This window comes from Rattus norvegicus, chromosome 2 (assembly GCF_036323735.1).
Source record: "Rattus norvegicus strain BN/NHsdMcwi chromosome 2, GRCr8, whole genome shotgun sequence".
NCBI classification, from domain to species: Eukaryota; Metazoa; Chordata; class Mammalia; order Rodentia; family Muridae; genus Rattus; species Rattus norvegicus.
In genome coordinates, this window is record NC_086020.1 from 243,686,605 (window position 1) to 243,830,783 (window position 144,179).

At 43.8% G+C, this 144,179-nt stretch overlaps 3 protein-coding genes and 1 pseudogene across 32 annotated transcripts in view; 1 reads left to right on the forward strand and 3 right to left on the reverse strand.

Annotated features, from left to right (window-relative positions):
* Nucleotides 1-4,137: 4,137 nt before the first annotated feature.
* Gipc2 (GIPC PDZ domain containing family, member 2) lies at nucleotides 4,138-83,595 on the reverse strand. Of its 2 annotated transcripts, none has more exons than NM_001037210.1 (6): nucleotides 83,338-83,595; nucleotides 54,213-54,398; nucleotides 45,216-45,396; nucleotides 19,178-19,284; nucleotides 13,676-13,757; nucleotides 4,138-4,582 (listed from the first exon to the last, which is right to left on the reverse strand). In NM_001037210.1, exons 1-6 carry the CDS (start codon nucleotides 83,575-83,577, stop codon nucleotides 4,434-4,436), a joined length of 945 nt encoding a protein of 314 aa, NP_001032287.1. In that variant the 5' UTR covers nucleotides 83,578-83,595; the 3' UTR covers nucleotides 4,138-4,433. The 2 variants fall into 2 exon arrangements, with proteins under 2 accessions (NP_001032287.1, XP_038958736.1); XM_039102808.2 differs by lacking the exon at nucleotides 83,338-83,595 and adding an exon at nucleotides 47,713-47,875 and having other exon boundaries at nucleotides 54,213-54,377.
* Nucleotides 19,489-26,784, reverse strand: LOC108350142 (40S ribosomal protein S10 pseudogene; annotated as a pseudogene).
* A 20,096-nt stretch (nucleotides 83,596-103,691) lies between the features above and the next one.
* Nucleotides 103,692-132,438, reverse strand: Dnajb4 (DnaJ heat shock protein family (Hsp40) member B4). 2 transcript variants are annotated; one of them, NM_001013076.1, is made up of 6 exons: nucleotides 132,254-132,438; nucleotides 125,507-125,626; nucleotides 113,801-113,860; nucleotides 112,812-113,053; nucleotides 105,214-105,782; nucleotides 103,692-103,992 (listed from the first exon to the last, which is right to left on the reverse strand). In NM_001013076.1, exons 4-6 carry the CDS (start codon nucleotides 113,020-113,022, stop codon nucleotides 103,759-103,761), a joined length of 1,014 nt encoding a protein of 337 aa, NP_001013094.1. In that variant the 5' UTR covers nucleotides 113,023-113,053; nucleotides 113,801-113,860; nucleotides 125,507-125,626; nucleotides 132,254-132,438; the 3' UTR covers nucleotides 103,692-103,758. The 2 variants fall into 2 exon arrangements, with proteins under 2 accessions (NP_001013094.1, XP_006233550.1); XM_006233488.3 differs by lacking the exon at nucleotides 125,507-125,626 and having other exon boundaries at nucleotides 103,698-103,992; nucleotides 132,254-132,393.
* A 486-nt stretch (nucleotides 132,439-132,924) lies between these two features.
* Fubp1 (far upstream element binding protein 1) overlaps nucleotides 132,925-144,179 on the forward strand; it is a 27,016-nt gene continuing 15,761 nt past the window's right edge. For 8 of the 28 annotated variants that reach the window (XR_005500367.2, XM_039103100.2, XM_039103105.2 and 5 more), the window contains exons 1-14: nucleotides 132,956-133,091; nucleotides 136,751-136,841; nucleotides 137,591-137,653; nucleotides 138,395-138,433; nucleotides 139,582-139,621; nucleotides 140,033-140,085; nucleotides 140,179-140,250; nucleotides 140,422-140,479; nucleotides 142,081-142,243; nucleotides 142,332-142,430; nucleotides 142,542-142,643; nucleotides 142,867-142,969; nucleotides 143,073-143,173; nucleotides 143,660-143,801. Coding sequence is in view for 27 of the 28 variants with exons in the window: in XM_039103100.2 (XP_038959028.1) it covers nucleotides 132,984-133,091; nucleotides 136,751-136,841; nucleotides 137,591-137,653; nucleotides 138,395-138,433; nucleotides 139,582-139,621; nucleotides 140,033-140,085; nucleotides 140,179-140,250; nucleotides 140,422-140,479; nucleotides 142,081-142,243; nucleotides 142,332-142,430; nucleotides 142,542-142,643; nucleotides 142,867-142,969; nucleotides 143,073-143,173; nucleotides 143,660-143,801 (1,234 nt within the window). In the remaining variant the exon portion in view is untranslated. Of the gene's footprint in view, nucleotides 133,092-136,750; nucleotides 136,842-137,590; nucleotides 137,654-138,394; nucleotides 138,434-139,581; nucleotides 139,622-140,032; nucleotides 140,086-140,178; nucleotides 140,251-140,421; nucleotides 140,480-142,080; nucleotides 142,244-142,331; nucleotides 142,431-142,541; nucleotides 142,644-142,866; nucleotides 142,970-143,072; nucleotides 143,174-143,659; nucleotides 143,802-144,179 lie in introns of all 28 variants that reach the window. The other 20 variants (XM_039103107.2, XM_063282511.1, XM_039103109.2 and 17 more) reach the window with 4 other exon arrangements.

Sequence of the window (144,179 nt, forward strand, 5' to 3'; positions counted from 1 at the left end):
AGACACTGTAGCTGTCAGCTGTCTAGGCTTAAGAATCAGACTAGACAGGCCAGAATGAAGACTACACCGAACAACGGACAAACCTATCCAGGTTCACAAGAAAAAAACAGCTTCCAGGTGGCAGCCCGTACAGGTAGTGCCACCTGCTGGTCAGACGAGGTAGAAAACAAAAAAACAGGGTTGGCCCACCTGGGCCTTGAGTATTGTCCCACCTGCTTGAGTCTATCTGGAAGACCCTCAGATCACTTTCGTTTTTATTATTATATTTAATAATATTTGATTTAATATTTATATTATTATGAGAGTTTACATTTTTATTACTATGAGTGTTTTGCCTGTATGCACGTATGTGCCCACAGAGACCAGAAGAGGGCATCAGACGCCCTACAACTGGAGGAGTTGCATAGAGGCATGATCCACCAATGTGGTTTCTGGAAATTGAACCCAGGACCTCTGAAAGAGCAGTCAGTGCTCTTAACCATTGAGCCACCTCTCCAGCTCTGAGTTAATTCACTTTAAAAGACTAATCCCAACTGATCAGAGATGTTCAACCAAGAAAACTAAAGGAGCGAGGTGGGCATATTCCATAGAAGTTTAGTTAATGCCACGGACCCCATCCCAGTCTGCCTTCCCACTCCAGAACCACCGTGGACCTCAGTTAAATGGAATGTATTGACTACAGCCCCTGACAAGTAGAACATTTGATCACCTCTAAAGGAGAAACCTTTTGGATTTTGGTCAGTACCCTTAAAGGTAGTTTTATTCGGGATTTAGTATTGACAATAGCCTTTCAAATATTCCTTGTGTATTAACCAAAAAAACAACAACAACAACAACAACAAAATACCTTGTTGGTTGAGTCCACACAACAAAGTACTCATAGGTGGAATCAAATCAATTAGACCATGAGATCACTTTAACCAGAAAAGGAGTGAGGTTTGCAAAGCCGGTTCTCACTCCGCAAAAAATGGTCCCAGCCTCTGACTTCTTAAAAAAATAATAATAATAATAAGTCATTCCAGGAAGAACTTGTCACAGAAATGGCCACACTGTCAAGTACAAACTCCAAGCTTAATTATTACTGATTTCCATTTTCCTAACCTGAAGAACCAAGGTCCTTCCTGTCCTAAAGTCTGTCATTTATCCATCTACATCTACGTCTGGTGAGCATGGCCTCGAGGAGGCTGCTCTTTGTGTGGGCGGGGAGAGCAGTGGCCCAATCTACAGCCTTGCTTTCTGGGCTCTCCTTCCCTACACAACTTTCCTTGGTTGAGTGACGTGTACCTTTTACATCATTGTTCCTGTACGATAACACAGAATTAGCTTTGCAGAGACCTGAGGGTTTAACTCCAAACCATTTTCAAATCCTGGATTTGCCACACATATGCGCCCTTGAGCAAGGGAACTCATTCCCACAACCTATTTGTTTTTAATATTAAAAACGAGGTGAACGTTACCCAAGTGGTTGCTAAGGATTATCTGAGGTGGCTGACCAAATCCTTGTTGACATTCTTCATTGTCTTAGTTAGGGTTCCATGGCTGTGAAGAGACTCCATGACCATGGCAGCTGTTATAAAGGAAAACATTTCATCAGGGCTGGCTTACAGTTGCAGACGTTCAGTCCATTACCAGCATGGTGGGAGCATGGTGGGAGCATGGCAGTGTGCAGGCAGCCATGGTGCTGGAGGAGCCGAGAGTTCTACGTCTTGATCCAATGGCAGCAGAAGGAGACTGTGTGTCACACTGGGCATAGCTTGTGCATAGGAGACCTCAAAGCCTGTCCCACCGAAGCACACTTCCTCCAAGGCCACTCTCTTAATAGCGCCACTCCCCATGGGTCAAACAATGTGTCTATGAGGACCATTCTTATTCAAACCACCACACACACCAATAATTGGGATAATTTTTAAGTTTGCAGTTTTGTGTTGACTGCACTCACAGTCTATCTTTGGCTGCATATAGCTCCCAGGCTAAAAAAATATGAGTAGTATGCTAAAAAAAAAAAAAAAAAAAAAAAAAAAAAAAAAAAAGGAAGAAGAAGGCCTGAATAATCACAATCTTCCTGTCACATTTATTCAGATAACATTAAAATCTAATGGGGAGATGGCTCAGTGGGTAAAGTGTTTTCTATGAGAGCAAGGGGATCTGAGTTCTAATCCACAGCTCCCATGTCAACGCTGGGTGTGTCTGCAATCTCCATGCTGGGGAGACAGATCTCTGAAGCTCATTGGCCAGGCTAACCAAACCAGTGAGAAATCCTGTCTCAAAAAACTGAGCTAAAGAGCAATTGAGGAAGACACCGATGTCACATGTACATGTACGCCACACACACACACACACACACACACACACACCATGCACAGCCCTCAAACTACACAAGAGAAAATGAAAGCATTCAAAAGATTATTCTGGGGGTTGGGGATTTAGCTCAGTGGTAGAGTGCTTGCCTAGGAAGCACAAGGTCCTGGGTTCGGTCCCCAGCTCCGAAAAAAAGAACCAAAAAAAAAAAAAAAAAAGATTATTCTGTCTGCCAAGAGGTGCAAACCTCACAAACAGATGTTTCTGCAGGTGTGGAGACGAAATGGCATGAGGAACTGACCTTGTTATTATCAGTCTCCCAGTAGAGGCAAGAGGTGAGAACATTTCAGAGGAACTCCTCTTAGTGTCTGCAGCACCGTGGTCCAGCTGACACCCTTGGTAACAACAGTGGCCTTCAAATTCTAACAGACGAGAACAGATGATGCCGTTCACAGACATTGGTGCCTCGCACACCCAAGATCTACAAAGATCACCATGACAGTGATATTCTGTAAGACACGGGGAAACAGTTCTAGTCTTCCTGAAGACCTCCAAAGGAGAAACTGACACAGCCCCAAAGGAGTCCTCTAATTCATACACACTCACAGGTACTGACACACACTCATAAACTCTCCTACATAACTCACTCATTCACACACTCACACAAACACACCAAGAAATCATAATGATGACAAAAATATACAATAAACATTTCAAATCTAACATCTGGTGACCAAAACAATTACTTTGCTGTTGTTAAAACTACAATGTTTCTATGGGCCTCCCACTTCATCTGGTAATGTTACCAATCCTAAAACACCAGCTCTCTTTTGTGTCTACCACCTTATAGGCACTTTTGAAACCTCCATAGGAAACTCACTGAACCATCACTAACAGATCACAGCTTGAACTGGACCTTATTTTCAAATAACGCACAAAAGAACTAATCAGTCTGTATCCCACGGGCTGTTCGTGCTGCTCGTTAAGGATCCAAATAGCTCCTGTCCAGGGCGCAGAATAAACGAAGAAAATGAACCACAGCACTGCTCTACTGTGACTGAGGAGGCAGCAAAAGTAACGTTTTGCCAAGAAGGACAGAGTTATCTAGGCAGTAGCCCAGCATGAAGGAGACATTCCTTCTGGTCCCCCGGAGCACGCCCTCCTGGTTACTGCCGAGGTGCTTGCTCGGCACGGTCCATCAGATGTACTAGAGTGCCTGGCCACGCCCTCTTCCGCCTTACTGAATGATCTGCGAAGGGGCCGTTTATTTCCATTCCTCTTCCATCCCTGAAATGTCCACGAAGGCTCAGGCTGTCATTTCCTCTCAATCTTCTCAATCAAGCTAGGGTCAGAGGAAGGGTGCCGGGACTCTAATAACAGACGGATGCGCTCTTCCATTCAGCCCTCCTCCTCTACACACATCGGGAAACCGGTTCCAGACAGCATTTCCTCCGATGCTTAGGAGGCCGAAGACGATTGCCGCTTAAACCACATACTCGCACGCCAAAGACAGCATGTCAGACACAGTTATTTTCTGAGCAGATATGCTTTGGAGTAAAAATGCTACAAATATAAACACTGGCCTGGAGGCCTCAGAAGAGTTAGCAGGATAGAAGTTATAGGTGAAAAAAGTAATAACATCTGAAGGTCTGAAAAAACAAAACCAAACACGCAAATGCTTCTATTTGTTATAGTTCTACCTTATATGCGCGTGCGCGTGCGCATGCACGTACGCGTGCGCGCGCATACACACTCACACGCGCGCGCACACACACACACACACACACACACACATATGCTCGTAAATATATAAGATATTGAAGAAAATGCCCACAAAGCTGTTGTAATCAAGTATTTTATGTGGAAAGAGCCAGGAGTACAAAATCACCTACGTAGAGACTCCTTTAAAAATCTAAAAGCTTTGAACAAATATTAAAATGGATCACACTTTAATTCACCTTGGGCATATTATATAAGAAATTATATTAAACATTATCCATAAATCAAAATTACATTCAAAGACTGTGTCTCATACACATGAAGATGAAATAGAGTCCATAACAGCGTCTAAGACTCCCGAGGAGGCTGCCCGCAGAAGCGCTCTGGGCCTTTCTGCGGGAAGACCGGCCACACCATCATCTGCCTTGTTTCACATCACTGATGGCTCCCCATACGTCGAACATGAACTCATCAGGAAAGGCAAAGTCTCCCAGGGTCTCGTCGAGCGCGACAGCAAACTCATCTGGGTTGCTCTTGTCTTTTCCAGCTTCAAACATGGTGGTAGCTGTCAAGGGTAATGTTTGAGAATTAAGGAGCCATGAATTAGCATCAGAGGACCCATAAAATGTTAGCAGGACCATGACTTGTACCAAAGTAACACACACACACTTTCACTTACCAAGGAGCAGCGGTAGTTTTCAGTCCACTGTACAAGGTATGCAGTTGTCACTGCTGCCCTGTCCCCCAACCTGAGAGCCTGTTACTTGGGATTCCCTAGTATTCGTTCGGAGTTGTTCGAGGTTTTTTTGTTTTGTTTTTTATGTCTGGTGGGGGCTGTACGCACTGTGTGTGTGTGTGTGTGTGTGTGTGTGTGTGTGTGTGTGTGTGCTAGAATGCAACCTCAAATGTTGCCCCCTGCAACATCACCCACCTCATTTTGAGAGAAGGCCTCTGGCCTGGAGCTCGAGAGTTAGGACTAAACTGCTCTCTAGCCTGCTCCAGGAATCCTCCTGCCTCTACTACTCCAACACTAAGTTTGAAAGCGCATGTCACCACATCTTATATTTTCACACGGGCTCTGTGGATAAAACGTGTGCTTTACCGAGTGAGTCCTCTCTGCACCCGGATGGGTGAAGACACACTGTAGGAAACCCTGTGGCTAACCTCACCAGGAAAGCTCGTGGGTGCACACAGCTCATCTCCCACAGTGATTGACAATCTCTGTCCCTCCCCTCCCCCGGTCGCTAGCAGCTGGAGCTTACGCTTTCCTCACCAAAGGAGCAGTTCATAGCTTGCCACACAGAGCTTTGAGTTCTAGGACAGTTTGCTTAAATTAAGGCGGCATCTGGGATGTGCCTTCCATAAGAAGCTACTTGAACCCCGTGCTCTGTATCTCAGAAACGGCATCCGTCAGTCCATATTTCCAAAAAACTTTCCCCAGAGTAGACGCCCATGGAGTCCACCCTAGATGTTCGCTCGGCACCTTATAAGCACCAACAACCAAAAAAAAAAAAAAAATATTTTTTTTAATACCATACATAGTACAGCTAAGTGCTGACCTCTTGTGGCCGCTCTGAGAATCTTTTTATGTTCCCACCACCACAAAATTTTGACCAATATACAGTTTCAATTAAGTTTGTAAATATTTAAACAAGTTTTAGGTATAAAGATTATCCTATTTCTTATAATATGCGTGTGTGTGCGTGTGTGTGTGTGTGTGTGTGTGTGTGTGCGTGTGTGTGTGTTTATATATGTATGCATGCTCTACCTCTAAGCTTCACCCTCAGCCCTACATGTTTTAAAATATTTTATTTACCTGTTGTTTTTTTTTTGCGGGGGGGGCGTTTTTTGCCTGAATGCCTGTCTGTATATGCAGTGTCTACATGTCTGTGCACCATGTATCTGAAGTATATGTACTGCCTGTGGAGGCCAGAAGAAGGCGGTAGGTCCCCTGGATGTTACAGAAGGTTGTGCGACACCAGTGCTCTTAACCGATGAACCATCTCTCCAGCCCCTACAGTGCTCTTTTTAATAGAAATCTACTCCGGATTCCACTGCTCTCAACTTAAAAGGAGCCCTTCCCAGTGTGCATTGTTTCACTGACCAATGAAAGGAAGCCAAGCTCTCCTTTTCCGGCTGGAACCATGGAGGCTGTACCAGACAAGAAAAGGTTGCCGCTGTGCCAGAAACCCTTAAGAAAAAGCGAAGGAGTTTTGCAGAGTTGAAGGTGAAACGCCTGAGGAAGAAGTTCGCCCTGAAGACACTGCAAAAGGCAAGGAGGAAGCTTATCTATGAGAAGGCAAAGCATTATCACAAGGAGTACAAGCAGATGTACCGGACTGAGATTCGCACGGCTAGGATGGCGAGGAGAGCTGGGCCCTTCAAACTATCTTCCCCGCGAGGTGGAAGGAAGAAAAAGACAACTCCATCTGTAGAAGGTGGAGATGCCGGCAACAGGGAAGACCAGACAAGCAGGCTTGTTAGACGAACTAAGGTATTGCCCGTGGTGTTTTTATAGTCTGATCAGTTAATAAACAGTCACAGCTTGGCAAAAAAAAGAAAGAAAGAAAGAAAGAAAGAAAGAAAGAAAGAAAGAAAGAAAGAAAGAAAGAAAGAAAGAAAGAAAGAAAGAAAGAAAGAGAGAGAGAGAGAGTGTTTCTGAAAGCCACGGATGTAGGGAATCAGGGAAGTAACTGGTTCATTTGTCTGTTACATTAGTCTCACACTTCTGAAGTATATTTCATGCTAATTGTATCTGAACAACAGAAATTTCTAATTTAACAACAGCTGACATTCTTCAAATAATTACTTTCCTTACACTTTGACTCCCTAAGTGGCTGATCTCATTACCAATCATGTATAATGACAATGGCTTTGTGTCAATCAAAGGAATTTGCTACAGACATTTAATTAAACTGACAAGGGACCACTGGGTGATTTTGATGAATATTTTAGAATGTTTAATGGTCTAAATTTCTGAGAGCAAGAGAAAATTCATTTTCTAAGGTTCTTTTTCATTACATTTATTTCTCCGTTGTGTGTGTGCACCTGTGCATGTGGGAGCGTGCATGTTCCGGTACATGGTGCTTGCACCAGGCTTAGCGAGCAATGCCTTTACCTGACCGACCATCTCACTGACCCAGAAAATTCATCTTGAAAGACTTGTGTCTTAAATCCATCTATAGTCACTTGTACCATTAGCCAACAGAATATATTTGTATTTTCTAAGATTTGATTTGCAGGGCTTGAGAGATGGTCATCTATTAAGAACACTTGCTCAGGCTGGAGAGATGGCTCAGTGGTTAAGAGCACCCGACTACTCTTCCAGAGGTCCTGAGTTCAAATCCCAGCAACCACATGGTGGCTCACAACCATCTGTAATGGGATCTGATGCCCTCTTGTGGTGTGTCTGAAGACAGCCACAGTGTATTCACATACATGAAGTAAATAAATCTTTTTTTTAAAAAAACCTAACTAAATGGGTTGTGATAAGAATAAGAAGGAGAGGAGCTGGAGAGATGGCTCAGTGGTTAAGAGCACTGACTGCTCTTCCAGAGGTCCTGAGTTCAAATCCCAGCAACCACATGGTGGCTCACAGCCATCTGTAATGGGATCTGATGCCCTCTTCTGGGGTGTCTGAAGACAGCTACAGTGTACTTACATACAATAAATAAATCTTTAAAAAAAAAAAAGAATAAGAAGGAGAAGGAGGAGGAAGAGGAGGAAGAAGAAGAAGAAGAAGAAAAGAGAAGACTGGATCTTGCAGAGGACACAGGTCAGTTCCCAGCTTTCTATGGTGGCTCACAATCATCCATAACTCCAGTTCCAGAGGATCTGACTTCCTCTTCTGGTCTCTACAGGTACCAGGTATTCATGTGGTATGTACATATACATATATATGCATATGCATACACATACACATACATATACACATACACATACGCATACATATACATACAGGCAAAACACTCATACACATAAGTAAAGTAATCGTTTCATTAGGGGAAGCCGGAGAGTTGGCTCAGCAGTTCAGAGCATTCAGGTTCAGTTCCCAGACCCCACAAGATAACTCACAACAGCCTACAGTTCCAGTTCCAGTTCCATGAGCCACCATGGCCTCTTCAGGCTTCCATAAGCCCCAGATTTATGTATCTCTACCTATTTAAATATGTGTGTTGAGGGAAGTGTAATGTGAGTGCAGTACCCATGGCTGCCAGAAGAGGGTGTCAGATCCCTCTGGGGCTGGAGTTACAGTGGCTGCGAGTCATTGACAGACATTTAATTAAACTGACAAGGGACCACTGGGTGATTTCGATGAATTTTTTTAGAATGTTTAATGGTCTAAATTTCTGGGTACTAGGAAGCAATCACATCCTCTGGACGAACCATCTCTCCAGCCCCCATATGTGTAGTTTAATAGAAGTAACTATCTCTGATAGAACTGTGAACTTTTCTAAAGGTGAAGGTCTTACACTGAGAGCTGTGGTTCTCCCCAAATCCCAGCTCAACTAAAGACAGATGAATTAGATTATTTCCAACAAACACTACCTGTCTGCATTTTTTGAAGTCACCACCCGCTCTAAAACCCTCTTCCCCTCACGTCTGCATTATTGTCACAAGCATGAGTCATTTGTCCCAATCCCAGAATTTCCCCAAACATAGAATTCTACAGAAGAGATGACCCTGACCACGCACAGGCTTGCTTTTAACTCTAGCCTTCTCTCCTCTGATCAGCCAACGGGGTTCTGAGTCTGGTTACTTATTTCTTTCCCTAGGTTTGGGGAGTTTCCTTGAACACTGATTAGATTTTCTATGCCTTTAGTTTTTATCTCAGCTCATTTGTCTGCCCCCTGGGTTTCAGCTTTGCTGATCTTGAAAGTGTGTGGCCTTTTCTGCTTAGCCTGTCTTCTCCCCCGGTGTCTAAGTGTGGGATGCATCGACCTTGTCTTCTGAACGTGATATGCTTGCTTTTGTTTGATTTAGTTTATTAGTGGTGCTGTCACCACGGTTTGGTTTGGTTTGGTTTGGTTTGGTTTGGTTTGGTTTGGTTTTCCTGAATTTTTCATTCCAAACATTTCCTTTTGTTTGGTTGGTTGAGCTTTGAAGCAGGGTCTCACTATGTAGCCCTGGCTGTCCTGGAACTCACAGAGATCCACCTGCCTCTGCCTCCTGAGTGCTAGCATTAAAAGCGTGCACCATTTTTAAGCAATGCAATATGTTTCTCTGTGTTTATGTGTTTACACCACAGGATAACTAAATTATGCTGTACTGACTGGTTTTATGTCAATTTCACACAAGCTACCTTTACCTGAAAGGAGAGAAACTGATGCCACCATGAGACCCAGCTGTAACGCATTTTCTTAATTAGCAATTGATGGTGGAGGGCCCAGCGCATGGTGGGCGGGGCCATCCCTGGGCCGGTGGTCCTGGTTCTATAAGAAAGCAGGCTGAGCAAGCCAGGGGAAGCAAGCCAGTAAGTAACATCCTCCATGGCCTCTGCATCAGCTCCTGACTCCAGCTTCCTGCCCTGTGTGAGTTCCTGTCCTGACTTCCTTTGACAATGAGCAGTGATGTCTAAGTGTAAGCCAAATAAATACCCCCACCCCCAACCTTGCTCCCGATGCCCCCACCTGGCACATTTCCTTCTTCCTTTCTTCAAAACTTCAATTTCTATTACTTTAATGGCTTTCTTTTCAACACTCAGGGGTGATTTTTCTTACTTTACATTTATCTGCTTTTATGTGTCTTGCCTGTTTTCCCTGGCCATCTTATAAGCATGCTCTTAGATCCTTTATCTGACATTTTACCCGGTTCAGTTAGTATCTTTGAACTTGTTGAAGATTTATGGACTTTTGACTTAGGAGTCACGCCGCCTCCCTTTTTGTGTTTCTTGCGTTTCTGAGTTGTGAGGTGTGCATTAGCTGATTGTATACCACACCCATTTTATCTGGCTTAGTGAGCAGCGGGTGGGCTTAAGGTTCAGTCCCCAGCACCTCTCAGAGAGGAGAAAACGAGTTACTAAAACATCAACAATAGGGCGCCCAACAAGACGCAGCGGTACACTTAGATTGAAACCTCGTCATGGTAATAAACTGACAGGGACAGAGACGGCTGTGAGGGGAGGTCAGCATTATTTAAGGTGAGTACAGAGGTAGGAACGGGAAAATAAAGTGGGGAGGAGAAGGGGAGCCAGAAGAGGTCCGAGGTTACGGAAACAAAGAATAAATGAGAGTGTTAAGGAGAAAACTGAAAGAAAACTTTATTAAAAGAAAACAAGGTCACCCAATCATGAAAAACACATAAGCAAAATCACAGAAATAATATAAACATAAGAGCTTTGGAAATAAAGTAACAATAAACCGGAAGCATAATAAAAAGAAAACTGAAAACAAGGGCTAGCAAAACAGGTGGCCTGCTACACTGGCTTCTCTTGAGTCCTTTAAGCCCGGGGTGAGTCAGGTGTCTGTGGAGCCAAGGACGGCAGGAGGCATAAACTCTTACAGTTGATGCCACTGTGCCAATGTGGGTCACATGTCAGCCGTCCCCCTAGCTGCCTTCCCTTCTGTGGCTTCTTTGCATAGGAAGGGCTTCTGTTAACTACATTCAGCTCTGTATTATGGGGGGTGAGGGGAAGCTGAGTCTCCTGTGCTCCCCAAACCTCTCAGTTCATACCCCACGGAGTGACTAATGTTCCAACTGAGGGAGTGTCTCTCAATGCGTTGGGTGTGAGAGAAGTAAACACAACTGTGAGATCTGTGCAGACCAACCTGACTCTGAACCTTTAAAACCCCTCTAAGCCTCAAACACCCTGGGGGAGAGGAGGAGGTAGCAGGTGCCAAGTGCCTCGGTGCAACCACTGGGTTTTCAGTCCCTGTGGCAGCCACAGGTGGCTCAGGGTTGATCAAAGTCCTGGCATCGGGTTCAGGACAACAGAGACTACAAATTCATTCTAGGATAATAAGGCCAGTGCCCAGGCACTGAGGGCGAAACCACGTCTCCTGTACACTCCACTGTCAACCTCCCAGCCTGTATGTCCGACTACCTCCTCTGGCTATAGTCATGCATGAGATGTAGTAAGTTGACTTCCGGCCCCCTGGAAATTAGAGCCTCTGCTCACGAATAGATGCAGCAGCCTGGGAGAAATCGGGCCGCATCCTGCTGCAGCCAGCCCTTAGAACCAAGAACAGGTAGGTACCCGCTGAGACCGCTAGAGAACTCCATTCTGAAGGAAAGGGTGGGAAGCCCATCCACCCACTACAACTGCAAGATAGGTCTATGGCCCAAACTGGTGTCTGTCTCCAGGGCAGCTGTAGGGGGTGGTTCTGATGCTCTGATCAGGAATGAATGCTGAAGGTCCTGTTCCCCCATTGGTTCTTGACCATCAATAAAGATGGCTGGCTGGAAGAGGTGGGACTTCCAGTTTCCCCCACAGGCAGGCTAGCAGATGCAAGAGGAGGAAAGAGATTTGCCATGCTTTGGAGGAAGAAAGAGCCACCAGCTTCATGAGATCTCTAGTGGAGGGACCATCGGCTGCTTCCCCAACTGTGTCTGGGGAGCAGGAGGGAGATTAGAAGCCGTCTAAACTGAGGGAAGACTTAGAGGTGTTGAGCTGGGATTGAAGAGAAAGGCATGCTAGCTGATGAAGGCTTAGAAGAGCAAAAGGCATATTAAAGATAAGTTAGTGTGTGTGTGTGTGTGTGTGTGTGTGTGTGTGTGTGTGTGTGTGTGTGTGTTTCCTCCTTGGATCCAGGGTGGCTCCCGGGCAGGGGCTGGTAGTGCAGTCTGCATCTGTAGTAGAAACTACATGCTACAAACAGGAATTAAGCAGAGGGGCTCAATTTTGAGCAGCCACCTCTTAGTGCAAGGACACCCAGCCACAGTCCTGTGAGACATGGGGAGTAACACAATGGACCTCCTATTCAAGTGTTGACATATCATGGCTGAGGAATCACTGTCTCATCAAAACCCCAGTTCTATCTAGGTTTGCATGAGGAGGAGACGTTTCCTGTACTTCTTGAGTTACCTTTGACATGAGGCTTCCGCTTCCTCCATCCCACTAGCAGGGACCAACACAGCCTGAACCTCTCTCTGTTGGCCTCTTTTTGTGCTGAGTCTCCTTTCTGAGTCCCCATTCTGTACAGCTCTCCCGTCTCTCCCTTGGTGGCTCTTCCCATCCTCTCTTTCCTCATAACAGAGCTTGACCTTTGTTCCCCCAACTCTTCTCATCACACGGATATGCTCAGGCACCAACCATATCATCCATACCATCTCTGGAGTTACCCATCTATGTTCTATTCCTTTATGTGTATTCTCTGTACATAGGTGTGTGCACCATGTGTGTGCAGTGCCCATGGAGGCCAGAAGAGGGCGCCAGAGACCCCGGAACAGTAGCTACACATGGTCGTGAGCTGCCACATCACTGCTGGAGGCTGAACCCACATCCTCTATGGGAACAGTAAAAGTGACCTTAACTTCTGAGCCAGCTCCCCAGCCCAGAGCTGGCCATTTTTGAAGACAAGATCCATCTCTGGATGTGTTAGTTATAAAAACCATAATTTTTCTTACTTTTTTTTCCACCTTAAATACAGTTGGAATTAGGTTTTTGTTTTGGGGTTTTTTTGGTTTTTTTTTTTTTATTGTTTTGTCGGAATAGGGTTGTTATTGTTGTGATTGTTTTGTTTTGTTTGGTTTGGTTTTGCAGTATTTGCTACTGGCAGGATTGCAAACACAAATTTAAGTTGGCAAAATCAAGACCTTCTGTCACATTAAATAGTAACATAAAAAATTACCTAGGAAATACCCAGCAATCCCAGCACCATGCAACTTATTCGTGAATTCTGAGTCTTTCCCCCCTATTTCAGAAATCCTATTAAATGAAGTACAACTTTAATTTCACAGTAAATAACGTAACCAAGATTCAATATAAAGGTGGGGCATCCAATGAAAAAAAATTTTTATATGCATCACTTATCAATATACCTTCATATGTATTTTAATGCACAGAACGTGGTAAAGGTGGTATTATTATTATTATTCACAGTGTCATACATGGTGTACACATCTGGTTTTTTTAAAGATTTATCTATCATATATAAGTACATTGTAGCTGTCTTCAGACACACCAAAAGAGGGCATCAAATCTCATTACAGATGGTTGTGAGCCACCATGCAGTTGCTGGGATTTGAACTCAGGACCTTTGGAAGAGCAGTCAGCGCTCTTAACCACTGAACCACCTCTCCAGCCCAACATATATGTGTTTTTTTGAAATAGGATCTCTCTATTATGTAGCTGTCCCATAGCACATAGTGTAGAACTGGCTGGCCTTGAACTCACAGAGATCCACCTGTCTCTGCCTGTCAAGTGCTGAATTAAAGGCCACCACACCCGGTCTAGATAAAAGTTTAAAAGTGGGGGTTGGGGATTTAGCTCAGTGGTAGAGCACTTGCCTAGCAACCTCAAAGCCCTGGGTTCAGTCCCCAGACCCGGGGGAAAAAAAAAAAAGTGGACTGAGCAGCAATCCCCCACAGCAAGTAGCAGGGTAAATCCTTACTCTTTACTGTTTCTATGTTCTTCCCGACCCCACAAATCCTTTTTATCTTGAAAGTACACTTGGGTGTCATTTGTAAAGAGCACGGAGGTTAACAACAACAGTCTCACCTAAGTCGATATCTCGAATCCCCATGTACAGTTCAAGGAGGTCGTCAACCTTCTCGATCGCCTTTGCTTTGGCTTCAGAGGGCTGTGCAAAGAGAAAGACAGGATATCGCACTCACATAATAACATCTCTTGATGCTCTGAGCACACACAGCAGGAAATGGCTGGCCCATTAGCTAATTTTAGTGGACATATCTGGAATATAACATAACCTTATAGCTAACTATAAATGGATGCCGTAAACACTTAGCTATAGTCAGCATTAATAGTATGGATTTTCTATTTCAAAGACAAAGAAAGAAAAAGACACAGTTCCTCAGACCTGAACTACCTCCATAGGACAAGGGTGTAATAAGTGAATAGACAACCGTTTTAAAGGGCATAACAGGCTGGAAGTCTTCAGAAGAATGTGATTTAAAAACTGGGTTTCCAAGGGGGAGAGGTGCTAGACACACAGGAGAGAGACACCCCGAGTAGAAGGCAACATACATGGAAAGCCCGTGAGAATGTGTGAAGTCTGACAGAAGAGCGTGTTACAGTCACTGTGAGAAGTCCATGGGTCTGGAGAATACAGGCAGGCAACTCGAACTTAGGGGACCTGTGCCACTAAAAAGTTAGGGATCCTCAATGTTTCTCTCTCTCTCTTTCTCTTCTCTCTCTCTCTCTCTCTCTCCTCTCCTCTCCTCTCCCCTCCCCTCCCCTCCCCTCCTTTCATCATCCTCCTCCTCTTACTCCTCATCATATGTCTGTGTGTCTGTATCTGTTTGTATTTGTGTCTGTGTGTTGGTATGTATGTCAGTGAGTCTGTGTGTCAGTGTGTCTGTGTATCTGTATGTCTGTCTGTGTGTGTGTGTGTGTGTGTCAGTGTGTCAGTGTGTCTGTGTGTGTTTCATGTATCTGGACGTGTGTAGCATCTCTGTGTGGAGGTCAGAGGCTGACATGAAGCGCTCTCCTCAATTGCTCTCCCTTATATTTTGAGTCAGGGTTTCTCTCTGAACCTAGAAGAATTCAACAAGCAAGCACAAGGGAGCCTCCAGTCTCTACCTCCCCTTCTGGGATAATCAGTGTGTGTGAGCATATCCATGAGGAAGTGCCAGTGCATTATGTGTGACTATGCGCATGTCTAAGGAGTGAGGTTCAGTGTATTTGTACAAGTGTGTGTATATGAATGAGTGAGATTTTTGGGTACATGTGTGTAATATTTGTGAATTGCATGAGATGGTGTGTGTGTGAAATGTGCATGTAGAGAGGAATGTGGGTGTATGCATGTGTATGAGTCTATGTGCATGTGTGAATTCATGTGTGTACATGAGTATGTAGAATGTTTTATATAAAGTGCATGTGGATATGTGTATGAATGTGCATTTGTGTGTTTACATGTATACATGTATGTGAGAATGTGTGTGGAATTCATGTGTGTACATGAATATGTAGAATGTTTTATATAAAGAGCATGTGAATATGTGTATGAATGTGCATTTGTATGCTTATATGTGTACATGTATGTGAGAATGTATGTGTGCATTAGTGTATGTGTATGAGAGTGTGTGCTAAAACTATCTGTGTTGTATACATGAGTATATGAGTATGTATGTGGGGGCATGGAGTATGCATGTGTGTATATGAGTATGCATGTCATTCTGTGTGTGTCAGTATAATTGTGTGAATGTATGAGCATTAGTATATGTAAATGTGTGTGTGGTGTATACATGTAGATGAATGATAAAGTTTATGTGAAGTATGTTTGTAGTTAAGTGTACATCAGTATTTCTGTGTGTATACATGTGTGTGGAGTGTTTATGTGTGTCAAGTAAATGGACTGTGTGTCTGTGTATGGGTATATGTTTATAAGCAAGTATGGTGTCATTGTGTGAAGGTGTATTTGAGTGTAACTGTATGTGAGTATACCTGTGTATGGATAGCTGTGTGGAATGTGTGAGTACTATGAGTACTATGCATATATGTTGTATGTGAACATGTGAGAGTATGCATAGAGTACATGAATTGATGTGTGAGTACATATGTTAGTGTGAGTACTATGCAGGGTGAGTGTGTGTATAAGCATGTGTGTGTGTGTGTTTCTATGTGCATGTGTGAATGCAAGTGTGTGCACATAGTTATGTATGTGGGTGAGGTATTTGAAGTGTATGTGCGTGCCCATGTGTGGGAAGTGTTAACATGGGTGTACTGCTTTGTGGGGACTAAAGCCAGTCTCCCCGGCAGCGTGCGCCTTCCCCAAGCCCATGGCTGTTTCAGAATGCATCTCCCACTTGCGCTGACTCTGCCACTTTCCGGAGGGACTGCTTGCTGCTTTCTTGTCTTCCCTTGTCCCTGTCAGTCTCTTGGTTGTAGCACTGTGTGTCCTGAACTGTTCTTCAGCCCTGCCCCCTGGTTCCTAATGGTTTCTATTAATGGCTTTCGTTGTCTCTTCAGGGAGGAAAAGGGCCGTCACTCATTCTTGTATCACCGGTGCCCAGACTCCCAGGCTCAGCAAACGCCATGCATAAAGAATGAGGCCTGGGAGTGGAGCATCATGGTCCTGCATTTGTGCCAGGTCAGAAGGGAGATTGTTCCAAATCCTGTAAGTTCTTCAAATCCTTCAGAAACTCCATTGCAGACCGTTTGTACCAATCTAATATTAGCATCAAACTAGCTTCTTTTCATTATGAGCTGATTTTAATTGACCTACTTAATTAAACAGGCTATGCAAATCTGTGGATTTGTTAATGTCTATATTTGAATAACTTTCTCTTAGCTCCCCAGATAGATCCCAGTCTACCCTCCTCTCATTGAAGCCTACAAGCGCTCTGTATAACAGGGTACTTCACAGATACCCATTAATTGTGTTAGCTATTGGGAGATGACGTTCATCCCACGGGACATGAAGGTGCCCGGCACACCCTGCTTCTTCTGCACACTACATCAAAGCTGTTCATTTTGCCTCACGGCCTCCCACAGAAAGCCAAGAAGGCATCCTCCTAGTGCTCGCCGCAAGCTCCGCCCACTGACTACATTCTCTCACCGACCCCTGCCTTCCACTGAGGCACGTGCGTGCAGTGACTCAAGGAACAGTGGCAGTCTTCAGCAGTACAACAGGCAGTGCAATGAGCAAAGGAAAATGTAAAGACTCGGCCAGACCCTCACGCCCTGCTGTTCCACACAGAACGCAGCACGGCTCACTTTCAAACCCTTCGACTACTGCGTCTCTCGCAGCGGCGTTCGCCTCTGCGCTGGCTTTTAACTGTCAACCTGATGAAATGTAGACGCACGTCTCTGAGAATCTCTACCAGGGATGTTCTAGATCAGGTTAACCGACACAGGAAGACCCACTGTAACCGTGGCAGCACTGTCAAATGAACTGGGGTCCCAGAACCAAGAGAAGTGAGCTGAGTACCAGCGTTCTTCATCTCTCTCTGCTTCCTGAGCTGCTGCTCAAGCTCCTGCCACCACGGAGCTTTCCCCAGCATGGCGAACTGAATCCCTAACTCGCCATCCTCCTCTAGGTTCTTCAAGCACACAGCATGCTGAGTGACCCACTTACGAAGTCCCAAAGACAGCATTGACCTACTGGCTCTTTAAGTATAGGCTCTATCAACCCAGCCCTTCACTGACGCTAGACCCTTGTCATCCAATAAGACCTGGGGACCACTCTGTAAACAGCATCCTAACTAGTCACCTGACTCACCCTCTGTTCCGCAAACCTGGGACTCTGAGGGCAGCAGTCACACCCAGACTAAAAGGGCCCAGTGCCTGGGGGTCAGAGGACAGAGGTCACACGTACAGACTGAGGGCCCAGGGCCTTGGCCCTGCTCCTAGGAGCTGCAAGTGTCCTCCTACTTCATCTGCACTGCAGTGGGTAGACCCGCCCCTGCTCCGCCCACTGGGATCTCTGCAGGCTGCACCACACACCTCCACCCCACCCCACCCCACCCCACCCCCACCCCACCCCCGCTGCTCTCTTCCTTCACCTTCTGGCATTTCCCACTCTGACACTGACCTCTGTGTTGACACAGTCAATCAATATGTGAAACCCTTAAATCCATAATTAACTCATTAATGCTGAAAACACTTGAGTTCCTATGACACATGAGATTCTGTTCTAGGTGACCAAGACTGTGAACTAAAAATGGATGAGGTTAAATAAAATAACGATATAAATCCAGCAGTATTTGATGCTTTGTAAAAAAGAAAAAAAATTAAGGTTAAAAAGTGGGAAAGGGAGAGAATTGTCGCTTGTGCCTGATATTCAGAGAAGATGACATACAGGCAAAAACATGAAGGAAGTGAGAGCGCAACGAAGGTACCAGCAGCGGTAATAGCAGCCCTAAAACCCTAAGCAAAGGAAACACGGAAAGCAGGCGTGGGGGTGGGGTGGGGTCAGGGAGGAGCCTGCCTGAGTGAGGGAGGAGCCTGTCTGGGTGAGGGAGGAGCCTGTCATGGAAAGGGAGGAGCCTGCCTGAGTGAGGGAGGAGCCTGTTTGGGCGAGGGAGGAGCCTGCCTAGGTGAGAGAGGAGCCTGCCTGAGTGAGGGAGGAGCCTGTCTGGGTGAGGGAGGAGCCTGTCTGGGTGAGGGAGGAGCCTGCCTGAGTGAGGGAGGAGCCTGCCTGGGTGAGGGAGGAGCCTGCCTAGGTGAGAGAGGAGCCTGCCTGAGTGAGGGAGGAGCCTGCCTAGCTGAGAGAGGAGCCTGCCTGAGTGAGGGAGGAGCCTGTCTGGGTGAGGGAGGAGCCTGCCTGAGTGAGGGAGGAGCCTGTCTGGGTGAGGGAGGAGCCTGCCTGAGAGGGCGAGGGAGACCAGGAAAGTGGTGGTAGATGAGATCTGAGTAGAAATGGGAGGTGAATGAGTCCTAACTGTTATTCCCGGGGACACAGGAAACCCCAACCTGGGACCCCCACCCCATTCCTGCCCCACTTGCATTTTAAAAGGATAATCCCGGCTGCCTCTGCCCAGCACAGAAAGAAAAGGGAATAACTGCAGCCTCTAGGGTAGGGCAAGGGTGCTTGAGGGCTCAGCGCATCCGGGGAGGCGGGGAAGGGGCGGTGTTTAGAGACTGGTACGTCACAGAGCGGGACCGACACGGTTGTGCTGGCGGGAGGAATGTAGAGTGTGAAAAAGAAGGGGCAGAGACGACTAGGAAATACTTAGGAGGTTGAATGTCACAAATGTAATCATTCGTTATGAGTCTCCGCGAGTGCATTGCTCATGACTCTGCCTGGGTTGCGTTCTTTTAAGATAAATCCAAATATCCACGGACAAGTCTAAATAAGTGATCTGCAGAAGCGGGGGGATTCCCACTGACCACAGCCTCCCTTCCCAAGCTCTGGTGTGTTTCCCTTACTTCCTCGGTGGTTTCCGTGTTGCAGCAGGAGGAAATACATTCAAAGCATGCGTTTTGCGCCCGAGCGCATTTTACCCGCTATGATTACGTTAGCTTTATCTCCAGCTCTAATAAACGTGCAGACCTGTACACTCCGGGACAGAATGGGAAGGGATGAACTAACTAACATACCAGATCTTCTACCGTAGCGGGGCCTTTCGATCTCAGGCGAAGAGTCCCTCTTGAAGTACCAATTTTTTCCGTTGATGTCTTTCCGGCTTTTGACCTTGGTCCTATTTCTGTAAAAGCACGTGAGTAGGAAAGGCATGAGCTCAGAAAGGATCCGGACAGAAACTGTGCGAGCAAGGCAGTTTGCCCTAGGAAACAATACGCAACTGTGGCAGATTTGAAAAGGGATGTTGTGCCTCCTTACAGAGTTACCGAAAACACAAGCACACCAGGCTTCCCTTATCCCCGTATGTCTGTGGATAGTTGGAGCGACAAAAAAAAAAAAAAAAAAAAAAAAAAAAAAAAAAAAAGCATCCGGGTGGGAGAGCCCGGAAGCTTTACAAAAGGAACACTGGAAATCAGTTTCATTCTCGGAGCTAAGGGGTGTGAGTGGCTCAGAGAGCGGTAAGGAGATTTATGGGGATTTCATCTCTATCCTAAAGATGGGGAAGAGAGAAGCTTGCTGGAAGAGAGATACTGTAACTTGATGCTTTGCAGACCAAATTTTTTTTTCGTTTTTCTTTAAAGTTTATTCAACACAGCATAATCTCCAACTTCAGTGAGGTAGCTGACCATGTCCACGACTGAAGCCCCCTCTAAACTGGAGTTCTTTGTTGAGCCAGCCCCAGCCTCAGCTTTCTTGTCAGCTCTAGGGGGCACAGCACTCCTTCTGTAGGTGTCTCTGCCTGCCTCCCCTCTTGTAAATCTTGCAGGCCGCTCACCCTCTGGACCTTTGTGCCGAGGCCTGCCGGTCCAGGGACGGCTGTGGCGCAGGGTGGCGGGCACGATCTCCGGAGGTAGGTGCAGGTAATCTCGGAGATACTGGAGGCCCTCATTCGTGAGGTACCAGTAGAAATGTCTCCAAGCAAACTGCTCCTTCACGTAACCTTGAGTCTTGAGAGACTAAATGACCTTCATGACATGAAGGTTGGGCACGTTCTTGTCTGCCAGCTCGGGGTGTTTGGGCATGTGGACATCTTTTTTGGCAACCATCACCCCTTCCTTAAAAAGGAGTTCATAAATAGCAATCCGGTTCTTCTTGGGCACCAACATCGCGGCGGCTGCAGGGTCCCAGGCTCTGCAGACCAAATTCCTGCTATCAACCCCATTTTACAAATAAGGAAATTAAAGTCAGTGCCGCTGGAACTCAAAACCGTGTCTCACCAGGCATAGTGGCTCATGACTAATCCCAGCACTTGAAAGGCTGAGGCAGGGAGATTGCTAAACTCACATCATATGATCCCAAACTCTTTGCTCTTTACTTAACAACACAGCAGCCCCATAGCAACCAGGAACTGGAAGAATGGTTTCAACCAAGACAAAGAAAAACAAGCTGGGGCACTTCCAAAGAAGGACCTCCCAGGGTCTCCAGGGACCGTCCAAGGGAGGCCACTGCTGTCCTGGGGTAGGCTTTGCCTACTTTGTTTTGGTTTTTCTTTTGCAACGCACCAAATGTGGTTTTCCAAGGCATTAATCCTTAGCAGCCTAACCTAGGGAGAGGGGAGGGCAGGTAATTGGAAGCTGCGTGTCCCATCTACACCTCTCCAATAGCACATACCCTGTGGGAACAAAGGCCGTGCTTAGCCAGATCCACTCTCTGGCAAAGAACTGGATACTCAGAGGTTTGTATGCATTTCCTGATTTTTCTTTTTTCAGTTTAAGCCATTAAGCCCACTTCTTTAAAAATATCACATTGACCGAAATAAAAAGAAATCAGAATCTAAGTAAGCACAGGCTACTGATCCATGACCTCTGCAAATGTGTCCAAGTCCCTTTGGCTGCACTCTCTCTGCAGCTGCAGCTCAGTGCAGGGCACAGGGGCTCTACCATCAAGAAGACAGTTGAGCCTGCCGTCAGTGAGGACCTGCAGAACATGCTGTCAGGTTGGAGCAGGCAGAGAGGTCTGTGCAGACATCAGAGGTACAGGTGAGTGTGTTCTTGATAAGAACCCTAGACCGGTTTGTATCTTCTGCCAAGTTCTGTTTTCTTTCTGGGTATCTAGGTCAATGAGATTAAGAATCTTACACATTCATTCACTTTAACCTAAATTTAGGGTCAGGATCTCCAAAACCCAAGTTTTCCTCTGAAAGTTATCATAGGATGAAGAGGCAGCCTCCCGGAAAGGAAAGAAGCCATCCATGGTGTTGAGATGGTGCCCAGATGTTAGTCAGTGACTGAGCAACTGTCCGGAACAGCGAGGCTGCACCCGCAGGCTCACAGCTCTGACCTTGCCAGTCACTACATGTCCCTGGGGAAGAAAGGATTCTCAGCTGCTCAGAGCACAGTTCCAAAAAGAGTGTCCAGTGAGAAAGAATAGGTCAGTCTGTCATCAGCACTGACCAGCAGTGCGAGTGTTCCCAGCCCAGGGTCACCGGTAAAGCAGGGAAGTCAGTCTTGGCTGGATGGTACCAGCAAGTGAACAACACATACGAGCGTGCACACCACACTCACGTTTTGCCACCTCCCAACAGAGCTGGGAAACATGCCGTGCACACGCGCCCACATCGCTCCACTCCACTCTGCTACAAACAGCACACAGCGCGCACACTGCTACCGCCACAGTGTCCCCCTGCCACCCAGCCAGCACTCTTTGCTTTCAAAACAATATTCCCTACGGAGGAGACAGTAAACTGCTCACTTCTCACACGTATGATTTATTCTAGTACTACATACATGCGTGCTCTAATCGAGTCTGTGGAGCGGATCGGCCCTGTAGATGTGCTAACGGATGGGAGAAGACCCAGCCGGAAAGCGTGCTGCCCCAACCCCTGAGTTCGAGTCCTGGATTCTGTAAGAGTAGAGAACCCGGGCTGGGTGGTAAGCACGCACACATTGACTGTAGACGAGAGACAATTTCAGTTCCCGTCGCCATCACTGCCCCACTGGGATGGACTGTAGCCGGAACGGTGAGCTAAAATAAATGCATTCTCCACTGTCTGCCAGGATATTTTATCACAGCCACAGAAACGAAGCTGGGACGGGTCTCCTCCCGTATCTTACTCCTCCCCACAACAGCAGTCTAGAAGGGAAATTACGTAAAGTAGAAGAGTGTTCATTCTTAACAAATATAGAGCTGTAAAAAGTTTGCGCATGTACTCCCTGCAGACCACGCCCCAGGCTCCGCACCTCCCCAGCCGGAGCAGGGAACACACGCTGACTGTCTCTGTCACCCAGAGTCCGTGCCGACACTTGGGCTCACTCTTGGCATCCTATATGTCTGCGTAACTGCTTAGGACCGTGCACCCATCACTGAGTATCAGGCAGAGTGCCCCCAAAATCTATCATAGGATTCTATCCTCTTCTCTGTGACGGCCATCTTCTCAGAGAGTGTCACTTCCAAACTCACCACTTGGTGGCACTAAAGCAGAAGTTAAACTCTGGTTTAGACAGCCTCCAGACTGGCATCGCCCAGCCAGGCTTTTTCTAAGATTTGAGGAGGTTTCAGGGACAGGTCAGCTTGTTCCTACATGAAAATGGGCAAGACGATCCTGCTCGCTCACTGTGAGGCTGGCCAAGGAGAAGACAGGTTTAATGTTCGGGGAATGCTTAAAAGATTCTGAACGTTGATAGTCTGGCCGAATTTGGAGCGTAGCCTACCTCAGCAAGTCTGGGCAGCCAGGACAAAGCCCTAAACCCATCAGTTCACAGAAATGGGGAGACACAAGGCTTCTCTGGGGATGTTAGGAGAGGACGTGGTTCAGACTGTAGATCTGATAACCAGTCCCAACCTGTAAAGTCACTACACTCACACATAAGGATTCTCCTCCCTACCCAGGAGGTGCATGGGTACCGGCCCGCCTGCCACCCATCATTGAGAATATAGAACACTCCAGCTCGGCGAGGCCAGCTGCTTCTGCAGTGAACCAAGTGTCACCGAGAGACAGCTGTGTTTCTCCCAAACCTTCCCGTAGCTGTTATATCTGTCACTCTAATTACGCGATTTAATTTTAAAGAACTTGAGCTGATGACACGGGGAGCTATAATTACCATGAAAATTAGGTTGAGCGCTTTGGAGCAACTCCATAAAAGGAGGGGGTGGGGGGGAGGGAGACACTAGAAAAAGTATTTTTACCACGATCGGTCCACAAACCTGACTCTTCTTTTTAATGGAAAGAACTAAGAAAGATGTCTGGTTAGGTGTGGCAGCGGTGACACTCAGGAGACAGAGACAGGACAATCAGAGTTCAAGGTCAACCCTGGCTACAGGAACTGTGAAGGAAGGAATGAAGCAAGCTGGGGAGAGGAGATTTCACACACTCCGGTTCATGTGGCCTACCCAACGAAAAGGTCTTCGAGGAGCTAAAGGACAAAGATACCCTATGAGCCTGGCAACCTGAGCCCCATCCACAGGACCAATAAACTCATCCTCTGACCTCCACCAACGTGTGTAGCACCTGTACCACATATATGCACATGAGTAATGACAGTGGAGAATGAAAATAAGTAATAAGGATGGTAATGGTAATGAATTAAAGGCCTTTTAGGTCAAGAATAGAAAAACAATGTACAGTTTTCTGTTCCAAATCAAAACACAGCCTTTATTCAGACATGAAGCGCTTTAGTGACTACTGGCTGGCATTTTTTTAGCAAGCCTACAAACTCCCAATCTTAGCTGTGTAGTAGGAGGAAAAGCCTTTGTCTCCAGCCCTACCCCAAAGCCAGGATGTGAATCCCAGTGAAATCAGTGTAGACAGAACTGATTCCAAAGCCTGTTCTCAGGAGAAGTATTACGGCAGTCTCTCAGTTTCTGCATGACACCAGGGCCTTAGCCTGGAGTACGATGTCACACCTAAGGGCAGAAACAGGATCTCAGCAAATGGTAGGCACCAAGGGGATCGACTCTGCCTGAGAATTGTTCAGCGGTTGATAGTCCAGGGACTGGGGTACCGCTCAGAGCACGTGCCTGGTACACCCAAGACCCCAGGGACCATCTAGAACTTCTTTTTAAGTTTCAGAAACCAGGAGGAAAGGCAGAACAGAATCAGTCTTTCGAGCACACAAGAGACAGTAGGGAAGGGTTATGCCTGAGATGGCTGGAAGCCACATTTATATAGAAGGCGAAGGGGGGGGGGGTCAGCATTTTAGTAACACAGGAAAAAGAAATTAATTTCTCACAGTTCAAAATTGATATGATTTTTTAAAAAATATTTCTTACTAGATTTCAGCTGAATATATGGGTTCATTTCATTTTCCTAACTCCTCAAAAAATATATGATCTGGCCTTATAACCTCTTTTTCCTTTTCTTTTTTTCTTTTTTTGTTTGTTTGTTTGTTTGTTTGTTTGTTTGTTTGTTTTTGAGACAGCTTCTTACTCACCGGCTCAGGGTGACCTGCCAGAACTCATTATATAGCACAGGCCTACTTCAAACTCCAGTGATCCTCCTGCCTCAGCCTCTTGAGCACTGTGATTACAGACATGAGCCACCAAGCCCCACTGCCCCAGCCCTTTGGGACATCTTGTGGGGACTTTCCACTGAGATCTGGCAGCCCCCGCCTTACACTTGGTTCTCACACAACATTCTGTAGCTCACAGCTGTGTACTCATGGCCACAGCTAATGGGCTACCCCATGCAATGATCATCCTTCTGCACCATGACCAGAGTGGTTCAGAGCATGAACCTTAGACTCTGAACGCCCGAGCTTTCGTCTACAGCTTGAGATGGAAAACCCTTATCTATACCCAGGCACCCAGAGGACTAATGCAGGGAGGACTCTGGGCCTGACAACCTTCACCTATTAGCAGACTGTTGTAGCTGACCAATGGCTTGAGAGAGGGTGAAGGGAGACTGAGGGTGGGAGGGAGGGAGAGAGGAGAGAGTCTGCTCTTCACTCCCTCCCAAAGAAAGCCATTCACACTCTTTCCAAAAATGAGGACCATATGAAGGTCCTCTTCCTAAGTTCAAAAGGTTATCACTCCAAACACCAGGAACACAGGCCTCTCTCCCCACCTGTCTCTGTCTCTTTTTTTGGGGGGGGGGGGGAGCTGGGAACCGAACCCAGGGCCTTGCGCTTGCTAGGCAAGCGCTCTACCACTGAGCTAAATACCCAACCCCTCTGTCTCTTTGTCTTAATTAGCATTTATTTCTAACCCCCCCTTAAATAAAATCATATAATGGCTCCCTTCAATTCAGAGTAACACAGATAAGCCTCCTAGGGCTCTACTTAGATTCCTAAGAGTCAAATGCAAGCAAAGCCCCTCACAGATGCCCCACACTGGAGGTCCTCCAGCGCCTGTCCCTGTCCCACTGGTGGGAGGCCTTAAAGGGGAAGAAGAGTCCCTTGGAGAGCCAGAGTGATGAACAGAATCCCAGGACTCTGGTCTCTGCCCCCTCCATCCCAGAAAGGGAAACACAGCCTTCCCCTAACCTGCCAAGCGTCCCCTGTAGCTTCCTCCATCTTGAGTGCAACAACAGGGAAAGAAAAATGGAGGAAAAGGAGTTTCCTGACAGAACTTTCCAACAGTCTCAGAGCTGCAAACCCAGGGATGCCTGCTGTCTCAGGGTTCCCAGAACGGACTGAGTCTCGGGGATTAATACAAACCAGGTTGACTAGCAGCAGACCCCACCACCAGTTTATTACACAGGAAGAGAGCAGCTCTATGCAGCGTTGAAACCAACCCGTGTTATTTTACAGAACTGCGGAGTTAGCTCAAGTGTTCTCATTTAAAGTCTAGGTTCTTTTTTGTTATTACATATTCATTATTCTTTCTAAGTATTTTGAGAGAGAGAGAGAGAGAGAGAGAGAGAGAGAGAGAGAGAGTGTGTCCTGGAACTGCTGAGCTCTCTCTCCAGTCCCCAAATCCATGATCTTACACCTTAATCTGCAGCGATTAGAGGCCAACAGGGTCCCTGTGTTTCATGCTCATGGGCCAGTGTCTTCCTTTAGAAGTGATGGCCACAGCAGAAGGCAGAGAGCACAGAGCAGAGGAGAAAAATGGTCCAGACCATGAGTTCTGCAAAGTCAAAGACTCCAGAAACAAGGAGAGTTTCAGAGTCCCGTCCAACTGGGTGACTCTGCTCTTTCACTGTCTGGCCCGCCTGAGAATGATTCATCTAAAACTTCCCTCCCCACTGCTATGAGCCCAGAGATGCTTAGGATACTTGGCAGCAGATCAAAGGGTAGGGCATGAAGGGTGTTCCCTAAGGCCAAGGCTCTCAGCGGGAGTTAGCAATTGTGTCTGATGCATTTACGAGTGCTATACACCTACCGTGCTTTTAGCTTTTTCTTCATTAGTTGACAACTTTTTCCTTATTTGATTTTATTTTATTATTTAGAGACGTGGTCTCACGTAGCCCAGACTGGCCTTGAACTTAATTTGTAGTCAAGGTGATCTTGAATTCTTGATCCTCCTACATTCAGCTCCCACATGGTGAGATTACAGGTGAGATTAAAGTCCTGGTTTAGATGGTACTGGGGACCAAACCTAAGGCTTTGGGCACTGTAAGCAAACACTCTACAACTGGGCCACCCCCACCCCCATTTTTCTGTCTGTCTGTCTTTCTTTTCTTTTCTTTCCTGTGGAGATGGAGGCTGTACTCACAACATAGACAAGTCTAGCATCAAACTCAGAGATGTGCCTGCCTCTGTCCCTCTGCCCCTCTGCCCCTCTGCCCCTCTGCCCCTCTGCCCCTCTGCCCCTCTGCCCCTCTGCCCCTCTGCCCCTCTGCCCCTCTGCCCCTCTGCCCCTCTGCCCCTCTGCCCCTCTGCCCCTCTGCCCCTCTGCCCCTCTGCCCCTCTGCCTCCTGAGTGCTGGGGCTCAAAGGTTTGCACCACCGTACCTGGCATTTTTTGTTTTTAATAAGGGTTTAAAGCTTGCTTAGAAAGAGTCCCTATGTTGGTAACTAGCTGGGTCTTCTATTTAGACCATTTAGAATATTTATTTTGCTTAGAATTCATCTCAAACATCTACTACGCCCCGTCCCAGCAAAGCCAACTTGGCCCTTCATTCATCTTCTTCCATAGAATCACTGCGGCAGAATGAGCTATGCTGCATTAACCATTAGTGACACCCGCATTTCGTCGTTGTAAGCACTTTAAAACCTTGACCAAAACGATGCTTGTCGAAGACAGATAAGATGCAGTGTACACCTAAAACCAAAGTCTCCCCAACGTTCCCCAGAGTCACTTCCTCACCCCAAATGCTCCTTTCTAATTTTAACACCATTCTTTTTTTTTTTTTTTTTTTTTTCCAGCCTTCCAGGACAGGAGTCTTGACGGTAAGGTGGAGTTATGGGCTTCCCTGCCATTGGCCTAGGTGTCAGCCAACTCTCACCTGCTTCTGCCTTTAAGTGTTAGGTGTGACTCGGCCCTTAGCACACAACTTTAAACCCTCTGGCTGGAATGCAGATATGTCCTTAACACACCCTTAATCCCAAACAATGAAGGAAAATTAGCTTGTAGAAGGAAGCACCCACGTTTGAAAGTGATATCTAGTCACCCAAATCCCGTGGGGGAGAGAGCTAGGCCCTCAGAAGTGCAGACAATCCTGAGACCTCAGGGGAAACCGTCACTTCTGCTCATATTCCTGACCCAACAAGAGCCCACCTAGTGCCCTCTCTGCCCTGTGGCCACAGGAACCTAGGAGCAGTCATGGGCAGTACCTTTGGGTTTCTGCACGAACCTAGATCTGAAAGCCAGTTGCCAGGAACACCTACACGCCCGAGAGCAGAGGTAAGACCAACTCTTCTGCACCAGGCAACCCACCCAGAGGCTTCAGGTCACACAAACCCAGGAGCAGCTCTCTGCTCCCAGATCTAGCTGAAAGAAAACAGGTCTACAGGAGTGCTGACACTCAGGCCTACAGGTGAGTCAAGTCACTGTCAGAGACAGCAAGAAGAGCTAACACAAGAGACAACGTGATGGCCAGAGGCAATCGCAGAAACCTAAGCAACAGAAACCAAGACTACGTGGCATCGACAGAGCCCAGTTCTCCCACCAAAGCAAATACTGGATATCCAAACACACCAGAAAAGCAGGATTTGGATTTAAAATCACATCTCATGATGATGATAGAGGACTTTAAGGAGGACATAAATAACTCCCTTAAAGAAATACAGAACAACACAGCTAAACAAGTAGAAGCCCTTAAAGAGGAAACACAAAGATCCCTTAAAGAATTACGGGAAAACACAACCAAACAGGTGAAGGAAATGAACAAAACCATCAAGGATTTTAAAATGGAAATAGAAACAATAAAGAAAGCACAAAGGGAGACAAGCCTGGAGATAGAAAACCTAGGAAAGAGATCAGGAATCAAAGATGCAAGCATCGCCAACAGAATACAAGAGATAGAAGAGAGAATCTTAGGTGCAGAAGATACCATAGAAAACATCGACACAACCATCAAAGATAAGTAAAATGCAAAAAGTTCCTAATCTAAAACATCCAGGAAATCCAGGAAACAATAAGGAGATCAAACCTAAGGATAATAGATATGGAAGAGAGTAAAGACTCCCAACTTAAAGGGCCAGTAAATATCTTAAATAAAATTATAGAAGAAAACTTCCCTAACCTAAAGAAAGAGATGTCCATAAACATACAAGAAGCCTACAGAACTCCAAATAGATTGGACCGGAAAAGAAATTCTCTTTTCACATAATAGTCGAAACACCAAATGAACAAAGCAAAGAAGGAATATCAAAAGCAGTAAGGGAAAAAGGTCAAGGAACATATAAAGGCAGACCTATCAGAATCACACCAGACTTCTCAACAGAGCTTATGAAAGCCAGAAGATCCTGGGCAGATGTCATACAGACCCTAAGAGAACACAAATGCCAGACTAGGCTACTATATCCAGTAAAAGTCTCAATTAACATAGATGGAGAAACTAAGATATTCCATGACAAAACCAAATTCACACAATACCTTTCTACAATCCAGCCCTACGAAGGATAATAGATGGAAAACTCCCACATGAGGAAGGAAACTACATCCTAGAAAAAGCAAGAAAGTAATTTCCTTGCAACGAAACCTAAAGAAGAGAGACACACAGACATAATTTCACCTCTAACAACAAAAATAACAGGAAACAACAATCACTGATCCTTAGTATCTCTTCACATCAACAGACTCAATTTCCCAGTAAAAAGACATAGACTAATAGACTGGATACGTAAAGAGGACCCAGCATTTTGCTGCCTACAGGAAACACACCTCAGTGACAAAGACAGACACTACCTCAGACTAAAGGCTGGAAAACAACTTTCCAAGCAAATGATCCGAAGAAACAAGCTAGAGTAGCCATTCTAATATTGAATGAAATCAACTTTCAACCAAAAGTTATCAAAAAAGATAAGGAAGGACATTTCATATTTATCAAGGAAAAATCCACCAAGATAAACTCTCAATCCTAAATATCTATGCCCCAAATGCAAGGGAACCTCATTCATTAAAAAAAAATTACTAAAGTTCAGAACATACACTGCACCTCACACAATAATAGTAGGAGATTTCAACACCACACTCTCATTAATGGACAGATCATGGAAACAGAAAATAAACACAGACACAGTGAAACTAACAGAAGTTATGAACCAAATGGATTTAATGGATATTTATAGAACATTTCATCCTAAAACAAAAGGATATACCTTCTTCTCAGCACCTCATGGTACCTTCTCCAAAATTGACCATATAATCGGTCACAAAATAGGCCTCAACAGGTACAAGGAGATTGAAACAATCCCATGCATCCTATCAAATCACCACAGACTAAGGCTGGTCTTCAAGAACAACAATAATGACAGAAAGCCCACATATACATGGAAGTTGGACAACACTCTACTCAATGATGACTTGGTAAATGAAGAAATAGAAAAAGAAATTAAAGACTTTGTAGAATTTTATGAAAATGAAGGCACAACATACCCAAACTTATGGGACACAATGAAAGCTGTGCTAAGAGGAAATATCATAGCTCTGAGTGCCTCCAAAAAGAAACAGGAGAGAGCATACACTAGCAGCTTGACAGCACACCTGAAAGCTCTAGAACAAAAAGAAGCAAATACACCCAAGAGGAGTAGAAGGCAGGAAATAATCAAACTCAGGGATGAAATCAACCAAGTGAAAACAAAAAGGACTACACAAAGAATCAAAAAAAAAAAAAAAAAAACCAGGGGTTGGGGATTTAGCTCAGTGGTAGAGCGCTTGCCTAGGAAGCGCAAGGCCCTGGGTTCGGTCCCCAGCTCCGAAAAAAAAAAAAAGAACCGAAAAGGGAGAAGGAACAAAAGAATCAGAGGAAATTCATAAAATCATCAAATCCTACTATAAAAGTCTATATTTAACAAAACTGTAAAATCTGGAGGAAATGGACAATTTTCTGACAGATACCAGAAACCAAAGTTAAATCAGGATCAAATAAACCATTTAAACAATCCCATAATTCCTAAAGAAATAGAAGCAGTTATTAAAAGTCTCCCAACCAAAAGGAGCCCAGAACCAGATGGATTTAGTGCAGAATTCTACCAGACTTTCATAGAAGACCTCATACCAATACTGTCCAAACTATTCCACAAAATAGAAACAGATGGAGCCCTACCGAATTCCTCCTATAAAGCCACAATTACTCTTATACCAAATCCACACAAAGACCCAACAAAGAAAGAGAACTTCAGACCAATTTCCCTTATGAATATCGGCACAAAATTACTTAATAAAATTCTTGCAAACTGAATCCAAGAACACATCAAAACTATCATCCATCATGATCAAGAAGGCTTCATCCCAGGGATGCAGGGATAGTTCAATATACGGAAATCCATCAACGCAATCCACAACATAAACAAACTCAAAGAAAAAAACCACATGATCATTTCATTAGATGCTGAGAAAGCATTTGACAAAATTCAACACCCCTTCATGACAAAAGTCCTGGAAAGATCAGGAATTCAAGGCCCATACCTAAACATAGTAAAAGCAATATACAGCAAACCAGTAGCTAACATTAAACTAAATGGAAACTTGAATCAATCCCACTAAAATCAGGGACTAGACAAGGCTGCCCACTCTCTCCCTACATATTCAATGTAGTTCTCGAAGTCCTAGCAAGAGCAATCAGACAATGAAAGGAGGTCAAAGGGATACAAAGAAGTCAAAATATCACTATTTGCAGATGATATGATGGTATACTTAAGTGACCCCAAAGATTCCACCCCAGAACTCCTAAACCTAATAAAAAAAAAAAACTTCAGCAAAGTGGCTGGGTATAAAATTAACTCAAACAAATCTGTAGCCTTCCTTTACTCAAAGGATAAACAGGCTGAGAAAGAAATTAGGGAAACGACACCCTTCACAATAGTCACAAGTAACATAAAATACCTTATACCTCGGTGTGACTCTAACCAAGCAAGTGAAAGATCTGTATGACAAGAACTTCGAGTCTCTGAAGAAAGAAATTGAAGATCTCAGAAGATGGAAAGATCTCCCCATGCTCATAGATTGGCAGGATTAATACCAATTAATACCATTGGTAAAAATGGCATTTTGCCAAAAGCAATCTACAGATTCAATGCAATCCCCATCAAAACTCCTACTCAATTCTTCATAGAGTTAGAAAGAACAATTTGCAAATTTATTTGGAATAACAAAAAACCCAGGATAGCTAAAACTATTCTCAACCATAAAAGAACTTCTGGGGGAATCACCATCTCTGACCTCAAGAGGTATTACAAAGCAATAGTGATTAAAAAAAAAAACAAAACAAAACTGTGTGGTATTGGTACAGAGACAGGCAGGTAGATCAGTGGAATAGAATTGAAGACCCAGAAATGAACCCATATACCCATGGTCACTTGATCTTCGTCAAAGGAGCTAAAACCATCCACTGGAAAAAAGATAGCATTTTCAACAAATGGTGCTGGTTCAACTGGAGGTCAGCATGTAGAAGAATGCAAATTGATCCACTCTTATCACCATGTACAAAGCTTAAGTCTAAGTGGATCAAGGACCTCCACATCAAACCAGATACATTCAAACTAATAGAAGAAAAAGTGGGGAAGAATCTTGAACACATGGACACTAGGGAAAATTTCCTGAACAGAACACCAATGGCTTATGCTCTAATATCAAGAATGTACAAATGGGACCTCATAAAACTGCAAAGTTTCTGTAAGGCAAAGGACACCATCATTAGGACAAAACGGCAACCAACAGATTGGGAAAAAAATCTTTATCTGATAGAGGGCTAATATCCAAAATATACAAAGAACCCAAGAAGTTTGACTCCAGAGAGCCAAATAACCCTATTAAAAATGGGGTACAGAGCTAAACAAAAAATTCTCAGTTGAGGAATATGGAATGGCCAAGAAGCACCTAAAGAAATGTTCAACATCCTTAGTCATCAGGGAAATGCAAATCAAAGCAATCCTGAGATTCTATCTCATACCAGTCAGAATGGCTAAGATAAAAAAAAAAACTCAGATGACAGCAGATATTGGCAAAGATGTGGAGAATGAGGAACACTCCTCTATTGTTGGTGGAATTGCAGACTGGTACAACCACTCTGGAAATCAGTCTGGAGGTTCATCAGAAAATTAGACATTGTACTACCTGAGGACCCAGCTATACCTCTCCTGGGCATATACGGAAATGATGCTCTAACATACAACAAAAACACATGCTCCACTATGTTCATAGCAGCCTTATTTATAATTGTCAGAAGCTGGAAAGAACCCAGATGCCCTTCAACAGAGAAATGGATACAGAAAAGTGTGGTACATCTACACAATGAAGTACTACTCAGCTATTAAAAACAATGACTTCATGAAATTCATAGGCAAATGGATTGAACTAGAAAATATCACCCTGAGTGAGGTAACCCAATCACAGAAAAACACATGTGGTATGCACTCACTGATAAGTGGATATTAGCCCAAAAACTTGAATTTCACAAGTTAAAATCCATAGACCATATGTAACTCAAGAAGAAGGACAACCGATGTGTGGATGCTTCAGTCCTTCTTAAAAGGGAGAGCAACTCCCTACTTATTCAATATAGTTCTTGAAGTTCTAGCCAGAGCAATCAGACAACAAAAGGAGATCAAAGGGATACAGATCGGAAAAGAAGAGGTCAAAATATCACTATTTGCAGATGACATGATAGTATATTTAAGTGATCCCAAAAGTTCCACCAGAGAACTACTAAAGCTGATAAACAACTTCAGCAAAGTGGCTGGGTATAAAATTAACTCAAATAAATCAGTTGCCTTCCTCTATACAAAAGAGAAACAAGCCGAGAAAGAAATTAGGGAAACGACACTCTTCATAATAGACCCAAATAATATAAAGTACCTCGGTGTGACTTTAACCAAGCAAGTAAAAGATCTGTACAATAAGAACTTCAAGACACTGAGGAAAGAAATTGAAGAAGACCTCAGAAGATGGAAAGATCTCCCATGCTCATGGATTGGCAGGATTAATATAGTAAAAATGGCCATTTTACCAAAAGCAATCTACAGATTCAATGCAATCCCCATCAAAATACCAATCCAATTCTTCAAAGAGTTAGACAGAACAATTTGCAAATTCATCTGGAATAACAAAAAACCCAGGATAGCTAAAGCTATCCTCAACAATAAAAGGACTTCAGGGGGAATCACTATCCCTGAACTCAAGCAGTATTACAGAGCAATAGTGATAAAAACTGCATGGTATTGGTACAGAAACAGACAGATAGACCAATGGAATAGAATTGAAGACCCAGAAATGAACCCACACACCTATGGTCACTTGATTTTTGACAAAGGAGCCAAAACCATCCAATGGAAAAAAGATAGCATTTTCAGCAAATGGTGCTGGTTCAACTGGAGGGCAACATGTAGAAGAATGCAGATCGATCCATGCTTATCACCCTGTACAAAGCTTAAGTCCAAGTGGATCAAGGACCTCCACATCAAACCAGACACACTCAAACTAATAGAAGAAAAACTAGGGAAGCATCTGGAACACATGGGCACTGGAAAAAATTTCCTGAACAAAACACCAATGGCTTATGCTCTAAGATCAAGAATCGACAAATGGGATCTCATAAAACTGCAAAGCTTCTGTAAGGCAAAGGACACTGTGGTTAGGACAAAACGGCAACCAACAGATTGGGAAAAGATCTTTACCAATCCTACAACAGATAGAGGCCTTATATCCAAAATATACAAAGAACTCAAGAAGTTAGACCGCAGGGAAACAAATAACCCTATTAAAAAATGGGGTTCAGAGCTAAACAAAGAATTCACAGCTGAGGAATGCCGAATGGCTGAGAAACACCTAAAGAAATGTTCAACATCTTTAGTCATAAGGGAAATGCAAATCAAAACAACCCTGAGATTTCACCTCACACCAGTGCGATTGGCTAAGATCAAAAACTCAGGTGACAGCAGATGCTGGCGAGGATGTGGAGAAAGAGGAACACTCCTCCATTGTTGGTGGGATTGCAGACTGGTAAAACCATTCTGGAAATCAGTCTGGAGGTTCCTCAGAAAATTGGACATTGAACTGCCTGAGGATCCAGCTATACCTCTCTTGGGCATATACCCAAAAGATGCCTCAACATATAAAAGAGACACGTGCTCCACTATGTTCATCGCAGCCTTATTTATAATAGCCAGAAAATGGAAAGAACCCAGATGCCCTTCAACAGAGGAATGGATACAGAAAATGTGGTACATCTACACAATGGAATATTACTCAGCTATCAAAAACAATGACTTTATGAAATTCGTAGGCAAATGGTTGGAACTGGAAAATATCATCCTGAGTGAGCTAACCCAATCACAGAAAGACATACATGGTATGCACTCATTGATAAGTGGCTATTAGCCCAAATGCTTGAATTACCCTAGATCCCTAGAACAAACGAAACTCAAGACGGATGATCAAAATGTGAATGCTTCACTCCTTCTTTAAATGAGGAAAAAGAATACCCTTGGCAGGGAAGGGAGAGGCAAAGATTAAAACAGAGCCTGAAGGAACACCCATTCAGAGCCTGCCCCACATGTGGCCCATACATATACAGCCACCCAATTAGACAAGATGGATGAAGCAAAGAAGTGCAGACCGACAGGAGCCGGATGTAGATCGCTCCTGAGAGACACAGCCAGAATACAGCAAATATAGAGGCGAATGCCAGCAGCAAACCACTGAACTGAGAATAGGTCCCCTATTGAAGGAATCAGAGAAAGAACTGGAAGAGCTTGAAGGGGCTCGAGACCCCATATGTACAACAATGCCAAGCAACCAGAGCTTCCAGGGACTAAGCCACTACCTAAAGACTATACATGGACTGACCCTGGACTCTGACCTCATAGGTAGCAATGAATATCCTAGTAAGAGCACCAGTGGAAGGGGAAGCCCTGGGTCCTGCTAAGACTGAACCCCCAGTGAACTAGTCTATGGGGGGAGGGCGGCAATGGGGGGAGGGTTGGGAGGGGAACACCCATAAGGAAGGGGAGGGGGGAGGGGGATGTTTGCCCGGAAACCGGGAAAGGGAATAACACTCGAAATGTATATAAGAAATACTCAAGTTAATAAAAAAAAAAATTAAAAAAAAAAACATATGACCTGGTAGTCCAAAATATTTAAAAAAAAAAAAAAAAAAAGGGGAGAGCAAAAATATTTATAGGACGGGATATGGAGACAAAGTTTGGAGCAGAGACTGAAGGATTGACCATTCAGAGCCTGCCCCACCTGGGTATACAGCCCATATATATATATATATAGTCACCAAAACTAGATAATATTGATGAAGTCAAGAAATGCATGCAGACAGGAGCCTGATATAGCTGTCTCCTGAAAGGCTCAGTCAGAGCATGTCAAATACAGAGGTGAATACTAGCAGCCAACCATTAAACCGAGAACAGGGTCCCCATTGGAGGAGTTAGAGAAAGTATTGAAGGAGCTGAAGGGGTTTGCAACCCCATAAGAACAACAATACCAACCAACCAGAACTCCCAGGGCCTAAACCACCATCCAAAGACTACACATGGACTGACCTATGGCTCCAATTGCATATGTATCAGAGGATGGCCTTGTTGGGCACCATGGGAGAAGCCCTTAGTACTGCCAAGACTTGGTACTGCAGGGTAATGTCAGGGGGTGGGGTGGGAAGGGGCAGTGATTGGGGAGGGGGAACACCCTCATAGAAGAAGGGGAGGGGGTGAGATAGGGGCTTATGGCTAGAAAACGGGAAAAGGGAATAATATTTGAAATGTAAATTAAAAATATTCACAGAAAAAGAGAAAGTGATGTCTAATTGAGTGGCAGACAAAGTGACAAATCAAAGACCTGACAGGATAGAATATAGCCATCTCTCACAAGAAGAGAGAGGGAAGGGAAACTACTTAGGGGAGAGACAGACAGTCCAGGAGGAAGAGAGTGCGGTCAGGAATACAGCAGTGTTCATGGAGAGCAGTGCAGCAGAGGTGAGAGGGAGAGTAGAGCAGCACAGAGGGAGAAGGAGGCGGGTTTTACCAGGAGAGTTTTGCAGAGACAGACTGAGGAACAAACCAGACACAAGTGAACACAGAACAAGCCAGAGAATGAGATGGGGCCAGAAGATGAGAAAAGACTGCTGGAGTTAGAGGCCCCACAGAGCAATTCAGGGGTCAAGAGGAAAACCAGATTGAACCAGTTAACTGGGAGAGGCGTCTGAGCCAGACAGCTGAGTTCAACCAGCCAGCTGGAGATCAGAAAGAACTGGGGAGCTTTTCCAGTCAGCATTAGGTCTCAGGCTAAAAACCTTCTAGGCTAGATTAGATAGTATGGAGTCTAGAAGCTTCCAGGACTAGGCCTAGGTTAGCAGACTGAGGCAATAAATCTTGGAGACAACAATTAATTTGGGAGAATAAAAAAATACTTTTATGCTTAAACATTCCTCCTTTTCTTCTTTGGAATCCCTACTGTAGTTCATAGTCCCAAGCGTTTAGCATTTCCTGTCTACTAAACTGCCAGAGAAACACCAAAGCCCCTTCCCTAGTCATATAGAGCAGCATTTGACTTAAGCTCTCTGACTTAATTCCTACAACTTCATTTTGTGTCACTTTTAAAACCAGTATGCAATGTCTCACTCTCAGCCTCCAGAGAAAGCATATGTTCCCCGCCTGGCTTCCAAGCTCTCCTGACATTATTCTAAGTGGCTTTTGCAGACTGTCCTGCTACGGTTCCTACAGGCCAGTGCTCTTCATGGCCACCCACCTTCCAAACCCTCCTGCCTTCAGACATGTTCTTCCCGCAGTCCCAGGACAAGTTCAAGTGTGATTTCCACAGAGCTCCTTTCTCACCTAGTCCTACCTGCTCCCTTATCCCCCCTCACAATGCCCATTGGACTTCCACAGTGTGTTCTAACGAAATGTAAATCCACAATTCCGCACCTAAGAAATGTCAGCGCAGGGCCTGGAGAGATGGCTCAGCGGTTAAGAGCACTGACTGTTCTAGAGGTCCTGAGTTCAATTCCCAACAACCACATGGTGACTCATGACTATCTGTAATGGGATCCAGTTCCTTCTTCTGGTGTGTCTGAAGACAGCTACAGTGTACTCATATAAATTGTAAAAACATAAAATAAAGAATTTTTAAAAAGCAGAAATAATTGTAAAAGTGGATCCTTGTTCCCCCACTAACACCACACGTGTGCACTTGCCCATGCTTGCACCAATCCCCAGCTGTGGGTTTCGTGAGAAGACTCTGTCTTAGTTTTGTTTGGGTGGAGTTTATTTCCATCCCAGGATCCAAAGAAATGAGGCTGTTCTCAGTGATCATGGCCCCACCCTGTCCAGTGTGTCTACTTTCAAGCCAAGCCAGGGTGAAAAAAGTCTCTTGTAAAACCACCGCTCGCTCTCATGGTTCTAACACCCTGTGTCATCTGGTCAGCTGGCCCAATGCTTTCTCTGGTCCTTGACATCAGCGCAAGCCTGGCATAGCCTTCTGTCTCATGGCACTCTCTTTGGGAAGTTCCCACCCAGCCTTACCACTTACTCCCACCAATCACACTTATTATATTTATATTTATTTATTATGTATGTTTCATTATATATATTTATTTATACATTTATAAGTTGTTATATTTATACATTATTATATAAACATATTATATTATAATACATTTATATTATATGTTTGTTTATTTATTTATTATACTCAGCTCGGAAGTGAACTGTGCAGTCTGCATCACAGCGAGGCAGCCTCTGAGCCTATGGGAGATTCTAAAGCAGGAACACACACTGTTAACACCTCGGAGCTGGCCAGATTTCTCTCTCCCTACACCTCCACTCCACCCTAGGTGACTCAATGCACAGTTAAACCATCCCAGGACTCAGTTTACTCATCTGGGAAAGTCTTCTTGGAGTCGTATGAGGATTAACTCGGAAAAGCACGAGGCCTGGCAGCATCTCTGAGACTCAAGCCCTAGTCCAAGTACCCTACATGCATAATTCGTGTAAAATTCAGAGATGTTACAGAGTAGAAAGCAGACAGATGTGGGTCATATAACACCAGTGATCACTGAGCTAATAGGACTCACGAAAGAGGCAAACACCAGTGTCCTGGCTCAGAGTCCTTCATCTTCCCCTTCGTCGCACATCTAGTAAGTGTTAACTCCTACTAGTGAGATTAGGGGCTTCTTAGTGTGTTCGCCTCTTTCTGTAAATGCCCTTGAAGATAGCAAACAGTGACTCAGCATGGCAGTAGGCAAGAGGCAGCTCTGGTCACTGCTCTGGTCACTGCAGCTTTCTCACATAGGCCCTGGGAAAACAGCTTTAAGTTTAGAATGACCTTGGGGATTGGATGGCTTCTTGCTTAGAACAAACTTATGAAAGTAGATGGGAAAGATAGCTCAGTGGATCCAGCACTCGTAGTTAAGTATGAACAGCTTAGTTGGAATCCCCAGCACCTACATAAGAAAGCCAAGCGTGGAGGCAGACCCCTCAAACCCCAGGGTTGGCGGGCAGAGACTGGCAGACCCCAGCAGCTCACTGACCAGCTAGCCCAGCTGAAACTGTGAGCTTCAGGTTCAGTGAGAGACCCTGTTCCAAGAAGCAAGGCAGAGTGTATAAGAGATACCCACTGTCCTCCTCTGTCTCAACATGTAAACCACACTCACATGCATGTCCCTCCACACATCTATTACACACACAAGTGCACACACACAAAGAGAGAGAGAGAGACAGAGACAGAAAGAGACAAAGACAAAGAGAGAGACAGAGATCCCTGACAAAAGTGAATGGTAGCTTCTGTCATAATATATTGCTATCCTTCACCATTTGACCTGAGGTGAGACAGTGCCAAGTTTCAACAAGTGTCTGCTCTCGCCAGCCATTCCTGTCCCTGCCTCCTTTAGTTCTTCTGTGGCTAAAATCACTCCTTGCAGAAAAGCTCTATCCTTACAGTGACTGCACAGGCTGAAGGGTCCTTGTCTGAAATCTTGGGGACAAAAGCGTTTCAGCTCTCAGGTTTTCAGATTTGGGGATACCTACCTGTGTATAAGGGGTACGCTGGGGACAGGAGTCAAGACTACACCTGAACTTCGTTTCATACACCGCCAGCTCATAACCCGAAGGCCACCGTGAACGTTATTTTTGTTGCACCTGTGATTTTACTGTGGCCCAACCCATTGAGTCAGGCACGGGATTTTTCCATTCCTAGTCAGGCCTCGTGCTCGGAAACTGTCAGTTAGGGAACGTTTCTGATTTTAGATTTTGAGGTAAAGGATGCTTAACCTGTGTGATAACAGCTAATATTGAAGATTCAATGTACCAAGGAGTACTGTACAACCTTTCCAGTGTAGTCTTCACAACAGACTAACGTGGTAAAGTCTACCAGCATCTTTACTTTTGGTATAGGGAAGCCAAGGCACCGAAAGGTTAAGACATTTACTCATTATCACACAGCACCTGGCAGGATGACTGTCCTAAGGATTCATCTTATCAGTTATTTCATATGTTCCCAGGGTAGTTTGTAGAGTCCAACACATACAGGGAACAACCAAAAGTATCTGTAGCTGAATTTTTTATATTAAATGTAGCATAGTCAAAATCATCTTCTGAAGATCCATGTGGCTTCTCTGTAATACAAGCACTTAGGAAGCAGAAGCCAGGGAATTGACTCTGAAAAATTGAGGCTAGCCTGGTCTACACTGTGAGCACCAGGTCAGCCAGGGATACATAGTGAGGCCCTAAGAAGGGAAAAGAGGAAGGGGATATAAGGTTCTTGTTGTTGTTGTTGTTGTTGTTGTTGTTGTTGTTGTTGTTGTTTAATTGTTTGAAAAGGAGTAAGCAGTTTTCTCCTCAGGTTTACAGGGCAGCATTTGAAAGAGCGATTAGCAAAATGACAAAGAACTGTGTCATTCTCCCAATGTGTCATTCCAAGGGCTAATCACACTGTTCCACATACTTAACATCCCATTCTGATGTTAAGAGAGAGAGCTTCGCATTGAGGAATCCTCTAAAATCAGACAAAACCTAACTCCCCTCCCCCTAATCTGACCCGCAGACGTAAGAGGAAACCATTTCCTCCCAACTCCCTTTCTGACTGGGAAAACACAGGTCTCATTCTGGGAGCCTCCTTGCTCAAAGGGTAAAAGTCACACATCGGGCAGATTCTCCAGGGTAAATGAGTTAAGACTCATTTAAACTGATCCAGCAGTTATCCCCAACAGTTCAAAGGTCTCCTGGGAAAAGGAACCAGTCAGTCTGGTCTGCTTTCAAGAGTGGTTTCAACTGGGTTTCACAGCTGGCGGCAGTCTGGGTTTGCCATGAGCAGGGGTTGAGCTCATGGCGAAAGCTATGTCCCTTTCTTTACACAGGCACAGGAGAAAGGAACGAGCCAAGCCCTAAAAAAGTATCTTTAGAGACATTCCAGGCAACACTTGATAAGGGCTGGAAGGCTGCCATGACAAGGGCACGGAAGGCTCCAGATCAAGAAAGAAAACCGGATCAGACAGCAACTAACCAGGGGAAACCGTGGGGAAATCTTCGCCTCACATTCCCAGTAGGGAAGTCCTCCAGCCTAGAAGCTGTGGTTTCGTTGTGTCTGGGTAAGAAATGGATACATGATCGTGTACAATGTATACTATTAGTACACACAAACAAACGTTTGTAACTGACACAGACCAGTGTTTGTAACAAAGTTTTCCCTGGAGCTGGGAATGGAGCTCAGTTAGTGGAGTGCTGTGGAGCGTACTCCAGGCCCTGGTCCCAATCCCTAGCACTGCAGAAACAGGGCACATTAGTACTCAGTTGTGACTTCAGCACCTGGAACTTAGAGGCCGCAAGATCACAAGTTCTTGATCACTGTGGTGGTTTGAATGAGAATGACCCCTGAGAAGTTCATATATTTGACTACTTAGTCACCAGCTCCTAGATTTGAATGTTTACTCATCAGGGAGTGACAGCATTTAGGATTAGGAGTGCCTTGTCACTTGATTCATTTTCATGTTCATCTCACCTGACTAGATAGGAACTTGTACGTCTGGATCTTAGCATATCCCAAGAGTACAATACACAGATGGTATAGGGTAAGCTATCAATAAATGGCCGACATCATTACTCTTAAATCATTAGCACTCTAAAATCAGCACACACCAATGGTTCAGAAGGTACCTGTTGAAAGAAATGTACCAGTATACTCTTGATATCTACCAAAACCAAAAAAGTTAGAGTATTAGTACATTCTAGACAATTAGAGAATCCAAGAACTCCATATATATAGTCCAAGAACAGGCAATGGAATGTTTTTTCCTTCATCCCTGTGGTGGTTTTAATAAGAATGGCCCCCATAGATTCATACATTTGAATAGTAAGGCAGTGGCCCTAGTTGAGAAGGATTGGGAAGTGTGGCCTTATTGGAGGAAGTTTACTACTGGGGGTGGGCTTTGAGGTGAGCCCAAGCCAGGCTACATGTTTTTGCTGCCTGCAGATCCAGATTTAGAACTCTCAGCTATTTCTGCCTGAGTGCTGCCATGCTCCCTGCCATGATGATAATTGAATAAAGCTCTGAAGCTATTGGCCAACATGAAGTAAATGCTTTCTTTTATAAGAATTGCCATAATCTTATGGAGAGATGGCTCAGTGGTTAAGAGCATTAACTTGCTCTTCCAGTGGTCCTGAGTTCAAATCCCGGCAACCACATGGTGGCTCACAACCATCTGTAATGGGATCTGATGCCTTCTTCTGGTGTGTCTCAAGACAGCTACAGTGTGCTCATATATAATAAATAAATACATTAAAAAATTGCCGGGGTTGGGGATTTAGCTCAGTGGTAGAGCGCTTACCTAGGAAGCGCAAGGCCCTGGGTTCGGTCCCCAGCTCCTAAAAAAAGAACCAAAAAAAAAAAATTGCCTTAATCATGATGTCTCTTTACAGCAGTGGAACTTTGACTAAGACATGAAAGAAAGGAAGAAAGAAACAAAGAAGGGAAGAAAAAGAAAAAAAAATTGAGTTCCTGGCCCTACATCAATAATAGTTCTAGGAAATGCATGAAGAAAGGAAGGAAAATACCCAGACAATATGACAGGGACCAAGAGAACCAGGAGACCTGCCTCCCTCAGAAAACCTACACACCAAGGAAAAGCCAGAGAAACAACAAATCACTTCACCTTACTCCAAGGACAAAGAGCAGAGCAGCAAAAACCCAGGGTCAGAAGGTGGCTGAGTGGCAGGGCTTCCTTCTGAGAGAGACCCCCATGCTGGGGCCACAGTGAAGTATTATCTCACTGAAAGGAAAATACCTGCAGACCATCAGCTCGTGGAGAAAAACCCAGCCACTGCTCCCACACGAACCTGCAGACATCCCAACCCAGCACCAGCAGAGCGTGGTCTCTAACACAATATCTTCCTGTGAGAAAAACTCACTCAGGAGCTTTTCCTCCGTGTGTCAATGGACTCCACAAGGTTCTACAGAAGGTTCTAGAGAGACTGAGCACATAGGGGTATTTGCTACACATCTCCGATACTGAAGGAGGAGGGCAAGGGTTAATCACAGAACATAGAACAGTATAACTAAGCACAACGACCCTGGTAAGACTCGAAACTATCATCCAGTCCAGCAACAAGGAACAGGAATGAGCAACGTCCCATGTAGACACAGGGACTCCAAGGGTTTCCACGGATACGACAACAGTTGAATGTGATGGTAGATGCCTGTAACTCCAGTACTTGGAAGGGAGGGAGAAGGATCAGGAGTTCACGATCATCCTCCATATACAGTGAATTTGAAAGCAGCTTGAGTTACAACACAAAGGTCCATGGGAAGTGGCACTAAGGAGGTGCGGCCTTGTTGGAGGAAATGTGTCACTGTAGAGGCAGGCTTTGAGGCCTTATATATGCTCAAGCCATGCCCCGTGGGACAATCTCCTCTGCTGCCTGCAGATCAAGATGTAGCACTTTGTCTGCCTGCATGCCGCCATGCTTCCTGCCACAGTGGGCTGAGCCTCTCAAACTGTAAGCCAGCCTCGATTAAATGTTTCCCTCTGTAAGAGTTATGATGGCCATCGAGTCTCTTCACAACAACAAACCCTAACGAAACAGTGTTAGAGATAAACATAGGGAGAAGTTCGATTTCTTAAGTTATACAGAGAATAGCTCTGCATTACAAAGAGTCTGCATTGTGTAGGACAATGTACGGAAGCCCCCCAGCTCCCATCAGTGTAAAGAACAAACTTTGGAGGAGCCCTGTGGGAAGGGGCCGCCACAGAGAGGTCCGTGCTTGCCTTGCTTTCTTCAGGGGGAGAAAGGCATGGGGGCTGACACATAGGCAGGAGTCTGGCAGCACCACTGTGAGCTCCCACCGTAGTCCCTGAGAAGCAATGAGGCCGCAAGCACGCTTCTCTCAGCCTTCTAGTGGAACTGTTTCCTACGTGCAACACAATTCCCACTGCGTTTCTATTAACCAACAATCATTTGGTAACAGGGAGTACTTCCTAACTCCATGGATACAGAGGCGATCTGTCACTCACTGGAAGGAGGAGGGCAATATGTAATTTCACCCATTGCCCTGAGGCGGGGAAAATGTTAGAGACAAGTTAGAAAAAATATTTGTGTTATGAGGGCATCAGCAAGAACACAGGGTGTGGGGGGCGGGATCAGGGATGAGTCAGGGCAGGCCCAGATCATTCTCCTGAAGATGTTTGAGCACCGCCGGGCATGAGGACTTCACGAATTAAAATAGTGCTCAGTAGCAGGAGAAGCTGGCACATTCTCACACCATGGAATGGTCCTGGAGGTGTCAGCAAGAGTCGAGACACAGCTGCTGTGGCTAAAACCAGATGTGACAGGAAAGAGGGAGTCACTTCATGACGTCCCAAACTCTAAATGTCAAGGAGAAAGTGTTCTGAGTCTGTCAAACAGAACGGATGACGGATGACCCGTGTTGAGCACCACTTCCATACAAAGCTAGCCTCTGCTACTTGGGTCCCTGGAAAACAACTGGAGTTTGAAGAACCCCGTCAGAAATCTCCCTGCTCAGCACAGTGAAACAATATAGCAGAGGGTGGCACAGCCCCATCTCCAGCTCCCTCGCTGGACATCTGACTCTGCAAATACAGAACTTGCTTTAGAAAAAGGTCCTTCCTTTGGGGTTGGGGATTTAGCTCAGTGGTAGAGCGCTTACCTAGGAAGCGCAAGGCCCTGGGTTCGGTCCCCAGCTCCGAAAAAAAGAACCAAAAAAAAAAAAAAAAAAGAAAAGAAAAAGAAAAAGAAAAAGAAAAAGGTCTTTCGATGGGCAACTTTTCTCCCCCCTTCCATAGTTGCTCTCCTTCTAAGTAATGCTGTCTGTAATAGTCTGTTCTTCCCTAGTACGGTGGACAAGATGGTGTGCTAAAAGTGCAGGGCCCCACACAGCAGTATCCTGACTCTTAGATAAACAAGGGGAAGAAGCCAGTTTCTCTTTGTCTGTCTGTCTGTCTGTCTGTCTGTCTGTCTGTCTGTCTCTCTCTCTCTCTCTCTCTCTCTCTCTCTCTCTCTCTCTCTCACACACACACACACACACACACACACACACACACACACACACACACACCACTTACCAAATGCCTTCTTGGGTTCTATTAACTGCAAAGTAAAGAGTTCCTCCTTTTTCAATTCCTTTAACTTCTTAGCGACTTCAAAGTGACGCCACCCAACAATATTTTCTCCGTTTATACATTCGATATGATCCCCCACACAGATCGTTTTAACTGAGTCAATGGTGCTGCCATCCTTAATTCTCTGAAAGAAAGAAAACCAATGGTGATATTGAGTGGAACTGTATGTTGTTACCTCTTATGCCCCTGAGATATGCCATGCTAACACATTAACGATATACTTTAACACTCCAACGCTCACTTAGGGACAGAAGGTGAAGCAGGAAACACAGACACAGGCAGACAGACACAAACACAGTGATACACAGATACACAGGTACAGACACACAGACATACAGACACACGGGCAGACACACAGACAGACACACAGACATACAGACACACAGGCAGACACACAGACAGACACACAGACATACAGATACAGACACACAGGCTGTCCCATCTCTACCTATTCTTCAACTTCCTTACATTCAGAATCCAGCTAGCTCATGCCATCATCTCCCCTGCTGTGGTGCTGGAAACCAAACATGGCCCCTGGAGGAGCAACAAGTGCCCTTAACCACTGAGAGAGATATTTCTTCTGCTCCATAAGAGGTCTTCTTTTTTTAAATAATTTCAGCGAGAGACGCACAGAGCCCACGCTCTATCTAGCAGCTTTGTGCTTAAACCTGTTATAAATGCAAAGACTTAACAGATATAATTACAGCCAAGAAGCCCAATGTCCACTGAGTGACAAGCAATGGCTAACGTTTCAGGAGTTAGTGAGACCAAGCTTTTCCATCCATCAGTGAGGACAAGTTCACACTATTGATTTCCATTGATGCATTTTAAAGGAAAGAGGCACAGGCTCACAGAGAACTGACAACAAGCTATTTGATAAGGGTATTCTTTTGTTTTTTTACATGTTTATTACGTTCGTTTATTTGTATGTGTGTGTAACTATGCCTGTGTGTCTGTGTCTGTCTGTCTGTATCTACCTGTGTATCTGTGTCTGTGTGTCTCTCTGTCTGTGCCTGTGTGTCTGTACCTTTGTGTCTATGCATCTCTGTGTTTGTCTATGTGTCTGTGTCTACCAGTGTATCTGTGTCTACCTGTGTGTCTGTCTATCTGTCTGTGTCTGTCTGTGTGTCTGTGTCTACCTGTGTGTCTGTGTGTCTGTATTTGTGTGTCTCTCTGTCTGTGCCTGTGTGTCTGTGTATCTCTCTGTGTATATCTGTGTGTGTCTCTCTCTCTGTGCCTGTGTGTCTGTGTATCTCTCTGTGTATATCTGTGTGTGTCTCTCTCTCTGTGCCTGTGTGCCTGTGTGTCTGTGTCTGTGTGTCTGCGCCTGTGTCTTTATGTGTGTCTGTCTGTGTGTTCCTGTGTGTCTGTACCTGTGTGTCTATGCATCTCTGTGTCTGTGTGTGTGTCTGTCTGTCTCTGCGTGTGTCTATGTCTGTGTGTTTGTGTATCTGTCTGTGTCTGTCTGTGTATCTGTGTTTACCTGTGTGTCTGTGTGTCTGTGTCTATGTATCTGTGTATCTCTCTGTGTCTGTCTGTGTGTCTGTGTCTACCTATGTGTCTGTGTGTCTGTGTTTGTGTGTGTCTCTCTCTGTGTCTGTGTGTCTGTGCCTGTGTCTTTATGTGTGTCTGTGTCTGTGTATGCCTGTGTGTCTGTGTGTGTGCCTGTGTGTCTGTGTGTGTGCCTGTGTGTCTGTGTTTCTGTACCTGTGTGTCTGTGTGCGTGCACACATGTACAGGAGTGCCATGGCATGCCTGTGGAAGTCAGAGGACAACTTGCAGAAGTCAGTGCTCTCCTTCTCCATGTGTGTCCCGAGGACTGAACTCGATGGTCAGGCTTGGCAGCAAGCACCTGTACCTGCTGCGTCCTCTCGCCAGTTTGTGTTGGATTTCGGTTTTTAGAGACACAGTCTCTCTAGGTAGCACAGGCTGGCCTGGAATTTAAAATCCCCCTGCCTCTGTCTCCTAAATAAGGGGAGCCTGTGCCATCACACCCAGGTTATTAAATCTTAATTATCTACATTGTGCCTGCAATGCAGTTTCACTATGAGGTCTAAAATCCATTAGATGGCACCGAGAATTCTGAAGAGAATCAATAGCATACCACTTAAAAATCTAGTTTCTGAACAGTAGCAGAAAATAACAAAGTTAAACAAAAGATTGACATCTAAAGGAGGAAAAGAAAACTATAAAGTACACTGTTAGATAACCATTTTTAAGCCAGTAAGGGATTTGAACATCTGTATTTATCTTTGACTTAAAAAAGTATTTTAATTGATGTCTTAATTCACCCAGAGCCTGTTTTGTTTTTTCTTTTGATCAATTATAAACACAAATTTCAGTGTTCTTGCACATATCTTTTTTTTTCTAAACACATGCTATAAACTTATTTAAAACAATACAATACATAAAAGAGGGAGAGGTGATGCATGATTCTTACCTGTGAATTGAGGGTCAGAGTAAAACAGTGAGACACGGTCACCAAGCTGTAAGGCAGTAGAAAGGTCTCAAGAGAATGCCCAGACCAGAGGAGGAAAGGCAGGTACCAGAACCCAGGCAGCAGCAGGAGAGAACCCAGGCAGCAGCAGGGAGAGTCAGAGTACCTGTGGGCCACACACATGAAGCAGAGACAGGGAGGAGAACAGAAAGGTAAAACCTGGAGAAGAGCACCTGAAGACATCCTGTATGTGGGAGCGTGTGGGAGCGCTGGCTATTTTACGTGTGATCTGAACCTGGACTCCTGAGCCAACAGAATAAAAACTGAGGTGGTGGGTGTCTCAGCTAGGGTTCGGTTGCTGTGACAAAACACCATGACCAGGGCTGGGAATAGTGGTGCTTGTCTTTAATCTCAGTACTCTGGAGGCAGAGGCAGGAGGATCTCTGTGACTTTGAGGCAGCCTAGTCTGCATAATGAGTTCAGAACAGACAGGGTTATGTAAAGAGACTTTCTCTCTCTCTCTCTCAAAAAATAAATAAACAAAAACAACAACCAAAAGCAGCAGTGAGAAAGAAGGGATCAATTTGGTTTAGATTTCATGGGTCCCAGTGAGGGAAGCCAAGGCAGCAACTTAAGGCAAGAACCAGGAGTCAGGAAGTGACACAGAGACCATGAAGGGGTACTGCTTTTGGATTGCTCCTCCTGGCTTGCTCAGCCTGCTCTCTTACGGAACGCACGGTCACCTGCTCTGGAGTGGCAGTGTGCACATCGAGCAAACACTCATCTATCAATCATTAATCAAGAACACGCCTCAAAGATCTGCCTGTGATGGCAGTTCTCGACCTATGAGTCCCAGCCCTTTGGAGCTGAATGACCCTTTCAGAGGGGTCACCTAAGACCATTGGAACATGCAGATAATTATGTTATGATTCAGAGCAATAGCAAGATTACAGTTTTTGAAGCAGCAATAAAATAACCACTGGTCTATAGGGCCAGTCTGATGGAGGCTTTTTCTCTTAGTTCCTCTTCCCAGATAACTAGTTTGTGCCACGCTGACCAAAAAAATGAAGAAGAAGAGGAAGAAGAAGAAGAAGAAGAAGAAGAAGAAGAAGAAGAAGAAGAAGAAGAAGAAGAAGAAGAAGAAGAAGAAGAAGAAGAGGAAGAAGAGGAAGAAGAGGAAGAAGAGGAAGAAGAGGAAGAAGAGGAAGAAGAGGAAGAAGAGGAAGAAGAAGAAGAAGAAGAAGAAGAAGAAGAAGAAGAAGAAGAGGAGGAGGAGGAGGAGGAGGAGGAAGAAGAGGAGGAGGAGGAGGAGGAGGAGGGAGGGAGGGGAAGGGGGAGGAGCAGAAAGGAGGGAGGAAAGGAAGGAAGGAAAGAAAGAGAGAAAAGAAAGAAAGAAAAAGAAATAAAGAAAAAAAGAGAGGAAAGAAAGAAAGAAAAGAAAAGAAAAGAAGAACCAACAAAGAACAAGCAGTATACTGGGCCCAGAAGGGATAGCTCAGTCAGCCAAGTGTTGGCGATGAGTGCAAGCATGGGAACACAAAAATGCCAGGAGTGGTGCCTGTGTGTCTAATCCCAGCTTGAAGAAGCTGAGGTGATAGGCTGTCTGGGACTTGCCCAGATCCCAGTGAGAGATTCTGTCTCAGAAAAAGCTGTAGATAACTCTCAAGAGACACCACCTGATGTTGACCTTTGGCCTCTACATATACCTATACCCACTGAACACTATTTTTTAAATTTAAATGGGATGTCAATGGATATAAGCTTCTGAAATACAATGTGTCTTAACAGTCATACAGTAACTGAACAGAGATTACTAATATCGCTCAGGGTACTATCTGATCCAAATAAGCAAGGAAAGTGAAAGACAAACATTCGTTAGTATATATGTAGAATACATCAGTCTATATTCACTTAAGAATCTAAAGAACTCTTTCCTCTCATCTTGGTCCTTCCAAAGTGGTCCCCTGAGGAATCTTCAGCACTTGAATAATTTCCCTTACCGGAGAGTACAGCCTGTCTCTCAATATGATAGCACATCAGAAAGTAACAGATTAGGGACTGAAGAGATGGCTCAGAGGTTAAGAGCATTGGCTGCTCTTGCAGGGGACCCAGGTGCAGTTCTCCGCACCCACATGGCACAGCCATCTTTATTCCAGGTCAGGTGATCTGACACCCCTTCTGACCTCTGCAGGCACTAGGTGTTCACAGGGTGCACAGAGGTTCGCGCAGGAAAGATGCCCACACACGTAATGTTTTTTCTTTAAACCAAGGAAAATAATAGACTAAGGGGAACCCTAGAAAAATCCAGAGACACGGAACAGCTATCAGAAAGCAGGATGCTGCACTGGGCTTACAGAAGGGCCAAGAAAACCGAAGTGGACTAGAGGTAAATTTTTCCTTCTTTGTTTTGTTTTGTGGTGAGACAAGAGCTCGTTTCAAACTCTCCACAGAGAAACAATGATGTGGAACTTCTTCACTCTGCCTTTGCTATCTGAGTGTTGGGATCACAGGTGTTCACCACTATGGCCACGTTTATGCTGTGCTGGGGACAGAACCCACAGTGCATGCAAGACAAGCGCTCTAACCACTGAACTACATCCTCAGCCCTGGGGATCAGTTTGTCGAGTCAAACCAGTGTTTGATTCTTCTCCATTTCATGATTGTACTATGGGTATATGTAGCATAAAGAATACTTTTGTTCTCAGTGATTATCCCCTGAAGTGGTAAGGAGTAAAAAATGACGAGTCTAAACAGAAGTACAGATATAGATATAAATGTGTGTGAAAAGCACAGTAAGTTAGAAAATGATAAAAACTGGACATTTAGGTAAATTGTCTATAAAAGTTATTTACAGGATTATTGGGATATTTTCAACTTTGAAATTATCCAATTTATAAAAAATTTTATCTGTATCTTAAAGTAGACTATGTGTTGGCTTCCTCCTTTCTTACCGTGCCCTCTATCTTCAAAGGACTAGTGACCAGTACTTTGAGGCAGGCACATGTTTGACAAGACAGAAAAAAAAAAGAAAAGAAAAGAAAAGAAAAAAAAGAAACGGAAGCTTGGAATGTCGGAGGGCCAGAGGCTAACTTCTAAAGCATCCACACACCAGAGAGCTTCTGAGCCCTCCTCTGCAGACAGTAGGCTGTACCCGGTGTCCTGAACTTCCCCTGGACTCTCCCACATGACTCCCAGCTCAAGGGTTTTCCATTTGGTCACCCACTCCACCTCCGGTGCATTTCTGTCTTCTGCAGAGCTAAAAATAGCCAACCTATCGAGCAGGCAGTTGGAGAGGCATCTACAGCCAAGATAGCTTCCCTACAACTGCATCCCAAAGGATGACGGTGCACCAACTAAGAAGGCCGTCATAAACCGTGCTCTTCTGCGCAAAGTCTATACTGACTCTTAGCTCAGTGCATGGAAATGCAGACTCCTTGGGTTCAAATCCAGAACCTGCCCAGCCTTGTAATTTTGACCAAGCTATTTAACCATCCTCATCCTGTCTTTGCACTTTGGTAATAAATGCACCATGGACACGTTGCAAAGAGGCACAGAGAAAGGCAGAGACTGCAGATACATAAAGCATGATTCTATAAATCTCGAAAGAAGCAAGTGGCAGTGGGTATCACCTTTCGGGGCAGATGCTAGATGTTAGAGTGCACAGGGAAGCCTTCGGGGTAGCAGACGTGCAGTTCCTATGAATCTTATGCCCCTGTATTGCCGCTAGTCCGTGAACATTCATTAAACTGTACTTTTAAAAAGAAATGTGCTGCACTGGAGATTTAAAAAGACACTGCACCAGTGAAATAAGATGTCTGTGAGAACGGGAGATGTTTCAGTTGGCGAAGTCTGTGCGATGCAACTCCAGCTTAGATCTCATAAAGAGCCAGCCATGCACCTCCAATTCCAGCCATGGGGAGCTGGATCAGGCAATCCCAAAGGTTCACTTGACAGCCATCCTAACCTCGTCTGTGAGCTTGAGACTCGTGAAAGACCTTGTCTCAAAACATAAAATACAAGAGTAAGGAAGCCATCCAATGTGAGCCTCTGGCTGACACACACACACACACACACACACACACACACACACATATGCACATGCACACAAGCCACACCCTGCCACAGCTGCCACCACACACATAAAATTAAATTAAAATAAACCAAACTAGAATTACTGTGAACGTTAAACAAAAATGCATGCAGAGTGACTGGTGTTTGATGAACACTCTCTGTAAGCTGCGGTTAAGGTAGCCGTAATGGCTACTCCTGGTTGTCAACTTGACTACATCTGAATGAACTACAGTCCAGAAATGCAAGGCAAACCTGTGATCCAGATCTTCAGACCGAAAGATACAGCCTTCTGACCTGGATCACGACGTGGGACGACACACGCTTTTGATCTAGATCGAGGCATCGTGGCCATGACGTACCTGCCTTTAATCCTAAGAGACTGAGGCAAGCAGGTCTCTGAGTTCAAGGCCAGCCTGGGACAATGCAAGTTCCAGATCGAGGCGTAGAGATACACACCTTTAATCTGGGCCACACCTTCTGCCGGAAGTCTACATAAGGACATTGGAAGAAGGAAGACTCACTCTTCTTTGCCTGCTTGCACTTACTGGGTGGCACATCTGTTGGAGCCTGGATTCCAGTTTATACAGGAGAGCAGCTGAAAGAACTATCCTCGTGGGACTGAGCAACTACTAGATTCTTGGATTTCCATTCACAGCTGACCGTTGTTGGGTTAGTTGGACTGCAGACTGGAAGTCATTATGATAAAGAACCCTGACTAATATAGCAGCCAGCCCTGAGGCAAAAGAATCGCTGGAGCTCAGGAGTCCCTAGACAGCCTGGCTACATAGCAAGACACAGCCCCAAGAGAACATGCAACAAGTGTGTTTGTACTGGACATATACAGAGTTTTCCTTGGTTTCTAAGCAACATGATGCAATAACTATTTATATAGATGTCCTAAGAGATCTAGAAATGATTTCAGCTGTACAGGAGGATGTACATGGGTTATATGCAAATACTATGCTATTTGTATTGTACACTTGAACAGTCACAGATTTTAGCATGCACAGGGGTACCTGAACCAACCCATATGCATGCACACTCACACACATACACACACACACACTCACACACATACTCACACTCACACTCCTCACATGCACACACACACTCACACTCACACACACACTCTCATACTCACACTCACACACATACTCATACACTCACACTCACACACCTCACATGCACACACGCACACAAATACTCATATACTCACACACATACACCCACTCACACACACTCACATACTCACACAGGCTCACATACACACTCACACTCATATACACACACACTCACACTCACACACACTCATATAGTCACATATGCTCACATAACACTCACATTCACACATACACCCACTCACACACACTCACATACTCACACAGGCTCACATACACACTCACATTCATACACACACACACTCACACTCACACACACTCATATATTCACATATGCTCACATACACACTCACATTCACACACACTCACACATGCACTCACACACTCTCATACTCACACTCACACACTCACACTCATACACACTCACACATACACACACTCATACACACACATTCACACACTCACACATACACTCACACACACACATACTTACACACACTCACACACAAACATACACTCACACACACATTCACACACTCACACATACACTCACACACACATACTTACACACACTCACACACAAACATACACTCACACACACATAATCACACTCATACTCACACACACACTCACACTCACACATATACATACATTCATACACACACACACTCACTCATACTCACACATATACATACACTCATACACATGCACACTCACACTCACACACACACACTCACACAGGATGGCATGGCTGCATTCATTACAGCAGAATTTTTCTTGGCTATTCTCATTCTCACACTTCTTTAACTTCTCCTTGAGGCTCTATATTACTCTTTTGTATTCAAACAAAAGAATTAGACTATTGAGATACCTCTGAAGAATGTTTTAAAATATCTGTGTAGCGTGCTCACTTTGGCAACACATATACTAAAAAACAAATAAACAAATAAACAACAACAACAACAAAAACCCTGCAGTTATAAATAACATTAAGTCTCTAAAAACCATCCAGAAAGACCTCAGAGGGACAGAGGCAGGTTAATTCCGGGAGTAATGAGAAGGCACCAGGGCTGGGGCTGGTCCACTCTTCTCAAGTTTTAAACTGTAGAGGTTGAGTAAAGCAAAGGGAAGAATTTCAAAAAGAGTTTTCCAAAAATGCTATCTTAAAACATTTTTTAAAATAAAAGTGAACTACCAATTTGTGAACCCCAGCTGAGCTGGCTAGCTCTGCCCGAAGAGAATTTGTAACTCTCTTTGCTCTGTAAGATTGTCTTAACTGGGTCACCCTATAATTTTTTTTTTTCAAAAACTCACCTTGATAAAAGCATAGCCAACGCCGTTATCCGTGATGGTGAGTCCAAGTGAATCCTCTGATTTATAAACGTTCACTTCCTTTTTTATGCCTTTCACGTGGGCAAATATGAAATCTTCAAGACCTAGCTGCCCACCCAGGAGTTTTCCCATGTCAATTTTAGGTGTGTTTAAAGTACAAAATAGGATCTGTAAAGAGAGAGAAAAGCTCGTTAGTCTTCTTCAACAAAACACCCTGACCATCAATGAACTTGTTCAGTAAATATCTACTGAATGAAGTAGTCCTCAATTTATGATGTAAAAGTCCCTGTCATAAAGTGTATTAGAAGGTGATTAAAGTGTATTAGAACTCTGTCTGGGCAGAGTTCGAGGCAACGTTTTCACATGCTAGAATTAGACATGTCTTCAGCATTTCTGAAGACCAGACACTATGCTAAGTGATTTATATCGGCTCTCTCACTGAACACTCACAATGACTATGTAAAGGACGTTGTTGTCCTCATATCACCAACAGGAAATGGAGACTTAGCAAGATGAATTAATTTGCTTACAGTCACAAAATCATCATGTGTCAGACTCAAGGGTCTGAGTTCAACTCTCATCGTCTTCAAAGTGGTTTAAACTATGTCATTCTCCTCCGAAATATAAGTTCTATTCCCAAAGGCCCTCAGGAAGCACATGCATGGTAGTGAGGTACACACTACCGTGAAAATGCACGTCAAAACCAGTAAATATTTCTTTCTGTTGTTTTGTTTTGTTTTTCGCTGAACAGACTCTGTACACCAAGCTGGCCTTGAAGTCACAGAGTTCTGCCTGCCTCTGCCTCCAGAGTACTGGGATCAAAGGAATGCACCAACACGCCTGGCCTTATCTGTTGTTGTTTTTTTTTTTTAATTTATTGTATTATGTGAGTACACCATTGCTGTCTTCAGACACACCAGAAGAGGGCATCAGATCCCATTACAGATGGTTGTGACCCACCATGTGGTTGCTGAGAATTGAACTCAGGACCTCTGGAAGAATAGTCAGTGCTCTTAACCGCTGAGCCATCTCTCCAGCCCAGGCCTTATCTTTTTTGAAAGGGGATATTTTATTTCCTTTGCATCATAGTGATTCAAAATAGCAATTTAAGCAAAGTTGAGGGCATAGCTCAGTGGCAGACATCTTGCCTAGCACAAACCAAGCCTCAGGTTCGTGAAGAAAAAAGAAAAATGACTTTTTTTATTTCTATCAAAGTTGGCTAGCCCACCAAGGGCCAATATTCTATAAATCTTCCCCAACAGCTCGAACTTTTGATTATACAAAAGCCACCTCCCTGTATTTCTGGACTTGATCCTCACGGCCTGCTTCACTGGAGTAAAACCCGAGTAACCTCCCACCCATGTGCCTGCTGCTCCGGCTGGTGCGGGTTCTTACAAAGAGAAATCGCCTGCTGCCAGCTCTCCCTTGGCTCTCGTCCCCCTTGTAAAACACCAGGGTTGTTATTTGACTCTCACAGATTCAGTATCCAGCAGAAGGACCTCTGTGAGTTCCAGATCAGCCCGGGCTACACAATGAGAACCTGAGGCCTGGATGGCATGCCTAAAGCTTGGGATACAGTGGGTTCTTACAAATTCAGTAAGGGACTAAACATAAGAAGTTTACCAACCAACAGTTCTAAGTACCACTGCCCTGCTGTTCCCATGAGACAGGCGCTTTCTGAATAATAGCTCAACTAGGCATGGGAGCTCCTTCAACTGCAGGGCCCAGGAAGAAGACATTAGATGCTGCTCATTTTAAAGGTCACAGCCAGGATAAATTTTATTTCCCCCCAGAAATCGTATGCGATGGCCACTCTTGGTTGTCAACTTGACTACATTGGGAATAACTAAAAATCTGAGTTGTCAGACACACGGGTGAGGGGTTTTTATTCGTTAACTGGGTCAGCTGAAGGCACAAATCCATAAGCACTAGAAGCTGGACTCTGGGCCACACCTACTGGTGGTAGCCTATGTAAGAACAAGGAGGAAAGAGGCTTCTGCTCTGAGTGCTGGCCCTTACTCTTACATCACCGGCATTAGAGCCTACTTCGGAATTCTGACAAATACTGAAGGCAGATGAGCTGAGACATTCAGACTTGTGGACTGAACAACTAATGAGTTCTTAGGCTTGCCATGGGAGATAGCCATTGCTGGACTAGCTGGATCACAGCCTATAAGCCGCACTAATAAGTCATATATATATATATGTGTGTGTGTGTGTATACTTGTTATATATATATGTGTGTGTATATATGTGTATATATGTGTATGTATGATTTTATGAATATACACACATGTATGTATATATGTATATGTTTATATGTGTGTATATATGTGTATATATGTGTATGTATGATTTTATGAATATACACACATGTATGTATATATGTATATGTTTATATGTGTGTATATATGTGTATATGTGTGTGATATGTGTGTGTATATATGTGTGTATATATGTGTGTGTATACATATATATATATGTATATATATTCTATCAGTTCTGTTCCTCTAGACAACCCTGACTAATAAATCACATTACTCAACATTTTAAAAGATAACTCATGGACAGCATTCTTTCTGTGTATTTATACTTTAATTGCTACTTTCCCGGTGTTTTTAAATTCCCGATGTGATGCGTACTTGTTACTACTGATCATTGGAGCTCATCTGGCCAGGACAGCTAGCCCAGAACCAACAGGGTACATTAAAGTTACGTTTCTTACAGGGGAGCCCTGTCATATTCTTCAAGGATACTTTGTGGATGGTGCAGAATAAATATTTGTCCCTAGTGCTTCAGGAGATGGTCTAGCCCACACACAGATGAACAAATGACCCAAACGCATCCAAATTATTTTTAAAACCCCAGGAAGTTCATTTCCAGCTCTCTTTTGTTTGATGTTTTCCTTAAACAGGAACTGGAACTGCGCTGGCCAAAGAGTCTAGTGTCCCAACATTAAGTGAAGAGGGAGGTTATGGTTCACACACCTAGAAACTCACTATCTGTGGGTGTGGTTTTTTCATTGTTGCAGATAGATTCTTATTTCACACAGTCCATTCCGGCCAACTGCAGTCTCTACTCCCCAAACCCTCCTGGTGTATGTTGTTTACCCATCCCCTCCCCACCCCCTCACCCACCTCTCCTTTCCCAGAAACACTCCCCCTACATTTTCCCTCAGAAAAGAGCAGGCCTCCAAGAGACAAGGACCAAACACAACAAAACAAGATACAAAAAGATCACACGCAAATCTGGAGGTTGGACAAGGCAAAAGGAAGAGTCCCCAAAACAGGAAAAAGAGTCAGAGACACACCCACTCCTACGGGTTCAGTTTTAAGTGAAAGCAGCTGAAACAGTTCTCTTGTGGCTACCTACGGTAGCAGTAGTAAAAATTCTCATATAACTGCTTTCTTATATCTCAGTTTTCCCAAGAATCTCGCTTTTTTTTTTTTTTTTGTGCCCTTTATTTCAAATAAGAATGATAGAAACAGGGCTGGAGAGATGGCTCAGCGGTTAAGAACACTGACTGTTCTTTCAGAGGTCCTGAGTTCAAATTCCAGCAACCACATGGTGGCTCACAACCATCTATAGTGGGATCTGATGCCCTCTTCTGGTGTGTCTGAAGACAGTGACAATGTACTCAGACACATATAATAAATAAGTCTAAAAAAAAAAGAATGATAGAAACATCAGTCAGTGTTACTGCAGAAAATAAAAAAGAGAAATTGAAAATGAATAAACCAAGAATTCGCCCTCTCATGTGAAGATTTTCACCCCATCATTACACGTAAGAAAACCATGTGATTGCCTTTCTGTTGTTAATGACTAGGTTTGACCTGGGCTATTCTCTCTTTCTTTTTTTTCAGAGTTATTTATCTTTAATTATGCATATGTATATACATCTGAGTGTCTAAGGATTCTAGAGGTGTTTGATCCCTCTGGAGTTGGGTCTGCGGGTGGTTGTGAGCTCTGGTATGGGTACTGGCATCTGAACTCTGATCCTCAGGAAGAGCAGCCAGTGCTTTTAACTGCAGAACCATCGTTCCCAGCCTGGGAGACTCATATTGTCTAAGTTTTATAGGCTGGTCTAGATAGTGAGTTCTAGGCCAGCGAAGACTGTCTAATGACCCCATCCAAAAAAAAAAAAAATCTTCCGAAAAGATCAGCCTTAGTCACAGTCACTGTTCTACTGCTGTGAAGAGATACCATGACCAAGTCAACTCTTAGGAAAGAAAGCATTTAATTCACAGGCTTAGTCCATTATCATGCCAGGAGCCATACAAACAAGCTATTGGAGAAGCAGCTAAGAGTTACACCCTAATCCAAAAGCAGAGAGAGACTGGGCTTGGTGTGGGCTTTTGAAACCTCAAAGCCCACTCCTAATGGTGCATTTCCTCCCACAAGGCCACACCTCCTAATCCTTCTAATCCTTTCAGACAGTTCCACTCCATGCTGACTAAGCATTCAAATATATGAACTTATGGGGCCATTCTTATTCAAACCATCACACTCTCAAGAGTAAACATGTTACATTAAAACTTGTAACTCCTAACTGTGCTGGTACTGGGGTGAGGTATACACTGTTTCACTATGGGCTCCCACTTTTGCTAAAATGCAGTGGATAGCAGCATCTACTTCAACTGTATACAACACTGAACACAACACACTGAGGAGATGGATGCCAGAAAGAATAAAAGAAGACCAGTATCAAGGACAAGAGACACTGGTGCATTGTGGGTACCAGCTACTTACACAACTTGAAGTTACAACAGATCCAGGTAATGTTGTCTTTCAGGCTGCACAGCACTAACTTGAAAGTCCAGATTCAGAATGTTCCACAATCCAAAACATCTTGCACCTCAATATACTGTGGAATATTCTATGCCACAAATCTTTGTTTTCTACCCAAAATTATTTTTTAAAGCATTACACACCGTCATCTTCTATTTACTTGCATGAAATTAATTTGTAAATAAACTTTGTGTTAAATGTGCAAGTATTCCAAAATACAAAATGAAACTGGAATCCAGAATACATTGAGTTCTAAGCCTTTCCGATTAGAGATAAGCAACCTACGGGTGTGTGTTTATCTGTTTGTTTTAGGGCATGGTCCCAAACATGATAAGAACCTGCTTCAGGGACAGCAAGGTAACTCAGTGGTTAGGGTGCTTGCCAGGCAAGTCTGGCAATATGAGTTCAATCTCCAGAATCCACGCAAAAGCCAAATGCAGTTGCTCACATATACTCCCAGAATTCCTACACAGAGCCGGGAGGCGAACAGAGAATCATCTGAAAGCTCACATAGGCAGCAAGCACAGAAACAAGAGAGGACTTGCCTCATCACAAGGTGAAGAAGAGAATTCACTGCTGAATGCTGCCCTCCATTTTCATACACAGGCCGTCTCCCAAAATAATCTTTAAGAACATCCAACCACTGAACTATATCTGCCTTGCCTTTTTCCTCCTGCCTTAGAAAACAGTGGCTTAGAGTAAAAAGTTTTGTCTAGGACTGTAGCCATGGTTGACAGATTCCAATCTCTTTGCCCTCCAATGAGTCTCTGAGATCTAACATCTGCCCAGGGCCATCTAAGCCCCCATCACCTCCCAGTGTGTAAGCACGACTAATCCTTCTGACTCAGATATGAAGGCATGTAGCCCTGTGCTCTCAGCAGACAGGACATCAGCTCAGACCACAGAGAGTTTGTCTGTCTAAGGTCAAAATCACAACAAGAATTCAGGCTTCAGTGGGTTTTTTTTTTCTAACACATAATTCTTTATCTACAATGTAATATAAATTCAGTCTTCAGTGAGAAACTGAATATACATAAAATGTATAAAATGTATACAAAATATACATTTTATGCTGTGTAAAACTGGATAGTTTCTGTAGTAAACTGTTCGATTTCTAAAGGAGTAAGACAGCTTCTGAAGTGAATTTCTTGTAAATGGCTCTGAAAGTCATGAACATTAGGTGTTTTAAGAAATGTCCAAATATCATCAAAGCATGATTGCTCAGTTTGAATTATAATAATTGAGAAGTCATTTCTGGTCACTTTAAACTATTTACATTCATTTCTCTGTATTCTAAACAGCCATTCCAAAAATCTCCTGCCTAGTATTTTCTCAATATAACATACTCAATCTCTAACATTGTTTCAAACAATGTATCATATTATACACAGCATCTTAATACCGTAGTCACTAGAAACAGTTTCACAGCTTAGAAAAGATATAAAATTGGCAACAAGGCAGACATTTAGAAACATGATACTGTGTGCTTTATTTAGACCCTCAAGAGGATATTGTAGAAAGCCCTGCCTCGAACAGGGTAGAACTTTCTATAAATGATTCACTTCTAAATTAGCCTCCCGAGGTCAGCAATGGCAAGCCTTAAATAAAAAGTGAATCATTCTGTGTCATCCTTGGCCAGCACAACTACTTCTTCCCAGGTTTCTAATGACGAAAATAGTATGACAAAGGAATTCTATCAAAAAAAAAAAAAGAAAGAAAGAAAAGAAAGAAAGAGAGAGAGAGAGAGAGAAAGTCAAATCCATATTTTTAAACCACCAAATGACTTCCCAGAATAACTAAAGGAACAAATTTTTCTGCTATGAGGTCTAATTGAGGGAACTACTTATCTAAGAAAATCAAAATCGCAAGGCAGTTCCTGAGACCCAAGAGAAGGGTGGGAGGGTATTGGTTTTAATCTCGCCTGTGTGGTCACAATCCAAGCACGAACCCAGCAAGTGAGACATTGCCTCTCCCACACTATCCCTGCAGAGAGAGGAGCTGGTTTAGCTTATCCCATCGGAGGAATGGAAGCTATTGCCAACTTCAAGACATCGTAAATCAAATGATGCTTCCGTTCCCAGCTTTCTGAACCAATTATCTTCCATAAAGTGTCTTCCTCTTTGATGCAAGAGATGGGGAAGAACACAGCAGGTAAGGAGCCTAGGTCAGTAGTTTACCCCCCCCCCCCGGCACAGTGAGATGGCTTGCTAACATCACAGGTGACACCCGTGGACTAGGCTCTCCGGCCACCAGCGAAACTGAACATAGAGTCATTATAGATGGCCGTTTGGCTCCAAGAGAACCTCACCTGCAACACTGAGAATAAAATGTCTAGAGAGCAGGTGGCATTTGAAAGTGACCTAAGTGGGGGCTTAGACTTGCTGTGGCTGTAGAGAACTGGAGCTCAGTTCCCAGCATACATGTCAGGGAGTTTATAACCACCTCTAATTCCAGCTCCAAGCATCCATCCAATGCCTTCTTCTGTCTGCTGTGGGTTCCTGTATGCACATGTACACACACACACACACACACACACACACACACAAACACACACACAGACGCGCACGCATAAACAAAATAAAAAGGTTAAAAAAAATTGGGAAGAGAAGGAAGGAGACCACCTCAGGAACTTTAATCTTTATTTGGGAATTGGAAAATGTAAGAAATGAAGGGATGGGTAGAGTGGGAGGGGACGGCCAAACGCACAAGCGTGGTTTCCCTTGTTGCAGACTGTGTGTGAGGTTTCTGCTAGGTTGGGAGTTGCTCAGTTTTGACCCTCTTCTTGCTGTAGGGACAGGGAACTCTAGGACCAAACACTGGGGAAAGGTGAAGGGGCTGACAGGTCTCTGCAAATAGGTGTGTCACAGTCCTAAGTAAAGGTCTCTGTGCTGGGGATTGCTTAAGCTTGCTCCTGGATTCCTGCTCCCCGCTCCTGCTCCCCATTCCCTGTGCCCCTCCTGCTTCCTGCTCCCTGCTCCCACCACAGTTTCTCCCCACCCTCTGCTGGCCAGTATCTATTCAACCTTCAATATCCCTAGTACTGAGGCAGGCAGAGTATTTGGGAGAGGAGAGGAACCCAGCAGGGTCAGAAGGCTTCCCAAAATCTTGGCAGCTACTATTGGACTCTATGCTCAACTCCCAAGAATGTGTCACCACACCAGAGCCAGAACGAACAGTACCAGGCCCCTGGCTCCAGGCTGGGTACTGACTCTGCCTGTGCTACCTGCTTCTATTTTTATGACCACACATGCTCCATCCCTCGGCTCCCCTCAGATCCTGTGATGTGTAACCCTCCTCATACTGACAAAGTGGGAAATACAATTACGTAAGCCTAGGTTCTAACTGTGTTACAAGCAAAGTCAGTATTCTTTGTTCTCGGTTCTCCTAGACTGCAGTGACCATGCAAATCAAAGGCCCAATTGTTTCTTGCAAAAGCAAGAATCTTTCATTTGAGACAGGGACAAGAAGGGGAGATGGGGGAGTGGGGGGTGGGAGGGTTGAAGGATGGAGGGGAATCCTACTCCAGTGCAAAGGTATAACAAACTTTTTCATCTCCTATCTCCTTCTTTTCTGCCCCCAGGCAATCAGGTTATCATTAGGTTAACTATATCCCAGGTTACCCTTGGTCTCACAACTTCTTCTGCTCTCCGCTTTATTCGGGTGTGTGATAGAATTGTACAGTCTCCTATTTCTGCTCCATTTCTTCTTGAAAGGACCGATGGGCGTGGCCCTGTGTGAGTGTAGACAGAGGATCCTGGTGGGATGGCTCAGTGGGAAAAGCCCCTGCACCATGAGTCTGCAGACCTGAGTCTGGTCCCCAGAACCCTGGTGAAAAGCTAGATTTGATGGTGGGCGCCTGAAACCCGGTGCTCCAATACCAGAACAGGAGCCTCAGCCAGGACCAGAGAGCTTGCGGTAGCCACTGTGACAGAAAAAGCAGGAGAGACCTTCCTCACAAAAATGGGAGGACAGAGCATCTCCTGAACAATGCGCTCTGGCATCCACATGCCATGGCACTCAAGTGTCTGAAGACTGACAGACAGACAGACAGACAGACAGACAGACACACACACACACACACACACACACACACACACACACACACTAGCAACTTTTAATTAAAAATAAAGAAAGATCTTAAGACACTGGATCTGGGGAGAGACTGTACTTGAATTCTTCTTCTGGGTCTGCCCCTGACAACCGTCTCTAGACTCCCCAGTCTGGGCTTCTAGGGCCATAATATGAACATAATTACCCAGATTCTAGGAGTCTTAATCGGTATTGGGAGTGGTGAAAATTAGCTCTGACTGCTGAACGTGGATGCATGTTCAGCAGAACGATTAGTAGATTAGCAGACTTATGAGCTAAGAATAACCCCATCCTGGTATTTTTTTTTTCCGGAGCTGGGGACCGAACCCAGGGCCTTGTGGTTGCTAGGCAAGCACTCTACCACTGAGCTAAATCCCCAACCCCCATCCTGGTATTTTCTACGCTTGGCAATAATACACAGAGGAATGCCTTCCCAAAGTCCACCTTCTCCCCTCCCCCAATCCGACCTCAACGTCTGTGCTTTTCTCTCTTTTTTTTTTTTTCTTTTTCTTTTTTCTTTTTTTTTGGAGCTGGGGACCGAACCCAGGGCCTTAGGGTTGCTAGGCAAGCGCTCTACCACTAAGCTAAATCCCCAACCCCCTAAAGATTTATTTTTATGTGTGTGGTTGTTTTGTTTTGTTTTGGTTTGGTTTTTTTTTTTTTGGTTCTTTTTTTCGGAGCTGGTGAGCTGGGGACCGAACCCAGGGCCTTGCGCTTCCTAGGCAAGCGCTCTACCACTGAGCTAAATCCCCAACCCCTGTGCTTTTCTTTTGCACCATGCTGACTCACAGCCTGTCAAGAACCTTGCAAACCTGGGCAGAACTGCAGTAACCTGTGACACTTTGAGACATTGCTACCACATGCTTTACTCTGAGTATTATAAACCTGTAGGAGCCAGGCCTGTGGCTCAGTGCTTGCCTGGGTTTCTGTTTCATCATCTAGAGAAGAACCAAAGCATTCCCTAAGATTGATCTGAAAGCCTAAACCGAGCAGAGATGTTCTCCTGTATGCCCTGTGTGAAGCATCGCCTGCAGTAGCCAAGAGTCAAGCAACCGTACTAGGGCAGGAGTGGGTGGTACCAACCTCTAAGGAAATAGCTGAGATCTGGGAGAGCTCTTGGTTACAATAATCACATGACACTGGCATTAGCAGGTTTGGAAGGGCTCAGAGATACCATGTGAACTGCCTGGCTTGGTGAAGAATTGGGAAACTTCCAAATAATTTTCAAGTGGCTTGTCAGATATTCATACTGACAAAGTGGGAAATACAATTACTTAAGCCTACGCTCTAACTGTGTTACAAGCAAAGTAAGTATTCTTTGTTCTGAATTCTCCTATGCTGCAGTGACCATGCAAATCAAAGGCCCATTTGTTTTATACAAAAGCAAGAATCCTTCGTCTGAGACAGCGACATCACTAACCAGAGCACTGCCTGTGTTATTTGACCTTTAGCATGCATTCAGTCAGCTCCTGTGTTACTGTGTTGCAATAAATAATTTCAAGAGTTTACAAACGTAACTTGGTCGTTCTGTATTTTAAATTTCCATAGGAGGCTGGAGTAGTGGCTTAGAAGAGTACTGGCTGCTCTTCCAGAGCCTGGGTTCAATTCTCTGCACCCACATCTGTAACTCCAGTTCCAGGGCACTCAAGGCATTCTTCTGGCCTCTTTCAGTACCAGACACACACACAGTGCAAGGCATACATGCAGGCAAAACATAAACAAAACACAAAAAATAAAACAAGTTAGAAATGTCTTGGGCCAGCAAGATGGTTGAGCACATAAAAGCACTCACCATACAAGCCTGATGACCTGAGCTTCACTCCTGAAATCCACAAAATCAACTCATGAAAGTTGTCCTCTGACCTTCATATGTGTATACACACGTACATGCACATACATGCACACACATATATACATACACACAACATGCACATACACACAACCTCACATGCATGTGCATACTCACACACATGACACATGCACTCGTGCACACATACACACACATGCTTATACACACATGTACACACACATGCATACACACATATACATACACACATGTACACACACATGTACACGCACGTGTTACAGTCCAGTAGTTAGGTTAAACATTTACAAAGTTTAAATATCACATATGAAGACAAAGTAAGCTGAGCGTGGTGTCCACACCTATAATCTCAGCGTTTGGGTGACCCACACTGAATCACCACAAGTTTAACTCAGCCTGGGGCACATATTAAGTTCCAGGGTGAGACCCTGTCCAAAAAAAAAAAAAAAGTGAGAAAAGAATGATATAGAATGTCATGGTTTATTCATGGTTTATGTATGCTCGGCATAGGGGTGACAGTGTTAGGAGGTGTGGCCTTGTTGGAGTAGGTGTGTCACTGTGAGCATGGGCTTTAAGACCCTCATCCTAGCTGCCTAGAAGTCAGTATTCTGCTAGTAGCCTTCAGATGAAGATGTAGAACTCTCAGCTCTTCCAGCACCATGCCTGCCTGGATGCTGCCATGTTCCCACTTTGATAATAATGGACTGAACCTCTGAATCTGTAAGCCAGTCCCAGTTGAATGTTGTCCTTGTAAGAGTTGCCGTGGTCATGGTGTCTGTTCACAGCAGTAAAACCCTAACTAAGACAGAGGATATATGAACATTCAGTGAGATATTATTCTATTTTTATTATGGTTAAATCCTTTTTTTTTTTACTATCTGTAGGTACAAACACCTGATTGTTTCATGTGCCTTCTATTTTTCCCAAGTATCTGTATACTAAAAACTATATTTATCTCTAGTATTATGGTTAATTAATATATTATGTTTGAAATTGTGTGTGTAGATAGATGAGATTTAAAATATTATTATAGAGAGTTAAATATGTGTCACACATTTAGAAATTAGACAAATTTGAGTATAAAGTTAAGAATTATCTGTGGAGGCTGGCATAGTGGGACACACCTTTAATCCCAGCACTTCAGAGGCAGAGGCAAAGGCAGGTGGACATTTGTTCGTACAAGGCCAGCCTGGTTATAGGACAGCCAGAACTGCATATGTAATTCTGTGTAGACTCTGTGTTTAAAAAAAAAAATCGTTCTGCAGAGCAGTGAAGGAAGATGTGCAAGAGGAGGATGGTGATTCTGAGACCAGTTTGGGCTACGTAGAGATTCTAGGCAAGCCTCACTATAGAACAAGACCTTGTGTTGGTTGGGCAGAAAGAGGAGAGGAAACAAACTTGGGATTTGGACAGACATTTGGGATCCCTGCACTTGAGTATTTCACCCATACTGTGAGCTCCAGCCGCCTCCACTGTCAATCAAGGTAATTTCTAGAGGTTCTGAAGGAATCCTTGCTTTAGATAAGATAGCTCATGTTAAGGGTACACTAAGAGGAATTCAGCAGTATTGTGCTCTTCCTCTTTTCTTGTGTCTACTTCCCTTCTCCCATCCGTGACAGGAATGGAGAACATCCTAACAGAAACCAGAACGTGAGCTTGGGAGGCTGAATCAGAATTGACCCTGGGTCACCAAGGAAATGGTACTAACACCAAATACCCAGGCACCACTACATAAAAGTGACACTTGGATGTGTGAATCATTGCAACAAAGATGGGGAATCACCTTCTCCTTACCTCTGACACTGTGTATCCCTCCAAGGCCACCTTTACAACTATAACTTAGGAACTTGTGACTTTTACCAACTGACAAGTGGATCCTGGGTGTCAGTCACCAAATAAAAACAGTTGGACCTGTCTCTCCATGAGACTTTATCTCCAGGGAGATTTTTAGACACATAACAAAGATGCTTTCTCAATGCTTGTGTTCTTAACCCACTCAGCCACTGACAGAGGTTGGATACATTTCTGAAACATAAACAGCCTGTCGCTAGCAAACACTAAAGTCCCCTCCTGTTTTTCAGACATCCGGAAACCCTGCAGAACCTCTCTAGCATCAGCAAAGCCCCAGCTTTGACTTCCAGCTTTAACACTCCAAACACTCAGCCCACTACACAAGAGCTGCAGTTCCTAAGGTGGTGGCCAAGGTTTGTTTGCTACTCAGAGAAGCCACCTCTCCTCTCTAGCTCAGCAAACATCTAGCCCAGAGCTATTTGTTAATTAGTTACTTCTCTCTGAATAATATGTTTCAAGGAACACCCTTGGCTCACTCAGGGATTTATCCTCAGGAGACAGGAAAAACAACCAAAGAAACCCTTCCAGGAGACACACAGACTTTTAGGAATCATTCAATTTTGGCTCCTTCGTGATGACACAGTATCACTTCTCCTAGCACCTGGAAGACACCATGGGACACAGCTACGTTCACGATGCCTTCCCTTCCCAGGCCTCTGTCTCCTTCTCCTGCCACTACCAACCATATAAAAAAGGTATTCTGAATGCTTCTAACCAGGTTTATTTTTAAAGTACAGGGAAAGTGATAACCACGAAGTTATGTTACATAATCTTTACCAAGCATGTGTGAAGCCCTGATACCTGACACTAAGGTTCAACCCTTAACAGCACCTAATTAGTCTCTTGAAACTAATTATTATTTCTGGTTTTGGCGGCCATATAATCCCCCAAATTTAGGAAGGCAGGACAGGAGGTTCAGAAATTGAAAGTCAAAAGCCAACTAGAGGGGTAAAAAGTATCTGTCACCAAACTGATGACTGAAGTTAGGCTCCTGGGTCCACCTGGTGGAAGGAAAGCATCAACTCCCGCACACTATCATCCAACCCCACACCCACACCTTAGCTGTGCACTCCACATACAAATAAATAAAGGGAATATAAAAAATTTAAGGAGTTGAATGGCTTTCTTGTTTACAGATGGAGTTCGGTACCATTCAGGACATTGCCTCAATTTTAAAAGAGGTTGAGGGGGTATACAGAAGAGGTAAAATTATAAATATAAGGCTGGAGAGATGGCTCAGCAGTTAGGAGCACTTGCTGCTCTTGCAGAGGACATAGGTTCAATTCCCAGCACTCATATGACAACTCACAACCATCTGTCACTCCAGTTCCAAGAGATCCAATGTCCTCTTCCAGCTGTCTCAGCACCTGCATACATGTGACACACTTACTCTTAGCACCTGCATACATGTGACACACTTACTCTTAGCACCTGCATACATGTGTCACACTTACTCTTAGCACCTGCATACATGTGACACACGTACTCACTCGTAAATAATTTTTAAACACTATAAAGATCTGTGTGAGATACATTACCATAAAAATCAAGACATGGTTACTCTTGTGGTAACTGAAGGTTTTTCCGGAAATGGTCTATTTCCTTATGCTCCTGGCTTCAAGGCTTTCAGTTGCTCCATTATACACAACATTTGCCTCATGTGTGTTCCTCTGCTTACGTTTGTCCAACAATAAAACTCTTTTAGTGAAGGATGACAGGAAGAAATGTTGGCAAATGTTTGATAGCTGCTGGCACTGGGCATGGGAATAAATTCTATTACCCTCTTGCTTTTGTATATAGTTTCCATAATAAAAGAACTTGGCTTTATAAAACTTTCACTGGGACTGAAAAGATAGCTCAGCGGTTAAGAGCACTGACTACTCTTCCAGAGGTCCTGGGTTCAATTCCCAGCAACCACAGGGTGGCTCACAAACCATCTGTAATGGGAATCTGATGCCCTCTTCTGGTGTGTCTGAAGACAGCTAGAGTGTACTCACATACATTAAATAAATAAATAAATAATAAGCAAACAAATGAATAAATAAACTTTAACTGTAGCCTAGTGCTGGTCCCTGCCCAGAGTAGCTTTCGAAATCGCAGAGGAGAGAGAACAGATCAACAGTCAGACAAGAGTTACTGCCACACAGGGGAGAGGCATGCTATTCAGTCCCAAGGTAGAGGGTAGATTTTGGGATGCTCTGCGTCCTCCAGCTAAAGAGCAGGTTAACAGGAAACACCAGAGGGGGAACTTCCAGACAGAAGAGAAGACAATGCCCAGAGGCCCTAGAGAACAGCTCACATCACGTTTCTGGTGGTCATGAGGTAACAGCATGGCTGATCTTTCCCTAATTCACATTGTCTCAGAATGCTCAGCACGGTCCGTTCCTGTACCTGCAGGACTCCTCAGTCTTCACCTCCCTACCCCACTTGACACTGCAGACAGCACAGAGCTGAATCAAGGAGCCAGAGGCGCGAGAGGGTCCTGACCTACCAATTCTGGACCCTGACACCCAGAGGCTCTAGCTGAGAAACATAATGTAGGGCCCAGAAAACTATACAGTCCTAAAAAAAATGGGGTGTGTGTGTATGTGTGCATGTGTGTCTGTATGTATGTGTGTGTATGTGTGTATGTGTGTGTATGTGTGCATGCGTGTATATGTGTGTATGTGTGTCTGTATGTATGTGTGTGTATGTGTGTATGTGTGTGTATGTGTGCATGTGTGTATATGTGTGTATGTGTGCATGTGTGTATATGTGTGTATGTGTGTATGTGTGCATGTGTGTATATGTGTGTATGTGTGTATGTGTGTATGTGTGTGTGTGCATGTGTGTGTGCATGCGTGCGTGTGTCTGTGTGTGTGCCTGTGTGTGTATATGTGTGTGTATGTGTGTGTATGTATGTGTGTATGTGAGTGTATGTGTGTGTGTACATGTGTCTGTGTGTGTGCATGTGTGTGTATGTGTGTGTATGTGTGCATGTGAGTGTATGTGTATGTGCGTGTGCGTGTGCGTGTGTGTGTGTGTGTGTGTGTGTGTGTGTGTGTGTGTGTGTAGGTCAGAGGGCAGTCCCACCTACCTTGCTTGAGTTAGCTCTCCTTTTGCTCACTGACATGTTCACCAGGCTCTAACCCTTCCAGGGATTCTCCTGCCTCTATCTTTTCACAGACACACTGAGATTGCAGACTTGCTCTCATATCCAGCTTTATGTGAGTTCTGGAAATTTGAATGTGGGGCCTCTCACTGACACATCACTGCTTTACCTGTTGAGCCACCACCCGACCCTAAAAAGGAGCTTTTTAGCCACTTAGTCTGGGGTAGTTCACTCGGGTCGCCCAAACAGTTTGGCCCAGGTTACCTGAGTGTCTCTATCTCTTGTGTAGCATTCCTATTGCAGACTCCAGATAGCTGGAGAAGGGAGCACTTGCTGTCTAATCGGCTCCTTCAGGCTAGTCTGCTCAGCTCAGCCCAGCACAAGACTCTCTGTGCTTCTTGGCCTTCGTTTCTTATTCCTGTGTGTGTGTGTGTGTGTGTGTGTACATGTGTCTGTGTGTGTGCATGTGTGTGTATGTGTGTGTATGTGTGCATGTGAGTGTATGTGTATGTTCGTGTGTGTGTGCGTGTGCGTGTGCGTGTGTGTGTGTGTGTGTGTGTACACAGATATGAGCATGTACCATAGCAGGAACACGGAATGGAGAGGACAACTTGAAGCAGGCAATTCTGTCCTTCCAGTATGTGAGCCCTGGGTATGGAACTCAGGGTTCCATGCTTGGCCACGAGTGCCCTGACCCAAGGAGTCTCCTCACCAGCCCTCCCTTTTATGTCTCAAAAGGAGTCATTTTTCTTGATGTTTTTACTTGAAATGTTCAGGAGGGGTAAGTGTGTGTGTGTGTGTGTGTGTGTGTGTGTGTGAAAATGTTCATAGGGGAATACTAAGCATACAAAGTGACTGTTAACACACTCATAAGTGGGCAGGCCAGCGAGCACAGACCCAGAGAACACCAGCAAACCCAACCTTGTTTATACAGCAAGCAGAGCAAATGCATGGCTGATTCAGTTCTGCCTTCAGATCAAGTCAGCCATTTCTGCACCTCCTAAGATCTGACTCACTCTCCGGGCCTGGAGAGTAAAGCTGCCTCTCCTCCCTCAACACCACACACACACTCTATAGTACAGCCCCTCCCCCCACACATACCCTATAGCCCTACACACACCCTAAAGCCCCTCCTCCCAAATACATGAAAGTCCCTCCACATGCACACACACCCTACAGTACAGCTGCCCTCCATACCCCTCCCTCACATACCCAAAAGCCCCTCCCCCACACTAAAGCCCCCCACCCTATAGCCCCTCCCACCAGTACACCAAAGCCCCTCCCCACACACCCTACAGGAGACCCCACTACTGTCTATACGCTCAGCTTCATCCTGCTGTATCCGTTATGAACATTTATTTAACAAAGGTTTATGGAGCACCTGACCATCTGGTGACTTAAACAAGATTTTTAGCAGCCCAGCTCTCAGGGAGAGAGAGGGAGATGTCACTGAGTTAACTCAGGGTGCTGATGCTATGAGGTACAGTATGTGCTTGTCACTGTTGGGACGGGGAGGCCCACAGGGAAAGTTTCTTGGTGGAATTGCACTTTTAAGACTGGAATGTGAGTTTAAAAAAAATAGTTGAAACAAAAAAACATTAAAAAGGCACAGTGGTGCCGGCTCTCTCGTCCAGCTGAGCAACATGCCCAAAGAAAATAAGGCCAAGGGGAAGAACGTGACCCTGACCCTTGCCATCATGAAGAAACAGGAAGCCAAAAGGTGGTCAGTTCTTTGTTTGAGAAAAGACCCAAGAACTTCCGCATTGGACAGGACACCCAGCCTGCTGCAGTGGCAAAGAGCCATCTTCTGTAAGTGGCTCAAAGGACCCCTGGCCATTGACCAGTTCCCCCAGGCCCTAGACAGGCAGACAGCGACTCCCTACCTCCAGCTGCTTAAGCTTGCCCACAAGTGCAGGCCAGAGACAAAGCAGGAGAAGCAAAGGCTACTGGCCTGGCTGAGAAGAAAGCTGCAAAGGGGGTGTCCCAACTAAGAGACACCTGTGCCCCTAGCAGGGGTCAATACAGCCACCACCTTGGTGGAGAACAAGAAGGCTCAGCTGGAGGTGATTGCCCATGATGTAGACCCCATTGAGCCGGTGGTTTTCCTGCCTGCCCTGTGTCGAAAGATGGGGGTGCCCTACTGCATCATCAAGGGAAAGGCCAGGCTGGGGCACCTGGTCCACAGGAAGACATGCACCACTGTTGCCTTCACACAGGTCAACTCTGGAAGACAAGGGAGCTCTGGCTAAGCTCGTGGAAGCTGCTAGGACCAATTATAATGACAGATCCTCCACCACTGGGGAGGCAACGTCCTGGGTCCTAAGTCTGTGGCTCCCATTGCCAAGCTGGAACAGACAAAGGCTAAAGAACTCGCCACTAAACTGGGTTAAATGTACGATAAGTGTTCCGTACATAAATATCATTTAAAGATTTTATGCCACATTTCCCGCGCCGCAGCGAGCGGCAGGGATTCGGCGCTGGAAAAAAAAAAAAGATTTTAAAAAGACACAGTGGGGGGGTTGGGGACTTAGCTCAGTGGTAGAGCGCTTGCCTAGCAAGAGCAAGGCCCTGGGTTCTGTCCCCAGCTCTGAAAAAAAGAAAAGAAAAGAAAAAAAAAGACACAGTGGGTGCTGGGGATTTAGCTCAGTGGTAGAGTGCTTGCCTAGCAAGCTCAAGGCCCTGGGTTCGGTCCCCCACTCCGGAAAAAAAGAGGGAAAAAAAAAAAAAGACACAGTGGAATGAAGTGTTTTAAAAGTATAAAACGTGGGGCTGGCGATGTGATTCAGCTGCTGAAGTGAGCACAAAACCCTGGGTTGGCACCACATAAGCTGGCCGTGGTGACACATGTGTAACCATAGTCCTTAGGAGACAGCCAGCCCTGGATACAGGGGACCCTAATCTGAAGTGTAAAGAGAAGATTCTCAAAAGATGTGATGAGCGTAGCAGCCACAGAGGAAGACTCGGGAGAGAGCAGGAAGATGAGAAACCTCTTGGCTGGTGGGGGATGTTTAGAAGTAACTAGGAAAGACTGAGAATATCATAGAACTGGAATACAATAGAACAGGAGACAGGTGGAGAGAGGGAGCTTCTGTCGCACGCACACATCAATAACCCAGCACTGACAGTCATCAGTGAAGCTGTCACCAGGATTTATACCCCAAAATTCAGTCCTCTAGTGAGAACACTGTTGAGACAGCATTCCCAGGGGAGCTTTGAGGTCTTGATGAGGTGCTAAAAAGATGGAGGTCTGGAGAGACAGCTCGGACAGTGAAGCCCTTGCCACGCGAGCATGAAGAACTGATTTCATTCCCTCATTTTGGGGACGGTGTCCTGGAGAGATGGCTCAGTGGTCCAGAACACTTGCTGCTCCTGAAGAGGACTCTGGTTACTGATGCCATTGGATGGCTGTGTCTCATGGGTAGAGCGTACACAAGGTCCTGAGTTCAATTCCCACTCCCCCACTCCCATCCTTGTGGGGTGGGAGTTCCCTGCAGGTTTGTGAATCCCAGGTCCCCCAGGCTTCCTGGAGTTCTCATGTATAAGCCAGGTTGACAGTAGTTCCACCCGTCATTATCTGGGTCGCTAGGAAATGGTAAAGACTGAAGAACACTTTCTGTTCTCCAGAACTGCCACAGAATCGCACAGTACTGATTGCCACAGGAGCTTGGCACTGGCACCAAGGAGTCAGGAGGGGAAAAGGCTTCTGAGAAACCTCACGAGGCAGCTGCCCATATGCTGTAACTCACCAGGAAGTGGCTTTGCTTGCAAGTAGCTACAAATGTCACCGTTTATAAGATGGGTATGCTAATTAGCCTGGCGGCAGTAATCACTTACATTTATATGTAATTGTAATATATACTGGTTTGTACCTTAAACACATACGGTTTTTTATGTTAAAGGAAGCTGTGCAACATGAAAGCTTGAATTTGAATCCCTATTTGGGCTTCTCTATGTCACTGGGGAGCAGAGCAGGCAGATCCTGGGAACTGGGTAGCCAGTTGGCCTAGCCAAAAAGGCAAGCTTCCAGTTCAGTGAGACACCATGTCTCAACACAAGAGGCAGAAAGCAGTAAAAGAAAACACCCAACATCTCCCTCCACCCCTGCACATGCACCGAAAGGTATGTGTGCACCCATAAGCTTATGTGCTTGTCTCACACACACACACATACACACACACACACACACACACACACACACACACACGAGAACACACATACTCATGCAAGCATGCATGCACGCACAAAACTGAATTAGATTGAAAATAAAGAGAAAACGTTAAAGATATGATGTTCCCCATTTTCCTTACTGAGAGCAGTCACTCCCCCTCCACACAATATAAATAGTTAATATCTGCATTAAGCTAAAGATTTAATGCCGATGATGCAGAATTATAAATACTAAATTTGTGAGGACTCTTATTCAACCAATGCATTATTAATAATAAATATAAACCCATGTGGCTGGGGATATAGTTCAGTTGGTACAGTGCTTGTCCAGCACTCACAAAACCCTGGGTTCAGTCCCCAGGCCCCAGCATAACAGAAACTGGGTGTGGTGGGGCCCACGTGTAACCCCAGTCCTCACGAGACTGAGGAAAGAGGATTTCCTTAGCTTAGGCTGCATTAGCACCTGACTCAAAAGACACGTGAAGCAAAACAAAGTTCCCAAGGGTGTCCCAGGTCAGGCCCTTGGAGTTGTACCAGTAAACAGACAAGACACAAGTTGTATCCCTGGGGAGTTTTGCTCTATCAGGGACGCAGAACAGAAAGTAGAGTCCTATAGTCAGGACAGTAGAATGCAGTGGAGGAAAAGTAAGCATGGCAGTGATTAGGGGTGCTATACATTCCCAGGGCATGATCAGGGCAGCCTCGCCAAGAGGCCATTCGCCGGGGGAACAGCATGTTGTCAGAAGAAGACTGTCCAAGCCGACAGTCAGGGGCACTCAGGAAATAGCCACACAGCCAGACTGACTGGGGTAGAAAGAACAACGATCACAGGGCCTGGAGTGTTTTCTTCCACATGAGATGAGAAGCCATGGAGGGTTTGGAGCACAGAATAAAGAGACAGCAGCTCTGACAGAGTTGCGATATAAAGGAGAGAGTGGTGAGCTTAAGACATGGGACCAAGGGGTGGGGTATGGCTCAGTGAATAAAAGTCACCCAGACCTGGTGACCTGGTGACCTGGTGACCCGAGCCCTATCTCTGAAAGCCACGTAATCAGTCAGATGAGAGTTGAGACAGGGCAGTCAGCTGGACAACACCCATGGGCCTGTAGTACACAGTGCAGTGGTGGAAACCAGACAGATCCTTCTTCAACAAAGTGGGAGGTGGGAACAGGCTTCAGAGATGGGAAGCAAACGCCCTGAAAAGAACACTCGTTGTTTTCCCTTCGTAATATTATTATAATAATTAAATAATTAATAATAATTAAATATTTTGAAATTAAGAGCTTCAATTTTGTTTGTTTTTGTTTTTGTTTTCCGGGACAGGGTTTCTCTGTGGGCCCTATCTCTCCTGGAACTCACTCTGCAGACCAGGCTGTCCTCAAACTCAGAGGTCCACCTGCCTCTGCCTCCCGAGTGCTGGGATTTAAAGGCCTGTACCACTGCCTGGTACTGAGAGTCTGAAATTTTAAAATCACATGTTTAAATGTATTCTTTTTGCTACACATGATGACACACACATGATCCTAGCTACCCAAAAGGCCAGATTGTCTGAAGCCAAGAGTTAGAGGCAAGTCTGTGCAGCAGAGAGACCTCCGTCTCAGACGTTTGTGTGATACATTGAGAGGGAAGGAACTACCAAAGGTTCGCCCACTCATTTGATGAGCTGTTTGGTACCTAACTATACAAACTGATAAAGGTTGCATATCTCTAACCCAAAATGTTCCCAAATCTGACACTCTTTGAGCATCAACACGGCAGGCAGGCAGAATCTGGGCAGGCGCTCAAAGCGGTATATAAAGATCACATTCTGGCTGTGTATAAAGTGGATACAAAACATAAAATTAATTTTGCTTTGTGCATACAGTATATTAAAACAGAAATTAATTTTCTGTTTAGACTTAGGTCCCATCCCAGGACTTTTCACTGTGTGTTTGCAAATATTCCAAAGGATTTCTTAGATGTCTGAGACACCGAGGTCACAAGCACTTCTGGTGAGGGAAATCACTGGCCAGTCTAACCAAGACCCAGGAATGACTTCTGTTTTCTAAAGAAACAGAGGCTGAGTTTCTGGTGTCTGGTTATACCAGCTTCTAGCCACAGTTAAGTGTACGGCTTGCTCCTGCAGTCGCTCCTCGAAGTAAGGGTTTATAAACAGATCAAGCCGTCAGCTCCATGCTGAACAGTTAAGGTAGTTAAATATTCAAAACGCCTCCTCACCAAAACATATAACGATGCTCAAGAACTCACGAGCTACAGGCACAATGACTCAACTCTTTTATATAATCTGAATGTTTTTAAAAATACTTTAAGGGTGAGTGAGTGGTTAAGGAGCTTTTATAAGGGGGAAGACCTGAGTTCAAAGACCAACACACATGTAAAACCCGGAGTCTGGCTCCGTACGCCTGTGAGCCCAATGTTGTGGGACAAAGACAGGCAGAGTCCAAGAGTCCACTGGCCAGTCGGCCTAGCTGCAATGAGAGGGTCAGATTAAGTGAGAGGCTCTGTCTCAAAGCAGTAAGGTAGAGAGAAGAGGAAGGCACACCACATTCTGCTCTGGCCTCTGTATTTAGGTATCATGTGCATATACACACACACTCATGTGTATGAATCAAACACATACACCATACACACATACATATCACACACACATACACACACACGCACCATCCCCACACAAATACCACACATACATAATGAAAAACATTGCTATTTAGCTTTCTAAAGAGATGTCTTTCATTTATGTGATGAGTTAGTCAAACTCTCCTCCCCACCCTCTCTCCTGAATTGCTCAGTTAGTTATTCGTGGGAGCATACAATAGAGGCTTTTTGCATAATCCATATGTTTCTATGATCACAATAGTCTGCACCCAGCCAACATCAGTAGCAAATGTGAAACAATTCACAGGCTTCGTTCACTTCCCCCTCCAGGGACCATGAAACCCACAGCAGTCATTCATTTCCCAGCAGCATCGCCTGTTTTTAATATGTACTTGTTGTGCATTGTGGTGGGTTTTATAGAGATATTTTCATCCAAACATATCATGTACTTTGACCATATTCATTCCTCATATAGTCCCCACCCTGTAAGGTCCCTTCCTGTTTCTCTTGTTTCTACTTTCCTTCTTTTTTAATATTTATTTATTTTATGTATGTGAGTACACTGTAGCCGTCTTCAGACACACCAGAAGAGGGCATCAGATCCCATTACAGATGGTTGTGAGGAACCATGTGGTTGCTGGGAATTGAACTCAGGACCTCTGGAAGAGCAGTCGGTGCTCTTAACCACTGAGTCATCTCTCCAATCCCTTGTTTCTACTTTCATCGCACACACACACACACATACACACACACACACACACACACACGTATGTATGTATGTGTATGCGTATGTGTATATGTATATGTATGTTATTATTATATATGTACACACGTCCTTTACAATCTAGGATATATGATATATATGAGGAAATGTGGTCTGGCTTCTTCCACATAATATGATTAACTACAGTTGCATCCACTTTCCTTCAAACAACATAATTACATTCTTCTTTACAGTTGACTACAGCTCCATTGAGTGTGTCTGTGCATATATACATACATGTACACATACACATACACATACATACATATACATACAAATACATACATATACATACATATATACATATGTGTACACATGTACATATACATAGGTGTGTATATATACATATATATGTGCATATATAAAATGTTCTCTATCCTTCCATCAGTTGACAGACTCCTAAGCTGATCCCACAACTCAGCTTTGAACAGCGGAACAAGCGTGGCCCTGTAGGTCCCTCCACACCATGCAAATTGAAAGTCCTTTGCCCAGAAGCTGTCCAGTTTGACTCTATGGCTTTTTTTTTTTTTTTTTGGTTGTGGAACATTTATACTAACTTCGCAGTAGCTGCACTAACTTACATCCCCCTCAGCAGTACACGGGGTTCCTGTCCCCCCTCTGCCCCTGCCCAGCATGGCTGATGTTTGGTTGTCTATTATCGTAGTTGCTGTTTCTGCCTGTGCGTTTGATAAGGAAAGTTCAGGAATGCCAAGTAGCACATGTGTAGGTCAGAGGATAATTTGGGGAAGTCCATTCTCTCCTTCTCCCTTGATACGGTTCCAGGTCGCTAGGTTTGTAAGCCAAGGGCTTTACCACTGAGCCGTACAACCAGCCCTGCCTTTGGTTTTATTTAACGAGAGTGATTCTGAGTTTGGTAAATGGATCTCACTGTATTTTTGACTTGTATTTTTCTAATGACTAACACAACACCTTCTGGGGACAAAAGCAATACATATCTTTGTGTTTGGATTGAAAAGCTTTTGGCTACAAAGTTTTTCTTGGTGCGAGTTATTAATCCCAGCACTCAGGAAGCAGAGGCAAGAGGGTCTCTGAGTTCAAGGCCAGCCTAGTCTACATAGTGGGTTCCAGACCAGCCAGGGCTACATAACAAATGCCTGTCTTGAAAGAACAGTTTTTCTAAATTTGTATCTAGAATTTGCATGCAATTACTAAGAACCTTCTAGCTTCTGTGCAAACAATTAGAACCAGAAAACCCAAACCAAGTTTTGACTCCAACGAACCAACGGGAAAGTTAAGCCTGAAAAAGCCACTTAACTTCTCCGAGGCACACTTGGACCAGCTCTAAAATGCAACAGTGAGACAGACTGACCACACCCTACCCTGCGTGCCTAGAGGAGCAAGAGACACACAGTCACTGGAAGTTTGCCTGCACCTGCCTCACCTGACCTCAGACTCCTTCCTCTTGAGAGTAAAGCTCTTGGTATGTCTGTCCCAGCAGCCACTTCTCTAGAGTCAGAGGGCTTCTGAGTTCCCTGTCTGTGCCATTCTCTTTAGGGAGGAAAATTTTTTCTCTTTTTATTTTATACACTAACCTCTCAAAAAACAAGTGTGCATCACCATCACCAGAGAACAGGGGAGGGAACAGAATGCCCAGGGTGTGCTTTCTATGCTCTGTCTCTGTCTCTGTCTCTGTCTCTGTCTCTGTCTCTGTCTCTGTCTCCGTCTCTGTCTCTGTCTCTGTCTCTCTATCCCTCCTCTTCTCTTCTCCTCTCTCTCTCTCTCTCTCTCTCTCTCTCTCTGTCCCTCTCTCTCTCTCTCTCTCTCTCTCCCCCCCCCGTCCCTCCCTCTCTCCCTCCCTCTCTCTCTCCTCTCTCCCACCCCACCCTGACAGGCTCTTGCCATGTATATAGCTCAAGCTGGGTTCAGATTTGCTCTTAGCCTAGCCTGGCCTCAAAGTCGTGATCCTAGTGCCTCAGGTTCAGAGTGCAAGGGTAACAGGTATGGACCACCATCGTTAGCTTCCTAAGACATCTGAAGGCTTGGTTTTGTTTGTCCTTTCCTTAGTACCCTGTGAGGAGTGCACACAATGGGAGTGGTGGTTACAGAAGAACTGTGTGATGTGTCTTTGATTTCATTAAGCAACTTCAGCCTCAGGGTCCGCTCCTAAGAGGTTTACTCTCTGCAGTGGTGAGTACTGTGTTATCTGATGATTTCATACATGTGTATGCTGTAATCTGGTCAAACTCTCCTCCCATGCCCTTTTACTCTCCTCTAGCCCCTGCCAAGCCATGCCTCTGTAGGTACTGGATAGAACGAGGCCTGTCATTGGATGAGAAGGAAGGATGGGTGGGAGAAACGTTTTAGAAAGAAGAAAAGGAGCAGGAGTGAGGAAGAGGAGCTGGGAGAATATGGTGGCAGATGTTAAGTTCTTCTCCGCATAGATACAGGTTGTTATGGCTATTTTTAAGGGATGGGTGTGTGTATAGATGGGCAAATTATATCTTAGTAATTGGATCAGAGGTTATTGTGTGCTGGGTTCTTTCATGTGGTGACTTAATTGAGTCCACGGTAAGAGATAGACAGTCTCTGTATGAAACTGGCATGGCAGCAACCCGCCTTGGGAACTAGATGGGTCGAGAGATTGCTGCTGGGCTCAGAGAGCAGCCATCGGCAGTGTGAGATGGGATGGAGCTTAGCGGGTGAGACGCTTTGCTGACTGAGATGAAAATATCCCGCAGATGCCGAGTGGCCCAACGTCCAGTGCCGGCGCTAGCTCAGGATAAAAGAAACCATTTTTTTTTTTTTTACCTGCAACACACCTCTTGCCAACGACTCTCCCTCACATTTCCATATTGGTTTTTTTGTGTTTACCTAGGGCTGCCTTCATGATCTTGGGTGTGGAGCTAATCCACTGGACTGTGGCACCTCCCCAGTGCCTACACCACTGAAGACATGGCTCTCTCTCTCTCTCTCTCTCTCTCTCTCTCTCTCTCTCAGCAGCCCTCGACAGTCAGTAACTTCCCTGGGAGGAGCAGGTGACCAGTACTTTGACCTGCGCATACAAGTGTAGTGGTCAGAGAAGAACTTCCAAGAGTCTCTTCTCCTTCCATCAAGTAGGCTCTGAGGCTAGAACTCACGTGGTCAGCTTTGGCAGCAAGCGCCTTTAACCACTGAGCCATCTCGCCCACTCTTAACGTTTCATAATCCATCCGGAAAACAGAGGTTGATCATCCACACAAGCATACCATCGCTACAAAAACTATCGTATGGACTTTTACACATCAAAACACCTTATGCTCATTAATATCTCAGAATTTTATCTGGTAAGCCAATGCGCTGGAAACCAAAAACACTCAACAGAGCTACCAAGCTATTATTAAAGAACTGGAAAAACGAGTTAGCAATGTAGCTTTGAGGAATTTGGAGTCAGGGGAAAAAGGGGCTTACACGGAGGCTCTGCCATTTACCACGTGTCCTAAATGTGAATTTAATTCTCTGCACTGCTTCTTAAGTAGCTTCCCCTTCCTCTCTCTTCCTATGGGAAGAGAGGTAGGCGTATCCTATTCTGTCAAATCTTTCTCTTATTTGTCACCTTGTCTGTCACTCAATTAGGTATCACTTTCAAACATGGCTGCTTCTTTCTACAAACTAACTTTACCTTCATTGTTTGGGATTGAAGGAGTGTACTCAGGGCCTGACTGTATTCCAGCCAGAGGGATTAAAAGTGTATGCTAAGGCTGAGCCCCACCACAGCTAGAAATAGGTTTTTTTTTTTCAGTTAAAACACAGTCTTGGGGTTCACAGTGTGATCAAATATCCTGCAACAATGTATGATTTTGAATCTGAACCTCAAAGCCCTGGTTCCGTCTGTGCGAAGCAAGAACACAGTAACACTTCTTAGGGGCTAAGTATATTGGATAAAATCATGTATCTTTAGCTCAGAATCCTTTATGCACACACAATAAGGAAAGCTGTCCATGAAAAAGACTAAGTCTGGAGTCAGTCCCCGGTTACAGAAGAGAGTTTAAAGCTCCCCAGTATTACACGAAGGCTCTTGCTAGCTTGGAAACCAGAGAATTTGAGTATAAACAGCAGCCTTGCTTTTCTTCCACCAAGCTACCTGACCTTGGTCAAGGTCCAGCCTTTTGCAGGTCAGCCATTTGTTTCCCTGGCCCATATCCGTGGTATTAATTACAGTTTTCAGAGTCCTGACCGTATCCAGTGTAACCTGTTGGGTTTACATACAGACGCCTCCAGTCTGAAGGACAGCCTTGTTGGGAGATAACCTTTATCTCTGCCCGATAGGTGGCTGATGCTGACAGAAGTCAACCTTAGCCAAGGCTACCCAGCTACTGCATGTTGGTGGCTCCACAGTCAACCACATCTGGTTAGCCTGCCACCTACCTCACCTGGAGACGGTGAAAGTCGAGTGTTACTCTAAAAGTTCCTCTTCAATTGAACACTCCTATACAAACACCGTGTTACGGCAATCCTACACTAAAAATAAATGATCCACAAAAAGACTTGTGATTTGTCCTTAGAGCCTGGGAACCCTGAAAGAACAAAGGCTAGCACTTTTAAAACTCCTTTCTTGGGGTTGGAAAGATGGGTCAATGGTTAGGAGTGCTGACCGATCTTCCAGACAGCTCTGGTGTGATTCCCAGCACCCACATGGCTGCTAACCACCCTCTGTAATCCCACTTCTAGGGGATGAGTCTGTACAGACACGTGTAAACAAAACACTCACCCACATAAGACAATGTTTTTAACCCTCAAAAAATTAATAAAAAACAGATGTACGTAGGCCCGCTCTGAGAAGAAGTTGCTATCTACAGTTCTGAAAGCCCACGGCAAAAGCCTGAGCTCCAAAAGAGACGGTGCGTATATCCATGCATTTGTGTGCACACACGCACATTTTGTGTGCCCTGGCAATAGCACGCACACTCACACAAAAATGAACAAAACGTTTTCATGTGTGCAACTGCTTGTAGAGGCCAGGGGGACACTGAGTAGGAATGCCAGAGTCCTGAACATTGCTTCTTAGACTCCGTGTTTGTTTGTTTGCTTGTTTGAGACAACTTCTCTCACAATCCTGAAACATACAGAGTAGACTAGGCTGGTTCAAGCCTGTCCCTAGGCTGGGGTTACCACCGTGTGTTTTTTCTGATGAGTTCAGGGATTTGAACTCCGGAGTCTTCGGCTTTTACTGCAGCTCTAAAACATTTACTTCACACCGGTGTAAGCGCCGAGGGCCCACAAAAATCCTCACAGACTAATGCGTCTAAGATAGGACCTATGGCAACTCCAGTTTCAGGCATCATATTATCAATCTACTTACATTTCTTGGTCTCTTTTCAAAGATACCTTGGGAAAATGTAGCTGAGCTCTTCCGTGAAAGCTGCGTTTGCTAGTCAGATAGTTTGCTATGATTTTCTGAGTTCCTTCCCTTGGAATAACAACCCATGTTTTAAATTTCTTATATATTATCACCAAAGCAGTTCTTCCTGGAGCCATCCAGGGGTGAGCAAAGTAGGCTTCAGGTTGCACCCACCAGGAAGTCCTTCCCCTTTACACTTTCCCCCTTCTCTTTAACTCTGGTTAGACTCCCAATGCAGCTCTCTGACAGAAAGCCTAAGAGTAAAGTCCAAGTCCTGTGGAAGGCATTCATTCGTCGCAACAGATCTGAGTCCCGGAAGGTGCTGGCGCACATCCTATCCTGAACGACCAGACCTGAGCACGTCTACAGCAGACTCCCTAACAAAAGAAAGCCTAGTCGCCTTGACCCCAATGACCCACAAGCCGGATCTGAGCGGATAGTTTCATCCGGTCCCGGGACTGGCCTTTCCACCACCACACACTCTTCCCTCCGATGCTCTGGGGACCGACTCCACCCAGCACCAGCAGGCTACTTGAGGCTCGGGAAGTGCTGCGCCGCAGGCTTGGGTGGCGAACAGACTGTGCCCCCTGCGCTTACCTCGGACGGCGCGATCTCAAACACCCCTGCGATCTTGGCGTAGAGCTCGCTGATGCTGGAGAAGTCCTCCACTCGGCCCGTGGCGCTGCCGTGCGCCAGCTGTGCGTGGAACACCAGCCTCCGTGCCGGAGCTGGGGGTCCGGGGACACCCTGGCTGCCACCGGACCTCTCGCCCTCCACCAGCCTCGCGGTCTCCTTGGACTTGGCAGCCTTCTTCTTCCCACGCAGCCCAAGCGGCATCTTGCAGATCCGAGGGTGTGGACCACCAGGCTCTCCCTGGCCTCGGACAGCGGACTTTGCGCTCGGGGGCCTGGCTCCGCGCAGGTGACAGTGGCTGCTTGGCCAATGGCAGCAGCGCTTCCGCCTAGCGGCGCGGGTTTCAGGTCCCCTCCCTGTGAAGGACAGGGCACCTGAGCCGGGCTGCTACCTGCTCAGGCAGAAGGAAAGCTGTGCACAATGGGTCAGCTCCCTTCTAGACTCAAGCTTACCGGGTCAACCCAAGCCTCCTCTGAGTGAAAGGAATTGATTTCCATGAAGGGACCGGGATGCTAACAAAGGTCTCTCACGTCAGCCTTGCTTTCCCTTTCACAATCTGGGCGCTCAACTGGGTGTGGTGGTTGAGGCCAGTGATTCCAGCACTGTTAAGGCTGGGACAGGATGCTTGCAAGGATTAGAAGACTCGCCTGGCCTACAGAGTGAGCCCACTTCACACACACCCACGATGAAAGGCCCTCAACTATAATATCTGCAGGGAAATGAAAAGATGGAAAGAGGACATTACTATGTTAAACAGAGTAGGCCGGGCTCAAAAAGAAGACTGTTGCCTGTTTTTCTTCTCATGTGTAGATTACATGTGTCGGGGAACATGCAAAAAAAAGAAAGGGAACTGTGGGAGGTTACAGAATCCATAAGACAGGAAAGTAGACAGGGGAAGGTGGTCCAGGGAGAACAGTGGGGGAGGAGACACAGAAACAGACGACAGTGACCTGTACGTGTGAAAATGCCATAACCAAACTCATAACTTTGTGTGCTAACCTAAAAACCATTGTAGTAGAGGCAGCATTCAGCCACATTTGGGTAACCCCAGCCAGAGACTTTGTCCATAGGAACCTATGTAGAAGCCATCCTTCCTCGAACTTGCCCTCTCTGCAATGAGCTCTCTCCCTCTGCAAGTGTCAAGTCAAGTACCTCAGCCATTCTCGCAGTACCTCTCTGTGACAGGCTCCTTTTGGGAGGCCCACTTTCTCCCCTAGGTTTTCAACACTCCTCAGTCCATTGTTTCACATCCTAAGAGAAACTCTGTCCTGTTCTTCAAAGAGCTGAAGACATTCACTGAGATGTGTGTGCCCTCTGTTCCCCATGCCGCATCAGAAACTCTAGCCACCTCACTTCTATAAGCTCTGAAGCAATCTTTCATCTGAAACCATCTAATTTCTCCACTCTAGGCTCTCTTTAAGAAAAGGTGGCGGGGGTAGTGTGTGTGTGTGTGTGTGTGTGTGTGTGTGTGTGTGTGTATGCATGCATGTGTGTATATGTATGTACATTACATGAGTATATATGTACATTCATGTAGTGTGTATATATGTGTGTATGTACATGTAGTATATATGTGCATGCATGTGTGTATATATGCATGTGTGTATATGTAGTATATATGTGCATGCATGTGTGTATATATGCATGTGTGTATATGTATGTGCATGTGTATGTAGTATATATACATGTATATGTGCATATGTGTATGTGTGTATGTGTGTGCACTCTCGAGTGCTGTATCTGGGTAGTGCGTATGTGGAGCTCAGAGAACAACCTTGGTCTAAGTCCTCCCTGTCACCCTGCTTGAGACAAGGTGTCATGGATGCTGCTGTGCTCGCCAGGGCATTTGGCCCAAGTGTTTCTGGGATTTCTCCTGTCTCCACCTCCCATTGCAGGGTAGACATGCTGTGATTGCAGACATGTGTGCTACTGTATCAGGTTTATAAGAGGTCAGCACCCACACTTGAGTGACCAGTCTTTACCCACAGAGCTATCTCCCTAGCCGAAGGCTGTCTACTTTTAAGTTACCTATTGATTTCTCCCTCAGTCCCTGGGGCCGCTGATGGACAGCACCATATCATTCCCAAGTCTCTCACCCTCGCTGTTTCCCGGGGGTCTGCATTTTTTACAAAGAAGCATTTGCTGTTAGCTTACATGTGAGAGGACTGCGCTCCACGTTCTGGGTACAGTCAGCCATGTGTCAATCACCTAATGCAATTAACTCTTTTCGGTCCATCACCTGGAGCTTTAAGTGGTCTGTGCTGGTCTTTTCAACTCTCTTACCTCTTGACCCTGCCCCACCTCCACTTCCTTGAGGTGCTGCTTTTCAGGTCTCTCCAGACTTATTCAGCCCTCCCCACCCCATCCCAGTGTTCTCCGAGAGACTGCACTAACCCTCCATTTCACAGATACTGTTAGCCAAAGTACGTGACCTGCAGTTCAGTCCCATGGGAAGGAAATGGATACTCTCAGATTGCCACACTGACCTCATTCTTCCTGGTGAATACGTCCTCTCTCTATTCTCAACTAAAGCAAATAGACCCAACATGACGGCGGTCCAAGTCAAGACATCCTTGAGTCATCAAAGGAAGTTTTTCATCACCCTTCACCTCTCCTGTAAAGCCAGTCCTGGGAAGTTCATGTTTCTCCAGGTACAGGTAGTAGATGTTCTGAGGGATGGGGTGAGGAGAGAGGAGTCTGTGATTTCCTTAGGATAATCTGAATTTTTTGCAGTTTCCTTAGGATAATTTGAATTTTTTGTGGTTGTTGTATGGTTTTTGTCACTTTAAAAAGTAACATGGGTACTGAAGAGCTAGCTGTTGGTAGTGCTTGCTGTATAATCATGAAGACCCATGTTCTAGTCCCAGCGGCCATGTAAAAGCAGGGGCAGAGAGGCAGAAGTTTGTAATACCGGTCCAAGGGAAGCAGAGAGTAGATGATTTCTGGGTTTGTTGTCACTCAGCTGAGACAAATTGGTAAGCTTCTGGTTCAGTGAGACACCCTGATTCAAAAAAGAAATAACGTGGAAAGACCCCCACCACACACACACACACACACACACACACACACACTATTTTGTGAACATATTGAACATTCTTTTTTAAAAACTTATTTATTTATGTATTTATTTTTTTAAGTGTAGGAGTCATGCCAGAAGATCCCGTCATAGAAGGTCATGAGCCACCATGTGGTTGCTGGGAATTGAACTCAGGACCTCTGGAAGAGCAACCATTGCTCTTAACCACTGAGCCATCTCTCCAGCCCATATTGAACATTCTTGTTCATCGGAATGACTGAACCCAAAATTCTGCCACGTGACCTCAGAGTTTGAATTTGCCTTTGTGACTCTGACTTATAGAGCACCAAATAGTATTACTTGGTCATGGTCTAAAGAGAAAAGAGCAAAGCCAGTCATACCATCTGTAAGCCTAGCACTAGGAAGGCTGAGGCACGATAAAGCTCAAGTCTGAGGCTAAACCAGGTGGGAAAAACAATGTCTCAAAAAATAAAAAGTAACAAACGTAGAAAAGTATAAATTAGTGGTGCAGTCTGGCGCAGTCCTTTCCTGTGAAAGTAGAGAACTGGTCTCTGAATTGTATGAAGACTGCAGAGAAGTCTGACTAAAAGCCGGATAAGACATCACAGGGATGTGGCAGGTTCGTCGTGGGGACTTGGGAACACGGGGTGTAAACCTTAGAAAATCTTTAAGGAGAAAACTGTGGGTATTTCATCCCCTTTGTTCCTCTAACTTACAATCCTCCTGCCTCAGCCTCTGCAGTGTTAGAGTTGCAGAGTTGGTAAAGTGCCTGCCACCATACACAAAATGGGCACACACACACACACACACACACACACACACACACACGGACACACGCACATTTTTAATTAGGTAGCTACAGCTGTGTGAGTTTGTTTCCAGCACACTGTTCTGCCCCATTAGCCTAGACACCAGTTTTGTGCCTGTCCCATGCTGTTTTGGTCACTGTGGCTCTGCAGTATAATTTGAGATTGTGTATTGTGTTAACCCCAACATTGCTCTTTCCTCTAAGGATTGCTTTGGGCACTCAGGGACTTTTCTGTTTCTATACAAATTATAGGGCCCTTTCTAATATTATAAAAACTTTTACTGACATTTTGGTGAGGATTGCATCGCTTCTAGACATTGTCTTCAGTCATACCGCCATTCTCACAGTATCAATGCTGCCAACCCGAGAGCAAGGGAGGTCTTTCTGTCTTTTAGTATCTCCATCAGTTTCTGCCTTCATTGTCTAATGTTTTTATTTCAGAAGTCTTTCCCTTCCTTGGTTTGGTTTGCCCTCACCCCCTTGTTCGAGGAGGGGTGTTGGTCTTGAAGCTATTGTAAATAGAAGCTTTTCCCTGACTTCTTTTTTCTGCAACTTCATCACGGCCAATAAGAAGGCTGCTGGGTTTTGCGGGTTGGTATCCTATCCTGCTACTTTGCTGAAAGTATTCACCAGGTCTGAGAGTTTTCTGGTGGAGTCTTTGGGTTTCTATATGTAAGTTTATAACTGACGCGGGTTGTAGGGTTATTGGGTCCCGCATCCGCTCTGCCATGGGGCTTGGCTGCTCAGGGAGGAAGGACATGGGAAGTTTGACCACGCTTACCGCTTACCGCACACTACTGCAAGGCAGGCGGGTGTTGGGCCATAGGGCAGCCCCAGGACATCGCTCCTCAGGTGGGGAAGCGCAGTCTGAGGCACAGGACAGGCAGAGCTGGCTTGGGAGTCCCGAGGCATGCAAGGAGGCCTGGGACGTCTGGTTCTCAGTCTCTTGGGCATTCAGGTGCCGCTGGGATGCTGGGGAAGAGCTGAGAACAGAATGGGGACCCACAGGCTGGATCTAGCCTGGGCTGAAGGGGAAAGAGGGGGAGAACTCCGGCAGGGGTGGGAGTTTTAGAGGGGGTGAGTGGTCCTTGGCTTGACCGCAGGGAGCTGCAAGCATGGTGATGGAGGTGGCTGGGAGCGCAGGGAGGCTTTCTTCCAGAGATTAGATGGCAGTTCTGTAGGCAAAGGGCTTCTCTGTGGCTCCCATAGCAGATCGCGATGAAGAGAGACAGTGGTTTTAAGGTGTTTTCGCAGAAAGTGGATGAGTAAAACCTGTGGTCATATCCTTTACCAGTAGAGGGGCTTGGGGCATTGCCCTTATGTGACGGATGGCCACAGATCTATGGAGGGCTGCAGCCAGTGACCAGCCTGGCTTCCTGGGAGTCAAGCGAGATGCCTACTGTCCCTTTCAGGGTCCCCGGAGTTTCAGACTTCCTCAACTGGGAACCAGGGTGTCTTTCACGGTCCCACAGCTATACCCTAACTTTTCCCATTGAATTGTTGGCTCTAACTACATAGTCCTCAATGGGAGGGAGCACTTCACATTTCTTCTTGGTGTCCTGTTTAATTTTTTATTGTATTGTTTGTGTAATAAATATTATTATCATTGAACAAGCCAGATTCCTCCTTGGTGGGGTCAAAGATGAACTAATAAAACACAATACAACAGAAAGTATCTAGCTACGTTTGTGGCTCAATAAGAGAGTTAACCTAAAATGTATGACTCAGCACGATTAAAAGGAGGATTTGAGGATTTAGGTTTTCATTTTGCATCTAGGATTAGAGTGCAGCCTGATTGCACTGTCTTTGTTTCTTCCATTCACTGGCAGCTGGCATTTCTAACAATATTCCAGTATCAATCGCAGGCCAAGTATAAGTGAGTTAAAAATTCTCAAATCAATATAATCTTTTTTCTGCCAAAAGATTTATTATCTTGTTGATAAGACAACATACACACCATTAAATGACTCATAAGATAAATTGACTAACCTATTTTTCTCAGAAAATATAGCCTCTGATTACATTAGTTTTGAATAAACACACAGGGTCCACCCCACCCCACATCCCCACCGTGGATGGATCCAGTAAGCAAACACTTAGGAGGAAATAAACACGGGGTTTGTTAAAGCCAACGCAGTTGTCCTTGGCATAAAGAGAGCGTGCTTTACAGTTGCATGGCAACCACGAGCCACCAAAGATGAGGGGAAAGGAAGAAATAACCCTGTTAAAATTCACATAAAATTTGCCAGGAATGATTGGAAATAGAGAATTGACACGTGGAGAAAAAGGGACAGAGAGGGACTGTGAAGTCCGCAGATCAATAAGAGTGAGCGGGTGCCTAGGAGTCTACTGGGCAATGGCTCTGTGTCTGGCTCAGGGCTCACCAGCTCACACGCATGCGTCGTCTCTGCCGTAACTTGGAGGAAGTGCCGCGTGGTGGAGTTCCAATTACTCCGCCTCTCCGAGGTTATGGTAAATAAAACATTACAGAGGAAAGAACAAATCTGAACGCTAAACAACTCTTTAAAAACGTTTGTTCATGGGGTTGGGGATTTAGCTCAGCGGTAGAGCGCTTGCCTAGCAAGCGCAAGGCCCTGGGTTCGGTCCCCAGCTCTGAAAAAGAGAAAAAACAAAAAAACAAAAACAAAAACAAAACAAAACAAAAAAAAGTTTGTTCTTGTGTGTGTGCACGTGTGTAGTGTGTATGTGTGTGGTGTGTGTGATGTGTATGTGTGTGGTGTGTATGGCGTGTGTGTATGTGTGTATGGTGTGTGTGTGTGTGTGTGTGTGTGTGTGTGTGTGTGTGTGTGTGTGTGCAGGTATCAGGGCATGCCTAGGGAAGTAAGAGGAAAACTTTCAAAGGCTGACTCTCTCCTTATGGAGTCAGAGGGTACAATTCTGGTCACTGTGTTTTTTTGTGTTTTGGTTTTTTTTTAGCACTGAGCCATCTCCCCAGCCCAAAGGGTAAGCTACTTTCATACAATGTGTGCTACCATAACAGACATAGGAAAAGACAGACGTGTTTGGGGGACATATATTCCAGCCATTCAGGATCAGACACAAAACTGAAAATAGAAACACTAACAAGTTGGTACACAAGCCTTCAGAGCCTCAGAGTCAGGCAAACAGTTTCCTTTATACAAGCCCCAAATAATAGACCAGGTTAAAAAAATAAAAAAGCATTTTCATCGAAGGGCTAAGGGGGTGGCTCAGAGAGTAAATTGCAGCGGGTAAGAGGTCACTGTGCAAACAGACTAGCACTGGAGAAGCCAGGAAACGTTAAACAAGAAAGGTTTATCTCTTCTCAGGAAGGAGGTGTTTACCTGTCCCCCCCGAATGCTGCCAAAGGATGCAGTTTGCACCTGGTGATCCTTTGCTATCTGTAGAGCTGGGTTTCACCCATATCCTCCAGAATTTGTTTTCTGCCTATTCCAGACTCTTTCCCCATAAATCTTGAGTATTGCTTCTAGGCCATAAAATCCACCCTTGTGAGAGATGCCACTTGTACTTTTCGACAGCCTAACATCTAAGTTCTCATCCAACAGCAGGCCAATCCTGACTTCCTCAGTCATTCTCCCTAGGCCCTAAATCTTGGGCGCTATCTCTGAATCAACAGTGCCTATTTTTGTGAAAGACGCCAGATGTATTTTTTAAAGAATTTCAATGTAACACGCATGTTTAAAACTTTGTTATACTCGTGGGACTAGTTAGTTGTTCTCAGAAAACCTTTTCCCCCAAATTGCACTGTGATTGTATATGGCTAAAATAAAACAACTGTTGTCAGGCTCTAGACGTTTGAAGGAGCACCAATAAACTCAGTCAAGTTTCATTCTTACCTCACCTGATCATTTCCCTGCTGGCCACAAAGCCCGCAGAGCCTCCCACAGCAGAGCACTGAGTGCACATGAAGACTTGAATTTGTGTGCCTAGTTCTCACACGCAATTGGATGAGGTAGCACATGGTATGATTCCAGCATCTCACAAGTAGGGAGGGGATGGCAGGAGAATCCAGGAAGCTCACAATGCAAACAGAAATCCTGTCTCGAGAAATGTGGAAGGTATGTCCAGCATCAGATGATGCCCTTTGACCTACGTGCGTGCGTGCACACACACAGAGGCTCACACACACACACACACACACACACACACACACACACACATACACAGAGGCTCACACACATGCACATACAGGGAGACAAAAGTATTTTCAATGCTAAGAGCTAACTCTGAACATAACTTTTGCAGTCATTTTTAATTGTTTTGAGACAGTCTCACTATCTCAGGCTGGCCTCAGAGGGACTAGAGGACCAAGAATGACTTTGAAATTCTGATACTACTTGGTGCGTGATGAGGTGACGATCAACCCCTGGCTTTTTTTTTTTTTTCCGGAGCTGGGGACCGAACTCAGGGCCTTGTGCTTGCTAGGCAAGCGCTCTACCACTGAGCTAAATCCCCAACCCCAACCCCTGGCTTCTTGAATGCCAGGCAAGCACTAAGCACGCATTTGACCCACCGAGCTACAATGCCGGCCCTGTGACAGTGGCTGTGAGGACAAGAGACAGCTAGGACGGAGAAGAGAATTGGAACATATTTAAAGAGAGATGAGCACACTGTGATAGAGTAGAGTTTTAGCCATTATATCGTAATTTTTACAGCAGGGAATCTGCGGGCAGTTACGGGCAGTGCAAACCTGTAACCCCAGCACTTGAGAAGCAAAGGCAGGAGGACTGCCATAAGCTGGAGGCCTCCCTGATTTACACAGCAAGTTCCAGGCCAGGCAGAATTACATAGTGAAGCCCTCCCTGTCTCTTAAAATTAGCAACACCCCAACATTTTCTAAACGAAATGTGACCAGCACACTCCCCCTTCACTAGACAAGGAGCAGAGACGGCCAGCGACTGGGAGGTGTTGGGAATGAGGTAGGGGGAGTTGTTTTTTTCTTCAATTGTTCTATTTTGAACCAAAAGTCAGTATAAATGGAAAAGTTCTCAAGCGTGGCTGAATGTCTCTCCCTTTACTTTCTGTTGGCGTTTTGTTTTCTTGTTGTTGGTTTCAGGGTCTTTACAGGTGGCCCACGTTGGCCTTGAACTTGATTCTCTGGCCTCCTCCTCCTCCCAAATGCAGGGGTTACAGGAGTACACCATCACCCCGACTCTTCCATAGTCGCACTGAAAGATCTGTACTAGGAACTATCATCCAAAATTACTTCTGCCATATTCGGTAATTGATTTTGTAACAGTGAACTTACTCAATAAGCTCTCTCTCTCTCTCTCTCTCTCTCTCTCTCTCTCTCTCTCTCTCTTGGTTTTTCAAGACAGGGTTTCTCTGTGTAGCCCTGGCTGTCCCGGAACTCACGCTGTAGCCCTGGCTGTCCCGGAACTCACGGGGATCTGCCTGGCTCTGCTTCCCAAATGCTGTATTCAAGGGCTCGAGTGCCACCACCCCGGCATCTCAGTCCACGTTTAAAATTAGACTGGGACGTGAAAATGAATCCTTGCAGCATCAGCGATTGGGTTTTGCTGTGATTTTGTCAGTGTCTGGGGCAAGCAGAGTAAGAACAGCGCTACCTTCCACGGGGTAGAGACAACTCAAAGTGGATTCCCAAGAGAAACCTCGCTTGCTGTTCCAAAGCTGGGAAGCAGAACAGATTGAAATAGTGAGTTTCTGGTTTTAATTGGTTCATTTTGTTTTTTTATGTGAGCGCTCACCTACACGTATGTCTTCGTACCACATGCCTGCCTGGTGTCTGTGGAGGCCAGAATAGGTTCTTACATGCATTAACAACCATCAGAACGAGAGTCACGCATACTTGTGAGCCATTTTATGTGGGTGCTGGGCACAAAGGACACCTCAGCCCTGTAAGAGCAGCAAATGCTCTTAAGTGCTGAGCTCTCTCTGCAGCCACCCAGCCCCTCTCTAAAACGGATTTTTAGAAGAAGAAAAAAAAAATAATGAGGGATAAGAGAATGGCGTCTGCTTCCACCACCCCCTCACCCCCACCAACAACCCCACACCCCCATATCCCCTCACCCCACCTCCACCCAGTACACACGAGCAGAGCTGCTTGTTCTCAGCACTCTCCACAGTTGTTCTGAGGAAATCTCACTAAGGTACCAGAGAGGAGCAGGGTTCAGGCAAGCACAGTGGCACATGCCTGCAAGACTAGCTCTTAGAGTATCTCAGCCAGCCTAAAACACATAGGGAGACCCTGCCTCAAAACAGTCAAAGTAAGGGGGTAGAGAGTTGGCTCAGCCACTAAGAGTGCTTGCTGCTCTCCCAGATGATGGGATCCAGCACCACATTGAACAGCTCACAACCCTACTGTAACTCCAGCTCCTGGGGATCCAACATCCTCTGGCCCTTGCCACCTATGCACAGAGAGAGAGAGAGAGAGAGAGAGAGAGAGAGAGAGAGAGAGAGAGAGAGAGAGAGAGAGAGAGAGAGACTTTAAAAAAAATAAACCAAAACACCGGACAAATTCAGAAACTTGCCATGAACCATACATGATCTTGTAAGTTCTCCTCTCTGAGCTAATAGCTTCTGAGAGATGTTATACGAGAATTTGTAGATCTTATGACAGAGCCCTGAACACATGGAAAATGACTAAGAAATATCAGTGCTAGGCAAGGTGGCACACACCTGTAATCCCAGCACTTGAGAGGTGAAGACAGGAGGGTCGGGAGTTCGAAGCAAGCCTGGGCAGGCTACATGAGATCCCGTCTCAAGAACCAACATGAAAATACTAACATCGTTGCATAGGAACAGGCACACAGAAGCAGATGAACAGTGCTCTCCAGGACGGTATAATATTCCTGAAACAGACAGGGGTCCTGTTCACCCTGCATGTTTTACGGCACAATTCGTCGCACTTGGGCTTTTTGTCCATCTGAGTCAGGGTCTTAAGTAGCCTGGGCTAGCCTTCAATTCATTCCGTAGCCAAGGCTTACTCTGACCTCCCTGCCTCCACCTCTCAAAGTCCTGGGATTATAGGCGTGAGCCACTAGACTATACTCTGAAAATGGGTTATCTGAGCGTCCATATTTAAGTTTCTCTCCTGGCTGTGAGTAATAATAGTATTCCATTCCGAGGACTTTGGGTTAAGAAACCTTGGCTTTCAATTCTGGCCAGGCGTTAGTTGGCCATTCCCTCTGTCTCTGCGGGACACATTTTGGGTTGAAGGTTTTGTGGTTGACCTTATCCCTCCCCTGGGAGTCCTGCCTGGCTACAGGAAGTGGCCACTTCAGGATCTAGAACTGGAAGAGTCTCAGCTGGCGTTGTCCCCACAGCACTTCCTCCCCCACCTCACCACACCCCACAACCCCACTCCAGTCCCAGGTCTCTGCCAAGTCCTAAAGATGCAGCCCTCACCAATGATTTCTGTTCCCTCTCTCCCCTGTTCTTCCTGATCCCCCTCCCCCACAATGATCCATTTCTCTTCCCATCCCCTCTCCCACCCAATTTCCCCTCTCCATCCACCTCGTAGATCTATTTTATTTCCCCTTCTGAGTGAGAGTCAAGCATCCTCCCTTGGACCCTCCTTATTGGTTCTGTGGATTGCAGTGTGGGTATCCTGTACTTTTTGGTTAACATCCCTTATCAGTGAGCACACACCACACATGTCCTTTTGGGTCTGGGTTACCTCACTCAGGATGATATTTTCTAGTTCCATCCATTTGCTGGAAAATTCATGACGCCCTTGTTTCTAATAGCTGAGCCGTACTCCATTGTGTGCATGAACCACATTTTCTTTATCCATTCTTCAAGGTTGCTTCCAGTTTCTTCAAGGGGCTTCAAGGTTGCTTCCAGTTTCTGGCTATTGTGAATAAAGCTGCTATGAACATAGTTGAGCAAATGTCCTTGTGGGATGGTGGAGCATCTTTTGGGTATACGTCCAGGAGTGGTACACCAATCTCTGACACTATTAATGATATCCTATTAGGCCTGCAGACAGGAACCTACCACAACTGTCCTCTGAGAAGCCCCACCCAGCAAACCATGGAAACAGATAAAGAGACCCACAGCCAAGCATTAGATGGAGCTCCAGGGGTCTTGTGAAAGAGTTGGCAGAATGACTGAGGGACCCAAAGAGGACAGGGACTCCACAGAAAGATAAGTCAACTAACCTGGACCCTTGGGGGCACCGGCTGGATCTAGGCACTTCCCCACCCCCTTCACATATGGTCTTCATGCGGGTTCCCCAATAAATGGAGTGGGGCTGCCCCTGAATCTGTTGCCTGCCTGTGGGTCCGTTCCCTTAGCCTCAGTAGGAGAGAGTTTGACTAGCTGTGCAGAGACTTAATATGTTGAAGCGGAGGAAGACTAAGGGAGGCTCCCCCTTCTTAGAGGAGAAGGGGAGAGGAGAATGGGGGAGGATCTGTGTGAGGGGGACTGGGGGGAGCAGGGCTTGATATTGGGATGTAAAGCAAATAAATAAAATTAAATTTATAAAATTAATAAAAAAGAAACATTGGTTTAGGTGATAAACATTAGTTATATGAAAAATGTTACAAAAAAACACTTAGAATCCAAAAATTTTAAATTATATTAGGCAACTTCAGTAATTTAATACACTAAATACCACACTCTTAACGGTTAGCTGAATGCAGTTCTGAAGCACATTTACCTAAAATAAGCATTTCAGGTTATAAATTTGCCCGGAAAGTAATAGGTCTAACTTCATGATATAGTTTATATTTCCTAAATTCGTAATAATATTCTCCCAAATTGTTTTCAAAACATTCTTTTGCATGTTTCAAAAACATTTTGCATTATCTTCTTCCTTGGATATCTTTCTTAAATGTATCAACAAATTGTTTCATAAAACATTTACTAAACTATTCAGCATAAATTTAACCCAGCAATCATTAAGAAATTATTCTGTATAAGAACTAATGGGAGGGGGTGTGAGATGACTCCGCCCAGTAGTTCATCTGAGAAGTCAGGACAGGAACTAAACAGGGCAGGTACATGGAGGCAGGAGCTGACGCCGAGGCCACGGAAAAAAGCTCCTTACTGGCTTGCTCATCATGACGCCCTCAGTCTGCTTTCCTGTGGAACCCAGACTACCAGCCCAGGGGTGGCACCACCACAACGTACTGGGCCCTCTCTCATCAACCAGAAAATGCCTTACAGGCTTACCAACAGCCTGGTGTTATGGAGGCATTTTTCTCAATTGAGGCTCCCATCTCTCAAAGGACTCTAGTCTGTATCAAGTTAATGGAAGAGTAGCCAGCATTCATTCATTCTCTCTCCTCTCTCTCTCTCTCTCTCTCTCTCTCTCTCTCTCTCCCTCTCTCTCTCTTTCTCTCTCTCTCTCCCTCTCCCTCCCCTCCCCCTCCTGCTTCCGATCTCCCCTCCCCCTCCCTTTCCCCCTCCTAACCTCCCCTCCCTCTCCCCTCCCCCCCCCACACACACAGAGAGAGAGAGAGAGAGAGAGAGAGAGAGAGAGAGAGAGAGAGAGAGAGCTGAGATAGCAGGCATACACCATCAAGCCCAGCTCCATATTTTTACACTTTTCTGAGAACCGTTATCAGACATTTTCTTCACTGTTGCCTTAGAGACAGATGCATTTAGCCCATCTATTTAGATGCCAGAAGTACACTGTACTGAAATAGCATTGATAAAGAGGGCGCTTGCCTAATGATCTCTGAATTCAAACACATAAATACTAAACAAAACACTAAGATTTGGAGGAATGCTTACCACTGAATGTGTGCCTGCAGCTAGGCCTGACAACCTGAGTTTGATCCCCAGAACCCACATGGTGGAAAGAGAGAAGACTTCTGCACATCACCATGGCACACGCATGTACACACACACACACACACACACACACACACACACGCATGTCCACACACACACACAGATAAATACATGTAAAGGAAACCACGAAGGTAGCAGCTTCAAGAGACATAGCTTTTCCCCTCGCTTATGCTCACTTATAAGGACCATAAAATTAAGAATATTTGTCTGATTGTTTCCCAAGCACCGAAATTAAAGGCATGGTACTGCATGTTATGTTGTTATATTTTTATGTTGTGCAACAACTTTTCCAGGGAGCATGCGACCCACATCTACTTATCTGATAGATCCCACAACACACCAAAGCCCGACTTGGTGAACCAGTGACGTTTATTGGAGTTCCTTGCAGGAATATGGGTGAGGAGCAGCAGTGACTCACGTGCAGCTGCATCAACAAAGCCCAGGCAGCGGCTCACAAATCTGGGAACCTGGAACGTGCCCAACCAGCAGGCAGCTCAGCAGGTGGGAGAGGGTCTTTTCCAGGTTCCTCAATCGACTAAACCTCCTCCAGGCAGCCTGGCTGGTTTCTGCTTCTTCCAGGCGCCTGGTCTGATTCTAGAGTCCCTTGCAGCTTGGCTTTGCTCGCTATGAGAAAAACTCACGGTTTTTATTACTTTCTTTGGCAGGGAGGGACCTAGAGAATCTGATCCATCTCAGGCACTTGCTGGGGATACTTTGAGTTCTTTACTTCCTGTTTCAGGAGAAATATCACAAATATCACTCAATCGAAAATAATTTTCATGGGCTAAAACTCAGATACTGTGGGCATTGGATGTAGTTCATTCACACCATTTGCTCAGGATGGGAAAGACCCTGAGTTTTAATTCACAACACAGGGGGGAAAAAAGGTATCGGATAATTGCATATTGCCATTTGTATAGACAAGAAATTGTGTGTCCGCAACTCAACATTTAAACTAATACCCAAGTGTCATGAAGGCAATTAGACGTCAGCATGAAACTGCATTCTTACTACCAACCCCCTCAGAATGCCATGCTACACGCATATGTCTGTGTGCATGTGCGCACGTGTGTGATTTCTATGATGGTTTGAAAGAGAATGACTCCTACACACTCATATGTTTGGCTACTTGGTCCCCGGTTGCTAGAACTGTTTAGGGTGGATTAGGAGGTGTGGCCTTGTTGTTGGAGGTGTGGCCTTGTTGTTGGAGGTGTGGCCTTTTTGGAGGAGGTGTGGCCTTTTTGGAGGAGGTGTGGCCTTGTTGGAGGAGGTGTGGCCTTGTTGGAGGAGGTGTGTCACTGGGGTCAGGCTTTGAGGTTTCAAAGGAACAGCCATTCCCAGTTAGATCTCTGCCTCAAGCTTGTGGTTCAAGATGTGAACTTTCAGCTACTGCTCCAGTGCCATCCTCACCTGCCCCATTGCCAGGTTCCATCGCGATGGCCACGGACTCTGAGACTGTTAGCCCCAGATAATGCTCTTCTTTCTGCAAGTTACCTTCATCGTGGTATCTCGTCACAGTCATAGAAAAGTACCTAGGGCAGACGGGCACATTCTGCAATCTAAGGTACTGCTTCGACTCACCCCTGCAGAGCGTGTTACTGCACTGAAGACTGTAGGCAATTACAGCACAACAGTAAATGTGTCGCTAAATCTAGACAGGCCATACACCTGTTCTCCCAGCATATAGGAGGCTGAGGCAGAGGCTGGAGGATAAGTTCACAGCTAGCCCAGGCTACAGAGTAAGACCCTGTCTCAGAAAAGTAAATTCTAAAAAAATCGATGTCGGGGTTGGGGATTTAGCTCAGTGGTAGAGCGCAAGGCCCTGGGTTAGGTCCCCAGCTCCGAAAAAAAGAAAAGAAAAAATAATTGATGTCCAGCACTGTAGACCTAGTGGAAACTCAAGGCTGGGAAAGGCACAGGCCTAAGGAGAGAAGTTGCTACTTGTTTAGCTAAATTATTATGTTGTCAAACTGCCTTGTGAACATGTGACCCATAGTCGAATGCCTTTTTCGGAAAGGCCCCTCTTCACAGTGAACGCCACTGTGTAGTTGCCCAGGAAAGCTGACAACTGGAAAGTCAGTCCTAAATAGGACAATTATAGCATCCCTTTAAGGCTCGGTGAACATCACAGCAGGTGAAAGAACCTAAGAAGCCAGACAGGGAAAAGGGCACGGCACAGCCATTGCAGTCATGAACTCACAGCTACAGTGATTCATGCTGAGCCTGCCCAAGATTGGCCCGGTCCACAGTCAATCATGGACAGAGGTGGGGCTCCCAGCTGCTGAACCTTTGGCTGCGAACAGATTCTGGGAGATCCCGGAAGTCATTGTCTTTGGTTGTGTGCACACTGGGGTCTAACAGCTCCAAATCCATGCTCACACAAACAGCCCTGGTCAAATCGAATGGTTCACAAATGAAACATGCCATGTGGGAAAAGAGTCTGTCGTGGGGAGGAACCTTGACAGTAATAGGAGATAGGAGAAGATAGGGGTCAGACTAATCAGGAAGCATGATATACATGATATTGTCAAGGGACAAATTTAACTTTTAGAAAAAATTAGAAGGGTTTCAAGAAAGGTGAAAGGGTATTAGAAACACAGGCAAAGTAACCTTCTAGTTTTGTTCCCTGAACAATTGTACAAACCTTCATTATTAAGTATAAATAATAATCTGTTAGTATCCGATGGTTAGTTTTGTGTTGATATGTGCTTACCTGCACACATGTATATACACGTGCGCACGCGCGCGCGCGCGCACACACACACACACACACACACACACAGTTTGTGAAGATAGACAGCCATACTACATTATATATTATCAAGTGAAAACCATGTTGGCCTTGACTCTGTGAGACTGAGGAGACAGTTCCTGAAATGTGAGAAGAGTAGTCGAATCGAGGCCATTGACTGAGTCCATCTCTTGTACTAATTTCATGTCATCCATCATAAATACTCCAAGGACAGTTTCCTGAGAATAAACAAGAGGCTTGTCCAACTCCTCGCTTCCAAGGTGCACCAGTAACAGCCAGAGAGACGAACTAATGTGGATGTCAAAGCCCAAATGCTTTCAAGGCCACGGGTTACTGACGACCATGTGCAGGAGAGGGGAGGTGCGATGGAAGAGTGCATCTTGCTTGGAACCATCCTTAGAGAACTATTCCCGGAACACTGAGCCACAAAACACATGCGCTGGCAGGTTCTGAGCTCCTTGGATATGTGTTCTCTTTAACATAAGCAGCACATACTGTCCTTTTGTGGGAAAGGCAAACATCTTTAATAAGTGGCTCTCCTGGATTCATTATGCTGCAAATTTATTTGACCTATGCAAGGACTAGTAAGTTAAAGTTTGAAAAGATTTTTTTTAAAAAAACGGTCTTGCAAATCTTTTGCCTGCATGTGTGTAGGTGCACCACATGCATGCCTGGTGCCCACAAAGACCGCAGAGGTGTCCTCAGAACTGGGATTACAGATGGTTGTAAGCCACTGAGTGAGCGCTGGGAAATGAACCCAGGTCCACTGGTAAGAGAGCCAAGTGCTCTTCACCTCTGAGCCCTCTCCCTAGTCCCTAAAGGGACATCTTAAAAATCAAAAGTACTCTCATAATTTAAATCTGAAAAATTTTAATACTTCACTATCAACTCAATATTTAAAAAACAATGGGCATTTATTACACTCCAAAGCACGTTTCCTCTAGATTTATATACTTTTGTACATTCATTCTACTACTGTCACTGAACCATATCCTCAGCCCTAATAGTAGTGTGAACTTATTTTAGTTACAATAATATATTAACTGAAAGATTATTCGTGTTTATAAAGCCTTTATTTTGGATCAGAGAAAACGTTTATTCAGTAAGATTGTAATAGTAATTGCTGGTTTAAGGCAGGCGTGGTGTGAATGGTGACGCACTGTTTCCGCAGTTCGGTCTGGCCTCATCATCCGGAACTTCATCCCTTCGTGTGGTGATGCAGCAATCATGAGGCAGGAAGAAAAACTCCCATAAGTTTAACATTAACCTGAGTCACATGGAGCAACAGACTGGCCAGGGCTACACAGTAAGACCCTACCTCAAAACAAGCAGACACACACACACACACACACACATACACACACACACACACACACACACACACCGCTCCCTACCCCTGCAAAAAAAACCCAAATAACCCAAAAGTTGAATACTGTGGGTTCCGAAAATGAACTGCAACAGCTACTCCAGGACTTTTTTAGCTCTTCATATTTGTGAGAGAATTCCCATGATGTCCAAGGAGATCACGGTGTGATTACCTCACCTCTCTGGCATTTTTAAATGTTCTATTTGCAACTCATGTATGTAGTTTTCCCCAACAATTCCACTCTCAAGTATGTACCTCAGAGAAAGCAGTCGGTCTGCCCACACAGGAATGTGTTTACAAGTGCTCCTAGCACCGTTACTCATCCAAGCCCCTGAGTAGCTATAACCCAGATGCCCACAGCACCAATGGAGAGGTGAACCAAGTGGCATTCTGCCCAAGTACATGATCTGCCACAACAAGGGATGAAGTTCCTGATCCTGAGGCCAGACTGGACCTTGAACCCAATGCTAGGTTAATGACATCAAATTAGGGAGCCACACGCTGACTGACTCCATGATATGAGAGACTGAGAGAGAACTCCATCATGAGAAGCGGGTCAGTGTTTGAGCGGCTGAAGGGGGAGAAGGGAGCACCACAGAGGCTCTTCATGGGACTGGGACAGAGGTGGCGACTGCGCAGGACCAAGAATACACTAAATCCAAAACTGTACACTACAAAGAGGAGAGAGCTGGGCACCACGCCGTGATCAGAGGCTCTTAGTGTCAGGCAACTCTGCTCCACTCAACACCACAAAGGGGGAGGGAGTTAGTGTGGATTTTATCTTATAGAATCCTTCCCGTCAAAACCACAAGGTATATGGTTACCACAACCTACACTGAATTTCTAAATCACTTGACATTCTATTAAAAAGCTTATAGGGCTCTTCCTGTAAGCAGCCAGAGGTGACCTGTGAAGATGGTTTGCTACTCCCTTGACCCAGAAAACCCCACAAAATCATGCAAATCAAGAGGCTCAAACCTTCGTGTTCACTTTAAGAACACCTGGGAAACTGCCCAGGCCATCAAGGGTATGCATACCCATCTGAAGGATGTCACTTTAAAGAAGCAGTGTGTGCCATTCCTGAGGTATAATGGTGGAGTCGGTAGGTGCGCCCAGGCCAAACAGTGGGCTGGACACAGTGGACAGTGCTGAATTTTTGCTGCACATGCTTAAAAATGCAGAGAGTAATGCTGAACTTAAGGGTTTGGATGTAGATTCTCTGGTCATTGAACACATCCAGGTGAACACAGCTCCTAAGATACGCAGATGAACCTACAGAGCTCATGGCGGGATTAACCCATACATGAGCTCCCCCTCCCACACCGAGATGATGCTCATTGAGAAGGAACAGATTGTTCCAAAGCCAGAAGAGGAGGTTGCACAGAAGAAAACGATATCCCAGAAGAAACTGAAGAAACAAAAACTCATGGCACGGGAATAATTCAGCATAAATAAATGTGGATAAAGTAAAAAAAAAAAAGCTTATAAGGCCCAGTATACCATATATATTTATGTATAGATATACATCAGTCTGAAAACTGTTTTATAGAAAAAGTTTTTATAACATCACTTTTGATAGACATAAAACAGAAGACAGTAATTTTTTAAATGTAAATATATTTAAAAAATTAAAACACCTAAGAAATGCAATCTATATACATGAAAAGGTAAGATATTTATACGGTAACAGCTAGTACAACATCGCCCACAAGCAGCGGTGCTGTCCATTGTGTTCAGATTTTGGTTTAATGTCGTAATGGTAGATCAGTGTCTTCAGGGAAATTATGTAAGGTATACAGCATGAGGGGCTCACAGAAGACTGCAAATGGGAAATTAATGCCAAGGAACAGTATTTTCTCTAAAAACAAATATTAGTAAACAAATATCTTAAACTAATGAACCACAAAATGAGCTTATTAAGTTCAAGATATATAGTCAACTTGCATAAAATTACATGTGGCCATTTCAAAACAATGTTTCTAAAATACCAGTAACTCTGACTATTGGGATGTCCACAGGAGACAAAATGTCATTCATTCTCTTCTTATGAGGAGGTCTGGTTTAGGAACATTACAACCATGTTCTTAGAAAATGCTACAGCATCCTTGAGAGGTCACAATAGTAAAGCATCAATGCATTCTGGTGCCAGCCCAACACAGCGGTTCTGGATGTGACCCAGACTGCATTTCTGATGACTTTGGCTTTTATTCTCCTCCACATATGTCACATACAGTTAAGGATTTTAATTTCTATTAAGACAGCCTATCACACTGATCATTTAAAGATACACACACACACACACACACACAGAGAAAGAGAGAGAGAGAGAGAGAGAGAGAGAGAGAGAGAGAGAGAGTGTGTACTTGGATGATCTAGTACTTTACTAGAAGTGTATCTATAGACCACAAAACCAACTTTTACTTATAAATGAAATACTGAAAATTTCTGATTTGGGAGAAATGAAATATAATACAGTGAATGACCTTCATCTCTACTGTAAAAATCCACTTTTGCCTATTTGAACCGTCTCTATTCATGCAATTTAATGAGCCCTCAGAAGAGTCTACACATCTTTATACAGAATTCACATCAGTCAAACTGCCAGTACTTTTATATTTTCAGTGTCTTATCAAAATATGGATAGCAAGGTTCTTCTCATTCTATGAGGCAGGGAGATGTTTCCTAAGGATCTCTTTGGATGCTGCAGAAATGACGTCTGGGAAGGACACATCAAATTCTATCAGTAGGTCGCCACGTTGGTCTGGGTTTTTTGGAAATGGCAGCCCATAGCCAATAATTCTCCTCCTCATCCCAGGCTTCACGATGTCAGTGACTGACATAGGTATGTTTCTTCCATCCATTGTTGGCACATTAATTGAGCAGCCACACAATGCCTAAAGTGGACCAAATAAAATGAAGTTATTAATAAACTTTCAAACTAAAAAATATAAGATTGTGCTAGGTAATAAAGGGTAATAACACGAAGGTAAAATTTTAACTTCAAAAGGATTACGATAGTTATTAAACCTTTTCTATTCTAAAAAATCTGTTCAAGAGGAGCATAATCCGAGATGTTACCAGAGACAGCCAAGAGAGGACAGAGGGAAAAAGGAGAAGTGAAGGGCATCTTCCACACTGGCCTAGGATGGGAATAGTCAGGGTGCAGAAAACTGAACAGGAGGAGCGGGAGGACTTTAGAACTGAACTGAACAAAGCAGGAGCAAAACCTATTCCAGAAGACCTTGGGCTATCTACTGGCTGCCATACAGTCCCAGCTGAACCACACAGGAACCATGAGCCAAGACTTCACGCTCAGAAATGCACAAGGAACTCAGAAATACAGAGATCAGCAGGAAGAGCAGGGCAAAGCAGAGCACGAAGGTGGACAGAGGTCGCTGTCACAGAAATGGCACAGATCATCTGCTTCGCCTGGGACTACAAAGTGCCTACACTAAACAAGGACCGCTCTGTAGCAGCACTGGGACAAAGGGAAAGCCAGGAGCCATCACACAGTGTGGCTGACACAAGAGGAAATAAACAAAGCAATGACAGCAAACTCAGGAATGGCAAATGTGTCTGGGGTAAGAGCCAGACTCTACCTTCACACAGTTTGGACTCTGTGGGAGGAGTATACTGAGACGGTTAAGAATGCACACAGGGGCATGACCCCTTTGAGAAGTGGTGCAGAGAGCTCAGGGACTTTACCAAGGGGTGGTAGTGTGCACCATGTCTAAGTCCATGCTTGCTATGGTTTAATGCCTGTTATATAAATTGGACTCCAAACCACTCACTTCAGAACCAATGTACTAGTGGACTTCAGTGGGGGATTGGCAATGCAGATCTCAGACCACAACCTAAAACTAGAGTTAACCCAACACTGGCCATGAAGTATCTACTCAAGCTTACACTGAAAAACTGGCATTTAAATGGTTAAGATCAGTAACTAAACCTCGAGCCTCTGATGGCATCCTTGAGAGTAATAGCAGCTCTTCCTAGGGAGTCATTATGAGGAAGAAGATGCAGAGCAGGACAGAAGGCAGCTCCTGCCCACAGCCCCCTAAGGTACTCAGCAGTGCTCATCTCTGGCCTTAGAGTCACAGATCTTACCGACTTACCTCCCGTAAACTAATTTTAGCAGTATAAACTATATTCGATCCATCTCTCTTAAATTTGGGATGTTCTTTGTCTTTAATAATAAAAACAATGTCTGCTGGGATGCTATTTGGTGTTTCATCACCTTCCCTTGGGAAAGTAATTTTGGTGCCTTCTTTCCACCCTTTCTTTATTTCAATGGTGAGAATTTTATCCTCAGATCTGTAACTCCTTCCATCAGGGTTTAATCTCTTTCGAGAAATCTTCATCCGTTTGGTGCAGCCACTGTATATTTCTTCAAGCGAGACTTTGAGTTCATGAATAATGGGAGGGTCTTGCTTGAGACGGGAGGGCCCCACGGAATTCCTGTCTCTTGGATATCCATTCATGCTAAAGCCAAAGGCACTGAAGGGGTCGCCATCTATCTCCATCTCTTCAGAGTCTCGGCCTCCACCCATCCGTCTCCCGAAGAAAATTTCAAAGGGGTTGGCACCTCCAAAGAAGGCTGCAAAGGTCGCATGCGGATCTCCGTGGAACGTGTACCTGAAGGTGCCTCCTTGTCCGTCAGTGCCGCCAGCTCCACCCTTCAGGCCTGGTGAAGAGACACGCGTGATTAGGAAAACAGTTACAACTCTAGACTGCTGACCACTCGAGACTGTGTTGCTAACAAACTGACTTATCACTCATGGTCTGACGCCTCACTAGAATTAAACAGAACAGCTTCTGAAGATCCATCCTAAGATAACGTTTTAGCCTTTAAATCATTCCTCCAAATTCTTGTTTTAATAATTTCTTCTTGAATCTTGTTTCACAATAAATATGAAAAATAAAAGGAAATTGAAACTCTCTTACCTCAAAAACCCCTGTCCTAGCACACTTAAGTATTATAAATTTAAGACTTTTAAAGATGTCGGTTGTAAAGGCTTTAGTAATCACCAACAACAGAAATGGAAATCCTAAGAACCACTGTAACAAGTGCAACAACAATTAATACAGCTCACTGTAGTGCCTTTATTGCATTCCTCTGCTGTTATTATAAAGATTTTTAATTTAATTCTGTGGAAGCATGTGTGCACACATGTGGGTGCCTGGGAGGCTCAGTAGCACCACTCCTCTGGAGTTAGTTACAGACGGTGGGAAGCCAAATGATGTGGGAGCTCCGAAGTGAGCTCGAGTGCTCGGAGAGAGCAGCAAGTGCACAGCCATCGCTCCAGCTCCTAGGCCTTTTACTGTTTAATGACTGAAATAGAATCTTCTTATAGCAGCAAGGAAAATATAATAAAAGGGACAGTTTGAAAATGCTTTTTCAAAGACTGACTTATTTATTGTATTTGAGCATTCTGTCATTGACACACCAGAAGGGGACATCGGATCCCATTACAGATGGTTATGAGCCACCATGTGGTTGCTGGGAACTAAACTTGGGACTTCTGAAGAGCAGCCAGTGCTCTTAACCACTGAGCCATCTCTCCAACCCGAAAAATGTTTTTGTAGACACTAGATTATTATCATCTTAGATAGCAAGACTTTTTTTCTTTTTTTTAATTGGATATTTTCTTTAGTTACAATTCAAATGTTATCCCCTTTCCCAATTTCACCTCTGGAGTCCCCCTATCTCATTCCCCCACCCCCTGCCTCTATGAGAATGATCCCCCAGCCACCCACCCACTTCCCCATCTCCCCGCCTGGCATCCCCTACACAGGGGCATTGAGCCTTCACAGGGCCAAGGGCCTCTCCTCTCATTGATGCCCGATAAGGCCATCCTCAATGGCAAGACTTTTTATGTCTTCATTATCACATCTTGGCACAAACACACTTGAAAACAGGACTGGAATAAAAAAAAAATCAGGGTTTTTTTTTTTAAAAAAAACAAACAAACAAACAAAAAAAACCATGTAACGTGGACTAGTTATTTCTGACAACCTGCTTCATACAGCAGTTCTATGGCCTTTTACCCAGAGGTTCAGCAAAGTAACATGCGGCTGACAGATTATATATATTTAAAATAGCATTTTCTATCACATACCAAAAAAAAATTCAACTAAAGCCCATAAAACAATATACTGATGTTTTAAGAGGCCAATTATGGCAAAGATTTCTGTAATTCTATTGAAGCTTCTGGAGGAGCCTAGAAGGATCCTTAACCAAAAAAGTGAGGAGGAAAATTAAGATTTTAGAACTCTGGATAACTCGACTTTAAACGAGATTCTTATATCCCAATGTTCCTATTGCTCATAAATATGAGGTTGAAAATGACAGGTACTCCAGTCTATCGACTGAAGAAAACCTGCTAATTCTTAAAGCTGTCTTGAACTGAAACTAAAATAAGTGTTTTGAGAATCAGCCTAAAGACAAAGCAAACAAAATAACACACACTCGGGCTGCGATCACTGCAATGCCAAGGAGGCAAAATCATCATCTCTTACTGATGTAGTCGGCTTCTACTATTACAGGGTATAATATGTGTGTGTGTGTGTGTGTGTGTGTGTGTGTGTGTGTGTGTGTGTGTGTGTGGTGTGTGTGTGTGTGTGTGTGAGAGAGAGAGAGAGAGAGAGAGAGGAGCATGTGCACGCTATGTCATCCAACAGTCTCAACCAACATCTGAATTCTTACCATTTATCCATGAATAGAAATCTAAAGGACCAAGAGAGACCTAATCAGAGTCCTCCCTCATCAGAGGACTGCGCATGCACACACAGGCATGCACACTCACGTTGCACACGTGGAATGACAGCTCTGAGGATAAACAAGGTTCCTATGCAGCTCATCCAGTCTTCCTTTTATAACTTTGTCAGAATGACTGTAACTCCAAGTGTGAAAACCTAGTGACAGACTTTCTTACATGAGAGATTAAGTACAGACCTCAAAGTCATGACAAGGTAACTACGAGTACTTAAATCATTCCAGGAATTGTATCCCTCTTCCCACAGGTTTCATAAAATATAACAGTTTATCAGTTAATTAACTTGGGTAAGTGAGCTTGTCTATTCTTAGTTCTCTAAATGCTTTGGACACATAACAGAAAAGAAAGAATAACATTTCAGTATTACATCATAGGTTTGGCTTTTCCCTAAAACGTCTTCCCTTGCTCCCAAAAATGGTAATTCAGTCAGTATTATAGTCTGTGAGAAAATTTACACGCAGCCTGAAGTGACTTACTCATCAGAGCTAACAAAAAATGTGGCCTTGAGTTTCCCAGACACAAAATGGTCAACTGTGGAGCCAGACAAAGAAGGAAGCTACTGTAAACCTGAGGACGTCCTACCAAATGCTGCTGTGACAGGACATGAGCTGCTCGGTCTCCTGCACCCCTCACCCTTGAACGCTATCAAGCACGCCATCAGCCAGAGAGTTAGCTTCATCCTGTACACTGCAACTCCCAACAAAAACTGCAACATCCAGTGCATTCTCTCTGCTCTCAGCAGTGTTTTCTAGACACTGCCTAGTCAGGGAGTGGACTCTAGATTCCACATCTGCCTTGTCTTTAAATCAACTAGCCAATTTAATATGCAAAAGCAAATAGATCTTTGGGATACTACCCATAGCAATGACGTCTCTTAGTTAATCTGACAAAAGAAAAGATATGAAAAGGAGAAACTTTGGAGAAGAACTGGAATTGCAAAGGAAAAAGCCAAGGCCTTACCACCAACTCCTACTGAAGGAGGCCTAGGGTTGAACAGGTTTTGATTTGCAGCAAGACTTCAGAGTTATAGAACAAGGACTTTAAACTCACAAGTAACTTCTGTATCTTTAGGACCCAGAAAATAAAAAGGTGCAGCTGACTAAATGTACGAAAGAGAGCAGTGAACTACATGAAGGCTGGTACACTAAATATTTAGGCTGGAGCACATCAAACACTGTCAGCACCCAGGAAAGATTTCTGAGTAAGAAATAATTGAGGGAAATTTTTAATTTTTATATTTGAAAACTGTATTTACTTATGGTCAGTTAGTTGGGTCTGTCGATGGCATGTGTGCCATGATATGCATATGGAGGCCAGAGGACAACCTTCAGGACTAAGGTCCCTCTTTCCAACACCCATTGAGCCATCTCTCTGGCTCAATAGAGAAAAGTAATTTAATTGTTTAATACAAACTTCTGTTCACATCCACTTAAACCAAGCCTAAAAGTTTAGGGCAGAGAATAATTCAAAGTGCAATTACAGATTTTTGTAGTACCATGATTATTTTCAAATCTTTCAGCTATGGGGTAAACTGATTTGTTATTTAATATGTAGATTACATCACAGTTAATTTGTATACAGCTCAGCTGTAATAACTGTACCGCCAGCACCATCCATCTGTGAGATATTTCCGTCACTCTCAGGAGGTCTCTATTTCCTGTTTATTCCTGTATTCCTACCTCCAGCCATAGGCAAGGGAGTTCCACCATCCCTATAAAGTTGTCTTTTCCAGATATTTCACAAATTGAATTATATTACATATTGTCTTTTATATATAGAGTCTTCATTCAGCATATTTTTCCAGATTCACCTAATTGTGACATATTTCATTAAACGAGTCCTTCTATTGTTAAAAAGCACCCCGTTGGAGTATACACTCCTTGTTGACCATATGCTAAACATGTGACTTCTGGGTTGTTTGGACTCAGGGACCTTCGTGGTCCTACTGTGAACAATCCAGTATATGTCTGTGTATGATCAAACGTTTTGTCTTGTTTGTGTTTCCTTTTTATAGATTCCCAGGAATAAAACTACTAGATAATACAGTAACTTTAAAACATAGTTATCTTATTCACTTCTTAAGCATTTTAAATTTCATATATTAAAAGAATTTCACAACGTGAAATCATTTCATATTAATGGTTCTCTTTTTTTTCAGTTCATTTAACAAATATTTATTTGACATGTACAGATAGATACTGTATTTGTTTACATATGTTTCCCTCTTATTCACATGCATATAATACATATAAATTATACTGAATTAATAAATGCTCCTCTGTATATACCTGTATGTATATCTCTCCTTCCTGTTGTCTTTCGTTCAGCTCAGGATCTACATGTGAGGTTAGATATACAGTAGCATTGTCCCATAAAGTTCAATATAAACCTCATGTATAAAGAAAGTTATCTAACTACTTCAATAAGTAAATGCATAAGTTTAAAAAAAAAAGGGAGGGTCACGATTTCTCTGTGTTGCCTTGGCTGTCCTGGAACTCTCTCTGTAGATCAGGCTATCCTCAACCTGAGAGAGATTCACCTTCCTCTGTCTCCCATGTGCTGAGATTAAAGCCACAGGCCACCACTGCCAGGCTAATAAGTAAAAATTGAAAAATATTATCCTTTACTTGGAGAAGCATGATAGAAATATACTAAATTGTTAAATATTTATGAGTTGGACCTGGTGGTACATACCTCTAATCTCAGCCCTTGGGAGTCAGAGAGAGCAAGTTTGAATTAATGGTTCTCTTAATTCCTAAATATGGACAGAATTTTGTTACTATTGGAGAGGCCTAAAGACCCAGGAATTTAAGCACAGACAATGAGAAAGAGAAAGGGAAAAGCTTCCACATATTCTCACACAGAGCACTGACAGGCGAGGGGGGGTGGGGGCGCTGAGGACTGAGAGCAGGGGTTTCCGCGTGCTTAACCAGTGCTGTGACCTGAGTCTCAGGCCTCCTAACCCTAAAGAGCTTAACAGTCACCATGTGCTATTCTACCAAAGAGTAAAAACCAGACAGACAAACAAACAGACAGACAACCAGAAAAGCGCAACAGTCTTCACTCTCCTGCATTTTCAGGTAGCTAATAACTATCAACACTTTAAGGAACCAATCCTGTGTCATGCTTCTTTTATTGCTTAAAGCACTTCTCTGGACTAAGAACACCAAGAATAAAAAAAGACTCAGGATATACTGATAATTGTGATTTAGTTTTTGAAAATTTAAGTCACTGGTAATTTGAGGAGTGGGTGGAATCACTCAAGAAAAGCACCGCCAAGAGAAAAACTTAAAGAGTTAAGCGTGCCATCTGGTATACTTGAAAGCCTGAAGTCAGACACGCTTAATGAGCCTGAGTCCTGTGGCTTAACACAACAGAGGTGCACTTGAACAGTCCGTAAGATGGTGCCAAGTAACCTGCCTTCACACAAGTGGCTTTGTGGGAACTCACACACCACTCCGCCTTCTCAAGAGTGGCCAGAGTACTGGCAAGGTCTCAAGAGCCTGCTCGCCTCTGAGAGGTCACATCATGCATGGCATTCTCAACAGTGTGACCATGGGGAACACAGAACACAGAGACCCATGTCTTGCTTTTTGTAATTACTCACTTTGTAAGAACTTGACACTGTCGATTCACACTACAACCATGGGCAGCAGCATGAACGTTAATGCTTGGGACTGACCCAAAACTAGAGCAGGAGGAAAAGCGCCTACCATTGCACCGTGTAGTCAGGTTAGTTTGTTTAATGCAAAATGAGTAGTCCCAGCGTGGCCCTGTTTGAAGGACTTGTAATTAGGGAAATCTGATGTTTAAATGCTATAAACAAAGAGAAAACAACGTTTCCATAGCCAACACAACTTTAAGACACTAGGGAAGAGTAATGCAAAGGACTTCAGTCCCTGTTTCAACATTTGAAAACCCCAGAACTCGCGAACAGCAGCATGGTTGCTGCTGCGGCTGACTGACAACTTCAAAGTCTTACTTTATGGCCACATTTATGGAGACACTGGACAAACCTGGGTTCAGATTGGGAATGGTAAAAGGAGACTCTCAAAGGCTACTGAGCTCACTGAGTTCTGATCTCAGAAGGCAAGAAAAAAAAACAAAGACTGAGGGGAAAGGGGGGCTTTCTTGCTTCCTCTTCACCCAGATAGTAAAGTTTCCAAAAGAAATAGTTAACTAAAACAAAATCAGTCATTGTTCCTGCTAGGTGGCCATTTTAGGTTAGAGAGAGAGAGGGAGGGAGGGAAGGAGGGAGAGAGAGAGAGAGAGAGAGAGAGAGAGAGAGAGAGAGAGATCGATCTTGTTCTCCTGGCACAATATTAACTGTTTACAATTAAGCTAAAAACTTGTTCTGGTATTTATGACATCAGGGAAATTCTTTCCTCTCTAGGCAGATTGCCAAAAACAACTAGAAGCTAAATGCCTGTGCCTTCCGCTTCTACGACACAGCACTCCGTCTTGTTCGGTTTCAACAGCGTCACTCTAAAGGGGCAAAAAACTTCTTGCTTTTCTAAATAAAATAAAAATGTCCCAGAATTTGAATTGCCAATCTTAAGATTTTAAATGACTTAAGATTCTATTAATACTGGCAGGAAAATCATTAAAAACAAAATAGGTTGCATAAGACTTTAAAACAATTCATTCACAGGCATGGGAATTCAAGGTTTCTTTTAAAATATAAAATGCTAAAACCATAAGTCTAACAGTAGAATATGAATAATACAATAATCTAAGAAAAAACCCACAAAGACAAATAAGACATTTCATTCATAGCTCATTCGAATAATCAAAGATTAGACCTTATTTTAACTGTTATTTTTCTTTGTATTTTAGTATGTCTGACGATCTACTTGAATGGTAACCAGAAGGCTGAGGTAAAGAAGAAAGAAAGGTAAGACTCGGAGAGAGCCAAAGGAACAGAATATGAAGCTTACCTTCTTCGCCAAACTGATCATATATTTCTCTCTTTTTAGGATCACTCAGTACTTCGTAAGCTTCTGCGACCTCTTTAAATTTTTCCTCTGCTTGAGGAGACTTGTTCTTGTCTGGATGAAATTTGAGGGCTTGTTTTCGGTAAGCCTTCTTAATATCTTCATCTGTAGCTCCTTTTTCAATTCCCAAAATGTGATAATAGTCTTTCCCCATTTCGAATGCCTTGAAATGAACTTAGATTTCCCTTTGTAAAAGAAAACAGCGTCCCCGGCTTAGCAACACAATGATTCTGAGGAAATAAAGCAAGCTGGGTATCTTACAAGTTAAGCGAATCAGCACTGGGCTCAGCTGTCCGAGGCAGCAGGCAGCGTCTCTATTTAATTCCTTCCCCAGCAGCTCACTTACAGATAAATATACACCAGCCAGCCTCAGCTAGACCCTCCCACTGCAACGACGTGTCTCTGTACTTTCTAGAACGCACTGCTGCAGGACGTCACTCTCCCAGCGGCCTCTAGCAGTGCTGAGCTCTGTCTCCTCCTCCATGTTTAACTGTCGCCTTCCCTTCCTTCTGGCTGTGCTCTTTTACTTCCTATGGACTCAGCACACCAGCACAGAAGGCATAACTACATATACATTTACTCCATTAAGGGCAGAAAGGGAACAGAAATAATTATAGCCATTAGGCATCCCATGTTAAACAGATTACCCAGAAGAAAAGCCCTGAACTTACTGCAGGCATTCTCAGTTCAAGTTAGCTAGCTGTAAAGTGTGCCTGACTGAATATGATGTATTTACATTTAAAAGTGTTAAATAATTTAGCTCATTTTCAAAATTCCTGGGGTCTATCAATCTGAAAAATGAGGGAGTCACTATATATAACGTCACATGGTAAAAAGGCTGTTATAACATTGAAAAGCAGTATTTTAACATAAACAGGTGACTTAAGAATGTTTTAAGTAGGATTTTTTGATAATATTTAATAATCCATTACCTAAAAGCTCACTGCGTGCGACAATGACATGGAAGAGCCCATCCTGAGGGTGTCTTCACACTGCAGGGAAAGTAGGGGAGACAGGGTCAGCCTTCAGCATGCTCACTTCAGTGTAAACATCACCCTGGACCAACCTAAGGTCTGGGAATACTATTAAAGAGAGAGAGCTGGGTAACAACTACTTTTAAAACACATTTCCCCTAATTATAAGTGTTTACTTACTGATAAAGACTTTCTTTAAACCATGGGGGAATTCTCCCTATCCTCTAGGATTCCCTTATACTATTAGTATCTTCCCTTTTAGTCCCTTAAAAACATTTGTTGCTATTTGTTGTAATTTTTAAATTAACAGTTTAAATCACTTTTGCATTTATATGCTACTTAGTGCTTTCTTTCTTATAAAATGTATCTTGAATAAATGAGAAATATTTTGAATGTAAAGAACTCATCTTTTATCTCTTATGTGGGTTTTCAATCTGTACTGGCTGGTTTTGTGTGTCAACTTGACACAAACTGGAGTTATCAGAGAAAAAGGAGCCTCAGTTGAGGAAATGCTTTCATGAAAACCACCCATTGTCGGTGGTGCTGTCCCTTGGCTGGTGGTCCCGGGTTCTATAAGAAAGCAAGCTGAGCAAGCCAGGGGAAGCAAGCCAGTAAGTAACATCCCTCCATGGCCTTTCCTTTGCATCAGCTCCTGCTTCCTGACTTGTTTGAGTTGCAGTCCTGACTTTCTTTGGTGATGAACAGCAATGTAGAAGTGTAAGCTGAATAAACCCTTTCCTCCCCAACTTGCTTCTTGGTCATGATGCTTGTGCAAGAATAGAAACCCTAAGATGAAATCTTATTTCAAAAATGTTCCCACTTCTAGGTGAGAATTGAAACTGAAGGTCTTGGACACAATTACTAGTCAAGTCCTCCACTACTTAAGTCCAGCCACCATTTTTGATATGATATTGCAAGAATGGATTACTAAGACTATGTCCAAAGAAATGTACTCCGTTCATATTGTATTTAAAAGTCTTCGGTGTCTGGAAACTTGGGGGTTGGGGGAGGGGGCAGTGCTACTAAAAGGTAAAGGCCATAGCCATACAAGCTAAGAATATATACTGAAAGCTTCATGGCCCCAAGGGATGGACCGCCCCTCTGCCTGCCAGCACTTGATGACGAGGCACTTCTGAAGGCTCCTCTCAAACTCCCGCCCATAACTGGTAATCTCTCTCACTTTGCCTTCTACAGTCACACAGCTTTTGAGCTAGCTTCATGTTCTTTAGACTATCAATAAATATCAGTATCAAAACATTTTTTTCAAATTCAATGTTCCAAAGAACATGGGAGAAGTTAACATCCAAAGTCATCATGAGACTGCTAGTTTGAAAGTGCATCCGCCATCACACTCACTCACAAATATCTACCTGCTGATACAGGTGTGTGAGTGTAGACAGGAGAGAGACTATGAAGAGAAGAGAAACTACCATTAGCAAATTCAATTGTATTTGAAATTATATTTTGCTATTAAGTGGCAAAATGCCATGAAGCTATAATTCTCCTCTTTTTATCACAAGTATCTAGCCTGCCGTAGCGTGCAGTTGCTCAGGATCTAGCCTGCTGTACCAGGCAGTCGCTTAGGATCTAGCCTGCTGTACCAGGCAGTCGCTTAGGATCTAGCCTGCCGTACCAGGCAGTCGCTCAGGATCTAGCCTGCCATAGCGTGCAGTCGCTCAGGTTCTAGCCTGCCGTAGCGTGCAGTCAGTCGCTCAGGATCTAGCCTGCCGTAGCGTGCAGTCAGTCGCTCAGGATCTAGCCTGCTGTACCAGGCAGTCGCTCAGGATCTAGCCTGCTGTACCATGCAGTTGCTCAGGACTCAAAAGAGCATGAATTTATTTTTTCATGTATATCAAAAACCTTAAATATGATTATTTTAATCAGTGTTAACAGCAACAAAGTTTTCGTGCATCACAGTATGTTGACCTGAAATGCTACTTTATTTTAATGACACATGGGCCGGAGGTAATTCAAAATTTGAAAGTCACTTACTTTGTTCTTAGCACGTTAATCAAACTTCCTTACTTGGGAATTATGCTTTAATAACTATACAAAAATGATTTGTACAGAAGATAGCACTTAAACTCCACATCTAGAAGTAGAACACATCCATCGTTCAACTGACTCCATCTTTTTCTAATTTGGTTTTCACTTCTACATAACAAAAAAATTTAAGCTGTTGTGATGGTTCACACCAAAATCCCAGCACTCAAGGACCGAGGAAGATGAAGATCAGTGTAAGCCACATAGTGAGCTCAGGGCCAGACTGAGCTAGGTCAGAAAACCCTGTCCTTCATATACTGTGAGGAGCACAGAGACATGGGCTGACTTCGAGAACTACTCAGAAAAAAAACCTGTTTCAAAATTAGGTCACTAAAAAGGCTGAAACAATGGCAAGTTTTAGGCCAGCCTAGGCTACAGAGAGAGACCCTGTCTCCATTAATTATTAAGATGATTTCAAAAATACTTGAGAACAAATTAATATTTTACTGATATACTTATTAAAAAACTTTTCTACCAATATTTAATTTTTTAAGCAGGTCATGTTCAACCTCAGAGTTCCTTTCCTTTCTTTAAGAATTGTTTGTTTCATGTATATAAGTACACTGTAGCTGTCTTCAGACACACCAGAAGAGGGCAGCAGACCCATTACAGATGGTTGTGAGCCACCATGTGGTTGCTGGGACTTGAACTCAGGACCTCTGGAAGAGCAGTCAGTGCTCTTAACCTCTGAGCCATCTCTCCAGCCCCATGCTCTTGGTTTCTAATAACAGCTCTGCCACTTACACAGGTAAAACTGCTCTGAGTTAAACATAAAAGATTATTTAATCTAGGTGTGGTGGTATAAACATTTAATTCCAGCAGAGGCAGTCGAATCTCTATGAATTGGAGACCAGCCTGTTCTACACAGTGAATTCCAGTACATCCAGGGCTATGTGGATAGATCCTGTCTTCATGGCTCCCTCACAAAACAAACAAACAAACAAACAAACAAACAAAAAACAAAACAAAAAAAAAAACAAAAAAAACCACTGAAATGTATGACATATACATAAAAGTTTTTACACTATTTTAAGCCTTACAAACTATTTTGCTATCAGTGACAGTCTGCTGATAAAAGTCTCCATTTACTCTGGATTTCAGTTTGCAAAAAAACACTTATCAAAACAAATAAGTAACTGTCAGACTGACCTCAAAGGACTCAGACATCCCTCCCCGTGTTATCATGCCATAAGCCAAGGTTCCTTCAGACTTTCATGTCTGAATACTGACTTTTCTTACACTAATAAGCTCTTCTAAGCCTTCCTAATAATTGCAATTATATAATAGCTGTTTGGAAAATGTTTTCATATGCTCTGATATGTATGCATATGTGTGCACACATTTGGTATTTGAGCAAAAGAAGTTTTCATAAAGCTTCTCTATAATTATGATCTAACAGTGAGCTATGATACTCTTTTGCAAGTTTTTTGTTTTATTTTTATTTTGAAACAAAGTCTTCACTCTATAATGCAAGTGGGCTCTCTGAACTCATAATTCACTGCTTCAGCCTCCTAAATGTTAGAATTACAGGCCAGTGCCAAGAGACCCAGCAGCTGTGGTAACATTGTTTAAATAAACATCATTCCAGTATTAGCATAAAAAGTAAATAGCGTTGGTCTGTGTCTGTTCTCCTACTTTCCCTATTTTGGGTGTATCTAGATTATTCTAATAAATCAGACTGGTCATCTATTACTGGCCGATCTTACTCGTCCGTATTACGTTTTCCTTCAAAGCGCATAAGCACTAAGAGCACTGTGAGTTTGGGGCTCAGACTGCAAACGTCTATCCCTATGGAAAGGCTTCAGACCTTCCTAACAGCTAAAATACCAATAACTCCTACCATGGCTTTAATTGCAGCTTTATTTTAAAGGGAAAAAATAAATTTTAAAGAGATTTTAAAATCAGTCAGCTTACACCAGCTTTAAGTATAGCATCAGGAGATCTGATATACTCTTCTAGCCTCTTCAGGAATGGGCATACATGTGCCCCCTCCCCCCACCCACACACACAAATAAATAAAACAAAAATTCTTTAAAGCGACTTTAAAGATGACCTGTGGGTACAAGCACTTGCTGCCAAGCCTGAAAACTTGCTTCAATCCCCAGGACCCACATTATAGAACTGAATCCTGTAAGCTGTTCTCTAACTCACAGAGGCACACACATACCCACATATGCACACAAAAACAAACTTTTTTTTTTTTTTAAAGAAATGTGGTATTCAAGCCAGAGGAGTCAAGGACACCTACAAAAGAACTATAGAGTCTGGGCCATGGAGGCTCACAGACTGAACCACCAACCAAAGAGCATGATGGGGCTGGACCCAGGTCCCCTACACATTTGAAGCAGATGTGCAGCTTGGTCTTCATGTGGGTCCCCTAACAATCAAAATGGGGGCCTGTCTCAGCCTCTGCTGCCCACCACTGGATCGTCCTCCCCCTAGCTGGACTGCCGGGAGGTCGGGCCTCAGTGGGAGAGGATGTGCTTAGTCCTGCTGTGACTTGATGTCCCAGGATAGGGCAGTACCCAAGGGGGAGGGAGTCGGTGATGGGAGGAGGGGTTTGTAAGAATGGGCCTGGGAGTGGAGGAAGGAGGGGCTGCCATAGGGATGCAAAGTGAATAAATTAGTGCTCCAAGTAGCTTGTGTAGCATACAAGAAGCTCTTCTCTTTGCTGAGAGAGAGGAAGCTAACCTCTTAAATTGTTTGGTCATTCAAATATTAAAGGACAATTTTAAAGCCTGTGAAATTTATTTTTAGTTTTCTTAGCAAAGTAAAGTGATAGAAAGTTTTATTAATGTTAATATTTTTAACTGTCTAAAAAATTTTTTTCTAAAACAAACCCAAAAAGGCAGACAGGAGATAGGAAGTTCCCAGACATAATTCTCCGGGGTTGGTAGGAGTTACTGTCTAGCTCGTCTAAGTGCTTTATCACCACAGGTCTGTAATTCCTAAAGCTTTCAATTTTTGATAATGGTATTGCTCAATTTTATAACATTTGCCCTAAAGTATAACAATATATTCACTTAAACTGATTGACTTAATTATCTTCAAAAAAGATACAAGGTAGAATTAAAAAATTTAAAGAACAAAAGTCTTTTTAAAATAAGGTAAAAATAAAATTGCTTTAAGCAGCTGGTTAAATACTAAAGTAGTCAGGTGTGGTGGCTCACACCTTTAATCCAAGCTCTGCGTCCAAGGCCAGCATCATCTGTACAGCAAGTTTTAGGACAGCCAGCACTATGTAGTTACAAACAAAATTTACTAGAATTATTGCAAAATACTCATCAGAAATATTTTGTGCTTCAAAACTTTCTTGAATGGGAATAAATTCATTTTTATTTTGGGAGAGCATAGAACTAATTTATTCATACTATTTAAATGTTTCCAAGTAACAATTAGGCCTTCTTTATTACTCTTTTATAGGAAGTCACCAAAAGTCTACTAGGAACTCCAAAATAAAAAGGGGCTGGGGAGAATCTTAGTGGGTAAAGAGTTGTGAAGATCCCCTGCCACCACAGAAAAGGCAAGTGGCTCCTGTGCACAGTAAGCCCCGTGCTGAGGAACGTGGGAGGGGCTTCAGAGATAGCAGATTCTGGGCTATTGATTGCTGGCTCGCTAGTCTGGCTGAAACAGCTAGCTCCTAGCCTAGAGGCACTGTCTCAAAAAAAATGAGGTTGAGTGTGATAGAGGAAGACATTCAACACTTAACTTCTGGCATACACACACAGACACACACACACAGACACACAGACACACACACACACACACACACACACACACACACACACACACACTTATTCTCAAGACCAACCTATGTGGCCAAAAGAGACTGGGATTTCTAGACTACTTTAAATGATGCCATTCACTGATATGTGCTTATAACACTATGTTAGAAAAAAGTCACTGGGACATGTAATCAGCATACAAATTACCAACAAGATGCTTTCCATGCTTTTGGGGGCTAACCCTTGGAAATCAGTGTGTACCCACACTCACACAGCAACTCTCCCACCACCCTCATGTGACTGCTGTGACAGACAGTGCAGGGCTGGTGAGTCCCAATAATCAGTTTTCAGACTCCTAGCCTATGAACTTAAATCTCTCTCTCTTACACACATCATCTCACATACATACTTGGGAAAGTCTCTCAGGAGACTATAAAGAATCCATTTTCAGTCATAAAAAGCATTTCATATCATTTGTTTAAAAAAAATAACAGGATCAAAGGTAGTGGCAATGGTTGTATTTACACATGCGCAAAGCTTGGGGATTTTAGCTCAGTGGATGAGCACTTGTTTAGCACAAACAATGTCCTGGGTTCAGTCAGTCTGGGGCAAGGTAGAGTTGGGGGTGGGGAGAGACAAAATTACAAGCAAGACAAAATAAAATAAAACAAGAAAACCAAAAAGAAACCAATATAACTGCACATGCTCAGACAAGAAACACACACATGATGTTCAAAGTAAATTAGCACTAAGAAACAAGTAAGTGTGGTTTTAACTTTCTTCAATTCTAGAGTTTTTTCTCCTCATAAGCAGGCAGAAAAAAAAATTAATAGGATGGAGTACACCTTTAATCTCAGCATTCTGGAGGCAGAGGCAGGTGAATCTTTGTGAGTTCAAGGCCAGCCTGGGATACATAGGGAAACCCTGGCTTAAAAAACTAGGTGGTGACAGGGGAGGTGGGGAGGGGGTACTGTAGCTTCTAAGACAAGTAGTATACAGGACAAGAAGAAACATTTCTCACATAAGGAGAGGCAGGCAGAGGGTGTGGGCTACCTACCGATGGGAGCATGAGGCTGTTGGCCAACGCTGTGACCAACTGACTACCCAGCAGGATGTTTAGCTCGCTAACTATTTACAGCTATAAAATGATTGCATTATATCAGTACCAAATTTCACTACAAATCACATTACATCCATGCAGACATAATCAAATTGGTGCTACTAAGGAGACTTAACCACTTGTTGCAGCTACCACACATATTATGATATTTATTAAAGTGAGCAAGCCTATAAACCGATAAACCAACTGGTATAAACTGGATGATCGACTGCATAATTCCAAATACAATGAGCTCAAACTACTGTTTTTGCCTACAGAGGGCACAGATTTTTAAAAATTAAGATACCAAAAGTAATTGAAATAGTAATGATTTCAATGTTTTTAAAATATAGTCTTTATTGGGCCAACAAGATGACTCAGTAGATAAAAGTGACTGCTACCAAGCCTGATGACCTGAGTTCAATTCCTGGCACTCACATGATGGAGGGAAAAAAGTACCCTCACAAAACTGTTCTGACCTCCAACATCATGCACGCACAATGCACATAATAAAAAAGTAAATATGAAGTCTTTTTGTTTACTGGACTAAGTCAGAATATCAACACAACACTTAGGATATCCTACTGGATTAGATCATTGCCTTGTGAAGGATAAAGAGACTAGAAGGCACACGGCCACTGGCTCGCAAGGTTTCCACTGCAAATACATACGGGACTTACTGTCTATCATTCCTCTCACCAGATAGTAGCAGAAAGTTCAATCCAGGGCTGATGGCCGATAATGCCTACAACATGTACTGACTGGACATTAATGGAAAATGTTTGCTGACTTCCACAATGTACAAGATTTCCTCATAAAAGAACTTTTAAAAAGCACTAAACAAAAAAAAAACCACCACTTTCTGCAAAATTCCTTTAAAATATACTTTATATTATGTGATGGTTTGCATATGCTCAGCCCAGGGAGTAGCACTATTAACAGGTGTGCCCTTGCTGGAGGAAGTGTGTCACTGTGGGAGTGGATTTAGAGACTCGTCTCCTAGCTGCCTGGGGATGCCCAGTCTGTTCCTGGCTTCCTTTAGATGAAGATAATAGAACTCTCAGCTCCTCCTGCACCATGCCTGCCTGGGTGCTGCCATGCTCCCACCATGATGGTAATGGACTGAACCTCTGAATCTGTAAGTCAGCCCTAATTAAACATTGTCATTTATAAGAGTTGCCTTGGTCATGGTTTCTGTTCACGGCAGTAATATCCTAACTAAGACAGAAGTTGGTACCAAGAGTGGGGTATTGCTCTGACAGGCCTGACCATGCTTTTGTCTGGAAGAATGTGGATTTGGGGATTTTGGATTTGGAAAGCAGTGGAATGCTTTAAGTGGGGCTTAATGGGCCATCCTAGTAGGAAAATGGAAGACTTTGTTGCTGGGAGTAATTTGAACTGTGCTGACCTGTCCCAAGAGGTTTCAGAGGAGAAGAATTTCAGAACGTGGTGTAAAGACTGTTTTTGTGGTATTTTGGTGAAGAATGTGGCTGCTTTTTCCCTTGTCTGAAGAGTCCACCTGAGGCTAAGATATTTTTATTAATTATATTGAAAAACGAAGTCTCAAAAAAGCCCAAGACTTCTTTCTCTGGTTAAATCTCATGAAGAGCATTTTGAACAAGCACTGCAAGATGAGAAAGAAAAAATATAAAATATATGGTTCGAGTATTAATAGGGCACCAGGAAGTGAAACAAATCCTATGTTCTAGGAGAAAACAGATTATGGGAGTGGAACTTTGGGGCAAGATCCTACCCAGCTAAATTTAGATCCAGGTATGGTGGCACAAACCTTTAATCCCAGGAGATAAAGCCAAGCAGATCTCTGAGTTCAAGGTCAGTCTATAGAGCAAGATTCAGGACAGCCAAGCTTAGGTAGTGAAGGAGTTGGAAAAGAAGAAGCTATTGATAATGTAATAGAACAAGGGGCCATATTCCAGCTCCTGCAAGCAGCAGAACTCAGCAGCTTCGGCCATGTGGCTCTGGCTCTATATTAAAGAGGAGAAGCAGAGGACTGGGACAATTGATGCTGGTTAGCTGGAGCTAAGAAATTGGCAGTGATTAAGAAGAGACCAGCATCACTGAGGTGAAATCTTCTGGGAAGTGTTTTCTGAGGGCAGAAAGAAGCTGTGTCCCAGAGATAGCCAAGGTTGTGCCTCCTGCAGCAGCTGTACTTGGTAATGTGTAAGAATCACCCAGGTGGTATTGGTTTTGAAGGCACGAAGGCATCATGAAGAGCAGCTGAGGCTTGGCACTGTGAGAGGCCATGGAAGGCCACTGGTGAAAAGTACAGCATCAATTGCAGTTGATGGGTCAGGACTGAAGGGGTCATGCAAAAGAGTTGAGTCTTGACGCCATGAAGAGAGCCTATGAGAAACTATTAGTGAAGTCTAGTTGCAGCAGGAAGACCCCAGTGCATTGGGGTACCATGGTTGATTACCAAGAATAGCAGTGGCAGTGGGGTGGATCAACCTGAGCTTAGAGTGCTACAGAGGGCAGAGCTGGAGAAATGATGCCAGTCCTTTGGAGGAGCCCAGAAGATCATGTGTGGATCCCAGACACTGAAACAAGAAGTTGTAATGCTGAAGTTGCCTTGGAGACCCCAAGATGTTTAAGATGCTATTGCTGTGAGATCTGCTGAGGAAAGCTGCTAACAGGGAGTGGAACCAGCCCAGGAGAAAGAAGTTTGTTGCAGTCAACAAAGATGAAAAAGGAGGTGGAGATCTGAAAACTGCTTTGACGTAAGACATGAAGATGCAGAGTTTGGAGTTTGCCTAGCTGATTGCCTGTCTTAATTTGGGGATGACAGTTATGTGACTGGATGGATCTCAGAAGAAGCCTTGGACTTTTAACATTGTTGATATTGCTATAGACTATAAGGACTTTGGAAGTTGGACTGAATGTATTTCTTATTATGCTATGTTTAGTTATGGCCCCCCATAGACTCATGTGCTTGAACAAGGCTATGAGAGCCAGGGAATAGAATGTGGTTTACATATGCTCAGCCCAGGGAGTGGCACTATTCACAGGTTTGGCCTCATTAGAGGAAGGGTGTCACTGTAGGGGTGAACTTGGGAGACCCTCCTGGCTGCCTGAGGATGCCCAGTGTGTTCCTGGCTTCCTTCAGATGAAGATGTAGAACTCTCAGCTCCTCCTGCACCATGCCTGCCTGGATGCTGCCATGCTCCCTGGCCTTGACGATAATGGACTGAACCTCTGAACCTATAAGCCAGTCCCAATTAAACATTGTCATTTATAAGAGTTGCCTTGGTCATGGTTTCTGTTCACAGTAGTAAAACCCTAAGACACATCATAAATCCTCATAAAGTAAAAGTCAACATCTTTTCTCTTGACTAATTGTAAAAATAAAATTCGTAGACTCTCAACTTGGCCATGCCTACTGAGGCATATATACTATATACAGGAATACTACTGTTCCTGAGAGGTAGTGTATGTGGTATAAATGGCTAAGACAGACTACTTCATAATCATACTTCTTTGGTCAGCTTGATCATTTATATCTAACTCATCAAGCCTGACCATAAATGACTGGCAAACTGACTGTGGCAGATGCTGAGTTAGGAATCATTATTCCTAAGGGAAAGACAGGTCCCTGCTAGCCTCTGGTCATATTTTCATCAACCACCCCAACACATAACTTCTTTTTTATATGTATTCCTACTGATTCGTATTTTATATTATTAATTTATTGACATTGACTCATACCCAAAAGCACTATAACTCATACCTGAATGAACTTACCTAACACATATTTTCTCTATTAGGTATATCATAGCTTCTTATACTTAGAAATATAAGTACTTCAGCATTGTGCTTGGTGAAACCGTTTAATGGTGAAACTGATTTTTTTTAAAAAATCAACAAAAATGCAAAAACAGTAACATGAACAGCATGCTAAGTAATCCTAAAAGGACTGACTTATAGTGAATCGCTAAAACAGAAAGACAAAAACCTGGGGCTGTAGAAATGGCTCAAGTGTTGTGCAAGTCTGAGAACCTGAGCCCAAATACTCAGCACTCACACAAAAGTGGCTGAAAGACCCCCTCCCAGAAAGGGAATTGTACAAGCCCAAGGCCCTCAACTATAGAAGTAAAAAGTAAGTTTTTAGATACACAGACTCAGAACTAAAATAAGCCTGGGAAAGTTCAGATGTGTCCAAGCTTTGTGGGACAAGCTGACCCATCATTTAGACGAAACAGACCATAAAAGAAAACAAAATACAGAAACCAGTCTAAATTATTGGTATTGCTTTATGGGCCACCTAACAAGAGATAAGCCCCTAGCCCCTGACATTTCGGACGCCCCAACCTGCACGTATTCTCTTGCTGTGTGGCAACCTCATTTGAATAGCCAATTAGGTGTAACCATACATCCGCGCCTCACTTGAATCCACCAACCATGCCTCTGCTTCTGTAAGCCTGCTTCTGCTCCCCAATACCCTATAAAAACCCATCCCTGGTTCTGCTAGGCGCGCCAGTCCTCTTGAGCTGACTGGAACGCCCGCAGGTACCTGTGTACCCCAAAATAAACCCTCTTGCAGATTGCAGCCTGTGGTCTCGGACTGGTCATCGGGCTTGAGGATCTCCCTCCTGAGAGGAAGATTCTCTCTGAGGGTCTTCCAGTGGCCAGGCTGTGTGCATCCACAATGGTAGGGCTACCAGAGCAGACACAGGCAGATCCTGCATGCTCACTGGCCAGGTAGTGAAGCTTCAAGCTCCAGGTTCAGTAGGAGGCCCTATCTCAAAATGAACAAGAAAAAGAAAAGAAGAGCATTTTCACCTCTGGCATGTGTGTGCAGACTCAGAAATGAATACTTTTTTTAAAGGATGCAAAGTCCTACTCCTTCAACTTGAAGCTGGTGTGCATCTTCAAATGACCCCAAATCAGCTTGAAAATTATCTGAAGATAAAAAAATAAAATTTGTGAAGTAGGCACATTCATAAATACAGAATTGGCAAGAAATGAGGACTAACTGTATTATGGTGTGCCACTAAAGAACCATGCTGACAAAAAGAAGGAAAAAGAGGCTTCAGAAACAGCATTATTGGAAAGAGCTGCACCAAGTGCTATGTACAGATATGCACAACATGCTCTGGCACACTTGTCACGTATAAAGCAAGTTATCTTTCACTCCAGAAACTCTACACAGCTTAATCTCTGCTTTGAGCCCCGGCCTCTGAGAGTTGTGCTGCTGTGGACCCTGGCTAAGGTTAGGCTCCTCTTACTCCACACTTGTCACTAGATATCAACTCTCACCCTACATAAATGTATGCATTTCCCACTACATTGTGATCAGTCTCCCAATGCGGTCTTCCTCCCTTTCTCGTCCTTCCTTTCCCCCTCCTGCCTTCCCTACCTAAACAAGACGTTTGCATAGCCCACTAATAAACATTTGCTGAATGAATGAACAGAAATGGTTAACTACAGTACTTAAATAAGACGTGGATGCTATGGAGACAGGGGGAATTTTAAACAGATTCTGCACAATTTCCCAACCAGCTAGATGTGCACACTAGGAAGAGCATCAGATGTTGGTTTCTGGGCTGAACGAAGGTGTGCACAACTGTTACTAATCAAGAGAACTTAAGAATTAGACGTTTGAAGGGAAAGTCGAGTTTATTACATGTATGCTGTGGTTCTGTTAATGAACGTCTACTGACAACAACACAAACAGCCCTAGGACTTCATACTCTGTAGAGAATGAGAGTAAACGAAGAGCTAGAGCTTTAGCATGCAGAGCTGGGGCTAGCACTAGACAGTGCACTCAGTGTTATCTGTCCTAAGCATGGAGACGACCACCATGAGCATTCTTGAATTCTCTAAGTACTGTAACGCAGGCTAGGAGTTAATGCTTGCTAGATGAAAGACCTCTCTGCTCACTAGGCTTTTCCTGCCACAGTCTTCCCACCCATTTTCTAATGAACTGCAGACCTGGACTACTAGACTACTGAAAATAACTGGATGAAAGGAAATGCAGGATGGACAGGGTAGCTCATGAGTTCAAGGGTATCTTTGCAAGGGTGGTATTTTTATTGTTTACTAGGCATGCCCAGACTCCAGCATCCAGCTTTTTTATGGGATTGAAAAATACTGTAAAAAACAAAAATTCTGCTAAATACAAAACTGTTATCTCAAGTGAGTCTTAAATCTCATATCCACCGATCTTTAAGGATTTCTCTGGTAAAGATCTCCAGCTTTCAAATGATCTTTTTCCAGGCAGAAATGTTATGAAGGAAAAGTAGAGGTCCTGATTACAAATACAAGACGGTTTGAGTTCTACACATTGAATATGTGAAACCACAGGTACCTAAATCGTAAGACATGAACCTCTGGAAAAATAGGCCTTTTTTAAAATTACAGTTTTATGACCATTTCAAAATCCTTTCAAACTACTTAACTGTTCATTTTAGGACTCAAATTTATAGCATTTTAAAAGATATTTTCTTATAAAGTTTAGGTAAGCAAAGATTTATTTATATTCTGCCTCCTTAGCAATACAGCTAGGACTCATTTTTAAGAACCAATGCTTGAATACTAGAAGTTGAATAAATATGTTAAACACCAAGCAAATGTGATCAAAATACATGTGTGAAAATGTCAAAGATAGAGGTTTTATTAATATTTTAAACATATTAGAAATGTGACTTTATAATTGTACTATGATTGTATTAAAATATTTTTGCAAGAAATACAGTTCTACCTTGAATTACAGACAATAGTTCTGGTAGACTATAAATTTTTGTTATCGGGATACAGCTCAATGATAAGACTACTTGCTTGTATAGGAGGCCCTGGTTTTGATTTATAACATGGCTGGGGGGAAATGCACTTTGGCACTTTTTTATTTAAGCAAATTAAAGTGAATCATGAATTAAGTAGCTTCACCTCAAAAATGGTTTGGTGAGGGGCTGGGGATTTAGCTCAGTGGTAGAGCGCTTACCTAGGAAGCGCAAGGCCCTGGGTTCGGTCCCCAGCTCCGAAAAAAAGAACCAAAAAAAAAAAAAAAAATGGTTTGGTGAGTCAGAGTTAATGGGGCAAGGAAAACGGCTTTCATAGAATGGATTCCTCTGAGTTCAGGCTAGCCTGGTCTACATATTGAATTCTAGGAAAAGCCAGGGCTACCACAGAAAGACCCTATCTCAAACACGGAGGAAAAAAAAAACCAAATTACCTTCTCTGCATGTATGCTGGGCTACCTCCAGTCTCAGAGACTACTTAAAATGCTGTTCTCTATCCTGTTCCAAAGCTCTATTTATGTTAACTTTTTTATTAAAAATGTAATGACGTGCACATGTGTATAAATGCACATAAGCAGAGGCCAGAAGACCTCAGGTACTGTGCTGTAGCTGCCTTACTCTCTTGAGACAGGCACTCAATCTACAGCTAGACTGAGTAGCCAGCAAGCCCTAGTGAGCTTGTCTCTGCCACCCACCAGACACAACATTAGGGGCCTAAGTGACTATGCCCAACTCTCCATCTGGATTCTGGGAATTTGAAGCTAAATCCCCAGACCAATGCATCAAGAGCCCTTACCTGATGAGCCATCTGTAATGATCCTGAGTTTTACCAAGACTATTTGAACATTTGATTTATGGTGTACTACAACCCATAGAATATCATTCCTGATCATGAGAATACCAGACGAATTAACATATTTTAGGGATACTAACTCCCATTTGCACAGCACTATGTGATTCCTGAAGAGTTCAGAAATGCCTCTTCTGAGAATGGCAAGGCAGGTATGAACACCATGTAGATGAGAAATCTGAGACACGGATAGCTCAAGATCAAAAACAAACAAACAAACAAAAAAACCAAAAAAAAAAAAAAACAAAACCCTAAAATGTAGTTTGGGTTTTTCAACATTTATTTACTAGATAACTAGACTGTCAACACAGTGTTAGGAACTGATAATGATGGGACAAAGTCATTGCTCTCCAGTTCTCACTCTAATTTAAGGGAACTAAGAAAATAAACACGAGACACAGATAAATGCTACTGAGCATGGTAATAAGTTAGTGGTTGCCAATGGCACAATGAGTCATCACAGTGGTCTTCATAGCAGCTAAGGTGAGGCCTGAATGAGGCAGTCAAATCATGCATCCCAAGGGCTTCCAAGTAGAGGAAAGAGCAAGAATACAGAAGTAGGGAAACCTTGGATAGCAAAGTGGACACAAATTGCTGTAGTGGAGGAAGAGAAAGAAACCTGATTACATGAAGCTTTTCTAGGGAAAAGGATATAAAGTGTAATTGGAAATGTACAGGTGAACCTGTTCCAAAGAAATCATGAAAAGATAAGACTGTAATACAGTCAGAAAGAAGATATACTTGAGCTATAAAAAGGTAGGTAAGGGTATGGTCCTTGGATGATATTTGTGATGGCTATTCCTGGTTGTCAACTTGACTATATCTGGAATGAACTACAGTCCAGAATTGGAGGGTTCACCTGTGATCCAGATCTTGAGGCTGGAAGACAAGTTTCTGACCTAGATCTTGGCATGGAGATCTTGAGGCATAGTGGCTATGAAAAGCTTAGGCCCAGGCAAGGTAGTACAAACCTTTAATCCCAGGAGACTAAGGCAAGGAGATCTCGGAGTTCAAAGTCAACCTGGGACAAAACAAGTCCCAGATCCAGTTGTGTTGGTACACATCTTTAATTTGGGTCACACCTTCTGCTGGAGACCTATATAAGGACATTGGAAGAAGGAAGATCCACTCTTCCTCACCTGCTTGCTTTTCTTGCCAGCTCATCTGTTGGAATCCACTTCTGCAGTAGACCAGCTGAAACTAGCCTCATGGGACTGGGTAGATTCTTGGACTTCCATTCACAGCTGCCCATTGTTGGGGAGTTAGATTGCAGACTAGTAAGTCGTCACAACAAATTCCCTTAGTATATTCTGTAAGTTCTGTGACTCTAAAGAGCCCTAATACAATATCCCTCTACATTGAGTATGTTACTTTCGAATCCTTATATATAGTTCTATACAAACTTCCTTAATCTTTTTTCAGACAGGGTTTCTGTGATGGTTTGCATATGCTTGACCCAGGGAGTGGCCCTATTAGAAGGTGTGGCCTCGTTGGAGGAAGTGTGTCACTGTGGGGATGGGCTTGGAGACCCTCCTCCTAGCTGCCTGAGGATGTCAGTCTGTTCCTGGTTTCCTTCTGGAGAAGATGTAGAACTCAGCTCCTCCTGCACCATGCCTGCCTGGATGCTGCTGTGCTTCTGCCCTGATAATGGACTGAACCTCTGAACCTGTAAGCCAGCCCCAATTAATGTTGTCCTTTATAATATAAACTTACATTGATCACGGTGTCTGTTCACAGCAATAAAACCCTAAGTTTTTTTCTTTTTTCAAGATTTATTATATATAAGTACACTGTAGTTGTCTTCAGACACACCAGAAGAGAGATTGAATCCCATTACAGATGCTTGTGAGCCACCATGTTGTTGCTGGGATCTGAACTCAGGACTTCTGCAAGAGCAGTCAGTACTCTCAACCGCTGAGCCATCTCTCCAGCCCCAGACAGGTTTCTGTGTAGCCCTGGCTGTCCTGGAACTCCGTCTGTAGAAGGACCTCAGAGATCCACCCACCTCTGCATCCCAAGTACAGGGATTAAAGGGCACAAACCACCATCACCTGACCAACTTTTTTAACTTTTGAAAGATTATTTTATTTTACATGTTCTAGTGTTTTGTTTGTATGTGTATGTAACTTGTGGGTGGTAGGAACTAAACCCTGGTCCTCTGGAAGAGCACCAGTGCTCTTAGCTGCTGAGCCATCTCACCATCTATCTCTACAAATTCTTTTTTTTTTTTTTTTTTAAGTGAAGCATAAACAAAGAGGAGCAAAACTAAGGTGCTCCCTTTTGGTCTGGGACTACAGTGATGGTAACTTGGGCCAGGGCTGGAAGCAACAGGGTTAAAAATATTGGATCTTCCAGGGACTAAGCCACTACCCAAAGACTATACATGGACTGACCCTGGGCTCCAACTGCATAGCTAGCAATAAATAGCCTAGTAAGGGCACCAGTGGAAGGGGAAGCCCTTGGTCCTGCCAAGGCTGGACCCCCAGTGAACAGATTCTTGTGGGGAGGGCGGTAATGGGGGGAGGATGGGAGGGGAACACCCATATAGAATGGGATGGGGAGGGGTTAGGGGTATGTTGGCATGGAAACTGGGAAAGGGAATAACATTTGAAAAGTAACTAAGAAATACCCAATTTAATAAAGATGGGGGGAAAAATTGGATCTTAGAACATACATTGGCAACAGAGTCATAAGGTCTTCCTGATGGCCAAAGAAAAGGCAGGTTCAGGGATCAAGGAAGAGCTCAAGGTGTGAGCTCAATGCCTGAAGATATTTTCAGTTATCACAACTGGTGGTGCTTAGGAGAGATGGGATTGGCACTGAGGGCACGTAGCAACCAAAGATGCTGCAAAGTATTGCACCACACAAAGCATACAGCCAAGAATCATCTAGTCCAAGACTTCAATAGCATTGAGGATGAAAAACCTTGGTCTATGCAGATTCCAATGTACTCCATTCTAGAATACCCACCTTTCCAGGAGTATATACAGTTTTGTAAAAAAGTAGAAAGGAAGATCCTTTCAATATTTAGAAAAAAAAAACTAAATGATGATAATATGGTTAGAGGAGTAAATAAAACTGTAAATTATTTCAACCAGAACATCTAATTAGTATACAAATCTAAATAATGAAATAAAAACATCAACTACTGATGAGTACATGCTCTTTGCTGGGCAAACTTTCTCAAAATACGGCTGAAGTGTTCTCATTAGCTAGTTTTCCTATGTATTGCTGATTAAATCTGTAGCTCAATACCTTTACTGCTCTTCTAAATCCACGAACATTCTTAGATACCTGTGAACTGGTTAAAAAGGACAAGCAGAGCCATAAAATGGCTAAGACAGAGCTGGTTTTAAGAAAATCATGCTGTTTGTATCTGCAAGCACCTGACTTGGTAACCGATAGTGGGTCTCGAACAAGTGGACACATTAGCTATCAGAAAGCCAGAGGCAAATATTTCTCATTCTAAGATTGGTGATTAAAAAAAAAAAATACTTCTTAGACTAATTCAGAGAGGGGGGAAATGTCATACGTTAGACAGTCCATTTTACTTTTCTTTCTTTCTTAGCTAAACTAGGGGCAGGGGTCATTGTAGCGTACCTAAGTATAAACAGAATACCCAAGAACCCTCATTCACCATAGTAATTCCTAACATTAGGCTAGCGTGGCTAAGACACGCTCACGAATAATCTGTAGAAATGTGGCTATTGGCATATGCAAATATTAGAAACTGCCTCCAAAACCATCTAGTCCAGAAATCAGAGTTCAGAACATCACAATTATCTGATTACCCGCAGGGGCGTAGGGGGTGGGGTGGACAAAACGAAGTCAAGCCAGTTTGTGTCAAGAACACGACATGTTGACTCGAAGGGGCACTCGGTAGGATTGGCCAAAGGCACACAACGCTAGGTGTCTAAAGACTGAATTTGCAACACTCACGTTTTTAAAGGACAAAGGGAGGTCATATTTTCACCATCCGCTCGCCCACATTATTTTACATATAGATTCGGTAGGTAATCAGCTCGAGAACTAAGGGCCCGGTGGTCTGAGTTCATCCCCGCTTGTGACGGGCCGGGCTGGAGGTCACAGGCGGCGGCAGCTCAGCGCCCCGCAGCATGCTGGGCTCCCGCCGGGCGGCAGACGGTTCCGCAGCCTCGCCGCGGACGCCCCGCGAGGCCCTCGGGCTCTGCGGCCTCGCGCTCGCGGGACACTGTTGCGTGACGTCCACGCCCGACGACGTCAAGCCCCTCCCTACGGAAACAGGGAAGGACACTAGCTCCCTACTCCGCGGCGGCCTTTAGTGTTCTACAACCGCGGGTGGCAAACGTCTCTGAGTGAGGCGGCAGGCTCACCCGCAGGTGAGGGAACAATAGCCCGCAAGCGCGCTGAGAGGAGGCGCCCAGTTATACCCTACTCTCGTAGGATCCTAGTCAAGTCTCGCGATGTTTTTCGCTGGGCGTCCCTTCTCAGCACCCGCTCCCCGCGGCCAACCACGCGTCGGCTCTGAAACATCGCGGGATTTCCGTCTCCTAGTCTCCGCCCCTTTACGGCACGATGGTCGTGCAAGAATGTGATACAGCCTCGACGGCCGCCATCTTATTTCTTTCTTAGCAGTTAGCCGAGAGGGGAACCTCCGCGAGGAAACAGCGGCGTCTTCTATAGCGTGGGTATGGCCGACTACTCAACAGTACCTCCGCCGTCTTCTGGCTCAGCTGGCGGCGGCGGCGGCGGAGGAGTTAATGATGCTTTCAAAGATGCCCTGCAGAGAGCGCGGCAGGTGAGCATGGACCGCGCGGCGGCTTCCATAGAGCCACTGGCGGGGTAGGTCTGGCCCTGCTCGCCCTCCGGACTGCGGCCTGAGGAGATGGCGTTTTCTCACGGGGGTCCCAGCTGCTCTTGGTCGAGCTGGTTGTGGTGGTCTGAAGCCCCCCCCCCCACGCGCTCTCCCCAAGCGTGGCCACAGGGCCTCCCTCACTTCCGCACGGCGGCCTCTCCACGGAGTGCACTTAGCCCCGTTTCCCTCGGGTCAGTTTCCGTTTGACACGGGAGCGTGGAAGGTTCTGGGAGCTTGGGTCACGACTGGGGCATAGCAGGGTTGTCCCGTTAGCGGTTTTCATCGCTTCCCGCCCCGCCGAGCTCTACACCCTCGCTGTAATTAGACTAACGTTCACCTTCCCGTTTACGAGGGAGACTTTTCCCGAGCGTCCTTCCTCGGGGCGGGATTTGTGCGACATTCCACCAATCCTTTCCACTACCCTCTCAAAATGGCCTCAGGCCCATTCTTACCAAGCTTTCAGTTTGAATCTGCCTCTCCCAAATCGGAAACCTACAACCTCTTTGTGTTACGTAGGGACGCACTGTTGCCCCGAAGGCACCGTTTTCCCACCTGAAAAGGGTTGGGGAAATAAAAGTGCTTGTGTTTTAACTCCCCCCCCCCCGAATCTTTAGGGTAGCCCCTTGACTTCTTTGTAGCTTAAAAATGTGTGTATATAATGTTGTCCTGCCGGGCGTGGTGGTGCTCAACTTTAGTCCCAGCACTCGAGAGCCTGGGAGATCTCTTGAGTTTGAGACCAGTCGGGAAGACCAAGAGAGAGACCTGTCTCAAAAAAGTACGTCTCCGGATTTGTTTGTAAGCTAAAATAAACCTTGATGGCACTCTTGTAGTAGTTAGACATTTTGTACTAGTGTTGAACTAACAGGTTTTTAAAGCCAGTTTTGACTATAATACAAACTTATTTCCTAGGCCCCCGGTCAGGACCGAATCAAAGTTTATCAAATCTACCCTGATATAGCAAGCACACTTAACCATCTAGTGCATAGATTTTTATTTATCTCAGAAGAGGAATTCAGTGAGCAACACGTGTATATAAAAATCAGAGGACAACTTGTGAGAGTTGGTTCTCCTACCATGGAGGACCCTTTGGCCGGATGTAAATGGACAGACTCAGGGACAAGTGTGTCTACCTGGGCATCTGAGGAAAGTTTGTTTACCTAGAGCCCACGCAGGCCTGAGCTATAAGGCTTACTGCTGAATTGTCTCTGGTGCTTATTAGTAGGTGTGCTCCACCCGATCAGTCGTGAAAGATCTTTAAGTGTAATTTGTATTCTTGTGAGGTAAAAGAAATAATAGTGAACAGGTAGGCAATGCCTTGATTAGTAAAACAAAACACGACAATTATATATAGATATTTGTACCATGAGGTAGGCACTGTACAGAATGCTGGAAAAGGAGGCCTCACTGAATGGTGGGTGACGTTCATGGTAGTGGAATGAGGAGTGAGTGTCAGCCAGCATACAAGAAGCTGCTGCTTGCTGCACAAACCTGAACAATGACAACTCTAAGAGCCAAGTCAACCAAGCCTAGATAGCGGAGGAGGAGGGAAAGGGTGGGATGTGAGAAAACTTTAGATTCCGTTGTTAGCAAGCGTTGACTGTGATCATACAAGTGTTTGTTGTAGATAATAGTGTTTGTTAGACCTCTGGACATTCTGGGTAAGATTCCGTCAGGACCTTGCCCTGTATAAGGCACACCATGTATATTAAATTGAATAAGCTTATGCTTTATGTGTAAAGGGACTAAGGTTTCACTATTTAGTTCTGACTGTCCTGGAACTCCCTGCAGACTAAGCCTGCTTCTGCCTTTATGATTAAGGCTGTGTGCCATTCATGCCCAGCTGAGATTTTGTTTTTAAGCCCTTTTGCCTTGCCCTCCTGAGTGCTGGAATTACAGGCCTGCCTGCACTGGTCCAGGCACACCTTTCTTTTTTAATTATTTATTTACATTCCTGCCCCCAGTTCCTCACCCCATTCCCTCTCCTCACTCCCCCATCCCCCTTCCCTGGGGCCTCAAGTCTCTCAAGGATTAGTTGGATCTTCTCCCACTGAGGCCAGACAAGACAATCTTTTGCTGTATATATGTTGGGGCTTGGACAGCTGGAGTATACTGCCGGACACACTATAAGTTAAGTACAACTGTGTCTGTGAGGATGAATAAACACATTGTTAAACTTTCCAAAAGAAAATTTTGGGGGGCTGGAGAGATGGCTCAATGGTTAAGAGCGCTGACTGTGCCTCCAGAGGTCCTGAGTTCAATTCCCAGCAACCACATGGTGGCTCACAACCATCTGTAATGGGATCTGATGCCCTCTTCTGGTGTGTCTGAAGACAGTGACAGTGTACTCATATATAATAAATAAATAAATCTTTAAAAAAAAAAAAGAAAGAAAGAAAATTTTGAATGTTGCTATGGACCCTGCCTAGGAAGTCCTAGAAGTAGATTTGCACCCCCACCCTTAAACTACTAAGGAAAGTGTGGGCTGAAGTGTAAAAAAATGTACATTTTTGGGTCATTATCTTCTGAAAATTATCTTTAACTCCAAAATTAGTAAGGATGGGTCAATGGAGAAGGTGGTAAATGCTGGTTTGGTTTGATTTTGTTTGAAGAAAGAAAGCACAGAAATACAGTAGAGCAAAAATCAAGTGGAGGGGCTGGAGAGATGGCTCAGCGGTTAAGAGCACTGACTGCTCTTCCAGAGGTCCTGAGTTCAATTCCCAGCAACCACATGGTGGCTCACATCCATCTATAATCAGGTCTGGTGCCCTCTTCTGGCCTGCAGGTGCATACATGCAGGCAGAAAGCTGTATGTTGTATACATAATAAATAAATAAATGTTTTAAAAAAAAATCAAGTGGAAAACTTGAATTATTTCTGTGGATTAAAATCAAAGACACAGGGTTGGAGATTTAGCTCAGTGGTAGAGTGCTTGCCTAGAGCTTTCGGTCCCCAGCTCCGGGGGAAAAAAAAAGAAAGAAAAATCAAAGACATTATCCAAACTTAATGTGTGTTTAATAGAAATATTGGATTCATAATTCTTGCATATGAGAAATTAGTATTAACCTAACCTAGGCTGCAGAATAAGACTTTGTTTCCATCTACCCCACCCCCAGTGAGGGTGGAGTTGAAAGTTTTGCTTGCTCTTTTGAATGAACCAAGTACCAACTTTTTCTTTTGGATACTTGTAGATCTCTTGCATGAATAGAGTATGAAGAGTATACTTTCTTCATAGGGCTATTCCTTGGTTTTTAAGTAAATCTCTGGTACTTAACACTTCCCTTGTAATATCAGTACCTCGTAGTCCCAGACAGTGCTCTTAACTCCCTAAGATAGCGTTAGTTTATAAATGCTACAATCTGACATCAAAGGGTGGAAAGGATTTTGTGTCCAGGTGTGTGTTTTTAATGGGGATGTATCATAAGTTTAGTCCTAGAGCATTACTGTTTGTTAGCTCCCCTGAAATAGTAATGATAGTTTAATTATTCTTAATAAGTGAATCTAATGTTTTTTAAAAGAATATATATCTTTTGTTGTAGGAAATTTAGTGTTGAATAGTACATAAAGTATTAGTATCCTGATAAGTATTCTGATTTTTTTTTAAGATTGCAGCAAAAATTGGGGGTGATGCTGGTACATCATTGAATTCAAATGACTATGGTTATGGGGGACAAAAGAGACCCTTAGAAGATGGAGGTAAGTTATAGCCAGCAAGAATAATTATCTTCCACAGTATTCATTTGATAAGATTTTCAGTATTGTTTACTGAGATGATCTATCAAAATCCTACTATCTATTGATCTCAGAAGGATAGGGTTTTGAAAAAGACAGACCTAGAAAAGGTGGGTATAAGTTGAGTATCAGAAAGTATTATCGTAATAGAAAACAGTTCTTTTTTTGTCCTGTTTTTAGGATTATGCTTTGAGTTTGCACAGACTGTTAATGCTAGAAACAAAATAAAATTATAAGTTATTTGGGAACATTTTACTAGGTTTTCTCATTTATTGGATGAGTCTTGATATTTCCTTTCATTAATTTACTTTGAAATTCCCTTTAAAGTTTAAGGTCTGTTTGTTGCAGGCATCCCGTTTTTATATTGTTTAGTGCTTTGTTGTGTGTTTCATTTCTAACTTTAAGCATGGATTAAAAATAGTGGATTCATAGTGCTTTCTCTTTTAAAAAAAACTTTGACACTTCTGTACTTAGAAGTGTGTACTTTTTTGTTTTAGTTCTGATCTATGTATAAATTTTGATAGTCTTTGCCCTTTCATAAAAGATTCTGACAGCATATAGAACTGTATTTGTGGCCCTTTCTGGTAATACTTGGTTTCCTTTTGTTTAAGTATGTTTATATTTGCAAGTGAGGTTTTTAAAATGCAAGAAAAAAATGAGCTAATGATGCTTCAGATGTTGTGTGTAATGTACTCTTTTTATTTTATGTGTAGATGGCTCTTGGACAAATCCGAGCAGTACCACACACTGGGAGGGAATGCCCTCTCCTTTTAAAGGCAGGAATTTTTATTTATTACCTGTGTTTAGTATGTAAATGTGAAATAAACCAGTGGATTCTTAAATGGACACCATGGTCTCTCTTGGTTTATGTGTCTGAATTTTTGCTGTACAAAAGCCTTGAAGTTGGGAGAATAAAAAGTGTTTTGAGCTATAGGCTGTCTATTCTCTAATGTTGTATGCATTTTGTTTATCTGAGAAAGGCAATCATGTGGTTGCTTTGAAGTTTTGGTTTTTGTAGTGAAATGCTTCTTTTGAGAATAATAGAACAGTTTAGATTGAAATTGTCTTGTAATGTGAGCTTTCTTTTTTGGTATAGCTTTATGCACTGTCAGATACACTCACCTTTTGATATGTCTGATTTTTATGTAGTTCTCCCTAATTGTCAGTTCCTACAGTGGAAGAAGCATCATTAACCATTAGCATAAGGTATTCGCCAGCATTGGAGCTAAGTAGTGTGTGCTGTATTATTCTAAACTATCCAAAGTGTCTGTGCGTTGTTTAAACACAAGAGAATGAAAGAATTTAAGTTTTGTGGGTTGGTTTTTTTGTTTGTTTAGATTTTTGAGTTTAGGGGTTTTTATTTTTTTTAGATGTTAAGTCTAGGTTGAATTCTGGCAGTTTTGATTCAAGTGGTAAATCATTATATCAGCTGTTTTAATAAACATTGCTATTCTTGCTTGGTGGGGGGAGAGCTTTGTTTTTAATTGACAAAAAGTAAAAGACACTTAATTTTGCAGATCAACCAGATGCTAAGAAAGTACCTCCCCAAAATGATTGTAAGTACTTCAAGCTGAGGTTTTGCTGTTTCTTTTCAAATTATATCTCATCTGAGCCTTCTCTCCAGACTGTTGTTTCTACTTCTGTAGATGTGTTGTTCTGTTTGGGTTTGGGGAATTTGCTTTTGAGCCAAGGTCTCAACTATGTAACTCTGACTGGCCTTGACGTCACAGAGATCTTCTACCTGTGTAAAGTATTTTTTATTCTTCGCCTGATGTGATTTCTGAGACTTACTGCCTCAAACCTTCTGGTCCTTCCTCAGCTCTGGCTGGCTACATCAGCTCACCGTTCTGGCTCAAGCTCCTCTCCAATCAGATTCAGTCTACCTTCTCTCTCAACCTCCGACTGAATTGCTCAAACTAACCTTGTTTTCTGGTTCATTCTGGTTTTTTATGATCTGTGTCTAGTTTATTCCCTCTCTGCAATCTGAATCTACCTCTACAACTGTCCCAATAAGACCCCCCCCCTCGCCCCCCAGGGCTGTTCTCAAGTCCTTCCCTCTAGTCTCCTGAGAGTTGAACATAATCTAATTCTGTTGACTCTTTCTGATTGATCACTTTGGCATTCAATTAAACACTTTCAAACATGAGTGCTTCTACAGATTTACTTCATCGTCATTGGGATTAAAGGTGTGTGCTAAGGGCTAAGCCACACCACAGCTATAAACCATTTTTTCCCCCAGTAAATAACACGATCTTGGGGTTCACGGTGTGATCAAAATATTTTACAACAGATTGCTTGTTTCCTCCCATGCTGGGACTAAGGATGTGTGTGCTTTGGCATATCCAACAGGGTTGGTATTAATGTCTAGCTGGAATTTCCTTACAGATGTATGTATAGCCTTTTCCTTTTAAAATAATGATTCTCTTATGATCATTAAGGGGCCGTGTATGCATAAAATTGATCGATGAACTGAATATAAGTTAACTACTCTACTCTTAATTTGTGCATCCCTTTCCTGACTTTCTTGCTGCTATTGGTGATGAGTCAAATATGAGTAGTCCTGGGTTTTTTTGTTTTTGTTTTGTTTGTTTGTTTGCTTTTTTAACCAATGTATACATCAAGGAAAGAGTTTAGAGTATATGGTATGTTTGTCTTAAATAAGTAAACATGAGCATAAGAGTTTTTTGTTTAAATTTTTTTACAGCTTTTGGAGCACAGTTACCTCCAATGCATCAGCAACAAAGGTATAGTCAAAGCTTTTAAAACTACTTTGCTATTCTTGGTTTAATTGTATATATAACCAACCAAGTTAGTTTATAGTGAAAATGTTTGCAGACAGTTTTGTATGTGTGCTTTACTTCTATCCTATTGGGAAAATGGTATAGAAACATCATTTTCTTTTAAATGAGAACTTGGTAATTTAGGGAAATAGGTTGAAATTGACACATTTTAGAAGGTAAAATAAATGTTAAAGTGGCATTCACTCTGGGGCCTTTGCTCAGTTCACTGTCTTGCTTGCTCACACATGCTGCCTCATTTAAGAAGCTAAGTTTGGGCTAATGGGGAGACATTAAGATTGGATTTATTTGATTAATTTTTATGTATATACTCATTATGTTTCTATGAAGAAATTGTTAGTTTCTGATTTTTCTTAGCAGATCTGTAATGACAGAAGAATACAAAGTTCCAGATGGAATGGTTGGATTTAGTAAGTAACATTAATTTTTGAGTTTTTAAGACAAGCCATACTTTCAAAATTTAGAGTAAATAATAACTTCTCTCCTTTCTCTCCCTTAACTAGTAATTGGCAGAGGAGGTGAACAGATCTCACGCATACAGCAGGAATCTGGATGCAAAATACAGATAGCTCCTGGTAACATTTTTTTTTTTTAATGGGAATTTCTTGTTATTTTGTCAGGCCCTTGCTGGGATGTTTTGGGGGTGGGGGCTAGGAAATTTGAGTGTTTAAGTTTCAAAAGATCTGGTATTTTTAATCTTTTTGGGTTTTTTGTTTTCACCTAAATTTTTTTTTATTTAATTGTAGATAGTGGTGGCCTTCCAGAAAGGTCTTGTATGCTAACGGGAACGCCTGAATCTGTTCAGTAAGTTTGAAAATGTTAAGTCTACTTACAATAATAAGTAAAGATTGTAAACTTTGTTTCCCTAACATCTGTGCCATTGTCTTTTGCTTGTTGCCTTGACATTTTCACTTTAAAAGTTAATACATTGTGCTTTTCTTAAATAGGGTTGTTCATTTGACAGGGAAAATTGTTAAAATCAGGGACTAAGGAGATAACTCAGGCATTCAGGTGCTTGCCTTTCAAAATTTAATCCAAAAACTAAAAAATCTGGCATGGTAATATGAGTTTGTAATCTTATCATGGCTCAGGAGTTGGAAACGGGTAGATTTTGGGGACTTGGTAGCCAGACAGCTCATGCTATCTAATGGGTTCAAAGTACCTATCACACACAAAAATGGCAGTGGTGGATGTAATTTGGCTTACATACCTACCATGAATGTGGGCACAGACTCAGAAATTTATTAAAATCTGAATTGCCTTGCACACAAATTATGTCAGTGACATCACCTAAAACTTATAACCTATATAGACAGGAAGTTTTTCATATTCCTGTTTTTCTCTTCCATTCAACTCTTAAGGTAGTTGGATAAAACTACCCAATTTTACTACTAACTGTCTTATTCCCATTCCCATCCCCCATCCTCTCCAGACAGTTTCATTGTGTATCCATGGCTGGCTGTCGTGGGACTGGCTGTTGTAGGCCAGGGTCTGTCTCTGTCTCCCAAAGACATGCACCACCATTGCCCACCACCACTCACTGTCTTAAGTTACTTCTATTGCTGTGGCAAAACACCATGACCGAGGAAGGCTACTTAGAGAAAGTATTTTATTGGGCTCAAGGTTTCAAGTCACTAAAACCACCTTAAGCTTATCTACTGAAAACTTAGAAACTAAGAGATGATTGTATCATCCTACACTGAAATGTAACACCTTCCCTTCTATTCTTTTGTCTAGTATTCAGATGTTTTACGTTCATTTGCTGAAGACCATTCCTAACTAAACTGACCTTTTATTTTATGCCTAATATTTAGGAGTAATTTCTTAAGAGCATATAGACAGGTTTGGACATTTCATATCATAAAAGTATAAACCTTGTGTTCTAATTTTTAACATGGTGCTTTAAAAGGTTTGTACTTCCTACATCTGCTTGCATTTTTTTTTTTTTTTTTTGGTTCTTTTTTTCGGAGCTGGGGATCGAACCCAGGGCCTTGCGCTTCCTAGGTAAGCGCTCTACCACTGAGCTAAATCCCCAGCCCCCTGCTTGCATTTTTTAACCTAAATGCCCATCAAGCTTTGCTTCTAACAGTTGCGTCGACAGTTCTTTCCAAGGGCACCAGCTGGTACTGCACTAGCCAGTTAGTATTGGACAATGGTAGATGGAGTATTTTTAAATTACTGTATTTATTTGGTTTATAAGTACTTGATAAATACTGCCCCTTTTACATTCCTTTGGTTTGGCTTCTTGTTGCCTCTGACAGTGAAATGCGTCCAAATTTGACTGTCTACTGACCCATTTAGAATATACTTGATACATGACTAGGATAAAACTGCTTTGTTATATTTTGGGGTAAGGTTGGTTGGTTATGCTACATGTTTTTATTTCAAGATTAATTTGTTAACAGATCAGCAAAAAGATTATTGGACCAGATCGTTGAAAAGGGAAGACCAGCCCCTGGCTTTCATCATGGTGATGGACCTGGCAATGCAGTTCAGGAAATCATGATTCCAGCCAGCAAAGCAGGACTAGTTATCGGAAAGGGAGGAGAGACTATCAAACAACTTCAGGTATTACTATATTGTAAAGAGTAGTAAGTGTTTTGAAGCCACTTTTTTTTTTTTAAACTAACTTGTATTATTTTTGTTACTTTAATAGGAAAGGGCTGGTGTTAAAATGGTTATGATTCAAGATGGGCCTCAAAACACTGGTGCTGATAAACCTCTTAGGATTACGGGTGACCCATACAAAGTTCAGGTAAGCTTCACTCACTTTGTCATTTATGTATAAAGGCTGAGGGGGTGGACAAAGTAAGCATTAAAATGTTTTGACAAATACCTTTCTGAATTGGATAACTTTCTATTATAGCAAGCCAAGGAAATGGTATTAGAATTAATTCGCGATCAAGGTGGTTTCAGAGAAGTGCGGAATGAGTATGGCTCCAGAATAGGAGGAAATGAAGGGATAGATGTAAGTAAGGAGTCTGGAGTGGGTGTGTCCTAATCCATGAGTGCAGTGGAGTTCTTCCTGTTTGAGTTAAATGGTCTTGTCTTAACATCATGTCCCTTTTCTTCATTTCTTCCTTGGAGTCTTCTTATCTTGTTTTTATGATCATTTAATATGTTTACTTTTATGACTATATGGAGATGATTTTTTGAGAAATGTCTTATAAAATATACTTTTACTTCCTAAGGTCCCAATTCCAAGATTTGCTGTTGGCATTGTAATAGGAAGAAATGGAGAAATGATTAAAAAAATACAAAATGATGCTGGTGTTCGAATTCAGTTTAAGCCAGGTAAGCTTAAGGTATATTTAATGTCTAAGGATTGATAGCTTTTCATTTGACACTCATAATTGGTTTGTCACAATTTATTGGGGTATTTTGTTATTTGTTTTAGATGATGGAACAACACCTGATAGAATAGCACAGATAACAGGACCTCCAGACAGATGTCAGCATGCTGCAGAAATTATCACAGACCTTCTACGAAGTGTTCAGGTTTGATGGGAAATTAATATTTTCAGTTTGCTTTCACTGGAAGTTTTTATCATACCTGAATAACAAATGCCCCTCCATGTTATCTTAGAATCTGTTGACAGTGTTAAAATAAGTAAACATTTTAAGCTAGAATGGCATAAATGTTCAGCCTTATTCACCTCAGTGCATCTGAAATTACATTACTATGGGTGTATGTACCTTGGCATTTGTGCCTGTGGAAACCAAAGGAAAACTTTCTGAAGTTGGTTCTCTATTATATGGGTCCTAGAAATCAAACCCAGGTTGTCATGCTTGTATGGGAAGTCCTTTCACTATTGAGCCATCTGTCTAGTCTCCCAATATATTTTAAAAGTAGAAGTTGTTACTTAGTTGAATTTTTTTTTGACAAGTAATGTTTGAAGTCATCTCTTAATAAAAATATGAGAGTTGGGGGAAATAAGCCAAATGGTTTTATTACAGAGTTTCTTCTGTTTCCTCCTTTCTCAGGCTGGCAATCCTGGTGGACCTGGACCTGGTGGTCGAGGACGAGGTCGAGGTCAAGGAAACTGGAATATGGGACCTCCTGGTGGACTTCAGGAATTTAATTTCATTGTGCCAACTGGGAAAACTGGATTGATAATTGGAAAAGGCAACGTATTTTAAACTTTTTGTTTTGACATTGGTTTTTTTTTTGTTTTTTTTGTTTTTTGTTTTCAGGACACTTGTAAACAATACCATTTTTATTTCTTTTTGAATGCATTACAGGGGGCCTTACGCAACACCTAAAACAAGGATAATCTTTAGAGGACGTTAAAAGTGGGATTGTGTCTTGGCTGCTAGTAGGGAAAGGGAACCAAGAGTTTATCAGTTACAAGACTTGATCCTAATTCAAATGGGTTTGGCTAGCAGTTTTGTTTTGTATTTAACTTTTTTGTTACTTACAAAAGCTGTTTATTTAGACATTTTCCTGTTCTTACCCATATTAGGCGTGTACATATTTTAGTAGACTCAGTGTGCTTTGCGTGAG

Coding starts and splice junctions, on each gene's coding strand:
- Dnajb4 (NM_001013076.1), bottom strand. CDS start 113,022: ATGGGGAAAGACTATTATCACATTTTGGGAATTGAAAAAGGAGCTACA. Junction 105,783..112,811: donor TGATCAGTTTGGCGAAGAAG/GTAAGCTTCATA, acceptor TCTCTTCACCAG/GCCTGAAGGGTGGAGCTGGC. Junction 103,993..105,213: donor CTAAAATTAGTTTACGGGAG/GTAAGTCGGTAA, acceptor GGTCCACTTTAG/GCATTGTGTGGCTGCTCAAT.
- Gipc2 (NM_001037210.1), bottom strand. CDS start 83,577: ATGCCGCTTGGGCTGCGTGGGAAGAAGAAGGCTGCCAAGTCCAAGGAG. Junction 13,758..19,177: donor CCGCTACGGTAGAAGATCTG/GTATGTTAGTTA, acceptor CTCTTTGCACAG/CCCTCTGAAGCCAAAGCAAA. Junction 4,583..13,675: donor GATTCGAGATATCGACTTAG/GTGAGACTGTTG, acceptor TACCCTTGACAG/CTACCACCATGTTTGAAGCT.